We start from the raw sequence: 144,179 nt of genomic DNA, 5'->3' as shown, positions 1-144,179 counted from the left end.
AAGAGACATCAGAGCTTCTTTTCTCTGCCATGTGAAGATACAGCAAGAAGGCAGCCATCTGCAAGCCAGGAAGGGAGCCCTTACCAAGAACCAAATTGGCTGGCACCTTCACCTTGGATTCCCAGCTTCCAGAATTGTGAGAAATAAATGTCGTTTAAGCCAAATAAATGTTGGTTAAGTCTATGGTATTTCGTTATAGCAGCCCAAGCAGACTGAGACACTTAAACCTTAAATAGATACTGCATTCTACATGGACGTGAACTTGGTGGACTCCTCGTAAGCTCATAACGTTTCAGCATCATTCAAGCTCCCTTTGGGAGCAACTTGCATATCCAACACCAGTGGTACTAGATATTCCTGCATTTAAGCCATAAATTAAAAATAAACGATGCTTGTGAAGATCATGAAACAGAGCATGAGTTACTCCAGTTCTGTCATTCTTTGTGATCACTTGTAGTTTTCATTTGTATTTAACAGTTTAAAACAGCAAAACAGAGTGGCTGGAGTGATCATTTGAAAATCATGCTCAGTGAATCTGAAATCCAGATGCCTCTGTAATTTACTCTTAAAACTAAAGTGTGTAACTGAGCCCTTGTGTGTTAGGGGCCAATTGTAGTTTATATATATATATAATCTCAACAGTAATGCAGTAATTATTTATTACTTAGATAATATTTTTTAGAAGGAGTATTTTATTTCTATTGCTGTCACGTGATGATAATAAAAAACAGACCAACTTTCAGTTAGCTTTATTATTTAAAAAAATTCTCTACAGAAAATATGCCCACTTTATTACCTACACGCAGGGTGGACCATTCCCACTGCCCTATCCTTGGAATGTCAGATAGGGCTGGATTCTGAAAAACAACAGCATAGTGATGTGACACTAAATTGCCTTAGTTTCCCCAGTGTAAACAGCCACAGAGCGGAATTAAGAGACACAGATTGGAGCAAGCCCCCTTCTGCATAGATTGCACAACCCACACAGGACTAGTTGACTGTCAGAGAGGTCATATAACTTGCCCAAGCACCTAGTTATGAGTTGTTACACCAGATGAACTACCGGTACTCATCAGTATCTGTCTTCTCTCTTTCTTTGGCACACTGCTGGATCACGTTCCCAGCCCCCTTGCATCTAGGTGGGGCCATGTGACTAGTTCTAGACAGTGGAATGAGGGAAGAAGTGATTTATGCACTTCCAGCCCTGGTCCCTAAAACAAGTCTCGCCAAATTCTCCACACTTTTTCTCTTTTCTTGTCTCCTGGCTAGATGCAGACGGATCCAGTGGAGGACTCAGAAGAGACACTAGATGGGAGGAGCCTGGGTCCCTGAATCCCTACATGGATATATACAAGTGTGATCAAGCACAAGCAAGCCTTCAGGAGGACGAGATACCACATGGAGCAGAGACAAGCCATCCCAGCTGGGCCATCTTAGACTAGCCAGTCCCTAGCCAGCTCTGCAGATTATCACAGATGTATGAGACACTGAATATATAAATACATAAATGGGCTGTGACGTGGGAGAGAAATCACGGAGATTTTGATGTTATTACAGTTGTTACTCCACACTGACACAGTGCCATGGTTTGAATTGCGGTCATTTGACTTCAAAGCCTGTGCTCCCAAAGGGTAGAGCATGATGGGTAATAGAGCCCACCTCTTAGCCCAGATGGCCCGAATTCCACCTGGCTAGATAGAAAACTGCCCCTAAAATCCCAAAACACAAGATCTTACCAGTGGTACAAGATTTTAGAAGAACCCTTGGGGAAATATCTGTGTCAGTTAGCTTTTGCTACATAAAAAACCACTTCAAAACTAAGTGGCTTACAATAACGGCAAAAAGAAAAGAAAAGAAAAGAAAAACATTATTTTAGTTCACAGTTCTGAGAATCTGCAATTTGGGCCTGCCACAGCTGAGCGATTCGTCCAGCCTGAGCTAGACTCTGCTAATATCAGCTGGGCTCTCAAACATCTTTGATCAGCTGTAGAGTTGACTGGCAGCTGGCTAGTCTATGATGGCTCAGGTGGGATGGCTTATCTCTGCTCCATGTGCTTTCTCTTCCTCCAGCAGGCTAGCTTGAGCTTGATCACTTGGTGGCAGTGGCAGAAGTTTCCAAGAGCAGCAAGAGGACAAGCCCCAGTGCACAAGCAGTTTTCAAGCTGCTCCCTTTGGCCAAAGCAAGACGCATGGCTAAGCCAAAAGTCAGTGTGGGAGGGCATTATCAAATGCTTGGGTGCAGGGAGCTGGGAACAAATGGGTCCGTTACTATAATCAATCTACCCCAATATCCAAGGATCAGTGTGTGGAGAGCAGAGCACAAAACAAGCATGTCATAGACTTTAAAGTTCCCAAAGTCATTTCTGCCAGCCTCTGACTTCCAAACCTCTAGCAATCCAATGGTAATACAGTCTGTGGGACAACAGCATCAGTTGGCTTTTTTTTGGAGCTTATTGGAAACCATGCTTGGGAGGAAATGACCGATTCATTGCTCCTGTGGCTGGTTTGGCAGAACTGTGGAGGCAGCGTCATCTCCATCTGACAGAAGGATGCTTCTGCTGGGCGTGAGAAATCTTCTTCCTGCAAAAAGTGAGTCATGATAAGAACGGAGTGCCAGGCCTCCCTAGTACTCCTCGGTGTGACAAGGAGAATACGACCAAATCCCTGAAGAGTACACTCCCTTTTCTAAGAGGGAAGGGATAAAGGATGCTGGCAGGAAAAAGAAAATGCTCCTGGAGCTGCTGCCCAGCCTACTCTCTGCTCCAGTTTCCCTTTTGTCTTGATTCCTATGTCCAAGATTTTCTTTTTGTGGCTTGCTGTTGTTTCCATAAAAATGCCTTTCACTTGGCAACATCTTAGCCAAGAAAAGCAAAATATCTAACAAGAAAAAACAGCTTGTCTATCATTTCAGTGACTTAAGGCCAGAGCAATAATGAGTTGTTATGGGTTGAACTCTGTTCCCTCAAAATTCCTGTGTTAAAGGTCTAACCCCGAATACCTGAGAATGAGACCTTATTTTGAAATAGGGTCCTTGTAGATGTTGTTAGTTTAGATGAGGTCGTATTGAACATGCAAACAGAAAGAACGCTGTATGATGATAAAGGCAGAGATTGGGGTGATGCAGCAGAAGCCAGGGAACACTAAAGAAGCCAGCAAACCACCAGAAGCTAGGAGAGAGATGGAACAGCCTTCAGAAGGAACCGACCCCACCAACACCTTGGTCTTGGACTTCTAGCCGTCAGAACTGTGACACAATAAATTTCTGTTACGTAAGCCACTCAGTTTGTGGTACTTTGTTATGGCAGCCCAGGCAAATTAATACATGAGTGAATGACCACTTAATGTCATGGGCAATTTCACACTCGTTTTTCATTCCTTGTCCCCAAGACTGTTTGCCCTGGTTCCAAATGAGAGCACTGAGGCTGAGGCTGGCCTATACCAAAAACCATATTCAAGCGAGGGTCTCCTGACACTGCCCATGCATTTTCCTTTACACAAGGTTGCTGCATAGTGGTTGCTGACAAATGTTGATGGCCAGGCAAAGGTTGGAGCAGCAATTCTAAAGGCAGCTACATCCCCATTGTGCAATAGATTGGTTTCTGAAAGAATTATTTCTTAATCGATTCTTTATAAACTCAATGAAATTTTAAGTGCTCCTGAGGAGTTTCCCATTTAAAGAAGCCCTGTGGTAGACCCTTTTGTGTAGCAAAGGGTCTTTTTGGAGTGTGAATGATCACCTGCCCCCCTCGACATTCATTTGCTTTGCAAACGTAACTTGTTTTCATAGGAGAGATTTTTGTGAAAGAGGGCCTGCCTTCAATTCTGCACCTCTGCCTCGGCTGGCAGGAGCTCAGTAAATGCTTGCTATTACCTTTGTGGTTAATGACAGCAATGAAGGATGCCCACAAGTAGCACTGCCTTTTAAGTACATGTGGTGTCTGGAATGAATTCCTCCCATTTCAAGCCATTTTGAGCATCCTCAACTCAAAACCATTGCTTGGGTAGAAGAAGGGGAAAACATCATTTTGTTAAACGCCAATGTTTACCTATTAATTACTCCCTAACTATTAGTGAGCTTTGTGTTAATTACTATTCCAAATACCTAAGTGTTTGAAAATTAGAAGGTGCTTCCTTTCCTTTTCTGGGTCTCCTTCAGGGTGCCTGCACAGGAAGATTCCCTTGGGGGTGCATATGGCCCACTGGACAGGGGATGGCTTTGGCCTTGGCCGGAGTGACCAGCATCTTACTACTTCAATATCATCCTCTATTTGGAAATGCAGGTTGCCAATGTTTTAGATTAGTTTCAAGGTTCTTTCCTGCAATTTCTTTTATTAGTAATTAATTAGTTAACTTCACAAGCATCAACTGAATATCTACTAAGTGCCAGGCACTGTCCTTGGCCCTGAAGATGCAGAGATGAGTACTCTAGCCCTATCCCTCATTCCTCACCATCTAAAGATACACGTCAGTCAATAACCACAACAATGTGTAAGTGCTGTATTAGAAGGATGGAGAATTGCACCTTGGGAGCCCGGGGAAAAAAGCGCTACACTTTGCTAGAAATGGCAGGAACCATTTCCCAGAGTTGGTAGCATTCTCACTAAATCTTGAAGGATGAGTAGGAGTATGCCAAATGCATAACGTGACAAAGGACATTTCAAGAAGACAGAGTAATGCCCGCTAAGTTGCAGCTATGAGAACCTGGTGTTTGGAGACTGGTGGGTGGCTAGACAGAGGAGGTGATGAGGGAGTAGCAAGAAGTGAGTTTAAAATGGTTTTCTGGGGGCCGGCCCGGTGGCGCAGCGGTTAAGTTCGCACGTTCCGCTTCTCGGCAGCCCGGGGTTCGCTGGTTCGGATCCCGGGTGCGGACATGGCGCTGCTTGGCAGCCATGCTGTGGTAGGCGTCCCACGTATAAACTAGAGGAAGATGGGCACGGATGTTAGCTCAGAGCCAGGCTTCCTCAGCAAAAAGAGGAGGACTGGCAGTAGTTAGCTGAGGGCTAATCTTCCTCCAAAAAAAAAACCAAAAACAAATAAAATAAAATAAAATGGTTTTCTGGGGCAAGATCACAAGGAAGCTTGGACATTAGTCTACAAGAAATATGGAGCCACTGAAACATTTTATCTTGGAAGGAAGGGTGACAATTAAACTTGGTGGCATGGAAACTGGCCTGACATGTAAAAGGGCTGGATGCAGGGAGCTGAACTGGAAGACAAATACAATGGATAAAGGTCTAAGCGAGAGAAACAGCATTGGAGATGGAGAGAAGGACGAAACTTTAAGCAATAATAACAAGGTCAACTTCCAAAAGTTTGTCACTGGGAGGTGAGAGACAGGAAAAGTCTGGGATGACGACACAGCTCAGGCTTGTGCATCCAGGTATACTAACCAAAAATGAGGAATGCAGGCAGACGAATATTCATTTTCAGTTGATTTAGAGTGCAGAAATTACCAGGAAGCTTCAAGAAGTGATAATTGTGCTCACTCCTTCCAGGGTAGGTTGGGACCTGTTCATTCATTCTGACCCAGCAGCAATTAGTAAGCTGTATCTTGAGTAACAGAATAAATGAGTTCGATTTGCCTTCACAGACACAGGAAGTGCTGGCCCTTATCAACCAACAATGGAGAGGTTTTTCAGCCAGGTTCTCAGTTACACATTACAGAACCCCTTCCAGCAACCTTAAGCAGAAAAAGAATTTATTAAAAAATATTAGGTAGCTCAGAAAATCTCCAGGAGGGCCAGAGAGCCAGGCTTGGAGGCAAAAGTGACCAATGACAACACTTGAACCACACTGTGGATGGCTCCTGCAGAGACACCACTGGAGAGTGTGACACAGCACGCGGTTCACACCCCTGACACTGGGCCTTGGAGGCTTAACACACCGCCTCTGCTGCTCCCTATAGCCCAGTGCCCCGTGGTCTCCCTCATCTGACAGTGGGTTACAGCCCCTGCTTCTTCACTCTGCTCTTCTCCTAATCGAAGGCTCCCATCAGCGAATCCAATTGGCAGAACTTGGACCTGTGAATATACCCAGCTACAAGGAAGACTGGGAAAATGAGTGCCTGGCTTTCCCCTTGGGGAGGAAAGACTTGTACTGCAGAAAATGCCCCAAATATAGGAAGGGTTTTAGGAAATGTGGTTAGGAAACAGACAAATATTAGCTTCAGAGAGCTACTGTTTAAGGAAGGAGCTAGAATTAAGTGATCTCTTCCTCCTGGGTTTTGTGAATCACTGCTTTTGTAGACATTACAACTTTTTACTTTGTCCTGTAGTTCTTTGCCCCAGACTGGAAAACTCCCTATGGCAGGTGAGGTGTCATTTGCAATTTTGTGTGCTATATTTTTGGTGCCATGCACCCAGGAGGAGCTCAATAAACATGTCTGTCTCCAAGCCCACGACAACTATAGAATTCTCTCTGCTTGTTCCTTCAGTGAGCATTTCCTGTGCACCTACTGTGTATCCTGACCTACACTAGGTATTGCAGCTGATTCAGCAGACATGTTGGATACACATATGTTCACACACTACAGTCAACAGGGCCTTCTACGAAAGGTGCACACAGATGATGCCTGGCATTTGTCATCACTATGATAATCTATCATCATTACAGAAACGATCACAGTTTGCCCTGAAAGAGGCCTTCATGGTAATTGAGGGAGATGAGAGGTTCCCTTGGCAGGGCCACCTTGGCTTCACCTCCTTGGCATTGGTTTCTATGTACTCTGCCTCAGTAAAAAGAAACCAGAAGAGAAATGTTACTGAGTTCCAACGAGATATAAAGAGAGGATCTTCTCGGCCATTTAGCCAGACCCTGAAATAAGGATTCTAGGCCCGGAGGAGAGGCTTAACCTACAGAGAACTCTGTTCCAATCTACCTTTTCCAAGAGGGTGGTCATCAGGGATCCTCAACCATCCACACTACCAGTTCCCCAGCAGCACAGGGAGCTGCCCAAGTCTTACTCCTCATCCTAGCAGAGCCACTCCACCCAGGAGATCTGAATTACTGTAAGGAAAGAAAGTCATTTTTCATAACTCTGCTGCCACAGAGTTAATCATGATCCCAAGGGGCAGAAGTGAGACCTTGGGAGACGGCTTCACTTCTCAGGCTTCACTTCTCAGTCTTGAGTTTCAGCGTTGAGCTGTTAGGAGGCCCCATGGGGCTCAAGCCTGTTTCCCTGGAAACACAGGCAGAGATAGTCTTCAAGGAAGCCAGGCAAATCCACTGTGACCAGGGGCCCAGGCCCAACCCTGCCTGTTGACTTCAGCAACTTCAGCAGATTGGAGCAAGCTGGTTGACTAGAACTAAGGGTAGGGTCAAAGCCCCAGCACTCAGTGACAATGGGGGCTTCTGTGTCCACTCTAGGAAAGCTCTCAGGAGAGTCTAGAGTGGACTTCGGATCTGAGGCAGGTATAACTGATTATACAGGTTTTAGCATATTGGGATCAGTCTCTTGCTCCCTACCACACTCTAGGCTTCTATGCTCTAGGTTTTCATGACTATGGCATCATTATTTTGGATCTGAGCCTTCTGAAACAGTCAAATCTGTAAGCAATCTCACCTTAAGCTGTTTTATGTCTATATCCACTTCCAACCAAGATGGAGTAAAAATGACTAGAGTTACCCTCCTTCCTTAAACAACTAAAAAACTGAACAAAGTATATGGAACAACAGGTTTTAGACATTGGAAAACAGGCAGTAAAGGACAGGGTTCCCTGAGATAGAATAAACAAAAGGAGAGCCCTATGATTGTCCTAGATTAATGCTTGGAAAGAATTTCTTGGACATAGAACAGAGAGGAGTTCCATGCAAAGAGGTCTCCTTAAGTTGAAAAGATAGAGTTGGGAGGTTGGGGAGCCAAAGCAGGTAGAGTTCATCAACTGAAGTATCAGAGAAGAGAGACGTGCATACAGAGAGAGCTCTAGAGATCTGCAGGGGTTCCCCTGGAGTCTTTGGCTAAATACAGATTAGTGCTATGTGTGAAGGAACTAACTAAGGCAGGAGAAAGACCCACCAGAAAAGAGCAGGAGAAACAATTCTCAAAACTCACACAGGGCTGGGAATAGTTCACATTCCCAACAATCAGGGTGGAGAAGTCTGTAATACATGGGGCATTAGAAAGAGTATTTAAAAGAGTACTGCCAAACTAGCTCCACATAAAAGATTACCTGGTCTCACATAACCAAGTTTAAAAACAAGCCTCAAAGGGATCACACTGTATGATCCTTAACTGCTTCCCATAACAAAGCATAAAGTCATTTAAAGGAGCACAAAAAATTTTAGCACCCAAAAATGCAAAATGTTTGGCATCTAATGAAAAATTATCAGGCATACAAACAAACAAGAAAATATAATCCATGTGATGAAAAATCAATCAATAGAAACAGACCTAGAAATGGTACTGATGATAGAATTATTAGACAAAGACATTAAAACAACTATTATAAATATATTCCATATGCTCAAGAAGATAGTGGAAATCATGAGCATGATAAAGAGAGACATGAAATATATTCTTTAAAGACCCAAATTGAACTTTTACAGATTAAAAATATATCTAAGATGAAAAATACAATGGAAGGTATTAAGATCAGATACTGTAGAAGAAAAGATTAGTGAATAACAATAGAAGTAACCATAGAAATATTCAAAATGAAATAGAGAAAAAAAATATTTTAAAAATATGAATGAACTGCGGAAGTATTTCAAGAAGCCTAATATATGTGTAATTGGTGGCCCTATAAGAGAGGAACAGGAAAGGGAAGGAGGATATAGAAAAAAATATTTGAAGAAATATTGAAGATATTTTTTTCCAAGTTTGATGAAAACTACAGACATAGACCCAAGAAGTTCAAAAGAAGAAACAAGACAAGTATACAAGGCACATCATAATCAGACTTTTTAAAACCTTAAAATCTTAAAAAGAGCCAGATAAAAAAAAAAAGATATATCACGTACAGAGGAAGAAAAAAACCATTCGCATAGAGCTCCCTAAATATTTACAAATTTAACAACACACCTATGCATAAACCATGGGTCAAAGAAGAAATTAAGAGGGACAATATAAAGTATTTTGAACTGAAATAAGATGAAACCCAACACACCAAAGTTTATGAAATACAGTGAAAACAGTTCTCAGAGAGAAATTTACAGCATTAAACACATACTAGAAAAGAAGAAAGGTCTCAAATCAATAACCTAAGATTCCACCAAAGAAACTGGCAAAAAGTGGATTAAACCTAGTCGAAGAGAAAGAAATAATAACATTCTAAATCAATAAAATTAAAAAGACAATAACGATAGAGAGAGTCTATGAAACCAAAGCTGGATCTTTGAGAATATCAATAAAATCTATAAACCTCTATACAGATTGATCATGAATTAAAAAAAGAGAGAAGACACAAATGACCAATATCAGAATGAAGGAATGGATATCACAGCAGAGCCTACAGAATTAAAAGGATAACAAGGGAATGTTATAAACAACTTTATGCCAATAGATTCAGCAACTTGGATGATATGGTACAAATTTCTTAAAAGGTATAATTTACCGAAGCTTTCTCAAAAAGAAGTAGATTACCTGAATACTCTTATAGCTATTAAAGAAATTGTATTTGTAACTAAAAATCTTTCCCTGAAGAAAACTCCAGGCACAGATAACTTCACTGGCAAATTCTACCAAACAAGTAAGGAAGAAAAAATACCAATTCTATACAAACTCTTCCAAAAAATTGAAGAAGAGTATGGTAGGGAGAATAATGATCCCCAGAGATGCTCATGTCCTAATCCCCAGAATCTATGACTGGCATGGCAAAAGAGACTTTGTAGATGTGATTAAGCCAAGAATCTTGAGATGGAGAGATTACCCTGCGTTATCCTGGTGGGCCCAATGTAACCACAAAGGTCCTTATAAGTGAAAGAGAGGGGCAGGAGAGTTAGAAGAAGAGAGAAACTGGAAAATGCTACACTGCTGTTTTGAAGATAGAAGAAGGGGCTGTGAGCCAAGGAATGCAGGCAGCCTCCAGAAGCCAGAAAAAGCAAGAAAGCTGATTCTCCCCTGGTGCCTCCGGAAGGAAGTCAGCCTTGCCAACAACTCAATTTTAGCCTAGTAAGATTCATTTTGGACTTTTGGTCTCCAGAACTGCAAGATAATATATTCTTGTTTTAAGCCACTAAACTTGTGTTACCTTGTTACAGCAGCAATAGAAAATTAATACAAGGAGGGAGCATTTCGAACTCATTCTATGAAGCCTGCATTATCTTGATACCAAAACCAGACAATGACATTACAATAAAGACCTAAATAATATAAACACTAAATGTCTTTACTAAATTTTAACAAATCCAATCTGATAATATATAAAGAAGACAATTCATCGTGCCCAAATGAGGTTTATCCCAGGAAAACTATTATGGTAATACTCCATTGCTTTTCCAACCTGCCCCAAATTCCTTTGACAGACCTGGCCTCCAGCAACCCACCCTGTATTATCTTCCATCTTTCCCCCATTCTACCCTTAGCTCAGGCTTTCTCTGCATCAGCCTTCTCTCCATTTCCTAAATAGATAAAATACCTTCATATGATCATGATACCCTCCACCCCCCTGCCCCGACAAACACTCTCTTCTCATCGGGGAACTCTTACTCATCCTTCACAGTCCAGAACAGATATCATCTCCTGCTCTGAGAAACCTTTCCCTCTGCCTCAGGCTCTTCCTCCCCATCTCCCCTACCTCTCCCACAGCACTCTATGAGGACTTCTATTATAGGACTTCACCTTCTCTAATAATTACTTTCTTCCTTAAACCAAGGGTTCCTCCAGGGCAAGAACAGAGTTCAATTCATCTTTGAATCCTCAATGCCTAGCACAGTGCCTGGCACGTGGGAGACCCTTCATAAATTATTGATCAATAGTCACCTTAGTAGAAAATAGTTGACAGTCGCTTGGGATACCGTCTAGTGTTCTGGGGGACAGAGACAACTGATCCAAAAGGAAGAAATGATCCTCAGAGGGGATAGGAAGCATTCCACAAACAAAACATCATCTTTCCACTCAAAATTACGATATCTAATTTATAAGCATTCAGAGCCCCACTATGTCAAAGCATTAACACATATAATATTCTATTTGAGAGCAGATAAGGAAGACTTGATTATACTCCTTATATTATATATAAGGAAGATGGGATTAATCCTACTCTTCTCATGAAGGAACTGAAGCTCAGGAAGGATAAATTATTCACTCAAGATTATGGAGTGAGATAGTGGCAAGGAAGTAAGATCCACTCCCAGCCTGGCTCGCAGTGCCCTACTCCACTCTTTTGAGTATATGCCACAGTTGTCCAGCCCTACCTGAGGGGGGTGAAATTAATAGGGCCTTTGTGCTGATTCTATGCATCCCATCTGCATTTCTGAATTCCTGCCCTCTGGATGACTTCCACCACGGGTACAGATGATGGAAGTCTCCCCAGCCCTTTGACATGCCTCTCTGACCTCTAGACCTTCTAGGCATTGCTTTCACCTCCAGCAAAGCACTTGACCTCCTTTACTTCTCTCCCCAAAACGCTAATAAAAATAGCAAAGAGAATATGTTTAAATTGAAGTTTAATAGGTGCAGCCAGACAGAACAACAGCCCAGTAAGGCTTTCTCACTTTACATTTTAGAAGTCAGCAATCTCCCAGACACAGCCCACCAGTCCATAGTGATGGCGTCTTCCACTTTGGGAGTGTTGGGGGTCATTGCTCCAGTCTAATGTGCCTGAGAGTCATCACTTTATTCTTGCTTGATGCGTAACTTATCACACTAATTTCGCCAGTCTGTCTTTTGGTTTTCACCATTTCTGCTCGTCTATCTTCAGCTTTACACATTCTGCTCAATTGTCTGCACATCCCTGTGAAACTTGAGTAAAGTAGATAAAATCTCTTGCTTTTGCCTCTACTCCTTACCTTGAGAATTTCTTTTAGATTCCCCCCTTTTCACATCCCATCATTCTCTGTTATCTGAAAAAGGAGCTGAATTTCCTCCCATCGATCACTCATTGTTTTCATTTGTTTAATGCTGTATTTTAATTTCTTCCTCTTTGAAGAGGAAATTGCTCGATCTCTTTATACATTGCAAAATTTCTCAGTTTTGCATTTATTTTAGTTCTTACCGTAGCATGCTTAGGAAGATGCTCTCCCTATGGAGTGGCCCTTGATCTCCAACAGCCAAGAACAAACAATAAATCTTGTGTAACACTTTCCAGATTGGAAATTCAGTCACAAAGTCTAAGGATACAAGTAGAGAGGGCTTTAAGTCCCCTAAAATGGTAATAGTTATTACGATATCTGACATCAGTAAAGCTTTTCACATACATTATCCAACTGGTGGCCCTTCTCAACCCCCAACAACTATATAAGGTAAGCAGGGCATGGCAGTTTCCAGCAATAATAAAAATAATTACTTATTCCAACAGTAAGTGCTCACAAAGATTTCTGCCTGTGTTGGGTTTATTTTCACCATTTTGCATGTGACCTGGTGTACTTGGGTCTTTCTTCTCCTTGAGAAACAAGGATTAAGTTGACTCTAATTCTCAGCCTATGCCTGCAGATAATTTATTCACTTTTCCAAGATTTCTGTCCATTCCAGGGAGTTTATGTCCTCCCACTCTCCTTTGACACAGAGTTCATGTCATTTCTCAACTCTTGGTCTCCACTCTAACTCATACAGTTGATCCTATATCTTTGCCTTAGAATTGACCCAGACAGAGACCTCAGCTCTATTCTTTAACTTATTTACACATACACACACACACCACCTTTGTAAATAAGGAAGACTGTATTAAAGGTTTGGGGACACAGAAGAGTGGGTCTTCTACATGAAGAAATAATACAAACCTTTTAAAATAGGACATTAGATCTCCTTGTTCTAAAGGGTTGAGCTCCCTATCCATTTTGGTAGGCCATCTGCTCTCTCTTCCTTCCCCTGTTTCTCTTTGCTCCCTTCTCTTCCCATCTCCCAAATACATAGTCATTTCTAGGAGAGAACCAGCTAACAACTTTTTGCCACATCTCAAGTTCCTTGTCAAATCCTCATCTTCTGCCCCAAGTAGTTTATCAAAGCATTCCCAGAACAAAAACAAGAGGAAATCTGGAGACAACCATGAAGATAATCTTTTGAATTACACATACAAACAAAAAAACTGAAGCTGAAAGGCTTTATGTGATCTGCCCAAGACCAGCAGGTGGATATCACTGCCAATCCTTCATTAACTGAAAGACAGCCTCAGAGACATAGCTTTCCAATAAAGCACCAGGCTATGGGGCTGTTTTAAGATACGCTCAACAGTGCTTCAAACATTTTAGAGAAACGGCATGGTCTTCTCCACTCAGCTCCATGAGGGGGTTTGTGAAATGAAATTGTGATGTGTGACCTGCTTGACGCTTGTCTCGTGTTGGTACAGGATTGTGGGTGTTGCCTCCAATTGCTTTGGAAAGTGTAAACATTAAAGTTATTTTGCTTCCACTGTGTGTGACACTTACGGAGCGATACAGATAAAATTGGTTTCTATTCTAGTAAACACCATACCCAATTAAAGACATTCTCGGTTTTTCTCCTTTCCTTTTGTATTGTTTTCTTCCTATACTGCTTATTTCCTTTACTATAATGGGATTGGGACTTGCTTTCTATTCATAAATCAACAGTTTCCAGCAGTAATAAAAATCAGTGCTTATTCCAATGGTAAATGTTCACAAAGATTTCTGCCCTCCTGTTGTGTTTATTTAGCCTGGACAGTGGCCCAGGCTGAATTTTCTGAGTAAACACAGCACACGTTAGTAGTCCCCACACAATCAGTCCCTGGGGATCCCCGCACCAGCTCCTTACAACCTCCTGTTGTATCTCCAGACACGTGTCCCCAACACAATTTGGACGGGGCAGTCCAGGAGTGGTGGGCCCTGCAACTAAAGTGGAGCTCCCATAGCAGGAGAGAAATATGGCTAGTCCCACATGTACAGCATGGTGTCAAGAAGGCCTGGCCTCAGTGCCAGAGCCTACAGTGGAGTGAGAGATGTGTCCTGGCAGAGTGCAGAGCAGGGCACATCCAGGCACAGTGATAAGGTAGGTAGCCTGAGGGAAGTCTGTCAGTCACCACAGTCAAGTTCAGGAATCTCTCTTTCTCTCACCCAGTGGGAAGGGAATGTCCAAGGTGAGATAAGGTGACAACTCTAGAAAGACTGGGGCACTGGGAAGGTATCAAGACAAGGTCCCCAACTCATTCAACAAGTATTTTGTGAAAAATCACTATGAATCAGGCATTGTTTTGAGGGCTAGGCAAACAGCAATGAAAAACATAAACATAGTTCCTAACCTCATGGATCTTATGACCTAGCAAGGAAGAGAGATCACTGTGAAATAACCACAGAAATGATTAATTACTAACATATGCTGTCAGGAAGAGGTACAGGGGGTTTTAAGAGTACCCAGTATACTCCTAGCTGGGTCTAGGAGGTGAAAAGCATTGCTGAAGGAGTGGCATTTAGGTTGAGCTCTGAAGGATGATTTGGCTATGTGCAAGAGCAGAAGCTAGAGGTCAGAGGTTGGAGGTCGGGGCACAGGTAAAGGAAGAAGAGTGATCCCATTGGAGGAGAGATCTTACGCAAATGAATGGAGGTGGGAAGTAGTTTGACTTACTCAATGAAACAAGGAAGGAAAGTGAGTGGATGGAAGAGATGAGACAGAACATGTGGGAAGGTGAGGCAGGAGAGGTGGCCAGGCCAGACTGTGAAGCCTCTTGTCCTAGTCATGGCCGTGGTAAGACTGAGAATGGGGTCCCAAAGCAGCAGAAAGCCACTGAAGTGTTTTTAGAGAATAAGTGGTGTGATCTTACTTGAATTTTTAAAAGCTCATGTTGACTGTTATGAAACAAAACAGGTTAGGGGCAGGGTAGAAGGGCAAACATGGAGAAACTAATTAGGAGGCTCAAGGGAAACAGACAGAAGCCAGTTCTTAGAAATGGAGCATAGGGTAAGGAGTGGGTGCTGGGGAAGAGATAGAGACTCTGTGGCCAGGACCAGAGACTCAAGTGGGTACTGGGCCTCGTGAACGAGGCTCTAAGTCAGATTCAGCCCACAACCAGGGTTCCCCTCACTGCAAAGCTCAGAGGCTGAGGCTGGGCCTCTTCAGCTGCCTTTGGTAAGGCAAAACTTGACCCTTAGGCAAGGGGCGATGCCCAGCCCACAGGGAGTGGGCAGGGCCTCAGCTAAGGTAGAGGAGGTGTATCAGTTTCGAGGGCTACCGTAACAAAGCACCACAAACTAGGTAGCTTAAAACAATAGAATTTATTCCCTCACAATTCTGGAGGCTGGAAGTCCAAAATCAAGGCATTGGCAGGACTACGCTCCCTTCAAGACTCCATGTAGAATCCTTCCCTTGCCTCTTCCTGGCTTCTGGGGGTGGCCATCAATCCTTGGCATTCCTTAGGTGCATCACTCCAGTTTCTGCCTCTATCATCACGTGGTATTCTCTTGGTGTGTCTGTGTCTTCACACACCTGTCTTCCTAAGAGGACACAAGTCATATTGGATTAAGGGTGCACCCTACTTCAGTGTGACCTTGTCCATCTTAACTCATTACATCTGCAATGACCCTATGTTCCAATAAGCTCACATTCTGAGGTACTGAGGGTTAGGATTTCAACATATCTTTTCTTTTTTTTTAAAGATTGACACCTGAGCTAACATCTGTTGCCGATCTTTCTCCTTCTTTTTCTCCTTCTCCTCTCCTTCTCCTTCTTCTCCCCAAAGCACTCCCAGTACATAGTTGTATATTCCAGTTATAGGTCCTTCTGGTTGTGCTATGTGGGATGCTGCCTCAGCATGGCCTGATGAGTGATGGCATGTCTGCACCCCGGATCCGAACCAGCAAAACCCTGGGCCGCTGAAGCAGAGTGTGTGAACTTAACCACTTGGCCATGGCGCCAGCCCCTCAACATATCTGTTGAAGGGAACACAATTTGACACATAACAGGAGGGTTATTGAGGTGGGAGCCACCAGAACCTGATCCCTCCCTTTAAACATCACAGTCTCTCTGCCCAGCAAGATCTGTAAGGATGCCTGTCTTAAGGAGACCTTAGCTTCTGCCATCCCCCTCTTTGCTTTCTGAAACAATTATTAAACAATTTAGTATGGGATAGGCACCGAGATACACAAATGGAAAAGATATGGTGACTCCCCTGAAGGAGCACACACGCTAATGGGAGACACTGACATATAAAAAGTAATTACAGGACACCCTGACCATTTCTATTATGGAGAAATATACAGAGCAGTGAGGAAAAGGAAAAAGAAGTCCCTGCGCAAGGTAGGGTGTGTATGCGGGGGACAAGGAGCAGGGAGGCTTTGAGGCTTCACAGTGGAGTGGTTCATAAAGGGTGGGCAGACATTCAGAGAGAAAAGACCTCGAAGAAGAGGAATCAGTGTATGCTGAGCATTCACACTTTCAGTAAATCTTTGTTAAGTGCCTACTATATTCTGGGTACTGCACTAAGCATTTGGGATACATTAGCAAACAAAAAGGCAAAAATGCCTGCCCTCGTGGAACTTACTTGTTTGTGGGATGTGAAAGTGAAAAAGCACATGGGGTAAAACCAGTGGGCAATGCTAAGCACCTCAGTGTGGCTAACGTGAGCGAGAGAGCTGGGAGATTATACTGCAGGGCAGGAAGGGGCCAGATTACAGTCTTTGTCATCACACAGAGGAGCATGAGATCACAAGGAGCCCACTTTCCTGGATTCTGTAAAGGCCAGGGCAGCATCTTACTCATCTTCATATCTCCAGCACCTAATACAATGCCTGACAGGTGGCAGCTGGTCAGCATGTGAATGCATGAATGAATGAATGAATGAATGAATAGCTTTACACACACCTGTGAACAATGAGAAGTGTGTTTTAGAAAGATAACTCTCTGTGTAATGTAAAAGAAGGGATCGAGACAAGGAGACCAGCCAGAAGGAATTGCAATTGTCTAGATCAGTGTTTGACATAGAGGTTTGTTGGTTTATTTATTTATAAATTATATGTCAGTACCACAATACTGATATATGCATTAATAAATCATACAGAAAAATCAAAATTTTAACAGGAAAAGTTGAAAATAGAAATTCTATTGCTTTCTTCTTCTGTTCTGGTGGAGACCAGTGCTCTAGATGATGAGGACTGAATAGTGGCAGTGGCAAAGGAGGTGGAGGGCAGTGGCAAAGGAGGTGGAGGGCAGCAGCACACTTGAGGACAAGTGGTAGCTCTGCCTTCCACACACAAGAGCTGGACAGCAGCCAGCCCTGCTGAGGAGGGACATCTGTGGGTACACAGTGGCACTGAACTGCTGCTCCAACATCCTAAATCTAAATTCTGCTGTGTGACCCACATGCAGGAATCCTGGTAAAATGTACCACATCCAAGATTAGTCAGTGTTTAGCAGGATAACCCAAGGATAAGGTAAGAAGGGAGAAGAAGGGAAGATGTCTAGAAGAGGTGTGATTGAGGCCAAAGCAAATTCAGAGAAGGTGACTGCCTACTGCTGAGGCTGTTTACTGACCTGGGCCTACTGCAAGTGGTCATCCCACCTGAGGCCCTCAAGCTGTACAACCAGTTTACAGCTTATCCCCTCCAGTCATGAAACCAAAACAGAAAATGGAGGGACTATAGTCAGGAGGCGCATCCACACTGACTATTCATTCACCCTGGAAATTCCTGCAGGCGGATTGTGTTCAATCCATCTGCCCACATTCACATTACCCATCCTCTAAAATGGTAATGGTGATAACGCTCACTACCACTTATTGAGGACCTACTATGTGCCAGGCATTGGACTAGATTTACGTTTAGTTGATGCTCACGGAAGCCCTGTGAAGTAGTCACTGTGCCTCCCTAGTCTCATTTTATAGATGAGAAAAATGAGGCTTAGGAACATAAAAATTAATACAGCTAGTTCTTGTCCAAACTGAGATTAGAACCCAGGTATGTCTGACTCCAACTGCGTTAGCTTTTCACTATACCTCCCTCTGCCTCATGTAGACATTAGGAGCCACAGGTTCTTGTCCAAACCTCACTTTTTGGCTTCCTTGATTCCCACGCCTGCTCTCCCATGTGCTATGCTCAGCCGTATTAAATTTCCTGCTGTTCCCTAACATGCCATCCTCTCTGTCATGCTTCTCAAACTTGAATGCCAATGCTGCTGGTCCTCTGACCACATTTTGAGCAACAAGGATCTAGAAGCTCACTACAAATGCAGAGTCTCAGGCCCCATCTCAGACCTACTGAACCAGAATCTGCATTTTAACAGGATCCTCAGGGGATTTGTACGTGCATTATAATTTGTGAAGCACTGGTCTCACCCTAAACTACTTCTGCCTTACTTCTCACCAGGCTACCTTTTACTCAGCATCATTTGAGCATTTACAATGTGCCAGGCACTATGCTTAGAACTGAGGACACAAAGTCAAATTAAATATAAGGCACAAACTCAAGATGATGATAATGTATTCATGAGAGAGATATGTAAATAAACCATATTCTTAAAAGTATGAGTGCTATGAACAAGATAATAACACGATGGAGTATCTTATATACCTCACTATCTCCAAGCAGCATCATAATATCAGGCAACAAGAAAACGCTCAATGATATTTCTGGAAGAAAGTCAAGGAGGGAAGGTAAGAGAGAGAAAGCGAAGGAGCGAGAAATGAGACAAGGAAGGAATTGCACTAAGCTATAATTTCTAAAATGACAATCAAACAAGATGTGTCCCCCAGTGACTTCCCCACAGGGTGTCTTCACTTGAACACTTGGAAACCCTGATATTGAGATTACTGTAGCCCCTAACCCCACAAAATTCCCCTCTTCTCTTGTGATTCACTGGATAACAGTATTATCATTCTTTAAGTGATTAGCCTAAAAACCTTGGATTTATCCTAGACTCTTCCTTCTCCTTTGATCTTTCTATAAAGCTATTATAAACTCCTGCTGTTCTATTCATTCATGTACTAGTCACTCAGCCTCCACTGTATGTTCTGAGCAGGAGTTCGGGGGTGGAAAAGATCATTTCTAGTTGAAGTTCTTATCAAAGTCAGAGGGTTAGAGTGTGTGATCAGACAGAGATCTGAATCTTGGCCCAGCCACTTACTAGTTGTGACCTTGGGGCAGCCCCTTACTCTCTTTGCACCACCATCTGTAAAATAGGATAACAATATCACCCTACAGAATTACATAAGGGATAAATGAGACACACACTCTTGCTATTATCATTATTGTCATGGAGCAGGTGGGATTTGAACACGCAGTTGAGGACTAAGCTTAAACAAAGACAAAGAGGTGGAAAGGATGGAGGCCTGTGGAGGGAATGGTGAGTGATCTGCTTGGACTGAGGTCCAGGTATGTTGGAAGTAGAAGGAAAGAAGGGTAGATAGGCTGTTTGGGGTCCTGGGGTCCTATCATGGTGCAGTTCAATGCTCAGCCAAATGGTTTACAGTGAGTTTGATAGTAAGAAGAGAACAATGAAAGTTTCTACAATAGGGAGAATCACGATCAAAATTCACTCTGCCTTGATGTGTTGGATGAGAGTGGCAAAGATGGAGAGGGAGGAGCCTTCAGCCAGAAAAGGGAGTCAGGAGGAGAAACTGGCTTGCAGAAGAGAGGCGTCAACTCACTGAGATGGAGAAGATGGTAGTATATCCAAACAGAAACATCTAGTAGGCAGATGGACATGCTGGCCTTTAATTCAAGAAACATTTGGGCTGGAGGGACGAACTTGAAAGATATCCGTGGAAAATAGTAGTTAAAACCAATACCGTGGGCAAATGCCCTGGGGGAGTTCAGGTAGGGGAGCAGACCCTTAGGAATACTACCCTGGGAGATGTGGGGAAGCAAGAGGAGTCAGAGAAGCTAGGAAGAGAAATCGGTTTTGCAGAATCATGGAATTAAAAGAAAAGATCATCAAACTCTACAGATAAGGACTGAGAAAAGGACTTTGAATGTGTCAGAGACAGGTACGAGTGACCTTCAACAGGACAGCTGAGGAACTAGGGCATCTTTCTTTATAGTCTTTGCAGCCTAATGTAATGTGAGACTGGTGGGTAAAGCGTGATAAATATTGGCTCCTTGAAGCAGCTGCCGCATCTTAGGCTCAATGCCTTTGGCAAAGCTGCCCAAGTCCATTGCCATGGTCCACTTCAGGTTGAGTTTCTTAGTCTGGCCTGGAAGAGAAATTGGTTACTATGACTTGAAGTGGTGGTAGGGGTAATTCACAACCAAAAAAGAATTGTTTCTTTAATCCTGTACTCTTGGACCTTGGGGACTCATTTAACCTCTTGCCTGTCTTCTGACCATCTAAGCTAGACAGAAATCCATCTCCATTTTCAACAGCTCCAGAGGCAATTCCTCAATGACTTTTGGTAGTCTGTTCCACAGCATCTGAAAACCCTTGCCAAGGTCAACTAGAAATTAGGCCATTGTGACCCAGAGTTTCTAAAAAGCTCACTTGACAAATTGAGTAATGAGTCAACCAATAGGAAAAATAAAGTCAGAGATCGCCCTGCTACTGGAAAGATGGAGCACGGGGTCATCAGAGGCTGAGGGAACAGATTGTAAAGGAGGTGCAGAGGTCAGCATCATGGAGAGTGTGCTCCAGGGCTCCAAATCGGGGAACTGAGGGCCTCTGTCATGCACAAGAACATCAAAAGCGGGAAGTACAAAGAAGCATCTGTGCTGTGCCCTGAGAATAAACTCGAATGAAGTTATTCACAAAGAAACATTGTCATCAAGGTCTTGTCATTGAAATTTTTCCATTTCTTGGTGCCTAGAACAGATAGCCCTTGAGATGGTTTATAGTGCTCAAAGACAATAGGCATGACCTAACAAGGAGGCACATTGGGGGAAAACAGTGGGAGCGCAAAGAGGTACCATGCATAAAGAATTAGGATAAAAATGTACGCTTGCTGTAGGTAAGGAGACAGAACTCAGGTAAGTTATGGGAAAGAATATTTTATCAGATTTAAAAATAATAATTTTATTCATTCAAACATTTATTGAGCAGCTCATGGTGCCAAGCACTAGGTTGGGTAATAGGAGATGATGCCACATTCCCTTGAGGAGTGAACAACCTGTTGAAGGAGACAAGTGTGAGCAAACAAATAGTTGTGAAACAGCTTGAAAGGTGCTAACAGGCAGGTATATGATGCTAACAGAAGAGAAGGAGATTTACTGCCAAGAGAGAAAGAGAAACTTCAAAGAGCAGAACAGAAACATTGTTGCACTTCTGAGGACTTTCATTTAAGCCAATGGAGTGGTCCATGGCATTTGCAGACTGAATATTCATGGATGAAAACAGTCTCGACCGAGTGATCTGAAAGGTCCCTGCTGTGAGGTAATTCACTGAGACACAAATTTGAATGGCTTGGTAGGAGGCCACAGTGTACTTGCCAGCCAGTTAGCTAGTGAATGGACCACGCCCAACACCTGGCATCTGTGTCCCAGCACGGCTTAGCTCTTCTCTTCTCGTTGACATCTATGTAGTAATTCTCATACTGTGATTAACATTTTTTTCTTTGCAGAGTCAGGGAAATATGGAATTAATAAGGTACAGATGTAATGAGGTCAGAAGTTTATTTTAATGGAAAATTTATTTAAGTAGCTTTAGAAATTACCTTGGTCCCATATTTATAGAACCATTAAGAGTCTAAACGGATCCCTTACATTTTTCAGTCACACTTTACTGCTTTTTATAGTGGAAATTATATGTCATGGTGACATTCATGATTTTGGAGACTCACGAAGGTCATGGATGAACCCTTTGAGAATGTCAAGGGTCCAAGTCTGTGAATAATGAGTTATATTTGATTGGCATTCCGCTGGATATAACAAGGTCTCATCTTAAGTTTGAAAAAAGATATATTCTCCTTTATATGATTTCCCTATAATTGGGGGAAGGCTACCATTGCTCTAGCCTGTTTATGAAGGCTTAGCATGTGGTGCCAGAAGACAAAGGATGACATTTATCCACAAAATTGCACCCTTACAAGTAACTCAAGTCAACAAAGATAACTAAATTCTTCCAATTGAATGTTTTTCTCTTGGTCTATTTCCTGGAACCTAATAACCACTAAAACTCAAACTCTGACCCTCTTCTCAAAATACCCTCCAAGTACCTCAAATTTAACACGACAACACTCAACCTCAATCTGCTTCTACTTCTGTCTCCTTGTTTTGACTATTAGGATCACATGTATTTAATTGCTGAAGCCGGAAAATTCAGAGCCAGCCAGACTCTTCCTCCAACATCTAATCAATTACCAAGTAAATCGGTTTTACATCTTAAATGATTCTCAAATGCAGTCAGGCCTCTCCAGTCCCATGGCACTGCCCTCGCTCAGGGCCAAATCATCTGTCGTCACAACATCCTGACACCTTGCCTCTAAACTGTCCTTGCTCTATCTTCCAAATTGAGAGAGTAATTTTTCTCAAAATGCAAATCTTGCATCCGTTGGTTTCCACTGAAGATCAAGATACGGTCCTATCAATAACTGGTTCCCGGCCAGCAATTCTGATGCCCATGGTCTACACGTAACACTTTGAGAAATATGCCTTGACTGTGAGCATTTTCTCTCTGTGAATAGGCTATGTTCCTTCATACCTCTATGCAGTTTGCATTTGCCCACTTCTTGTTCTACACTGCCCTTTCACTTTTCTTGGCAAGCCTCTATCAGTATCTTCAAGATCCAATTCAAATGTCACTCCTTCAAGAGAGCCACGTGTAAATCCCTCAGGGTCTCTTCTATCTGGGCTCCCATAAGACTGGATACACAGTACCATGAAAGCACGTGTCACAGTTAACAGTAACAACTTGTTAACAGGTTTATCTTCAGCGATCCATGAGCTCTTGTTCATCTTTGAATCCTAGTACTTAACACAATACTTGGCTCCTGCCAGGCAGTCAGGGTTTGCTGAATGAAAGGACCAGTGATTAAGATCTGTGGCTACGTGATAAAATGAGAGAACTATGTTAGCAAAGGACAAAAACTGCTTTTTTGATAACTATAAAGTGAATCAAGGTGCCAGAAAAGTTAAAACAAGGATAAAGAGTGCTTTTAGATCTTGATCGATCTTTAAATTACTCATCACATCTGTCCTAACTAAAGATTAATTCTAGCCAGTCTCCTGCATCCTGTTAGAGTATTTCACACCAAGTTCAGCAAATGTTCAATGATCAGACAAGAAATATTTAAAGAGAAACCATCGATCGACTTTGAAAATATAAATGTAAAAAGATGCCCAGTAAGAGCATTTGCTAAATATTTTTTTTCTGTTTGGCACATTAGACCACAATACCAGACACACAACATGGGTCATACTGTACACAACGTCCAATATCTGTGGCGGCAGTTTCCACACGACAATTACAATCGGGCTGTTCATTGCTTACTCATTCACTCATTAATAGACAGCTGTTGGCCAGCCACTATGTGCCAGTCACTGTGCAGTGCTCTGGAGAAGGACAGATAAGAACGGGTCCCTGAGATTCCAGGCTTTCTACAGATTCCAGGGGTAGATGGAGTGCTACAAACGGGTATCCTGAACTTGTATCATTAAGCAGTTACTATTTAAACCCAGCCTTGTTCCAAAATGTTTTCAAGGTCCCCTTGTACTTAGCAGGTCACAGGTTACCTTGAGTAACCTCAAGAAAGCTGCTAAGCATTCTAATCCAGCTAGATGGTCCTGCTAGGCACAATCTGTCTCTAGGATACAGCTACATTCAAAATGTGATGTTTAGGGTAAGTCCACCACGGCTCCAACTCCCCAGTGTGTGGGGTTTTACTGAAAGAGCGTTTTCTAAGAAGGAAAAGATTTGGAGGAAGGCAGGCGATGAGTAAAAGCTGAGATCATGCTTCCACCAAAACTATTGCCATTTTGGTGACTCGGTGTTAGGACACGGAAGGATTCTTTGGGTACCCTCCCTACAAACAGTGGCGGAAAATAAAAGCTTCCAGAGCAAATCGTCAGGGAAAGACGCAAATGCACTGCATTTAGCACCATTACTGGAGCCCAGACTTCAGCCTTCTTCAAGGTAGGCTACCCGGGGAGCTCAAGCCTAACTCTAATCTAACAAACCACATTATAAATAACGGACCAATCTCAGATACAGCTGCTCTCCCAACCCTTTGGCTGCCCCAAACATTCACGGCTGGTTTCCACCCTGACCCTGGACAGGGCCGCGCCCTGCTCCGCCCCACCCTCCTCGTCGGCGCCCGGGCCTCGTCCCCACTCCCAGGCGCCACCTACCGCAGCCCCGCCTCGCCCGGGCTCCACGTGTCCGGCCCCACCCCAGCGCTAGCGGCCCTTTAAACACCCCCATCCCCCCTTCCTCCCCCCCCCCCCGCCCCCACCCGGACGGCAGCCGGAGAGGGACAAAACTCATGGCGTACAGCCAGTTTCCTCCGCGGGTCACGTCTCGGGCTGCCTAGCCCGTGGGGCTCTCCGCCCGGCCGCACCCCCCTGGCGCCCCCCAGCCCCCGGCGGCCGGGGAGAGGAGTGTCGGCGCGGCCCGGCTGTGGGGCGGGGCCGTGGGGAGCGCGGGTCTCCGCCGCCGCCGCCGCCGCCGCCGCTGCCTCCGCCTGCCGCTCCGGCCGCCCGCTCGCCCGCCGCTGGGTGCGCTGCACGCGGGGGGCAGCCGCGGTGCAGAGGTTCATGCAGCGGCGGCGGCGGCGGCGGCTGCGGCTGCTGCTGCTGCTGCCGCGGAGGCAGGCAGACCGGGCGCTGCCGCCGCCGCCGCCCTCCCCCGGCTCCATGCCGCCGCCGCTGCCGCCTCCTCCTCTCCGGCGAGGGGCGGGGGGCTCCGGCCTGGGGTGGGCACCACTCCTCACAGCGCTGCTCCCCTCCCTGCCCTCCGCGCGGGCGCTGGAGCCGGCGGGGGCGCCCGCCGCCTCCTAGGAGCGCACGCTCCGCGCGCCCTGCCGGGGAGAGGGGGCGGGCGTGGGCGTGGGCGGGGGCGGGCGGGCGTCGGGGCAGCGGGGACCCCGAGCGGCGGCGAGAGGAGGGGGCTTCCCCGGAGGGTGCCCGGCGGCAGCGCCCGGCTCCTAGGCGTGAGCTGAGCCGGACCGGGAGCCGGCGGCGTGTCGCCATGCCGGCGTGACGGGCGCCCCCGGCTGCCCGCGCGGGCCCCCGCGCTGCCCCACGCCGCGCCGCGCCGGCGCCGGGCGGCAGGATGGGCTGTATCCAAAGCATCACCTGCAAGGCGCGGATCCGGCGCGAGAACATCGTGGTGTACGATGTGTGCGCCACCATCGACCAGTGCCCCACGCGCATCGAGGAGACCTCGCCCATCGTCCTGCGCTACAAGACCCCCTACTTCAAAGCCTCGGCCCGCGTGGTCATGCCCCCCATCCCCCGCCACGAGACCTGGGTGGTGGGCTGGATCCAGGCGTGCAACCAGATGGAGTTCTTCAACACCTACAGCGACCTGGGCATGTAAGCGACCGGCCGCGCAGAGCCGGAGCGGGGTCCCTGGCCTCCGTCTATTCTCCCCACCCGGACCCTCCTCCCCAGCTCCTTCTTACAGCTCTCCCCATCCTCTTCTAAACCTTTCTCCCGCCTCCTCTTCCACCTCCCTCCTCCCTACCCTTTTGTTTCAGTGACAGGGCGGGTGTAGGGAGGCTCCTTACGAAGGCATTTTCTTGTGGTTTGCTTCTGACTCCCCTGAACGCGAGGAGAACGATGCGGGGCGGGAAGAACGCGACAAGGAGGGTTCGAGAGACAGAGGTGGGGATGGCTGGCGAGTGTCCTGGGAGTTTCGGGGCGCCGTCAGTGCTTTGTGAGGTTTCCCAGGAAGAGTTTGGGGGGACCTGTGGAAAGAGGTGTGGAGTGGAGTTGCCGGGGGCGCATGGGCTGTGCCTCGCGTCCTTTGGAGAAACCAGAGCGGGCTTGGAGGAGAAGGTCCTGGGTGTCCTGGCGGGACTTGGTAGTTCTGCTCTTGCTCCTCCGACTGTTGAGTTCGAACCCTTGTCTCCCAGGCCAAGAAACCTAGAGGCGTTTCCACCCGGAACCGCAAACCCGGCCCAGGCGCCTCTGGCTCAACGCCCTCTGGACGAGTTCTGGGGCGATGGGGAGCCGGAAGGCACCGGACGTGTCCCACCCGAGCAGGGCTGATGGCCTTGTGCGAGCGGTCTCCGGCTGGCGCGGCGCGGTGTCCCCCTTATGCTTAAGAAAAGTACGGGTCTCCTGTCTGTCTAGGGTCTTTACTTCAAAACTTTACTATTTGCGGCGCTCGAAGGGATTCCCCGGCGCCCACCGCCGAATCCTGTCGGCGAGCTGGGAGCTCTCCAACTTCTTTCAGCAGCGCCGCTCGGCGCGCGCCGGGCTCGGCGGCTGCGGTGGAGACCAAGGATCGCGGCGACTCCTCGGCCGCCAGGGGCCGACAGCCTGCCCTGGAACCGCAGGCTGCGGGCGGTCGCGTCCAGGGCTGTTGTATTTACTAAATGTTCGTTAACTCCCTCTCAGCCTCCTTTCAGAACTAGACTCTGAGCGGTTAGCAACTACAATGGCTAAAAGGTTTGGGGTCGCGTTCTGCCTGCCGTTACAGTGTCGGTGTGGAGCACCCTAATTAGCCTACAGCCTATAGGGAAACCCTTTTCTGGAAGTTCAGCCTCATTTCATTTATTAATCCAGAACTCTAGAACTCCCAAGGTTCATCTACTGAATATGGATATGGGGTGGGGGAGTTTCCATTTTAAAAGGTCAAACCATTTTTTTAGCAGCAGTGTGCAGGTTTTTTATGGCACTCTGAAAGCATGTAAGTTAACACTAGTCTTAGGTACTGAAAGGAATTTTGACAGTTCGCTTTGTCTCAGCACCCCCTCCCCCAAGAGTTTGAACTTTTCTCTTTAAGCATGAAAGCTCAATGCTGGAGAAAGTTCATTCCTAGTGAGGATGTGTGAGAGCCCAGTTTCCTCTATGCCTCTGCACATCGTGTTCTTGTCTTTCTGGAAGGCAGCTGGATGTGAGAAATGGGGGACATATTATTTTAGGTGAATCATGCCATTTAAAAGCAGACACACCCTCAAAAGAATGATTATATCTGAACACGTGTCTCTTATAGCTGTTTTTCTTAGAAACCCATTATTTCCAGCCAAATCAGAGAAAGCCCCAGACAGGGCAAGGGTGCCCTCCCTTTTTCCTCCCTGGCCTGGCCCTGATGGCAGTGTGCAACCTTGCAGAGGAGGGAGGGGGCAGTCATGGCAGCCTGGAGCCCCTGTAGAGGAAGCCAGGAGGAACTGAGAAGAAATAGCCTCCCTTTTCTGCACAACCAGGGCTCTCCGTTGCCTCATGTCTCTTGTAAAACAATAAATCAAAAGCAAATAAATAAATAATTCTGTCCATAAAAGAAAATATATTCTACCTCAGGAGAAGCCGAATTGAGATATAAACAGACGTGGTAGTTGAATTTCCTTGAATCTGTGGAAGAGTGTGTCCACATTGGAACCAACTTTCATGGGCATGAATCAGTGCCAGCTCTGAGGGACACAAATTCCCTGCCCTTTCCTTGCTGAATTCTTGCCTTTGGGGTCTAGAAAAAAGTTTTGCTTTTAAACTGCCACTTTTAGTATTTTAAGATTCTTGGTTTTCATGTTGTTGATGCAGGGGGGCAAAAATAGTCCCTAGGAAATCATAAAGCATATTATTATAGATCCATGTCCACCGTCTACCTGTCTTTTCATGGTTGCAATAATTGCCACGTGTTAAAGGCCTCTTTGGAGCCCAGATTTGATTGAAGCAATTTCCGCAAAATGTTTATGCCCTGAGAACTTCACCAGTGTAAACTTTTTAATGGGAGCTCATATTGCATGAAAGTCGCTGCAGACTATTTGTTATTATGTCTAATTTAGCCAGTACCTTGAGTGGAAAAAACACCGCAGGCTGAATTTTCACCCCTGTGCAGTGCTCTTGTTACATGAAGCATGATATGATAAGAGGGTGTAGCTTAAAAATCTCCTTTTCAAATTTTAAAGGGGTCTATGCCAGGGGAAATCCACAACTTAAAATGGCAAGAAACCTCTGTCTACAGGGTCAAAAGAGAGCATGAGCATTTGTGGTTTAAATTTTCAACACTTGCAAGAAGGGGTAGGCTTCTAAAGGAGCATTTGAAGTAGTTGATGATCGTGATGGCCAGAGCTTAATTTGAACTTGAACTCAAGTGGCTTGCAACTTCCTCAAATGATTCTATGGAAACCAGGCTGGCGAATACTTGTGGCACCCATTTATTTCTCATTTGGCCCTGGTGAACCCTGCTAATGCAGTCCTGATGAGACTGCGGCAAGGCTTCATCCTTCAGGGAGGATGGGCTACTGACTTTCTCAATCAACCCGTCAATAAACAAATATTTACCAAGTGCCACCTATGTACAGGCACCAGCAAAGAAAACAAAGGAATAAGCAGGCAGTTTCACTGTTCCTCAACATAGGAGGTATGGACACATGCAGAGAAAGCCAGGGCAGTGTAGGAAAAATGCCGGAGAGAGGAGTAGGGGACCAGGCAGGGTTTTCTAGAGGTCTAAGGACTTGAGCTGGACTAGAGGTATGGATAGGAGTCAACTAGGCAAGGAGGAGGGACTAATTCTAAAGGGGAAAAACAGCGAATTTATGGAGGTAAGAAAATATAAGATGTTTTAAGGGGCGTAAGTAGGCTGGGGTGGAGTTTCAGCTAGGAGAACAGTGGGAGATGAGGTCTCTAAGGTAGGCCTAGGATGATATGATCTAGAAAAGGCAAGGTTGAGGTCAGGTCTTCTTAGCCAGAGTGTCAGGTGCCTCTATACACCTTCTTCATACCTCCTGGGCATGCAGGAGCTTTTCAATTGGGGCACAAGACCTTTATGATGGAATGGTTTTGAATGCTGGGGTACAACACCCAAGAGGTTTCCTGAGTGAGGTTTGAACAAGGAATGGGGCTCATGTGCCAAGGATGGAGGAGGTGAAGCTGAGGTCAAGGGAGAGCCAACAATGGCTACAGGCCCTTCCTGTTCTCTCTGAACCCATGTTCGTTGTCTTCTAGAGCTATAAGGGAACTGTTTGTAGTCAGCCCAGGCCTGATGGCATGGAAGCCATCTCAACTGCCAACTGAGAACCTTGGCCTGGGTAGAACTTGAGGAGGTCATAGCTCACTCTTCTCCTTCAGAGCCAGTGTTATTGAGGGTTAGACTGTACCCACCCACCTCTGTTGCCTGTTTGGGTTCAATCAAAGCTGGTTCCTATCCATTCCGAAACTATTCTTGCTCAGTTCATCTGCGATTTCCCTACTGCCAAATCCAGCAGGCACTTTTGAGAGACACTCACCTTTTCAGCAATATTCCACATGGTTGGCAGCTTCCTCCATCTTGAATCACTCCCATCTTTTAGCTTTCATGCTATTTTTCCAGCTGTTTCTCTACCTTCTCTCAAAATACAGTTCATCAGGACATTTTTCTTCTCATTCTCTAGTCTCCCTGGGTAATTTCATTCATCTCAGCGGCAGCAGATGCTTTGTGATATGCAGTCACCTGCAGTTTAGGTGTGTGTATCTACCCACAATTTCCACTTGGCTGTCTGAAAGACATCTCAAGCTCAATGTGTCCAAACCTGAACTCTTGATCTCCATAACAGCTCCCGCCAAAAACCTGTACCTTTACCATTCTTCCCCATCTCAGTAAATAAAACCTCTAGTTCTTGAGTTGCTCGAGCAGAAACACCTGTGTGTCATCCTAGATATTTCTCCACACATCAACCCATCGTCACATCCTACCCATCCCAATCTCCAAGACACATCTGTAATCCAGCTACACTCTCTGCGTCTGCCCATACCGTCTTAGGACATGTCGCTATCAACTACCACCTGCTGCAACTGAGGCTTTCTCATCAAACCTGCCACCTCCATTCTTGTCCCCCTTCCAGTCTGTTCCCCACACGGCAGGCAGAGTGATATTTTAAAAATGTAAATGCTATCATTTCCCTGCGTAAACCCTTTAATGACTTTCCATTACAATTGGTATAAAATCTGAAGATCTCTTCCCGCTCTCTGAATTTCTGTTCCTAAGTCGTGTCAGCCTTTTTCCGTTTCCTGAAAGGAACGAACTTTGTCCCACTTCAGAGCTTTTCCATATGCTGCTCTCTGTCTGAAATGCTCTTCTTGCCTGCCCGTTTCTAGCAAATTCCTACTCCTCATTCAAGTCGCAGCTGTTACCCCCTCAGAGAGGCCACCCCTGATTTCAGCGTTTAAATTAGGGTTCTCCATAATGATGCACAATTCTTTTACATGTTACAGTTAGTAAGAAGGTAATTGGATGTTTGTTTAACATCTGACCCATCTACTAGAATTTAAGCTCCATGAAAGCAGATATTATATCCATTTTATTCTCTATGAACAGTTCTTGGCTCATAGAGATATTCAATAAACATTTGATAAAAATAAATAAGTGAACCACTTTTCTGACCTCAAATATTCTGTGTCCTCTTCAACAAATTACGTGTTAGCTTTTCATGTTAAACTTGAGGCTAACCCTACAAAGCTCTTGAACTCTAGACACTCCAGCAGTCACTTAGCGCATAAACAGATGAATTCTGCTGTGCTTTTGTGCCATTTTGTGTCATGTGCACTGCCCCATCAGATCCACTGCTCCTCAGCACACAGCTTCTGTCTGTCACTTCCTCCCTCTGCCCGCAGTGTTCTGTATACCAGGAGCGGTGTTCAGCAAACACTGAAGCCTCACTCTCATGTCACCTGCCTTTAAAGTGGCACACAGTGTCTGCTGAAGGAGATGTAACATAGAAACCTTGTCGTAGCTCTGTTCCCCCTGCATCCCTAACTCATGGCCTGAGTCCCAGGACTTGTCAAGGTCATGGCCTAGCCATTGCTTAAATACCTTGCCTGGTAGGTCATTTTTACCAGAGCTAACACCCCTCTTCCTGTTCATGGCTGCATGCTGCCTGCGTGTGCAGTGTGGCTTTGAGAGTGGCCCTCACTGGTCGTAGAAATGCCTCCTTTGGGCTTTTAGCTCTTGAAGGCCAGCTCAGCCCATCTGTCCAGGGAGCCTGATGAGTCCCCAGGCCATTTCTGCCAACACCCATCCCCCATTCCTGTCACATCCCCAGTCAGGGGTTCATAATCTGGCAGTAGCTAGAGCTGCTCATCACCAGAAATGTTGGGGACCCCCAGTCTAGAGCATCGAGACTCAGGATCAGAAAGCAGGACCCAATTCCCATCTTAAAGTCCTGAGTGCCCTTGAAGGGGAGATGGCCTAACCCTTTGCCTCTAATCTTCTCCATCTCAGCAAAAGAGGAGCAGCAGAGGATTAGCTGGTCTTATCAGGAAGTATTAAGCTCACTGGAGATAAAGCACAACTCCAGAGTTGGAGGGGGTCGGGGAAACAGGGGAGGAGACAAATGATTAGGACAAGAGTTAGAAGGGGAGAAAGCAACGGGGAGTTAAAAACGCAATGTGGCTTGTGTAGCCTGGGATGCTAAAGTATGGCTGTGCGGGCACTGGGTGGGCAGAGAAAGCAGGGACAGATGAGCTGGGAGGGTGCTGGACTGCAAGGTCAGTGACTTTCCACGGGGCAGCAGAGACAAAGGCTGTCTTTGGGGCTAGGTCTGCAGATGCTTCGTGTTCCAGGTTAAGAAAGAAGGCTGCTGATTGAGTAAGGAAATGTAGAGTCTGATGCAAGATCCCCAAATGCCCTTTCCCTCTGATTTGCATCACACTCCGATCTTGTCTGACCTCCCTGTGACCTGTGAGCTCGATGCTCGTGTTATGCCTGTCTTACTGATGAGGAAACTGAGGCTCAGGGAGGTCGGATGACTAGTCTAATAAGTGGCTGAGCTGAGACATCTTCTGACCCCATGTCCTGCCTGTCTGTACACTGTCACAGCTTGGCCTAGCTGTGATGGGGACAGGTCAGCACTCTGTTCACATCAGCTCTAGAAAACATAGTGTTGATGGCTGCTGCAGTCTTGGGCCTGGCTCTCTTCCTCAATGCTTCTTGAGAAGCTCAGGGTTGCCCACAGGCCCCAAGTTGGTCATTCTTCAGCTTCCTTTCAATCAGTCACTTCTGTCCACTGATAAGGAAAGTTGTCGCAGATACCAGAGGGGCCACTATTTCTGTTGTGTTAACACCATACAGGCCCCAGGAGGTGGCCATCATTTATAAATTGGCCCTTATGAGAAGAGAAATCACATGAAGTTAGCAGCAACAGAGCCTTCTGGTGAGCACTCACGGAGGGTCCCCAGGAGGGCTGGAGCCCGCACACCACCAGCACAGAAGCCCACAGTGAGGGATGTTCCCCCCAAAGACAGAGTCAGGGGTGAGTTGCCTCTCATTCTCAGCAGTCTGAATCAGTGAGGTATTTTGGAGTCATTGTTGTGATGGGTTTTAGTAAAGAGAATACGGGTGTGCAAGTGTTGGGAGAATTGTTCGTATCAAGGAACACCTTGTGAGTCTAGGAGATTGTGCTATGGGAAGGAAAATGCAGGGAAGGGGCATAAAATGACGTGAAAGGTGTATGAGCTGGGTGCTTTCCACATGGCCTCATGGAGAACTCACCAAGGTGGGAGTGAGACCAAGGTGATGCTCAGAGACGTTCATAGCTAGTCCAAGGCCACACAGCTAGCAGGCAGCTGAGCCAGGAGTCAGCCCCTGTGCCGTGACTTCTCTGCTTCTAATCGATGGCCTTACCTCCTAGGAAGGAGGCTTTCCACACTCACTCTGCAAAATATCGTTGTGCCTCGATAGTTTTCTCTTCTGTTCCAAAATGGACCCAGCTGTATTGTTTTTTTCTGATTTGTGTGTGTCCTCACCCCTTTGGAAGTTGTTCTGAGGTCTGTAGGCGAACCTCTTCGAACTGCCCCTGAGAGTGGCTCTAGCGATTAGCAGTGAGAGCCGAATCCTTGTGAGAGCATGGGAGCAAGGATGGCAGGGAGCCAGTTCTGTCTGTGGCTGAGAAGCTCGTTCCCTGGGGGCAGGGGGACACTGCCTCAGCTGTCAGGAACCCCAGGCTGGCCAGTCTGGGCTGCAGGTTTTAGCCCTGGGCCACTGCCTTCAGGAGCTTCCCTGTGGGTCATGTGTCAGCCCTGATGGGCAGGCCTGGGCCCTGGCAGACAGTCACCCGGACCACTCAGTTACTGGACTTGGGAGTCTGTTTGTCCCTCAAACTCTCCAGACAATTGTTATTTGGACAAATGATTAGGAGGAGAAAGAGGATCCCCTTCTGGGGATGGGAAGGACCCCTGGCTCTACCATCAGCTCATCGGACATGCCTCTGGCTCCCAGGAATTCTTATACTCTTATTCTTTTTTCCAAGGCCCCCTCAGGCCACCATGTTAGCTGTGTGGACCCTGCTCCCTCATTAGGTTCTGATACAAGCCAGTTGGAACTGTTCACCATGCCAATTGAAGATACAGCTGCTGGATCCCCAGCACAAGGGTTCACCTCAGAAGACCTGGGTTTGAGTGCCAGCCGTGTGACCTTTGGCAGGTCCCTTACCAATTCAGTGTCTAGTTTGCATGCATGTAAATAGACGTTAATGAGATCTGTCCCGTCTCCTTCCCTGGGGGTCAGGAATCAAGTGAGATGACAACTGTGAAAGAGTTCTCCAAACTGTAATGTGTTGTGCGCATGTTATTTGTATTATTTTAGAATGTGACTGTTATTATTCTAGAGGATGACTCTGGATCAGCCTCAAGGAACAGGGAGGCTGTGGTTGTGGCCCTGCAGCTTCCCCAGGCAAAGAAGCATTGAGACTCTGGAGAGGGGACTGTCACGCCTCAGCCGCTGCTCTCCACGGCCCCGCTCAGAGCCAGAGGGGAGGAGAAAGGCTCACTCTGTACCTCCAGCTCCAGGGCTGTTTTCCACTCATAGTCAGAGGAGGGTGGTCGCTTCCCCTTGCCCCACCCAGAAGTCACCCTCTCAGATCTGCTCTAAGCTGTGGATTTTGGACAGCATCCCTGGCCGCTTTCAGTCCCTGGGCATGATGTCTGTCCCTCAGCCACGTCCTCATGGGGACTGCCCCAGCCCTGGGCCCTCCAGAGGTGACAGTATCAGTCAAGCTCAGGTGAGGAGCCAAGGACGCAGGAGCAGGGCAATGCTAGAGCATGTAAGCCATGCCATTCGTGCTCAGGACGGCGTGGAGTTTCCAGCCTGGGTCAACCAACACCTGAAATAATTTCCGTCTGAAACTATTTTTAATATTTTCTTTCCAATGTATTTTTAATATATCTTATATACATGTTTTCACAATTTTGTGTCTTTGTGTGGGACCTCACATAATGAACTTCACCTTAGTCATGAAACTTACTTAGGGCAACTGTTTTTCCCATTTTACATAAACAAGCTGAGGCTCAAAGAGATTAAATAATGTTCTCAAGGTCACCCTGGCAGATGCTGGTAGAATCAGGCCTGGTGGCCAGGCCTCCCAACTCCTGGCCTCCTGTGCCAAATGTGAGGTCGCCAACCTGGGACAGGAGCTGGGGATGAGAGAGGTCGTCCTCAGAGCCGTGTACATTGAGCACCTCTGGGTCAGTCAGCACATGGGCATTTTGGCGGGCATCACTTGTGGCCTCTGGAGACAAGAGAGGGTAGATAGGAACATTGAAATGTGTCCAACAAAAGCAAAGAGAAATTTTCAGGCTGTCAGACTAAAACAGAATAAATAAGGCCATGTGCTGTCTCATGGCGTCTCAGTGGGGTTACTGTGACAGGCCTGCCTCTGAAAGCCTCTGGCTGGCTCCCTCTCTTGGGGCCTGACCTTTCCAAGCTGGTTTGCAGGCTCATGTCAGGCCGGGGAGGTGAGAGGCTGTCAGAGGTCTGGCTAATAGGAAGCAATAAATTGGCATTCTCACTCAGGAAGCTCAGCAGCATCCTGAAGGGGCAGGCAGGCCAAGGAGGTCAGGGCTTCTGGGCATGAGTGGCAGCAGGGACAGGCTTTGGCAAGCCTGGGAACCTCCAGAAATAGACAAATAAGATGTTGCTTTGCCCTTGGCATGGGGGTCAGGGGGAAGGGGTCAGGAGCCAGGGTATGTGGGGAGGTGCGGGGCTTGAATGGTTTTGGACATGCTTGCTCTAAGAGAGCAGGGTGTTACCTTCTCATCCTTCCTCCTCCTAAGAGCCACCAGCTAAGCCTCCATTCCAAAATGGCAGCCTCCACACCTGAGCCTGGGGAGCTCGATTCAAGACTGGATTTTTCTTAAGTGACTCAAATATTTGAGAATCTGTTTCAACCTTCCGTGAACAACCTTCACATTTTTTAGGAAGGAAAAGAGATTTGTGCCAAAAAAAAGAAACCCAAACTCCTATTGAAGATTTGGCCTTCAGAGCCAGGAAGCCTGTCTTTTGCTGGGACACGTGTCTACTTTGAGGAATGGGCAGGTATTTGCTCATTGTCTGTGTCCCCCTGAGGCCATAAGCAACTTACTCAACCCAATAATAACCACAACAGCCATTTGTTGAACACTTATTGAGTAGTGCTCAGTACTTCATATACACTGTCTGTGAAGCAGGTGCCATTACTTTCCCCATATTAAAGATGATGAAACTGAGACCTAAAGAGGTTGAGTGGCTTACCCAGCATTGCCCAGCTAGTAAGTGACAAAGCCAGGATTAGAAACCAGAATTCCAGTGACTCCTTAGGATGTTATACTGCCTCATTAAGGGTTGAATGAATGACTGATGGAGTGAATGAATGAACAAATGGAGGAATAGGGAGTCTTCAGGATATTCTTTGAGTGCTTGCTTTTGTCTTTGCTGAGGAGACCTGGGAAACAAAGGGTTTAAACCAAATTGGAAATAGCCAGCCTCCTCGCCTCCCAGCTGGTTTGCTCAGCTGGTCAGGACACGATGTTAATGAGACCAGGGTCTTGGGGTCAGACTCAAGGGACCATCCCAGCACCCACGTCGGCACTCTTTACCCTTCCAGCTACCAGTCATAGCAGAGTCTAGGTTAAAGAGTAGCAGAACAGGTGGGAAAGTGCAAGTGGTGGGTCGACAGAATCATCCTTGACTTGCAGGGTGTTAGGGCAGTATGGGAAATCATCCAGTCCAGCTGTTCATTTCACAGACGGGGACACAAGCCCAGAGAGGGGCAGTGACACAAACTAGTGAGTGGTAGAACCAGGACTCAGACCCAGGTCCGTCCAACTCCATGGCCAATGTTCTTCACCACTGGCCCACACTGGGCCCTGATCGGGAGCAGGTGGCTCACTCCGTGGGTCAAGGCTGGGGCACCCTTAGTCTGCAAAGTAGTAATCAGGGGTCACCACCTCCTATTTTTTTATCCACCCCCCCTCCCAACCCTGTTTGCTGAGGGTCCAAGTCTGTGCGCAGAGACGGACACCTGCTCAAGAGGCTACAGGCTGCAGGAAGAACCTGGCCCTGGGCACCACAGAGAGGAGCTCAGCTCTGCCCAAGGGATGTCTACACAGTTGCTGGGAGCAGAGAGACCAGCCTGTTCCCAGTGTTTGTAGGCAGTGATTAGCAAGCAAGAAAGGAGAGGGTCTCCCCAGAGACCCCCATTACAGATGGCAGGAAATGGAGGGCTTGGCGGCCCGAGGGAGACATGTATGGAGAAACTGAGATTCAGCCTGGATACCCAACAACCCAGAATCCCTTTCCTCCACCCCTCAACACCCCCTGCCCCAGCCCAGGTGCTGATGCCATCCATGGGCTCCCTGGCCCCCTGCCCACAGACAGGCAAGGTAGCTCCAAGGCCCCTGGCAGCTCCAGAGGAAACAAGATCCAAGTGGTGTCAAAGATGACAGATTGTGAGGGGGCCAGGGGCCCTCCTTTGACAGCAGGGCTCAGCTGGGAGGCCCCCATGGAGCATAACAGATGGGGACGTCTGAGAGGGATACCCCAGCCGCCTGGAGACTCTGTTTCTGTTGTGGATTTTAGTTGCATTTCTCTCCATTTTTTTTCTTTTCTTTTTTGTTAACTTGAGGCATTTTAGCCTAGGAGCATGATCCAGTTGTGCCGTGTCTGCTTTCTCTAAAGGAGGTGGGGGTGGAGAGGAGCAGCAGTGAGCAGTTCGAGGCCACCAAACAATTTGCTGGGGCCTTGTCAGGATCTAAGGGAAGAACTGCATGGGGGCCGAGTTTATGCCTCCGAGCAGCCTGTCACCTCTGCCTGTCTGTCTGACTCCAAAGCTATAGTCTTTGCCCCACTCCAGCTGCTTCTCCTGAGGAGGACTCTGGAAATCCAGGGTGATGTCACAGGTCTGCCTCTTGCTTCCACAGTCCTGTTCCAGCCTTGGCCCTTCCTTCCAAAACTTGCGCTAGGGACCTACCTCCAGCCCTCGCTGGAGGCCTCCCTGAAGGAGGAGGCACCTTAAGATCTCCTGGACTACTTGGACCTCTCTCCAGTGCCCCACCAGCCTGGCATGATCTTTTCAAGTCCTGTAACTTTCAGGGCTCCCTGTGCCTGTCTGATCAGCCCCACTGCCTGATTCTTTGGTATTTTTGAAGGCTCCTGCCTGCCTTTGTCCCTATCCACTGCTTGCACTGTCTCTGTGTCCGTCTTGATGTCTACCTGCTTGGTTTCTGACCCTCTGCTTTTCTCAGGCCAGCCACTGTTTCAAGCTGCTGGGCCTTAGTCAGCTGCCTGCCACCAGGCCCTCTGTCCTCCTGGGTCCTCCCTGTCAGGCTCACCCTCTCCTTCTGAGGTGACAGATGCAAATGCAGAGGGGCCCACAGCCCAAGGAGCAACACTGTCTTGCACCTGGGAGCCCATGAGCCACTCTGTTCTCCTCGTGCCCTCAGAGCCTGCACTGGGCCTCCACTTTCATTTCATGAGTGGGATTTCAAGAACCATGGATGATCTTTATAAAGAAAATTACATGTGACTTAAGGGGCAGCTGAACTAGAGGCCTGGAGGTCTGATGAGAAAGCTGAAACACAGACCAGAGTGTTGGGGACTTTCCCAGAGTGGGTGGGGAAGGGGGAAGGGGCTTGACTCAACCAGCATTCGAGGCTGGTCAACTCACAGTAAGTCTGTAGCAGAGAGAGGGGACGAAAGAAGTTTAAGAATGTGGTTCACTGCCATTGTCTCTTTGGTAGCCATTAGAAAAGCCTAGGTGTCAAGAACAGACCCTAAGATAGAGGAAAGAGGACCATTGATGGGATGTAGACAGGGCCAAGGGAAGCCATGGTCAGTGTAGTACCCGCCCAACAAGGCCGGACTGACGTGTGAGCTTTGTCCTAGCCTCCCGGGTGTGAGCCTGGGAGGACCAAGCAGCCGCTCTCACCTCCACCCCTGATGCCAGAGAACAGCCGCCCTCCAGAGTCTTCTCTGCTGAAAAGCCCCCAGAGGTAACAGTCTTCAGTCAGGTGGCTAAGCTGAGTGGCCCCAGCTAAGAGGTTCCTGAGACGGAAGGGAGGGTAGGAGACAGGAACACCAAAGCAGCTCCTGTGCGGCCATGGTGGGCTTCCTCCTGCACCGATCATTGCCTGGGCTTCTCTCGAATGTCTCTGAAAGAGGTTGTCTTTTCAGAACCTGAATCCCACAGGGAATCTAGACCATCTGAGTACCCGTGGGGTTGCTTAATCACTGGCAAAAAGACTCTCAGAGGTGGAACTGTTGCATAATTAGACAGAGAGTTAGACCTGGAGCAAGGCTGACTGAAAGGGTCATGCAGATTTAGATGGTCAGGCTGTCTTTACTAGGACAGGTCAAGAGTTAACATATATATCAGAGTGTAAGAGCACAGACCAGTTGACTGGGGTAGCAGTGAGCTCCTGAGCTGCTACAGGTCTTCCTGCAATCATTTCCAGTCTCAGGTGTTCAGTTTTTTCTGATGCCATCCGTGTGGGTCAACATTCTGGTACGTGCATGACCCAGGACAAAATGAGATGGATCTCCTTGACCTGCAGCTCCTTGGCAAAAATGAGTTTCCATAGGCGCTCAAAATCCCAGTTCTGGATTACTCCATCCAACTTCTGCATATTTCTGATTGGCTACTATGTATCCTTGAAATGAGTGTTTTCATTATTTCTTTTGTCCATAAGATCTAGCTTGTAAGTTGTGTTGTGCGAATGTTCTATATTCTTGCCAAGTTTTATCTGCTCTGTCTATCAATTATTGAGGAGGTCTTTGGAAATTTCTCACTATGCTAGTGTGTTCCTTACTCTTCTTGTAAGGCGCTCGATTGTGACTTTATACATTTTGAGGCTGAGGCTGTTTACCTCTTTGGTTTCAGTTTCTTCTTTATTTTTGACACCTGGGGATTTATTTTGCAAGCTCAACCGTGGATTCAATGAATGTCTTTCAAAGCAAGCTGCCTGTCTAGGCAAGGCCCTTTGGTAAAAGGAGCTGAAGTTTCTTAGCAATCTGACATTAAGGGTAAAGAGGGGAGCCAAGGACCTGTGAGAGTCTTGGGTCTATGGCCAAGAGAGAGTCCAGCAAGACCCCAGCTGTGCACTGGGCACAGCTGACTGTTGTGTACCACTGCCTCAGTGCACACGGTTTCTTTGTAAGCGACTCTGCTGAATGACTACTGCATTTGTCACCCATCTGTACACACTTCAGGGCCCTGCATCTGCCTTGACAAGCCAGAATGTTCTGTTGGAGAGGAAGCTGCATTCCCAAGAAGCCTCGAGGCCCCGCTTGTGCACAGCCATCCTCAGTGTCTCTCTGTAGCATCAGAGACTCAGAAAGAGTCGGCTCTAACTTTCCTTGCTCTTCTGCTCTGGGCCTTACCCCAGGGACTCATCTTGCACTGGCATTTGGCTTCTGGCAGGTGGTGAGCTTGTTCGCCTCCTTTTCTTCCAGATGGCTCTGAGAAGGACCAACAGGAGGAGGGAGGGTGGGAAGGGGGCGGGGAGGCAAAGCTGTCTGCTGTTTGGAAGGCTAACTAGGGACCCCTGAGGAGTCGCACATGCCTGGCATTGCCCTGGCACTCAGCAGGCTGGCTCTCTCCAGAGGTGGTTGAGGACGGGAATTCCCTGCATTGAGCTATTCTGGGGTCTGGCAATCTCAAGGCAGTTGGGGTCACATAAAGCTAGACTCCAGTGACAAAAGGCTAGGCTAGAACTTCAGCATTTATAAAAATGCTTTCGTGTGTGTTACATCTGTGGTGCCTCACTCTCACTCTTAGAGAGGGTGTTATTGTTGTCCAGGTAACAAGGGAGACAACCAAGGCTCAGGAAGCTTAAGTGATGGGGCAGGTTTACGCAGTTGGGAAGTGGCCACACATGCCATCCAATTCCAAGCTGATTGCTCCCTTTGGGTAGCTGATACTGGAAAAAGAAAAAGTGATAGAACTTTAGGAGGTGAAAAGACGTTGGAGTTCCCCAGTCTGACTCCCTTATTTTACAGATAAAAAAAAAAATTGACCAAATTGATGTAAAAAAGAGGTAAAAAGAATTGTCCAAGGTCCTACAGAAAGCTAGGTGGCAAACCAGCAGAGATCCTCAAAAAATTTTTACTTTAAAACTTGTCTGTGTTTTTTATAATAATTGAATTCAGTGAATGTATTTTTTTATGAAAGCCTATGATTTTTCTGAGACACACGCTCCGTGATGGAATGAGTGTCCCCAGGAACGACCAGCCTAATAGAAAAGCATCTCGGGAGGAAGGGTCTGAGCCCCCATTGTCAGCTGGGCCTCCTGGCTCCACGTGGCACAATGAGTTGTCTCCTCCCCCGTCTCCATTTAGTGCCCATCAGAACTTCTCACCCACTTGACTGTCGAGTAAGTCCTGTTCTTCCAGATAGCCATCACTGAGTCATCACCTGATAGGCACCAGGCCAACATGAGATGCTAGGTGTTTTACACAAATTTTATCTCGAAGTTCATTTAAATTCATATTCTCTCTGTTTCACACCTAAAGTAGCTGAGGCTTTTGAAAGATCACGTAACTTACCCAGACTTTCAGTGCTAGAACCAGGTTCAAAGGACTCCACATCTGTGCTTCTGACCACCATTATTCATACACCTTTATTAGTACATTATTGCTTCAGCTGAAAGAGAAAAATTAACCTCAGATTCCAAGCAGGACTTGACAGTGCTGGGCACAGCAAATAATTTGTACATCTGATAACAAAACTATTGCAAACACTGTTACCAAACTGCAAGTATAAGACAGGTATTTCAAGATTTATCTGTAAGCCAAAAATAAAAATACTCTTTAAAAAAAATATTATCAAAGATTTGAGTTCTTTGTGTTACCAGCTCTCTAGACCCCTCAGATCTTACCTCACATCCATCTGAGGTTTCTCCATGGGTGGACCACAGACTTGGAGAGTCATTGTTGTAATTGTTGTTGGTAAAGATGAAGCATTAGATAAACAGGAACAGTGGAAAAGGGCATGGAGTTCAGAGCCACCAGTCACTGAAGAGTCCTTGCCCTTAACTCTTCCTTGACTGGAGGTGACATGGTGTTAAAAAACATGAACTCCGCTGCCTCTGTACATAGGTTCAAATCCTGCCTCCACCACTTACTAGCTGTGTGACTTCAGGCAGCTTATCTAATCTCTCTGTGCCACTGCTCCCTCATCCATAAAAGGGGATAATAATAGTTTCTACTTCCTAAAGTTGTTAGGAAGATTAAATGATTATCATTTATAAAGTGCTTAGAACAGTGCCATGCATTGCAGGCACAATATGTTTTCGTTAAATTTTTTAAAAATGGATGAACAACTAAATGGACAGAGATTTATAGACTACTTGGTATGTGTCAAGGACGGTACTGACTGGGGAATTTTTCATACTGTGCGGAAAAGCCCTTTATACGGTGGGATCACCCGGCTGGTGTTAGTAAGCAGCTGGGTGCCTGGCTTTGTGCTGGCTCTACCGTGGGCTTCATGGTTAGGGAGGCCCACCTGAGGAGGGGTAGCCTGACAGACCCTGAAGACCCCTGTAAATTGCCTTTCGTTCAGCCTTCTCCGGGCAGAATTGAGCCAGTTCCCTAACACGTCCTTATGGGTTCTGACTTCTTCATCCTGAGGACTGTTTGGGGAGAAGTTCTGGCCCAAGCAGTCAGCAGCCACGAGAGGACTTCCCCATGCCTCTTGCTCACTGACTCTTATCTGGGCATTATTATCCCAGCATTGTGCCTGCTTTTTACTGAAACCACAGCATTCCAGTAAGAGGAGTCACCTGTCACTTTCATAACCCCTAGGACTTTTCTGGCCGTCCTTACCTCACGCACAGCCAGCCTTTCCTGTCCTGGTTGTGAGGCCATCTCCCCTCCCTGTGTCCATCCTGCACGTACTAAGCTGCACTTTGCTCTTCCCTGACCACCTCTCCGAGGGCAAGGTTCTCTCTGATCATCTCCTTCTGGATCTGGTCTCTCCTGAACCCCAGCCAGGTGAGAGCCAGACCCAGAACTCAAAGCCTTGGAAAGAGGTTATGAGCTCAGACTTTCTAGGAACCCTGATGGCTTTGTGCGTGTGCTTGGTGGCTGGGTATGAGACGTGCAAAGAGAGACTGGGGGTCATTAGCACAAAGTCGTTGACCTTGCCTGAGCACTGAATGCTGAGAAGGCCAAGGACCTAAAGCTTCCAAAAGAGGACACTCCGGATAACTCCAGGTCCTGTGAGCCAAAAAGAAATGCATGCTAATGCTCGGGAGGCTTCTCTGCCTTTGCTGAGAGGTTGATGGAGATGTCCCCTAAGACTCATTTCCCACTGTTTTTCCACCTCACCATCCTATTGGCCTTCTGGGTTCTGAATTTGAGCATCAGCTTAATGTGCCACCCTGACCCAATAATCAGTAAGTTTAATTCAGAGGTAGAAAAAGTGACTCAGACAGGATCCTAAATAAACATAATGCTTTGTGGTCCCAGATGCCATAAAACCCTGAATGGAGAAGGTAGAAATTGGCCCTTGAGGTCAAAATCCTTTTCAGCACAATGGCAGTGGCAGTAACTCTGAGACATCAGTCCATTGAACTAAAGGCCTGAAGCATTCCCCTGAATTGTCCTCAGGGAAGCTTTTGGACCTTCCAAGCCATGTTAATAATAACCATCCTTCATCTTGGTAATAGAAGCTTATAAAGTGCTTTTGCTCACAACATTTCCTTTGCTCTTCACAGTAGCTGTAAGAGGAAGGTAGAGAAGGTGTCTCTTTTTCGCAAATGAAGAAACCAAGACTCAGAGATGTTATGTGACTTGTCCAAGGCCAGAAGGCTCAGACATAGGACTGAAAAAGTATCTTCTGACTTCTTGCCCACTATTTGTCCATTTTACCATCCTACTAACTTTCAGGTTCTGAATCTGAGCATCAGCTTAATGTTCAGCCAACCAAAAAAAAAGAAGAAGAGTCACCTTTCATTTAGAAAACTTACATAGATGGGCTCCATTTGGGGCCAAAAATGAGTCTGACTTGAGCTTGTCTTGGATAATATACAAATTCAAAACTAGATCTTTTGGTGACTTTTGCTAAGATTATGCTTTGTGGCCTCTCTTAAAGTCATAAAGCAGCTGAAAGGGATTGGGGGAAAACATCTGACTCATCCCTCTCCCTCCTCCATAAAACGCGGAAGCAGGTGAATGTCCTGTAGGCTACAGACCCTTCCACACCCCCTTCACCCATTGAAAGGCCTTCTTTCCCTTTGACAACATGGGCAAAATGCTGATGCCATGATGGCTTCTGGTACCAACCTGCAGGATGCCCTGCAAGGCAATGTGCCAGGCAGGCTCTGGGATGAATTTTTGCCATTCAGACAGGTTGGGCAGGGAAGTGAGACAGGTGGAAGCACATCTGTAAAATCTTGCGTTGGTTCCATGTTTAGGAGGCACCTCTGACTTGGAAAGATGAGTGTGATGGAAACGACCTTGATGGGAAAGATGCGAGTCTGTGGCAGGCATGGCGGTTCCTGCAGTCCTTGGCCTCGTGAGTCTGTAGATATCAGCCATCCAGGCGGCACATCCTTCACTTTGAGTAAAATGGATTCACCCCAACTTAAGGGTGCCCTACCACCTGTCTTCTTTGGCGGAGTTTGAGATTCGAGGAACTAGGGTCTGATGTGTGCCTGTAAAATGATAGTCAGTCTAGCAGGTGGTGTCGATTTCCCCCAACGCCTACCCCATCTCTGGCTTTTTCAAACGAACACAGGCAGGGGGTTGGAAGAGAGGGTTACTTTTTTTATGGAAAGATGAATGAATTCATGGAGAAGCCTCTAGGTGAGGTACCACAGTGGAGATGGCTGTCTGCCGTGAAGCAATGGCAGGTCTCTCCTCCCCTTGTGGGCTCTATACCTTTGATACGCCTTTTCTCCCTTGAAGCTGAAGATTTTGCCCTGAGGAAAGTTAGTTTACGCCTTGTTACTGAAGAAATTAGCTGTGGTTTGAGAGATAAACAGCTACCCACTCCCTGTCTGTCAAGAGCCAGTACAGCCTAAGATGAATAGGAGCCCACTCTTTGCTCTCCTCTCCGCCCGCCCCATTACGCTCTGATTGTTCCTGCTCCATCATGAGGACAGCCAGCCTCCTCCTCCCCATCCCTGCCTCCCACCTTTCAGAACTGAGCTAATCCTTTAGGAAATATTTAATGTTCATATGCCTCCCTTGCATAGAAGCAGTTTAAGGGTTTCTGTGATCCTGGATTTAAATCTGTTTCTTTCATTTCCTACAAAATTATTGCCATCTGTTGATTTCATTCCTGTGACACCCACATCAAGATCATTCATAAGGAGGATCACATCCATTCCTAGACCCCTCCCTTACTCACAGCTCTTTCTTCCCATCCAAATGCCTGAGCATGCATGAATCTGTGAAAACATATTCTCTCTCTCTACCTCTCTCTCTCTCCCCCCCCCCCTCTCTCCCTCCCTCCCTCCCTCCCTCTCTCTCTCTCTCTCTCTCTCTCTCCCTCTCTCCCTCTCCCCCTCTCCCTCTCTTGTATATGCGTACACACACACACATGCATTTGAAAGACTGTCAGGCAGTTTTGAGTTTTGGTATTTATTTCCTGAGTAATTAGAAGTAGGCACCCACTGCCCTTTATCCCTTGGGGACCCTGGTTACTGGACCCACTAACTTGGGTTCAGGATTTCTTTGGTGCCTTTTGTCAGCTGTTTTGGCTGCCTCATGGTTACTTAGTCCTTGATAAAATCTCCTTCCTTTTTTATTTTCATCAAAGGTAAGTTAGTAGGTTGTTTCTCAACTGTCCTCAGGCCCTAAGGGCATCCTTTCCCTCGCCATCCTACCCACACCACCCCTGTGAGGTTTGTAGGGTTTGGGTAAGGACTAAATGAGATGATCCATGCCAAGTGTTTAGCAAAGGTCTGACACGTGGTTAAGGGCTCAATATGTATTATTGTTGGTGTTGTTTTAGTATTTGTCATTTAACCTGCCAGTCCTGTCATTTAACCTCCTAATCTTTCTCAGATCTGTCTGCTCTCTTCTCTCCATCCCCACTCCCTTAGTACAAGCCTCACCTCCTCTCACGTGCATTACTGCCACAGCCTCCTAACCGGCCTCCCGGCCTCCCATCTCCACACTCTTCCCCTCTGCCACCTATTCTCTGCATCATCGTCAGAGTGGGCATCTCAGAATATAAATCTGATCATGCCACCCCCTTCTACTTAAAAGCCTCCCAGGGTTCCCCATGCCCTTCAAGATAAAATTCAAGCTCCTTAGCAAGTAATGTCACACATCTGGTGATCTGACTTTCCCTGCTTAGGGAACCAGGAGCATCTCTAACCTGTCACATCTGCCAGTCCCTCCTTGGTAAGCCAGAACCACGCCAAATTGCATGCAGTCCCCAGCCATGAGGCCTCTAGGCCTTTGCACATGCAGGTCCCCAGCCAAGTTCACCTTCCTTTCTCCTAGAAGATACCTGTGCAGCTCCCCAGAGAGCCTTCTCTGGCATCCTCCTCCCATTCTGGATTAGGTGTCCCTCCCTGCCACTGTCCCAGCCTCTACCACACGTTAAAAGCTAGCACTTATGTGTTCCCAAATATTTCACATATCAACTCGTTTAATCCTCACATCACCCCTATGAGCTAGGTACTCTTATCATTATTGCCACTTACAAATGAAGAAATGAACACAGAAAAATTAGGTGATTTTCTCAAGATTGCACAGCTCTTTAGAGCTGAAATTCGAACTGAAGTGATCTGACTCGAGTCTACACTCGTAACCACTGGGCTCTGTGGCCTCTTGTACTGTCGATCAAACCATCACTCTTTCTGAATTGAGCTCCTTGACCTGAGAAGCCCTGTGCTATGTGTGTTTGAATCCTAGAGCCTGTCACACTGCCTGACTCGGGGTAGAAACTGTCCAGTCCACCCACTGTTCTAGGCCTGTGAGACTCAGTAGATTTCAGACTAACCCACTTGATGCAGCCCGTTGCCCACACGTTATTCCACAAGAGAGAGGCCTGAGTGCCTTCTGGGTGCTACAACTATGGGGGTCAGAGATTCAGAAAACAAGGCTCCACCCTTGGGGAACTTATAATTTGGTCGAGGAGATAAACAAGGTTATACACAAACTTAAAGTAATGAAAATGATTCTTCAAATCACAGACCAAACCAGGTGCTTCGTTTTATGGTCAGTCCTCATATAAAAATAGTCTCCCTCTTGTCCCAGCTAGACCCCAAGCCCCTTGAAGAGAAGGACCATGTATCATATCTCATTGCCCAGCGCTTGGTAAGTGCCTTTCCCTGGACTTAAGGCTTCTGCTGCTGCCTCACGTCCTAGCCTCAGTTACGCAGTCTTCCCAGGTCTGGCGGGTAGAGGTCGCTCAAAAGACCTAGGCATCTAGGAGATTCCAGACTGGAAGTGGATTTCTGGGGACAGAGTCCCAAGCTGCAATAGACCCAAGTTGTCCAGGACACTAGAACCTCCTTGTTGTGCAGCCTGACACCCCCCCACCCCCGCCAACAATATTTTTTCATTGCACAATGTCCCTAGTGACCTACCTAGGTATAGACCTCTACAAGGCAGCCGTCCCCTTCCATGCAGACATACCCCAAGGCAGAGAAGGGCTGGTTGCCACTGTGCCGCTCCCCCTCACAGCCAATCAGATCACAGGGGAACTGTGCTCAGGGCAAGGAAACTCAGGACCTCTCACAGTTGGCGTGTGCTGCCAGGAGTGCAGAGGGCACCATGACTTTGCAGGACCAGCCTAGCACCTGCCAGCCTGCCTCCTCCCCATCCAGCTCAGAGCAGTCTCCCACCTCCGGAGTCGGGGCACTTGGAGTCTGTGCCTGGCCTGTACAGCTTTGCATCCGTCAGCGTGCATGCAAAAGACAGTGCCAGCTGTCGTGGACTGTGCATCTGGTAGCTGCCACTTTTCTGTAGGGCACCCTTTGCCAAGCCCCATGTGGATATGACAAAGGACGTATAGAAGAGGACACTTTCCTTTTCTGTGAAATGGGGATAAACAAGCCTTCCTTGCAGAGTTTTTGTGAAGATCTTACATTTGTTTAACAAATTTTTAAGTACCTAATATGGTCCCGGCTCCTAGCACATAGTAAATACTCACTTACAATAGCTTTAAGAAAATCTGTCTTAGACAAAGAAGTTTCAAAACTGTGGAAAATGCACAGGTAGCAATATTCCCTCTCTTCCTTTGATTGTTTAATGCTGTTAGGATGTTCAGGGAGCGGAGTGTCTTGCTCAGTAACTGGAGTAAGACCCACAGAGATTTCCATGTCCCCAAACCTCTGGTGTGCTCAACATGGGGCACTTGCCCCATCAACCATTGGTCTCACTATGATGTAATTGCATGTTGACCTGTTCATCGCACTAGAGACCTGAGGGCAGACTTACGGTCATTGCCGCAGTGGGTGCTTCATGCATGTCCATTGGACAGTGGCAGGTGAGCCCTTTGTGAGTGTTCTACCCCTCACTGGCTGGCCTTAACGTCAGGGGAGCATTGCTGACATATGAAGAGGGTGTCCACCTTATGAACACTTCATGCCCCTCTTATTCAGCTACAGTAGTCCCCCTTATCTTCTGGGGATACGTTCCAAGACCGCCAGTGGATGCCTGAAACCATGGATAGTACCCAACCCTATTTGGACTATTTTTTCCTATACATATCTATGATCAAGTTTGATTTATAATTAGAGACAGCAAGAGATTAACAGCAATTACTAATAATAAATAGAACAATTATAGCAATATGGTAAATAAAAGTTACTATAGATCTTAGCAACCTCAGCATACCATTTTTTTTCTTAAGTCGAGAATTTTCACCTTTTCACTTAAAAGAAGCACATTACGGCTTCTGTTTGGCATATGCAAATTGTCAGCATCACTACTCTTGTGCTCTGGAGCAATTGTTAAGTAAAATAAGGATTACTTAAACAAGAGCACTGCAATACTGCGACAGTCAGGTGGGTAGTATTTACGGCTTGGATATGCTGGGTAAAGGGATTCCATCATGCTACTCAGAACCGTACACGAAACTTATGAATTAAGGACTGGCCCTGTGGCCGAGTTGGTTAAGTTCGTGTTCTCCGCTTCAGCAGCCCAGGGTTTCACTGGTTCAGATCCTTGGCATGGACCTAGCACCGCTCATCAAGCCATGCTGCGGTGGCATCCCACGTACCACAACCAGAAGGACCTGCAACTAGAATATACAACTATGTACTGAGGGGCTTTGGGGAAAAAGAAAAAAGAAGATTGGCAACAGATGTTAGCTCAGGTGCCAGTCTTTAAAAAAAAAAAAAAGACTGAGTGACGGAGGGCAGCTTAGGATGACTAATAAACAAGACACCAAAACTGGGAGTGTACCTATAACCGCAGTGATTACTGCCCAACATTAAGTTAAAAAAGAAGTATGAATTGTTTATTTCTGGAATTTCCCATTTAATATTTTTGGACTGCACTTGGCCATGGGTAACTGAAACCATGGAGAGTGAAACCGTGGATAAAGGGAGACAATTGTACTTTTTCTTACAGAGGCAGCAAGGCAGCTTGGGCTCTGTTGTCCAAAGACCACATTGTAGTCACTGCTCTGCTGTTAGCTGACTGTGAACTCTGAGCAAGCTGCCTTGTATCTCTGAGCTGTGGTCTCCATCTGAGAAACGGAGACCTTAGTAATAATAATACGTGCCTCACAGGGTTGTTTTGAGAGTGAACAGGATGATGGGAAACCATTTTGTAAACTTCAAGCACTTCCTCTCTTCTCTGTGCTACAGACCAGTGTTCAGGACTGATGCAAATCATGCCCCCCAAAAGGTCTCTTTATTGTGTTTTACCATCAAGCAATTTCTTAGGAACCTCAACAAGCCACTTTGTGTTTCCTAGTAATCAGCCACTTAGCCCACTGTTTGCAATAAGGGAAACTGAGGCATGCCATGTTGACTTACTCAGCATGAGCAACCTCGCAGAAGACAGAGACCTCCTGCAGATTAGTTTCACCATTCACCCTCCAGCAGAGACCATGGCGCCTTTCTCCCTCCTCTGGCTAAGTTACAAAGTCAAGTTTCAGATTTATTAGTTGCCCTTTCGTTTCCTGAAGGCCCAAAGCTCTGTAACACTGCTGTCTGGCTTCCCAGATTTATAATCAGGGTTTCTAGCTGCTAACAATGTCTGGAGTCCAATTTGCATATTCACTTGCTCTGTCCAATCCAAATCCTCCCAAGTGGCCGTCCAGCCGGGCCGGTTCACTCATCCGATTGCAGTCTCCACTTGCCCAGCAAGTCAGCCTTGTCTCTCCAGGACCGGGGCAGCTCTTAGGAACCACATGTTGGCAGTGGATTGTGCTGTGGAGAAAAGACTGGACATGGGACCTGCACATTATAAGGCTTGGGGGTGGGGGGCAGTGGGATGGGTAGGTAGCAGTTCTGTTCCTGGAATGCCCTACCCACTTCTAGAAAGGTTATCTTCTACCTTAGAAGGGTCTGGCCCTGCTATAGAGTGTCAGAAACACGTGTGCTCTACAACTCTTTCCTGCTCATTTAAAGCAGTCCTCCCAAGAGGTCTGTGAAAACCTGCCTCCACCCTCCCCTGCATCCTGCATGGCCTTCATCACATCCTACCTCTGAGGGGGGTCTGGCAATGGTGGTAGGGAGGCTGCCACCCGAGCTCCACATCCTGGAAGAGTCCAGCCTCTTATCTCCACCCCGAAAGCAGTATAGCCCAACTTGGAGCTTCCTTAGGAACCAACAGCAACAGAGGAACTCTAATAAAGCTGTTCAGCTCTCTGGTTGAAACATCATACTATGCTATTTCTGCGGCAACACAGACCTGACTGACAGTGTCTGTAGGAAAAGCAGCTGGTGGGATTTGCTAGTCTGGTTAAGACGAGCCTCGCAGTCCCCTCTGCCAGCTGCACATCACCTACGTATCAGGGTCCAATCTGAAGCCAGTGCAAACCCAGCCCAGGCACATGTGGTCTTGGTGCTCAAATGCTGCATCCTCTTCCAGGAAGCCTTCCTCACCTCTCCAAGGCTACTTAGGGGCTCCTTCTCCTTCTCTGCTCCCTCTGAATTCTGCCCCTATGTCACTGTGGCCATTTTGTTTATTTGCTTGGGTTTCTCCACTAGACTATAAGTGTCAAGTGTGTAGACACCTCTTTTTTCCAACTCGGTATCCCCAAAGCCCAGCATAGTCCATAGCTTTTACTGTCTTCTCAGCAATGTTTGTTGAATGAGTAAAGAGTCTAATTACATAGAGAGCCATAGTGGTTGGTGTGTTTTTGGAGGTACCTATTTTGGAATTCTGCTGCTCATGAGGACAGCATCAAGAAGATGGGAAATACCTTGGTCTTGGATGTGTTTTACCTACAAAGTTTCTGCATCCTGGAGCTTATTTCAGCTTTTTCTGATGTTGGCCCATCTCCTACTGAATAAAACCTTGAACCCAGGCCTCTCCTTCTAACAGCCTCTGTACTTTTATGGGCCTCCATATTCTTGTATGTAAAATGAGAACATAGGCTAGCCAGGAAAGTTTCAGATGTACCCCTTCCTACTTTGTGATTCTGGAGCACATTCAGAGAACATCCCAAGATGGTAAAGGGTCTAGATATTCTTCGTATAATGTTCAAAGGATTGTAAATGCTTAGGGAGGGAGAAGACTCAGGGAACATGACAGCTGTCTTTAATTATTTGAGGTGCTGTCATATAGAAGACAAATAGGATTAGACTCTTGAAAGGCCCCAAGGGCTGGAAACAAGACCAATTATTAATTCATTCAAATATTTATTGAGCACCTGCCAAATGCCAGGCACTATTCTAGGCAGCAGGAATGCAGTAATGAATGAAACAGACAAAAATCCTCACCCTCATGGAATCTACCTTCTAGAGAGCAGAGATAATCCAGAAATAAAATAAGTGTTATGAGTAGAAGCTTCTTAGACCCCCAAAATGGGCTGCTTGGGAGCTATTCAGTTCTCTGTGTTCAAGGATACTTTCAGTACTTAGAATCTGGCTGGTTAAATAGCGCTACAATCCTATGAGTCTGAGACTAGTTAAGATGAGTGATCTCTCTCTATTCTAACACCTCTAGGTCAAATTGTGACCTCCACTCTATGGCAACTCTCACTCCAAGAAGAGAGACAAGATAGATGCAGTGGCTGTGTTTATGAAAGGCACTTCAAAAATTTGCAAGGTGGGATGGGAAGATTGTCTTTCCTTGATATCACTGTGATATTGAGGCTGAAGAAAGAGGACCACAGAGGATGAGCAACTTGCTTGAAGGATCAATAAGTGAGTCAGGAGGAAGAGGAGGAGGAGATAGAGAGCAGGGGAGGTAGAGATGGAGCCTTTGATGAGGAGAGTGAGGAGGGAGCAGAAGTGGGAGACAAAGAGGAAAACCCCAGCTGGAGACCCAGGAAACTCAGCCTCACTCCCCACTAGACCCTCCTACCATCATCTATTCTGAGGAGGTGGGAGTCTAGTTGCGATGTCCCATGTTCCAGTTACACAGTTCATGTTCATTGACTAGATCTGGGACGTCCACTCTGGAGAGCAGGAGGGAGAGGATGAGAAGGATATCAGAGCTCCTATTAGGAGTTTCTGCCTTTAGCCACATGCTCTCTTCTGAAACATACCTGGGACCAACTGCCTCCAGGGGGACTGATTCTCTCCTGTTCTAATTCTTCCTGAGCTCCTGCACGTGAGGCTGTAGCGAGAAAGCCTGCAGGTGTGGAGCAGATGTAACTGAAGTGGAATGTAGGGCTCCAGACTCTTCGCTTCCCATAATACTAATCTGCATTTTTAGGGTTGCTTATGCCTTTCAATGTTTTCAGATCTATTGATAGCATCCTGGTGCAGTAGCAAGAACATGGGCCTGGGAGCTGAAAGTTCTGGGATTCTGGCTTTTCATTTTGTCAGTAGTTCTGTGAGATGGATAAAAAAGAAATTATTTCCTCTAATCTGTGAGTGAGGAAATGGAGTCACAGGGGACTCATATTTCCATATTTATGGAGCCATAACCGTAAGTATTAGGACCAGGATGGCATGACATAGTGAAAAAATACTGGACATGTATTCAAGAGTCCCACATTAAAATTTCAGCTCTGTTACTGTCCAGCTGTGTGACTTCGAATACATTAATTTTATGATAAACTTAATTTTATTATCTACAAAATGAATAGGTAGACTAGAAAAAGAAGATATGGCCCTAGGCAACATCTTTGGTCCCATTAGCCCTTTCCATCCCTGTGGCAGATGTGGCTAATCGATCACAGCACGCTGCCCTACTGAGCAGCCCCAGGGTCCTCAGTACCATGCTCCCAGGAGCCAGCAGCCACTGCCAAAAATCTGAGTACACACATGAAATGCAGTTGCTTGCCATCCCTCAGCTATAGCCGCAAGTTCTTTCCTAGTCTAACATTCTGGGCACAGAAACCTGGTGTCCTCTCTTCCAACTCATGCTCTTTGTATGAGGTCAGCCTGGAACATTCCTTTTCCGTAGGTCATTAGAAAAAGTGATGGACTGGGAAGGAGAAGATCTGAGTTCAGGCCCTTCCTCTCTCCCTTATGAGCTTCGTTTCCTCGTGTTTAAGTGGAGTGTAATAGCACCTGCTGCACACCATAGTTATGAGAAGTGAAGGGGATAAGGTGAGCAAGCGTTTTTCTAAACTGTAGAGTGCGGTACAAATACATTCACTGAGCAGACAGTGCCTTGCCTCCTCTGTGCCAGGTACCGTACGTACTAACACACAAGGTAGAGCCTTATTCATGTTTGGTCAGGCCAGGAACTTGAGCAACCCACCAGGCGTCTAGATCCTCTTTCCACTCAGGGACTGAGCGGGAACCTAGACTCTTGATCTGGAGCAGACATACTGCCCCAATTACGGGCAAGGCAGCCTGGGACCTGGCACAGAAGGTGGATGTGTCCCTCACGTAAGGCTACCTTCCACAAGCTCATTGCTTTTTTCTTTTGGCAAATCTTCCCTTTACCCTTTACTCATTTGCTTTTCAGCTCTTTTATTTCTGGGTATTACTTATCAATAGAGTTATGCTTCTGTAAATAGAGAGAAGTAAGGGGTCACAGTTTGCAGTAACACTGGCAGCGAGAGTTGGCAGCAGTGGCAGCAGCAGTCAAAGCAGAAAGATGAGGCGCCTGGATACGGCTGTCCTGTTACCCACGTCACTGATCCGCTCTCAGGGGCCAACACGCAACTAGAAGTCTGCTTCCCTCACCTCACAGCCCATCGCCACAGCCTCAGAGTTTCCATTACCCAGTCTCTGGGAAGATTAACGTGTCATCTTTAAAGCACTTGGCACTTCTCAGAAAAAGCCATGCTGTGAATTCAGACATTGGTATAAGATTGAACTCTTATTAAATCTCTGACACCCTGCATGCATTAGAATTCTTACAGCCTTGTTCTGTTACATCCTCTGTGGCCTTTGCTAGTCCCTAGCTGGTCCTGTAGGCAAGCAAATTACTGGCAGGGTTTGGTTAAGACTGTACTTAGCTCACCTAAAAATACAGTGAGTGACAAGTCTCCCTCAAAGGGGCTGTTGGATAAGATTTAGCATTGAGGCTTGCCATGTTTCCACGTTCCTTCTACTCCATCTTGCAAATGCAGGTGCCCCTGGGAATTTCCTGGGTCTTAAGAGACTAGGTCTCTTCTTAAAATATCAAAAATGAACTTTTAGAAAATGGGTTTGGTCTGTACTGATTCTAAAATACCTCGGATTATTAACCTTTGCACTATCTCTGTGGAATGCATACAGATGTAAATCTGTTTAGAGGAGAGAGAAGCACTTTCAGGCACTGACTTGCCTCCCTTGACAAACACCATGATGTTGAGTTGGAAGCGCTCTGTCTCTGTCTGTGTTGGTTGGGGCTGGTAACTTAGAACCCTGAGACCACGATGGAAACTGTTCCATTTGGAATTCTCTCTGGCCTGGTTGCTTCTCCGTCCCTTTCCTCCGCTGGCTGCAAAAGGAGACTCAGAGAGTGCTATGTATCTGCCCTTTCTTTCAATCTTCAAAGAGAATGTCCTCACCCAACATGTCTCATGCTACTGGACTGAACAGAAAAGCAGTGGAAGCTTATTCCTTATTGCCGGCGAAACAGACAAGGGGTAATGCCTGCTTTCATTATAAATCGTGATCCAGAAGGATTCAGGTAATGCAACCTGAATCCTCATCAGGATGGTGTTTCCTGCTATCCCATCTCCCAGCTTTAGCTATTGGAATTGGTTAGCCATTCCCAACAGACCCTTGTTTAGAGAGGAATTGTTTCCAGAGTTTTGGACTTTGAAAACAAAAGAATGCATTTTCAAGATGTCATTGCTGTCATAATACTCTAGTACAGATCATATATTCCTGCCCCTCAGACTCACTTTTTTCATTTTTCTTCTGGGGCAGTCATAAACCACGTTCACACAGGTGTCTGAACCTGAAGTGGGTTCTACCTGGAAGTCTTCTGGAGAAGGCAAGCCCCTGTACATGGACTGAGCTCTTTTGGGGAACTTGTAGGAACCTCAAAATTCACCTAATTAATGTTTTTGCATAGTAGTATACCTGTTTTCATTGTAGACTTAATTAGCTTTTTTAAAAATAATTCTTCAGAGGAAAGATATTAATGGCTTCTCATCCTGCCCTGCTGAGCAGAGTCAGCGAGCTTGATAGTTTTAGGCCAAATAAAAGGTGGTAGTACTTTACGCTGTAGGTAGTAAATGTGTAAAAATCGTTACTCTGAGAAACAGTATGGGCTGAAATTATAAATAGATTCCAGGAACGAACTTTTGGAGTCAAGGATGACAGATATAAATTGGGTTATTGCAGGGAACTTAGGGACATTTCCTAAATGTTTCAAGTTAACATTATAGATGGGTCTCCCATGACCCTCTGTTATTCTGCCATCAGGGGCTCTGTGTCAGGTGAGGTGAATGCTGGTCTGACCTACTGAGGTGCTTTAAACTCTCATGCTCCAGTCTTGTTAAGCCAGTTTAACCTCTATTCTTTTTTTCTTTCTTTCTTTCTTTTTTTTTTATGTTCTGGTCTCTTTCAATTGACCACTTCTTCAGAACTCTCTGCAGTGACTTGGAATACCTAGAGGGTCCTACAGTCCACCCATAAGATGGGAAACCTGAGCTCTGAGCTGTAGTCCTGCCTCTGCCAACAAGTTGCTTAATCCTGGGGTGTCACTGCAGCTCTCCTGCCTCATTTTTCATACCGCAAAGAAAAGCAGTTCAATCAAATCCCCTCTTAAGTTCCATTGGTAGTAAAATTCTAAGGATCTTTAAATAAATATGATATGTACACATTCAGGGAATGTCTAAAATAGAATAGTGATGGTGGGGTAGGGGGACTGCTTTGTCTTATTTTCCAGAAAGGATAGAGAATTTTCCCCGTCTGACAGGAAATGAGCATCGTAGGAACAGTGTAAGGAAACCCCTATCAGCATCAGAAAACTCCCCATAACTTCCTTAACTTTGAACCTGCTGGAGGAAATGAGAGAGACAGTGGGGAGAGCACAGGCAAATCTGAGTTCAGATGTGGCTCAGTCACCAGCTGAATCCCGGTCTCTCGTTGGTAAAATGCAGATAATAACATGGAACTTGTGGGGTTGTCGTGAGGATGAAATAAGATTAGTGACATAAAGTGTTTTGTCAAGTTCCTGGCATAGAATAAGTGCTCAATAAATAATAATATTTACAGAAAGGAGATGAGATTTCCCAAACAGGATGATTATTGTGGCCAGCTCCTTGTGAGTGGCCATCAGAGAGGGAGAAGCCAGTGCTGCTGAAAGAAATGGTCTGTGTGTTTTCATTTGTTTGTTTAAGGTTGCACAACTTTGCAGGTTAATATTGTGTAAAATTTGTCTATGTTTTAATAAATCATTGGAAATAACAGTTTACACTGTGGAGTTTGGGGGGAAGATCCCCGCATGAAGCAGACATCTTGTAGTTTGGTTCACATTGCTGTCACCTGCTGGCAGAGTATGCAAATTGCAGGCTCTTTTATTTACGAAATTGTGCTCTTAGTGCACATCTTTGGGAAAGTGTAATTCTAAACCTAAAACTATACAATAACCGCAAGCATCCTCTCCTGAGAGTTCCCATAACCTGCTCTTGAGAAAGACCAAAGGGGCCCCTGTTAGGAGTTTCAGGTGCTGCCTGCAGCCTCTGGATCAGCACACTCAGCTCCGCAAGGCTCAGCCCTTGCTCCCCATATATGAAGCCAAGAGAAGAACCCCAGGGTCCAGACTCTAACAGAAATCGTGCTCTCAAAGAGAAGAAGAGGGCCACTTCCCCCTACCCAGAGTCAGCAATGCCCCTTGTCCTGCCCGGATCCTGCCAGATTAATAAACAACCCATAATTTCCCTCATTGTTGTAAGTGCAAGTAGCCCAACAAATTCCCAGCACTGCTGATGACCTTAGACTGGCCCCAGAGATTGTTCCCATATCCCCGGAGGCATAAATAGGACAGTGAACCCCCCTACAAACTGCTCTTACTGCTTTCATCATGGTTCATTTTGGGAAGCCAGCAGATATTATGAAGCATTCTTTCATCGTACCGATGAGATGGTATTGTAACTCAGTCACTGTTTATCTAGTAATGCTTCGGGGCAGTTAGCAACAAAGCTGACCTTACTGGTTCACGTAGTTGGTGTAATTTTTTTTTTCTTTTGTAGGGATTCCTTCATAGAAAACAACTGGAAACAAGTGCCTTTCGAACTTGGTGCCTTCATCCTAACATGAGAATGTTTGTCTAATTAGGCAGAAAAATTTGACAAGAGGGAATAATTGTTAGGTGGAGAATCATGCATTGGCAGGTTCGGGGAAATCTCCTGCTGCTGCACCTTATGGTGGTACAAGGAGAAGGGAGATGACATGTGAGAAAGCCCTTTGTAATGATGGCTAACATTCACAGCCACTTACTGTGTACACACCCTGTTTCATGTACTTCATAAACATCTCATTTAATCGTCAACAGTTACCCAATAAAGGTAGGCGGTAGTATTTTCCCCATATTACAGATGACGGAACTGCAACATGAAAATTCAGTGACTTGCCCAAGGTCACACTGTTGCATTTTGAACTCAGGCGATGTCAGTCACCTCCAGTGTGTCATATTCTTCAACTGTGCGTGTTGGAGAGGAGAGGTCTGGAGCCACCCCTCTAAGTAACAAAGTGCGAACAGAAAGACCAAACACCTTTCAGTTATTTATGAGAACTGCTTCATCTCCTTGTTACACAACAGTAATGATAAGATATCACCGAACATATCATAGTCGTTTTTCTATGTTTTACTTAATAATGACGGCTAATACATGCCCAGTCTTTGTAGCCTGTTGCTCTTACTGTAGAGACATCCGCTAAGAAGTTTTAAAAATTGGCGAAAACTTAGGTGAGCTCTTATGGCCTTCCTGACTTTCAGCCTCAGGTTGAAGTGGACGTCTTTTTCAACTGAAGTCAACAGCTTTGTTCAGAGTGTAAGCAATGCGCGTGCATCGCTGCCACTGCATCTTAAAACCTAGGTCTTCAGCATTCTCTGAACATGTCCTGCTATGGAGGGGCAGGGCTTTTTCAAGTCATGTCTCCTGTCTTAGACAGCCCTGCCGCTGAGGTCACAAGCTCAGGCCTTACAATTAGCGCATAGCTGCATAACCTTGCTTTTTCTTTCATAAAACATGCAGGATTTTGGAGGTATCCAGTTAGGAACTTCTTCAACATTCCTTAGAGATCATCCAGCTTACCCTGAATCCCAATGACATGAAACCTCATGTGATGTTATATAATTGTCCCTATTCTTCCTCATATTGAGCCCAAATTTGTCCAATTTTATTGTCTCCATGAATCCCATTTCTGCCACTAACGGCCCCAAGATAAATCTTCTCGCAGATCCACATGGCTGCCCTACAGATGCTTGAGGAAGCGCTTATACCCGCTAGTCTCCTGCTCTCCTCACCAGTCTTTCGCAGCCCTTTTCCATCCCACCGCTCTCCTATAGATGATGGGTTTTAGGACATGGACCCAATTGCTCAGAAAAAATGGCATCTGTGTCTGTCAAGCCCTCCTTTTTCATGCCAGCATGCCATCCCTCAGCTCTCTTGAGTCAAGGAATTCAGTAACCAAGGCTTGGTGTAGGGTTTCCCAGGATGGCATTCCCATCACTGGATATTGACTCTCCTTGGGCCGCTTCCCAGGCTTCATCACAGTACTTTGAACAAGAAAAACTGACCTTGATGCTGTTTTGTCCTAGCAAAGCCACTGTCTGCTGGAGGGATCAATTATCCATTGATGGGAGAGGGAGGTATTTTCCTCTCCCTGACGCCCTTCCCAAAATGGTCCAGTGGAGTTGCTTCAATCCTAGAGCAGTCTGGTCCTGCCCACTGGGTTAGGGGTTCACGTGCCTCCGGGCTTCTAGCATTGCCTCCCACTGTCTTGTTTAATTTAGAAAAATATAGAAAAGCATCTTGGCTCAGGAGAGGGGGTGGTAGACCAAGTTATCCTACCTGCACCCATACCGTTGTGGTCACTTTGACCTCTACCAGGCTTAATAGCATTCTTGTTGGGTCTCTTGCTTCCGAGTTCCTGCCATGGTGTCTGGCTCTACAGATGGACACATAATCTAGAAGAAAGAACACAGGGCCGGGAATCAGAACTATAGGCCTATTTCTGCCACTTAAATAGCTGTGTTATCTTTCCCAGCTGGGAAAGCCACCTGGCTTGCTTGTGCCTCAGTTTCTTAATCTCAATCAGGGGATTAATAATGCCTATTTTATATTAATTCAGGGTTTCTCAACAGTGGCACTATTGACATTTTGGTCCAAATAACTCTATTGTGGGGCTGCTGTCCTGTGAATTGTAGCATGTTTAGCAGCACAAGATGCCAGTAGCACCTCCCCCTTATGACAATCGAAAGTGTCTCCAGATATTGCCAAGTGTCCCCTTGGGGGCGGAATTGCCCCCATTTGAGAACCACTGTATTAACTCATAGGATTATTAGGATACATTAGATAACAATGTGCACAAATACAGACATCATGGTTGTCACCATCATCATCTTTTAGCATCTTGGTCTTCTCTGATTTGACTATAATTATGTAGAAGCAGAAAGAAGAAACAGTGTATTCTATACCAGACCCCTACACGATCCAGCAAGTCACTCGGTATGTCTGTGCTTTACCTAATGCAATTCAAGCAAGTTTCTTTCTTTCAGTGTGTTTAATATCTACTGTGTGTGAAGTGAAGAGCCAGAAAGATGAGTAGTGTGCCTGTTTTCATGGATGGTAAATTCTAGTTGGAGGAATATTTAAGTGCAGAAATGACTGGAATGCAGAGTGTACATACCGAAGACCAGAAAGAGATGCTCAGATAATGGAGAGAAGCGCTTCAGGGAAGAGGTGATGTTTGGGATAGGGCTTGAGGGTTGAATAGGATTTCAGAGGCAGACACAGGATGACATAGCTTGCAGGTGGTCTAAACAGAGGGAGCAGTGTAATCAAGGGCAGAAAAGCAGGAGTAGAGGACAAGGTGGTAGGAGGTAAGACCTTGTGGCCAGTCTATGAAAGCTCTGAATGCCAAGTTCGCAAGTTGTCCTTAACTTAGTCAGCAGTGGGGAGCCATAGAAGATTTCTAAGCAGTGTAATGGCATGTTCAGAGCTGTGTTTAAGAGGTCATTTGGCAGTAGTGTCTGGAGTGGATTGGAGCGAGGAGAGGCCAAGTACAAGATGACTAGGGGAGCTGAACCAGAGGGAGAGTGCTGGGAGTGGGGAGAATGAAGCAAATGGAGGAGAAAGTGCAGAGGGAGGAAGCAAGGGGTAAAGGAGAAAAGGGAGGAGGCAGAGATGACTAAAATTTTGAATCTGGATCCCTGGGGAAAAGGTTTCCGTTAATAGAACAGGAGATAAGAGGAAGAACCAGGAATCAGGAACTTTGAGCACTGGAGAGGGGCCAGGGAAAAGCATTAAATTTGTGGGTTTCCCAAATCCTTCCACATCCATGCCTGAGATGGTCTCACACACTTCCTGTGGGAAAAGGCACAGGAAAAACATTGTTTGCTGAATGTATTTTTTTTTCAGTGGAGATAGGCTTCTAAAATCCATTTATCATTTTTTAGGGACTACGTGACCCTCAAAAAATAACGTTCAGTGAAAAAAAGAAGCTCAGCCTGGGGCCTTAGATCCTGTGCAAAGCACCTTTTTATAAGCAGAAAGATTCAGAGTTTAGAATTAACTAAGTTAACAGCAGGAGCAGAATTGCATGCAGAGCATATGCCATATGCTGTTTTTTCCTAATATTCTAACAATACACCGGGATGCTCCAAATCTGTATACACAGGAGTGTGCTCACAGCAGGGGGCTATGAGCCTGAATTGGTGCAGCTGAGCTTCCTGCCACTGCTCACACACCCAGGCAGGAAAACAGACCTGGACTCTTTGAAGTGCGAGTGGGTACCCCATGTTTATGTTCCCATAAAAGGCTTCCACCCTTCCCAGAGACACCTCAATCACATTCACAAACTTGACCCTTGGCAGGTGACCTGACTTTGGTTTATTTTTCCTCTTACAAACCTTGCTTTAACCTTCCCCCCCCCCCACCTTTTTTATTATTTCATTCCAGCACTCTGCAATTATGATGTTGAGATCCTTAAATGCATCTAAGAAGGGACAATGAAAGCGATAGCTCCCAGGACACCCATCCATCTTCCACCCTACATATATATTTAGTCATTAATATTTATCTGCTAACCAGCCAAAGGGGTACTCCATGCATCTGTGGATCTGCCACAGGAAAGAAGGCGATCCTGTCTCAGCCACTCTCTGACAGCCACATGCCAGGTTCACTCCCAGGGGGAAGTGGGAGGAGAGGCCCAAGGACCAGGTCCTCCTGGTTCTGGTTTGGGGATGTTGGCAGAGGGATCCAGGTGTGAAACCTTCTCCCATTTATTGTCCAACTGAAATCCAAACAATAGTGGTTTACATGCGTATAGCTTTTCGCAATTGATCAAGCATTTTCATCAACGTTGGTCTACTCAGTTGTCATGATAGAAACTAGCAGGGGTATTAACCCCCTGCTTTTTAGGGGACTGGGGTGCAGAGAGATGCATGACTCATCCGAGGACACACAGCTCCTGTGTGCCAGTGTAAGGATCAGAACATCAATCATCTGACTGCCAGTCCAGGCTCCTGCCACCTGGCCACTTCTGTCAAGGCCTCTGCTTCTCTTCCTTCTGCTGCAGGCTTCCTCTGGTCCATTTCACTGTGCATGGAATGAGGAACCCTTAAGGGAGGAATAAAATAGGTGAATGAGGAATGAATAAAATAACGAGAAATAGTCAATGAACGAGGAATAAATTAAATAAATAAATAGAGGAATAAATTAAGGAGATGAAATGGAAAGAAGAAAAGTTTCGCTCCTGGTGATAGGTCTAATTAGGCTGTCAAAATGATATTTGTTGACTTAGCTCTCCTGTCGCTCAGTTCCCACATTTCCTTCAGCTCCTGGATCCGGGGCTTTTATTTTGTGTAAGATTTCCAATACTCCTCCAATAAAGCTTATACTAGTGAGGCCAGTTTCACAGGTTGTTTTTATGAAATAGCAAAATGCTGTGTCTGATATGACGGCTTGATGTTTTAACAGGTTATTTCTAAGATGATTACAGGGGCATGCTAAGTAATTCTGTGGGGACTAATTTGCCACCTGAACCACCAGGGCTGTTGCAGGTGAGATGTGATCTTAGTAACATCCTCAGCCTGCAGGTGAACACCAGCAGGCGGTCTGTGTGCTCTCTGATCTTGGTGCAGATGTGTGTCACTGGCTTCCCCCCAACACGCAGTGACTGTTAGACAAATTCGTGAGCTAAATTTATCTTTCTCTTTCTATCACCAAGTTTTCCTTTACCAATGTTTGTTCAAACTGGCAATACATTTTTGGTGGCAGCAAATTCCATTTCTACTCTTAGTAATAACAATAATGACCATTTATTGAGCACCTAACATGTGTCTAACACTTTAAACAGAGCTGTGAGCATGCACAGTAGGGCCCCAACTGATGAGAGAGGGACTGCGGAGACTCAAGCTTGGGGACCCCTGGAGCACCAGATCCTGGGCCCACTGGGTGGAAAGTGGACTCGCCATGTGTGAGGACAGATAAAGGAGGTGATGCTCCTCAGTCCCAGGTAAACCCCAAGCTCCCCACTGGATTGGTGCTGGTTGGGGTGGAGGCTACCAGTATATATATTGTCTCTCTCTGGGGCAGGATTGAACTCAGAGAAGAATTGTCAGTGGCTGCAGCTCTAAGAAGCTGGGGAAGAAGGTAGGAAAATAAAGAGGAACTGTTAGCATTTTTCTGAGCCTTTATACATAGATCATTTCATTTGATCTGCACAACCCTATGAGGCAAGGGTGGTGGTTTCCATTTTACTGGAGAAGATACCTGTCATATGTGATATGTCCTGTCATCCAGCAAAGGAGAAGACCCAGGCTTCAGCCTCAAAATCTGTTGTTCCTTCCACAATGCCAGAATTGGCTGAGAAGATCTCTGGGATTCTTTCCAGCTCAAAAATTTCTCAGTCTTTGGCCCTGCCCAGCCTAACTTGGTTGGGAGGATTCAAGAAACTTTGGGTTTCTGTGTGTGGGGAGGGGGTGCACTGCATTAGGATATAGACCACCTGGGTTCATTCCCAGCTCTAATACTTACAGGTCATGTCATCTTGTGCATAACCTTTCTCTGCCTCAGTTTCCTCATCTGTAAAATGGTGATAATAATGGTACTCATATTATGGGCTACATGATATGACCCTTCATTGCCCCTCATCCTCCTCTTCCCTGCCCTCACTCCTTCCCAGCCTCACTTGCCTCCTCACATTCCCTGAGCACCCCAGGCATGCTCCCACCTTCAGGCCTCTGCACTGGAAGTTCCCTTTGCCCAGAATTTTCTTCCCCCAGGTAGCCACATGGCCAACTCCCTCACTTCATCAAATTTTTGCTCAAATATCTCAATAAGGCCCACTCAGACCATCCCCAGCACTCCCAGCCCCTCATACCTGCTGTACTATTTTATCCATAGTATTTTTCCCTAGCCTACTACATGGTTTGTCTTGTGGTTTATTACTTGTTTACTGTGTTTGTATATAATAATAATAATGTTTATTTTTGCTTGCAGTCTGTATACAAGTAAACAATCTTTGGCTGTTTTGTTCACTGCTATGTCCCAGGTGCCCAGTACGGAGCCTGGCATATATGGGTACTAGATCACATTGTCAAAAGGATTAACACAGATTTTCTAGGATTAAATTAGATAAGATTTCTTAATAGCTTAGCTCAAAGCCTGACCCATTGGAAGGAATCAATAAAAGGCTGCTCTCATTGTACCCAACTTTGATATTGATTAATTTGCCGTTGGGTTGTAGTTTGGGTTCAGGTCCCACTGGAGGGCAATATGAGCCATGTTTAATGATGGCTGCAGTCCCTTCTTACCGCCTGTCTCCCTACAGGAAACCAATAGGCTCTTATATTGAGATCCATGGCCCCCCCAGGCAGGTTAGTAGAGTCAGCTTCAATATGCAACTGGGGAAACCAAGTCAGGAAGCATTTGATAGCTTATTTAAGGAAAGGTGGTGAGTCAGAGACCTGCCTGCCTATTGGTCCAGCAACTGTAGGAAAATGAAGCTAAATTGAGCACTGCCACCACTCCAGGTGAAAATCACCCCAGCACTGCACACCCCAGCACTGGCCTTATCAAGTTATGTATGGAAAAGAACTGCAGTGGTGGGAGCACAAAGCAGAAGCCTCTTTTTATGCCAGTAGGCAAGTCCCAGTGCACCACAGGAGAAACCAAATTTGATTAAAGAATATGGAGAAAGTTGGAGAGAAAGAAATTATGGCTGAGTCAGCCAGAGACATTTCACAGAAATAGCCTGGTGGGCAGTGGGGCTCTGGCTGGCCTCTTTGGTCTGTGCTCCCCACCAATCCATGTCTGCCAGGACACGGGCAATTTGGGACTAGATTCTTCTGACCCCATTCCTTCCACAGCTCTGCAAAATCCAGCTCCCGGGGGCCCAAGTAGCCTTTTCTCCTTCCTTCTTCCTCCTCCTGACACCCAACAGAGAAAGTTCTGTTAGGTTCTGTCAGACAGTATTTTGTGAGTGCCAACTCAGTCATCACTAGGAGTATGAGGGTGGCTGCCACCATCTTTGCCCTTGACGGCTCACAACCCAGCAGGGCAGACTGAGGTCTTCAGGTCATTTCTAGAGGCAGTAGTTAGGAGCACAAACACAGAGCCACAAGTCCTGGGTTTCAACTTGGCTCTGCCACTTGTTAGATCTGTAATCTTGGGGAAGTTACATAAGCCATCTATGCCTCAGTTTCTTTGCTTCATAAAATGGGAACTTATATAATAATATTATATTATTAGAATATAATAGTGCCTATTTCATAGGGTTATTGTGAAGAACAAATAAAGCATGTCAAGGGCCTGGAACAGTGCCTGGTATATAGTAAACAGTACATATTTGTTTTTATTATCATTATTGTTGTCTGGTATCATTGTGTAATAAGTGCTATAAAGATGCACTGGTGTTCTAGGAACTCAAAAAGAGACATCGAATCTAGCCTAAGAGCTCCAGGAAGGATTTCTGGAAGAGGTGACAATGAACTGAGTCTAGAAGGATGAGTGGGCATTATCCAAACAAAGGTGCAGATGGTCCAGGATAGGGGTGTGAGCCTCTCTTGACCCATGAGCAAGACATAATGGAGTGTGCTGGAAACTGCAAGGAGACTGGTATTGCTGTCGTGTAAGGTTCCAGGCGAGACACTGAATGATGTGGCTAAACAGGATCAGATCATGGGGAGCTTTAGTCTTTATCAGCTCAGCACCCTTCTCCTGACTTCTTTTATCCCAAATCTCACTCCTCTTCCCAGTTTGTCCAGGCCCGGGCATGGGGCCGAGACACAAGTCACCTCCTCCAATTCCACTGGCCACAGTGATTATTGAGGGATGGTCATGTAACCCAAGCTGGCCAATCATAATGCTCCCTTGAGATTTCTGCTGGAGCTGGTCTACAAGAGTCAGGCTTGCCCCTCATGGCATGTTGCTGGAGGATTATGGTTCTGGGCCACAGAAGGCCTCTTCCCTACCCCTTGGAGGACTCCCCAGTCCTGACCCCTGAGATCCCAGGAGCTGCTCAGGTTCCTGCAGTTCTTCCTTCCGTGCTGTGATCTTTCCCAGGATCCTGCCAACAAACCCTTTTCTTAAAAATCTAAGCTTCTTCAAGTTGGTTTCTGACATTTGTAAATGAAAAAGCCCTGACAAAATCGACCACACTAAGGACCTGGGATTTCATCCTCTGAGCAGTGAGGAGCTACTGGAGGGTGTTAAATTGGGGTTGGTTGTGCATTTTGGAGACATCACCCTGACAGCACTGTGGAGGGTGAATTAGAGAGAAAGGTTGGAGACAAGGATACCAGTTAGGGGCTGTCGTTGATATCTAGGAGAGAAATGGCGAGGGCCTGACCTGAGGTAATTGCAGTAGGAATAGAGAAGACAGACCCATCTGAGAAACCGTGAGGTAGTGGCCTGAGGCAGCCTGAGCAGGCAGAGCTAGAGACTGACTGTCAGCCAGGTCTCTGCCCATCAGGCCCAGGGCCTGAGGTTCTGGACAAGCTGCAAATGGTCCAGTGTGTGGGAGGCCTGGCCTGGCTTTGAAGGTCAAGGCCTGGAAGCAGGGGGCTAGCAGAGGCAATGAGAAACTCTTGTCCCCTTGCAGCAAACCCTTTCTGCCGTGCCACACTGTTACCTCGCCATGTCGGATGTGGCCCCCACTGCTCTGCTCTCTGTCGCTGAGGGATTTCTTTTAAATATGTGTATTTTCCCGCCTTCCTTAGAGTGGTTTCTGACCAAAAGCAGGCCCTGCCCTCTGCTGCTTCTGTACCCTCCTCCCAGGCCTCTCAGCCTCACCATGTTTCTCCCTATGCAAAAGAGGGCCTCCGATGGCTGTGACCAACCCCCTTCATGGAATCCTGCAGTCTGAGCACAGAGGCTCTGGGAAGGAGGAGTGGAAGCAGAAAATGGCCTACGAGGGGGGATCATAGCATTTTAAAAGCACATTCTATATGCCGGAACCTTTACAAACATTATTTCATTTAATTATCACAATAATCCTGTTAGATACTTTCTTTCCCCATTTTATAGGAGAGAAAGCCCAAGTTCAGGAAGATAAAGTGACCTTCACAATACCACACAGCTGCTAAGGGAGAGAATGAGGATTTGAACCCAGATCCGAGATGATTCTCACCTTTAGACAGATTTTTTAACCATTTGAGAGTGGGATGCAGCTCTCTCTATTCTGATGTCTATTAATTCTGAGATGTGAGTTGGCTGATAGAGTGTTGGATGATAGACTTTACAATCGGATGTAACTATTAAGCTGACGGTGTTTTCCTTGGCATTTATTATCTGATTTAGGTAGGAGGGTTGGGCTTTTAAGAGAACCGAGATGAGCACAGTCGCTTTCTTTGGTTTGTACTTTCCCCCAGTTCAAGGCCAGTTACCATCACTTGCTGTAGAAACCTAGCTTATCTGGGGTGTTTTCCATCTCATACTTCAGTCAGATCCCGGCCCTGGGCAGAGCAGCCTTCTCCTGGTTATCAGCTATGGCATCAAACCACAAATGACCTCAGACCATGCTTATCCCTTCGCTTAGGGGTGTTCCTTATCCTGAATGAGGCAGGAAAAAAAATCCATCTCCTAACTCAGTTCCAACCCTTCAAAATGATGCTTCAGCAAATCCACCCCACAGACCTGGGGTGATTCAGCAAATCAGTCAGCGATGCGGCAGTGTGACAGAGAGCTGTTTCAAACATTCAGGAGTATGGGCCACAAGTATACAGTAGGCACTTCATGATGACTGATTGGGAGTTGTCTTGAGGGCTGTGCATGCCTCTGGGAGGCTGCCATGTGAGCCTTATGTGCCCGAAAGGTGAGCTCTGCCATGTGAGGAGGGGACATGAGGTAGTCGAGAGGAGTCAGCGCCGGCAGTCAGGTGACCTAGCTCCGTCCCTTTTACCTTGGCCTAGTGGCTTACCCATCTGTGTCTCAGATTCCTCATTTGTGAAATGGCAATAACAATAGTACCTACCTCCTAGAGCTGTGAGAATTAAATAAGTTAACCCATGTAAAATGCTTAGGATAGCTATTAGTACTTGATGCTCAATGGGTTCAGTGAAGATCATTGCCACTCTTGGACTCCTGTTCTGGGATCCATGCTTTAGAGGGCTCTGTACTCCACAAAGTATGGAGTTCTGAAGGGCCAAGAAGTCATGTCCATACTCTTCCTTCTAGACTGTGCTTCAGGTTCCCACAACTCCAGAATTCTCTATTTGAACAGCCCTATTTAAGGAACCCATTTCTGGGACCCACGTGGACCATTTCCCCAGGTCTGCCTCATGAGGGTGGACTCTACTGCCTTGTCAACCTGCAGAGGCGCCAGCCTGAGTGAAGATGAGGGTGTGGATGGAGCCTGGACCTGTGGACTTTGGTGTCCCACCATGAGTGCGTGCGTCCTCTTGGACCGTGGTGTCCACATCCATGTGGGTGCCATCCCTCACCACTATGGTCCAACACAGAGCTCTGTGGAGTCTGAGAATTCCAAATTTGCATCTGGCCTTTCGGATATGCTGATGTATAATTGTCAAGGTAGGACATATATTTTCTTGAGCAGTTTGTAGGCTTGATTTATAACTTTTCAATATTTAGTCATATGGTATGTGGGCTTTTTTTATTCTTGCCTCAGACCCTGAAAGTTTTCGGAGTGGACCTGGTGGTGATAATCTTGGTGTTAAAGAGTAAGATCAAGAATGGTTGCTCTGAGCTGATGCTCTGGGGACCAGCACCTGGAAGTGACTGCATTCTATATTGATTTTCATTCTCACTTCCTCCCTTTGCTAACTATGGCCAAGTAGATGGAAGGTGGAGGTGTTGGAAACATAGGTGTAAAGAACAAGACTAATGGTGTTCGTGGACATGACCAGGGATTCTGGAGTCAGGCTGACCCCTCCTGCCTGGAGCGTTCATGCATTTGCCCTGGTTAACTGTGAGTTCGCAGTGGTGGTCCCCTGCTCCCCACCCACCCTTTCTCTTGGAAACGGCTCTTAGCTCCTCCTGTTTTTATCCACTCACCTCCTTCTGGATTCAGCTGGAATCATGTTTCTGCTATCTTTAGCATCCCTTGCAATGGCCCTCAGGGACCCCTTTTCAGGAGCCCCTGGGGTCTGAGTGAGTACAGTTGTCTGTACATCTGGTACTCTCACCAGCCAAGATCAATTCAAATAATTCACACCAACATAAACAATTGTATTTCCATACAAATCAGATTTGTTCTTCCCTCATTTCACTCCTCTGCCTCCCCTCTCCCAATGACCTTCAGTGTTTCAACTTGCTCTCATTTCAACATTATGTGCAGCACATCCAATGCATCTGTGCCTCGGCCCATGTTCCTGCAGCTGCTGGGCACCCTGCTAAGTGGGTGATGCACAGTTGGCCAGCCACTGCAGTGAAGGAAAGTACCCAGGGAATTGGAGGTGGTGTTGTGTGATGGAAAGCACACAGACAAACAAAGCCTAGCTCCACCACTTATTTGCTGTGTGTCATTGGACTGGTTACTTAACGTTCCCAAGCCATGGGTGCTACACGTGTAAAATGAGGATGATAATGCTGACCTTATGGCTGTGTGAAGATTTAAGGAGATGGCATGTGTCAAGCCCCTAGCACAGGCCCTCGCACAGATAGATTCTCCTTAAATGTAAAGACAAGGACCTTATTTATCTTTGATTCCCAGCACCCCACCCAGTGCCTGACACAGTACATGTTGGTTCTCATCTTCAGGCTATGAGGAGCTGAGCCCCCTAGGAAGGGCGAGTTGAGTTCAGAAACACAAGTAACAGCTGAGCCCCAAGCAGAGCTGCCTATGTTGACTATCTTCTCTCTCATCCTTAGCTTTCCTCTCTTGGCTGGAAAATGTCACCCTTGAAATTCAGGCTTGTGTCTGAGCTGGGCAGGAGCTCTGTGGGCCCAGGGAACCACGCACTTGTTAAATGTATGGCCTTGGCGAGGCTTTGGGGAGTCTCATGTGGCTGCTTATGACACGCGTCCTTTATTCTCCTGACCACTTGTGTTAGGGCTGCTGAGGCACTTTAATCTCTTCCATGAATATTCATTCCTATCTGTCCAAGAGAGATGTGTAATAGAAGTGAAAATGCAGAAAATTTAAAAGCTTATAAATGGCAAAGAGAAGGAAAACAGCCCTCTTAGGGAGGCAGCTGGGAGAAGGGTGAAAGTGGGGGTCGGCTTTCAATTTATATTCTCCTGGACAAATGTAGATCATTCTAATGGTCTGATTGATTCTCGGTGCTCTGGGAAATCTCCCACGCAGAAAGCAGAGGCCCACCCCGGGCCTCAGATTGGCTGTTTGTTTCTTTAAATATGATTGTGGGCGGGTGGGGCTTGTTGTTTTCCCTTTGCATCTCTCCTTTGGAACCGCTTATTTCAAAAGAAGGTAAATATCAGGTACTCATATGTTTTGCTGTGTGTAGCAGATGCCACTGAAGGAATTGAAGGCAGCTGGGTGTGTTAAAATCATTTTAACCCATCAGGGCTGGTTGGAGTGATTTCCCTGGAAACCTGTGAAAAAGGTTTTCAAGTTGAGCTCAAGACAGTTGTAAATGTGTCCTTTTGTTGGATAACAGAAGGTGAATGCTAATGCTGAGAGGGAGTGGGGAGCCAGATGAGTTCTTCTCTTAGAAGCTCTCACTGCTCTCCAAGGCCTCAGCCTTCTTGGGGTAGCAGTTTGGAGCCACCTCTGTAGGGTCAGAACACGGGAGTGTGAGGCTCGTCCTGTGGCTGGCAGCTCCGTGGAGTGAGGCTGGGCCGGTGGGTTCCCCTCTGCCGCTTGGGCCCTGTGTCTGTGAAATGAGACCATGCCATGATGTGAAGAGCTGCTCGTAAACAGAGCATCCAGGGATGCGACGATGCTGTGAGCTGAAGGAGATAACTCAGACCTGGGTGTCAGATGTCATGGTTCTTGTCTCAGCTCAGTCACCAACTAGCTCAATCTGAAGGAAGTCACTTAACTCTGTCAACCTCAGTTTTCTTACCTGTAAAATGAGGGATTGGATTAGATCAAAGTGTTGGCAAACTTTTCTCTAAAGGGCCAGATAATAAATATTTTAGGCTACATGGGCCATATGATCACTGTTGCAACTACTCAATTCGGCCATCCTAGCATGAAAAGAGCCAAAGACAATATGTGAATGAATGGGCATTGCTGTTCCAATAAAACTTTATTTGTAAAAACAGGCAGCAGGCTGTAGTTTGCCAGTCTCAGATTAGATGACCAATAAGCTTCTTATCTTTTAATTTACAATTTCTTATTAATAGCTTTATTGAGATATAGTTGATATACAAAAAATTGCATACATTTAATATTTAATTCAATGAGTTTGGACATATGCACACACCCATGAAACCATCACCACAATCAAGATAATAAAGATATCCAATAAGGTTCTTTCTAACAATAAAGTTACACGTTTTATCTTGTGAAAGCATAAAATCCATTAGAATGTGAAATTGTTGGTGCTTTTATTTACTATGTGATTAACTGAAATTATGCATCAGATGGCCATCTTGGTATATACATAAAAGTATATATATATATATAAAGATTGGTATATATATAAAGATTCCATAGAATATCAGACTCTTAGAGGTCAAAGTGATGTTGGGTATGGTAGAGTGCCACCACCCGCTTCCTGCTGGAAGCCCCTCTACGAGTTCCTGCCTCCTGGTTATCCGTAGTCTACACAGAGCTGGTCATCTCAGGAGATAACCCAACCCACTCCAGCCAAGCCCCTCTAGCCGTCAGCCAGTTCTCAGAGAAAGCAGAATCTGCTTCCTGTAACTGCCCCCACTCCCCGTTGGTCCTACCTGTGCATGCTCCTTTGTTCCACCTTCTCTTTCTACCCTCATCCCCCACAGCTGAGCTGCAGTTCCCATGCAGAGTCCAGGTTTGTCTCAGTGGACCACTTCAACCCTGCCTCCTTGCCTCTCATCCAAACGTGACCTGGTGTCTCTGGGCCCCACATGCCCCTCCCCAGCTGCCTCGTGTCACCTTTGCTTACCTTGGCCCAGCCTTTTGGTGTGAGCCCTCCCATAGGTCTTCCTGCTTGACTTCCCATCCCAGCTGCCCTCCTGACTCTCTCTCTCAGACCCCACTTGGCTCAACCCCCACGCCCTTCCCAGACATCCAGAAGCTCTGCCCATGTCCAGCCCCTGGGCCCCACTTCATCCAGGAAGAAGGTTTAGAACACGTGATAACCCTTTCAGTATTTAAAGTCCACTCCTTTCCAGACCAATCAGACCCCCAGTGCCTTCTACTTACCTACAGTACCCACAGTTCAGCCATTCCTGCCATGAATAAAACAGCTAACAGCCTTCTCGACATAAATCTATGCTAATGAAAACATATATCCATAGAAAAATAAGTACCATTCAGACTGGAATGAAACAGAGACCCTGGGAACTGCACTTCTCAGATGGGAATAACTGGATACTTATGTTATTAGCACATTGGAGAAGCAGCAGCTTGTGCTGATGAGGAAACGTGGCATCGGGGGTGCCAAGACTGTAACAGCTGATCATCTAAATGAACAAAGGAAAACTTGCTATTTGGGGGTTCCATTATTCTGCTGTTGTGTTTATTGAGCACCAGTAGCAAATTACGTGCTCCACAAAATGCAAAATTAGTCAAGAATCCTATCCAGGGACTTGTGTCTCTCCCTCTACCGGGGAAGAAAGCAGAAAGAAACTATGGAAAAGGCAGAAGTCAAGGTAAAAGTCAAGGGACCTGGTGACTCTCAGCCAGGACAGAAGGCAGGGAGCTGTCATTAGATGAAGGGTCATGGGACCTTGGGGTCATCTATTCTCATCCCCTCATTTTACAGATAGCCTTTGAGGCCCAGGGGGTGCTCAGGGTCATGGAGCAGAAGCAGTTCTTGAACCCAACCAATGTTCCCCTAGGTGTCAAGCGTAGGCATTTCAGCTGAGGAGGGTGAGCTTATGGTAGGACAGCTCTGGAGAAAATACACTAGAAGATGAAATACATAAAGCCTTGGGGTTAGTGAAAGGAGACTCTGTTCTTCCTAAAGGGACCTAGAGATAAAGAGCTTTTTAGCTCCAGAATAGCATATGTGGAAAGCACTTCATTCTAACGTCATTGGGGGTTGTTTGGTGTTAAACCATGACTTTATCAATCTGCTGATGGAAATTTACTCCCCAAATGTACCTTCTTTATAGAGAGAACAGGCTCTTCTCTTTCCCTGGCTGAGTGCCCCTTGCTACAGAGAAACACAGCTCTGGACAGAGCCCATCCTGGCTTGTGTGAGAACAGCGTCCTCCTCCCTGGTGCAGACAAATGGCAGTGCAGGGTGACCCCCTCTCCTCTGGGGCCTGGGGAGCAGGGGCAGGATCCCATCTCTGGTTCTGGTTGGAGAGCACTAAGAGCCTGGAAGCAAACAGGAGTCTGCACACATTTGGGCAATGCCAGTTACCACTGGAGCAGATGCCGCTGATGGCCACAGTACGCGTGGAGGCCACAGGATGCAACTAGGCTTCCGGCCAAGAAGCCTGGCTCTAGATCTTCTCCGACTGAGCTACCAGCTCCCGTGGGCTCCAGGAGGATGGAGAGAGGCTAGGAGCCTGTGCACTCACACAGTCACAACAGGCATAGGAAGAGAAAACAGTGTGGTGAGATAGTAGCAGTATTTTACGTCTGTCTAGAGCTTTCAAAGCACTTTTATACCTATGACCTTATTTTCTCTTTAGAGAAGAGGTATTGTTATTCCCATTTTATGCATGAGGAAGTAGAGGGTCAGAGAGATCAAGGACCTTGACTGAATTGGCAAGTGGGCAAAACTGGGTCCAGAACACAGCTGGCTTCTGGCTTATTTCACCACTCTTCCTGTCATCTTTGGTGTCATCTCCTCTGAGAGGCCTTGTCTGAGCCCTTCTTCCCTCCAAGTGCCCCCTGAGCACTGACCACGGGGTCCTGGACTCGTCTGTGCCTGCCATCCCTCGCTAGATCATAATCTGCGTGAAGGCAGGGTCATGACTTGTTCATTTCAGCATCCCCAGGTCCTAGGATGTGCCTGGCACATTGAAGATGCACACTAAATACCCAGAGTCCGTTCAGCCTGGCTTCCAGGGCCCATAGGATCTGCGCCACCACTGTGCCCACTACCTCTTTGAGCCCCTCCACCCGCCTTCCCCAAGCTGCCCTCAAATGCACGAAGCAGTTTCCCACCCCCAGGGCTTTTGCCCTTGCTGACCCCCCTGCGTGGAAGCCTCTATTCCACATATGCATGCGGTTCTCTCTCCCACTTCATTTGAGTGTTTGCTTAAAATGGCAATGCAACAGCATTCTCAAAGAGGCCTTCCCCGCCTCAAGGCAGCCCCGTCCCTCATTACCTTTTTCCTATTTGTTGTCTGGTCTCCCACCATGTAAACTCCCTGAGGGCAGGAGCTTTGGTTTTGTTCAATGCTGTGACACCCCCCTCCCCCACCCCCCAGCTGACCCTAGAACAGTCTCAGACACTCACTTGATATTTGTTGAGTGAATAAACAAACCACGGAGTTTCATGGTAAGGCACCAAAAGCTGCTTTCTGTTACGTCTTGAGAGGACAGTGATACCACATGCCTTTCCTGAATCTCTCACTCCTCATCCTCCCCCCAAAATTTGGGAATCGCCATCTCTGCTGTCAAAGGGAGAAGGGAGAACCTTTTCTACAGACCAGACTTTCTCCCTGGGAGTCAGGAGCCCCTGGGGTCGACATGGGTCAGACACACTCTAACTCTGCTAAGATGTTGGCCGACACAGCCATGGTTTCTCTTTGGGGAGGAAGAAACAACCTAAGCTATACTTAGGAAATAAGGAATCCACACAGTTTTACTCTCCTGGGCAGGCTCCATGTCTTCCTCTTCTGTGTCCTCTGGGATGAGTAGCACAGGGCTGGGAAGAGGAGGAGTAAAGGCCCCCTTTCCACCCCAACTCTGTTATAACGCAAGATGGACTCAGTTCTTTCAAGTCCTGGAAATCTCCTGTCTGGAAACCTTCCCAGATACCCAATTTTCTTGCTTGAAGTGCATTTCTTCTTGAAAATTAGGACAGAAGAATTTGTCTCTGTTATAAACCCCATCCTGGTGGGAGGCGTAGAGTGTCCAACATTCACACAGAACTTTCTAAATGCTTGGTGTGTGCAGAGCACTGTGTGGGGTTGGGGGCTGCTACGGATGAGATTTGAAGGACTGGGGGAAGGGGCAGGTCATGCAAAGACATTTGCACGGGCTCTGCTCAGAAGATGTAGAAACTGACCTGGGACTCCTCTGTGTCAAGACTTAGGAAGAACTCTCTATAGGGCTGGGCTCGGGAAATACGGGTACTCGAGCGGCATCCCAGGGAGTCGTGTGCTCCTTTCCTTATCAAAACCTTTCTTCCCTTATTAACCAAAATTACAGGGGTCTTGGACCCTTCTTACCATGATACCCTTTCTAAGGGAAAGAATTGGGCTTCTCTTCTGGGACAGTGACTCAGAGCTCAGGAATGTATTCATTCTTTTAATATTCGTCAAGCACCTATATATCAGCCCTGTTCTGGGCCCTGGATACGGAGAACTAAATTACAGAGACCCTACCTTCAAGATGCTTCCATTCTGGGGTACACAGACATGTTCTAATGTCTAGTGGTTAAGATTCAATCCTCAGCCTGGGTTCATTTCCCAGTCAGGGAACCACACCACCCATCTGTCATACTGTGGTGGCTGTGTATTGCTGTGATGCTGGAAGCTGTGCCACCAGTTTTTCAAATTCCAGCAGGCTCACCCATGGTGGAAGGGTTCAGCAGAGCCTACAGACTAGGAAGAAGGACGTGGCCACCCACTTCCGAAAAAATTGGCCATAAAAACTTTATGAATAGCCGCAGAGCATTGTCTGATATAGCACCAGAAGGTGAGAGGATGGTGCTAAAAAGACCAAGCAGGGTTCCGCTCTGCTGTACACAGGTTCGGTAGGAGTCAGAATGGACTTGACAGCACTAACAACAACAAAGTGGGAGATATGGTCAGAACATGGAAAACTTTGGGCATCACAAAGAAGCCTGTCCTTCATCCTGTCGGTGATGGGGAGCCCCTGAAGAGTTTTGAGAAGAGGAATAGTTTTGGTTGGGATTTTCATTTTCAAAAGGGCGTTGTTAGGAAGTTGGTTGACTTAGCCTCGTTGTGGAGGTCCCATGCCTCCCTTGACCCATGAGCTCTACCTCCTCCAGCTGGACCGAGTGCATCAGCCATGCACTCACGCTGCACCCAGACTTCTCCCTGCTACAGCGCTCATCCTGCATATTAGGATTGCCTGTTCTCTGTCGTGTTCCTCACTAGAAAAGTGGGTACTCTGCCATGCTCATCATTATATCTCTAGCGTCCAGCACAGAGCCTGGGACACTGCTGGTACTCACTAAATATATACATTTTCTTTTTTTTAACAAATGTCAGATGGAACTATTGCAATAGTACAGGGAGAGAAAATCAGGGTCTGGATGAACTAGAGCTTTGACAGCAGGAGAATGGAAGAGAGGGAAAAACAGGGGGATGGGCAGACCCTGCCGTGGGTCAGCGCTCCTGTGACCTGCAGAGCACGGGTGAGGATGCAGCCAGCCTCGGCTCCCTAGTCCTCTCCTGCTTTTCTCATTTGTAAAGTGGGGGTTTTAACACCTCCTCACAGGGATGCTGTGGAGATGAAATGAGAGTGTAAAGTGGCAACTCACTGCCACTGGGATTGATAGCCGCTGGGCTACCTCAGTTTCCCTGGTGTGATCAGTCTCTGGACCAGTAGGAGCTGAGAAAAACAGAGAGGCACAGTTTGAAGGAGGTAAAAGCTCTCTTTTCTACCTTCTACACCTCCCTCTGTGTCCAAGAGAACAGCCACTTTCCAGGGGAGACCGCATCAACGAAACAGGCGTTCTTTCCTCTCACAGACCCCTGGATCCTCTGGCTTCAACAGCCAGTCTTTTCTAAAAGATGACAGATCTATACCAAAATCCTATACCAAAATCAGGTCTGAGAAATTCCAACCACTCCGTCACTGACTGACTGAGTGAATGAATAAACAAATGGCCTCTATCCTGTGCTCTGCCATTCATTGTGACCTAGGACAGTCTCCCTCCCCGAGCCTCAGTTTCCCAACCTCTAAATGGGCATCAGAGTACATTTTGCACAGGTATGTTTCAAGAATTCAGTTATATAATGCATATGTGCACACCTCAAAAATTCCAACACAATAGAAATGTACTTTTGTCATCATACGTCATATCCCCCAAAGGTTTCTAGCATAGTGTGCGCACAGAGGCCTTTGGCAGAATGTTGAGAGGATAAATGGCATCTGTCTGATTTATTTATTGTCTTCCATTTTGTCATGTAAAGAATTTGCATGCCTCCAGATACCTGCAGGGTAGCAGATCCCAGTGTGGTAGGCGATGCAGTGTTACGAGTTCTGATGGGCTGCCTCCCTTTGGCCTGTGTTTGACCTTTGGTTTACCCCAGTTTGGATCCTGACACTGCTCCTGCTGGAGGTGGCATCTTCCCCTGACTTACCCACTCCGTGTGGCAGAGCTGAGATTTCACAGCTGTGCCCATCTGCGTGCAGGCCCTATGTCCTTATCCCGGAGGCAGCAGCTCCTCTGTACCAGGAAACACCAACTCACTTCTGTTGGGGGCTGTTCAAGGGAACACACTGAGTGAGAGCACAAAGGCCAGCTAAACAACACAGGCAGGGCTGTAGCTTCTCAGAGCGGGAGCAAGCACTGCTCCAATCCTCCCGGACCACTGGAGGAAGCAGTGGGCCTCCTGAATTTCTGATGCCGCATTCACAACCCTCCACATGATTTAAGCATCATTTGTTTTTATCAAATTCCTGTTAAAATGCTGGTATCTTTGATGGGTAAATCCTAATGGTCATTCACATACTGATGAAAATAAACATATACTTAATTGCTAATGTTTATAAATAAGTTTTTATGTGTGTTCTCTCATCACACATATAATTTGATCTTCATATGTCTGTGAAGTAGCTATTAGCCATGCTTAACAGATGAGGAAATTGAAGCTGGAGCCATGAAGTAATCTGAACATGCAGCTGCAAGGAAAGGAGATGGGATTTCAAACCCAGCTTTTTAACCCTGCAGAGTGTTTCTCTTTTCCCTAAATCTCATTGCTTCCCAGGAAGTCTATAGGGGGCAGGACCATCCTGGGGGAGAGCTGTGAATCCAGGGCCCGCAGAAGGGGAATCCTGGCTGAGGTCAGCAGAACTGGTCCAGAGAGTCAGTGTGAGAGTCAGCCTGCTCATCAGAGACCCATCTACCTACACTCACCTCCCTAATCTCTCATCTCTCTCATTTAGCCAATTTAACAATGCACTTGAAGTGGATTTCTCAAGAATACAGACTTTAGAGTCTAATGACTTGGGTTCCTATCCCAGCCCTGGACTTGTTAGTGATATGACTTTGGGTAGATTACATAACGTCTCTGGGCCTCAGTTTCCACATCTGTAAAATGGGGGTAACCCTACTATGTACTTAATAGGACTGTTGTGAAGATGAAATGAAATGACTGTATACAGTGCTTAGCATGGTACCTGGCATATAGGAAGTATTCATGGAATTGTAGGTGGTCCAGGGCCTCACTGCTGGATCTCCATCCTTCTTGGTTTGAGGGCAGGAGCTTGGACAATGCTGCCTCTCAGAGTGACAGAGCACGCGGCGTCTTCTAGCCACTGCTTGAATAGTGAGGCATCTGCAGAGAGGAGTGGCTGGAGTGGGAAGTTAGTGTGTAGTCTGTTCTTCATCAGTGAAATCCAAGAATTAACATCTCCCTCAAGGCGCTGCCTCAGATGTCTTGTCTGAAGTAACGCCCTGAAGGCTTGGAGCTTGGTCTTGCAGCATTTGGAGGGGGATTCTAAGGGAAAGTGCCCTTTCAGGCTCCAGAGGATTCTTTCCTAGACTAATTCAGATTGTTGACCTAAAAAACCTGTTGGTGATTTTTTTTTTTTTTTTAATTTAAAGCTCAGTGCTGAATACCTTATTTGTGCAGTGCTTTTTTTTTTTTTTTAAAGATTTTATTTTTTCTTTTTTCTCCCCAAAGCCCCCCGGTACATAGTTGTGTATTCTTCGTTGTGGGTTCTTCTAGTTGTGGCATGTGGGACGCTGCCTCAGCGTGGTCTGATGAGCAGTGCCATGTCCGCGCCCAGGACTCGAACCAACGAAACACTGGGCCGCCTGCAGCGGAGCGCGCGAACTTAACCACTCGACCACAGGGCCAGCCCCCTGTTGGTGATTTTTTATAAATGGGGTGAAGTGAGGTCAAGATCAGAAGAAATGCAATAGGATGGGCTTCATAGAACCGTGCTTTGGGCCCGTACCTATATTTTCCCTCGACCTTTCTCTGTCTTGTGTCTGTCTATCCAGGGACCAGGGTTGTGAGTCCAATTATAATAGAAATGTGATAAATGAATTAGAAAGCTAATCCCTAGTAAATCCGTTCTGAAGATGGGAATGACTAAGCTGAAAGAGAATTGCAGAGCCAGAAGAGAGAGACACCCCCAAGAATTTAGACAGAAGCAGCAATGCCAGAGAGGCTCGGCTGCTTCTGGAGACAAAATTGCAGAATTATAGCCAGGGAAGGCCACGGTGCTGAGTAATGTCTCCTGAGGTTAATCAAATCTTTGAGAACCTGGATCATGCAACTCCCTGAACTCAATTTATATTCTCTTAGGCAAAATCACTATGACCTGGATAGAAATTTAGCCAGAGAGCAGTAAAGAATGGGAAGCCACAGGTAACCAACCAGCCTCTGGGAAGCCAGGAGCCCTGCTCTCTGGCTGGTTATATTTTAAATATTATAGGAAATTAAATAATATTGAACATTTACTGAGTGCTTATTGTGTACCAGGATCTGTGCTGCAAACTTTGATGAACTGCATCTGTTAGATCCCCTCAAAAGTCCAGTCCAGAAACCACTTGTTAATTTTCTGTTATAAAGATATATTCTTGGACTTTATAGGTTTGACTTCTCTCCCACTTCAAGTGGCCCAAAAGAAGTGATATTCCCAGGTATTTGTAACTAAAGCAAGAGACGTAATACATTTCCAGAAGAGACTATAGATACAACAGGGGCACTGTACATGAGCCACTGTCAATGGTTCCTTGCTGGATGACAGCTGTTCTGGTCTCTGTAACTGGTAGTCCTGGGCATGTCTGAGCATCCTAGATTTCTCTCTACATTGGTGAGTTTATGTATATCAAGCATCTTGACAACTGAGCTCTGAAAGCAGAGGCCCATTTACTGGGGTGCAGAGAACAATTGTGAAACCCAGTATAATCCTACCCTTACTATCCCTGCCCATCAGTCCTGGAGAGAGTCCTTATTTCTAATAAACTCCATCAATTTGGGGTCTCCTTGATGCAGAAATAGCAGATGCACTGGAAAGCGTATTCCTTGGACAGATCATAGCCACTTGGACCCCATGGTTGCTTGACCCATGGGCATATGAAAGAGAAGGATCTGGTCTAGGCCAGCATTTGTGGGATGGTCAGAAGACCCCTATATACAGTGGCCCTATCAGTTGTTTCACACAGAGGCCTTCTACCTTCCACCCTCCAAATTTGGTCATCACAATGATAGCTCATACCGGTCACTTAGTTTCTCACAACTGCTGTGTCCTTCTTCATAGGTGCCCAGCAGGGACTTTTCAGGTTTCTCTGTCATTCCTATACACACTTATAGAGCATAGGACCTTCCAAAGCTTGATTGTATAGTGCTAGTATATTCTCATACTTATAACTTCTTAATTCCCAGTATTATGTGCAGAGAAGCACTTGAAGCTTGAGCCTATCCTGAAACACTTCATCCCATTCTATCTTCTGCCTCGCTCCTCACAGGTCCACGTATGCCCAGCTTCCCTGAGCTCTGCCAGATGAGGTATCGGAAGCTGAGTCTCGCATAGTTGGGGAGCCACAAGCTCTACCCTCCACAACTGGGAACTCCTCAGGTTTCTCTGTGTGGCTCAGTTCCAAGCTTCATGGCATCCAAAGTGACGGATGCCCATCCAGTCACCAGCCAGTGAGATATGCTCACTGCATCAGTGATCGCAAGCAAGAAAGGAGCAGGGATGTTAACTGTTAGCTGGGCTTTGGGCAGCAGCACACGAGCGGAAAAGCCCGTGTTGCTCACCACTTGCACTGGCCTCAGCCACGGGAAGAAAAGATAATGAATAATGTCCAAAACGGCAGAAGAGAGCAGCTGCAGTCTCTTACTGCCTGACTCTTCAAAGATGCCCAGCTGTGCAGAGGGAAGATGTGAAGTTGGGATTTCATGATACCCAGGGTCAAGGCCAGGGATAAATCCCTGTTCTTTTTCTTTTCAACACAGCACTTCTCCTGATCCTGGGACTCCAACCAGGTTGCCCTGGTAACTAGGCTGACTTCCTGAGGCAAAGGTCAGGGTTCGGGGTGGGGGGGACACCATGCGGGGAGGGGCGCAGGCAGACCTGCTGTAATGGGTGTTCAGGGGATGAAGGCCCACTGAGTAAAGAGAGAAAGGAAGAACATTGAAGCAAGCCTCTCTGACTACTTCAGGACAGTCAGAGATATTCTTATCCTTAGTTCCCATCCTAGATGAGGGAACTGAGTCATACAGCAGCTACGTAACTCGCCCTAGGTCACGTAGCTAGTACATTGTAGAACCAGGAATTAGATCTATCATGGAACGAGTTTTCTTTCCTTCCAAAGAAAATACTACCACTGACCAACCATTGGGAAGTTGTGCACTTCAAGTTGTTTCTCTTGGAGAAGAGACAGGTATACAGTGATCTCTCACATGTGGGGTTGTTTGGACTGGCCAGCTGGGACAAGCTTCCTGTCCGCAGATGGGAGCAGACTGAACTCACTGCCCCTCCCCCCTCCCAGCCCCCCGCCCCCGCCCCCACGACCGGAGCTGCCCGCCCACGTGCTGACCAGTGACTGCCTGTCCACAGCAGTGGCTCCTGAGTAATGACAGAGACTCACAGACCCAAAGGGGAGCTGGGAATTCAAACTTGTGTTCTTCCCACCAGTCTGAGCAACTCAGGATGAAAACTTGCTGAGAGCAGCAGAGGCTCCTGGGATGACTGGCAATTTGAGTTTCTCAGAGACAGACAATATGTTGGTACCAGATGTCATTTTAAGCTAGAAACCTATGGTTATGTTGCTTAGATGATCTTCTTTATTTACTCTAACCCATAATCCAGAAGCCATTCTAGATTGAATGTGGGCCGTGGAGCATTCCTGTGAGAACCACAGCTCAGTATTTTTAGGTGTTGCTGTTTCCAGCTGGGGAAATACATTTCGAACTGCAGCTTGCTGCATTTAGTATCTGATTGTCTCTGTGTTTAGTCCTACCATCACTGATCCTGAGGAGCCGGCACCTTCCTTCTCTCTGCCAGCAGAGTGTCACCCCCCAAAATAGTTCCTGATTCGCTCCCTACTCCAGCCAGAGACCTTCTCCCAGGGAGGGTCTGTGTGTCATTCACTGTATCTATCACTTGGGCAGTTCCCCACCCCTTTCCCCCTGCCCTCTTCTTGGCAAGGATGAGGAGAGGGATGACTGAGGAGGCGTGGAGGGTCCCTGTGGGCTTAGGTGTTCTGGGGCAGAGACGGGGAGAGAGCATTCCATGCCAGGGCAGCGCCTGACAGTCTGTGGGTGGAGGTGCCGGCTATCCTGTTCCTACTGAACATGTTGGTGGGGGCCTTCCTACTCATGCAGTCCATAACCACCCCTCCCCTGGTGGCTTAGGATGGCCCAGGCCACAGTACCTGTGTCCCCAGATACACATGAACCTTGGGCCAGCACCAGGCCTGTGTGTTCTGATTGCTCTGCCTCCATGAGCTCTCCTGCCTGTCTGTCCTATTCCTGGTCCACTGGCCACCCTGACTGCTGCCTCTACCCCCCACCTTCTTTTTACTGCCCAGATTCCTCACCACCCCTGGTCTCACCTGTGCTCTCCTCCACTGCGCAAGTCCTCGTGGGCCTGCACAAGGCCGGCTGCTCTGGCCTGCTACCACTTGCGGGTCTAGGACAGCAGGAGGGGCCTGTGCGTTGAGTTGGCCACCCCACCCACAGGGCCTGGGCAAGCCCTCTGGGAGCAGGGGTAAATGCAGCCACCTGAGGCCCATCAGGGTGTACCAACAGACTTGCGCCTGCAGGGCCCTGCGAGGGCGGGTACAGATGGATGGAGTTCGCCATGCCTGATGAGGAGGGGCAGGAGTGTCCTGAGTGTCAGAGCTGCCTGCCATGCCAGCACGACCTCCTCTGACTCGTCACCTTGGACAAGTCACCTTAGCTCCCTGAACTTGTGTTTTTCTATGTAAAATGGGTCTGGTAATACTCATTGTGCAGAAGGGTGGTTTTGAGGATTAAATGAAGAAGCGTATATGAAATGCTCTACACGCCCTGGCTGTAATAGGTGTATAAAGCGCAGTAGCTAGTACTCCTGTTGTTGTTACTGCAGTCACTACAGCAGAAGCCCCGTCTTGTCCCTCCCCTGCACACCTCGACCTCAGCTGGCCTTGTCCATCCTCTGCTCCTCTCAGGACTCCCTCCAAAATGACCACTTTGATTCATGGCAGCATTCACACGGGGTCAAAATATTCACTGCAGAAAAATTAAGGCACGTCTGTCCCCACAGCTGTAGGACACTCCTGCACTGTCAGCCTTCTGAGTACAGACTGAAGCCGAGGGCAGTCTGCTGTCACAGAACGTGACAGCGTGCATCCACAGATTCATGTCAGCCCCAGTCCCGCGTGGCCAACGGCAGTGCCGGGCCCACCTTGGTTGGAAAATGCCCAGTGAGGCACTCTGTCAGTGTGCAGACGGCAGTGTGGCACGCACTCCTCCAGGTGGAGGAGCCCCTCTGGGGCGTGGAGATGGTTCCTACAAGAGCACGGGACGCTTCTTCCCTCCACCATAGCAGGGTGCTGGCCTTCTGCTTCTGCCCCCACCTCATGGCTGCAGCCTCCTGCTCCATCAGGGCCCACTTTCATTCCCATCACCCTGTTCCTGCTCTTCATTTGCCACCGTTTTTCTCCCGTTTGTGGGCACGGGCACTTTCCTAGATACAGTCCACTTCAGATGGCTTCTGTTCCCGGGCTGCATTCAGCTCTGCATCTCAGCCTCCTGCTTCCCCTCCCACTGTCGGACCTCTGGCTTTGTAAGGCGTGGACTCAAAGAACACACACACACACATACACATATGCATACACACGCACTCATTCACACTCCCTGTGTGCCCCGCACCCCTCCCCTCTCCCCTGTGCACAGTCATTGATCCCAGAATATGCAGTTTCCCTTCTCAGCAGCCTTGGCCTTGTACCATTCCGGCCAATCAGGACGCATTAAATCTTTCCTAAAAATCAATGCCTGCCTTACCTCCAGTGTCTAATCTACATCTACTAATTTTGTTTCTTTCTTTAAAAAAATAATAGCACATTCCATGTGACCTGCTTGCCTGCCATTTATAGGCCCTTGAGAAGCCTGTGTTGATCAGGGTTCTTTTATTCTGCAAAGAATTGCTCTGACACACTTTTCGCTCATAGTTAGTCCTCTGTTAATTTGGCCCAGGTTCGATCTCTTGGAGCCTTTACGTGTGGGAAGAGCCAGAAAGATATTTTATGGAAAAGAAGGCAAACCCCTTGCTTTAAAATGGGGGTCTGTGGGCTCTGGGTCATGTAGGGCCTGGAACCTTAGGGCTGTGATGTTTTGGTCTCTGTCCTTTTTGGCCCAGGAGAAAAAGAAATAAAAGGCGACAAATGCCCTGTCAAGCCCCTTTTGTCTTCGTGAGAGTGATGGGAAGGGCAGTGACTTGGAATAGCTGCTTGAAAACTAGAATTTATGATCATCTGCATATTTTTCCTACTGTTCACGACCACCACACACAACTACACTTGGGACATGACTTGGCCATGTCTTCCTGTCACCATTCTGCCCAATTCCTGTTCTGGGTCATGGTTCACAAACTGACATGCCCCACTTTAAGAAATATATATATTTTTAAAGAAACTTATAAAACTGGAAAAACTAGTGAGTGCTTATTGATATGTTACATAAAGATTTTTGTGTTCCAAAATGCTTCTCTGGGAGGCTCCTTGAAGGAGTAGCTGCCCCAGTATATTTAATTGTTTCTTTACATATCCCTAACTACTGCTGGAGTTTACAAGTGAATTTGAAAGAATGTAGACTTGGGGCTCAGATAAGCCCAGGTTTAATTCCAGCCTGGCCGTGAGGGGCAAGTTAGAAGATCTCTGACATCCAGTGTGCTCATCTGTAAAATGGGCATTGTTGGAGGATTAAACTTATTCCTTCCTTCATCAGAAATGTGCATTAGAATCATGCTTTTGGGGTCCTCTTTTATTCTTACGATATCACACAATTAATAACTGGACAGATGTCACCAAACTTAAGGGAGTATGTCTAGACCTATGATAAAAGATGTGCTCCACACACAAAATTTACTTTGGGGAGCCCATGCCCTGGGGTCCCAAGGTCAGGACTGGAGATCTGGGTGGGCCTGGCTCGCTCATAGCTGAGGAGCATGGAGTAAAGGAGAACCAAGGTCTATATCCTGGATGACAAGAACATTCAAGCTTAAGAAGCTTGAAACTTGAAGCCCAATAGGCAGAGACTCAGCAGAGAACCAGAATTGAATTCAGAGTGAAAGGTTTGCAGGAGAGAAGAGGCAGAGCAAGACTAACTGGAGCAGGAGGAGGTGGAGGGGGGTTGAGACCACTGACACCTGGAGGGATCCCTTTAGACAAGCCCCTGGTGAGCAAGCTTAAGAACACCCGGCAGGTTTGGGAGTACAGGCTACCTGGGTTCCCCTATTGGGGTGAGCAAGACTGTGGCCCCACCATCCAAGGGACTCTTCTCCATGGCTTTTTATCCTCCACATCGATGCTCGCCTCCACTAGCACAGATAATTAGTGTTGATGGCAGCTCATTAGCTAATTATTTCTGGCTCATGTTTACCAAGTGTATTACAGACAGTTTGGACAGATCTTTTCCCTGAGAGCCAAGTTCTGGAAAATTCTTCAGAAAAATAGACTCTTGATACACAAGGCTCCCACCCTTTTTGTTTTTCAGAAAAATGTTAGCTCAACCGTGTTAACCACAGAGTTTCCGGGTCCTCCAGCTATCCTGCCTCAATGAGAGCAGAGAGATTGTGGTAGGAAAACATACAGGATGTGGATGTAGGTTCCAGACCTGTCTCCACTTACTAGCTGTTGGACCTTGAGAAAAATCTTCCAGCCTTTCTGAGCTTTGGTTTCTTTGTCTATAAAAGGAAGGATTATTGTGAGGATCAAATGAGATCATTTATAAGAAGAATATTTTGTGAAATGTAAAGTGCTAACCAATATTTGGCTATGGTTATTTTCCCATTGGTTCAGCCACCAAACATTTGTGGAGCATCTTCATGGCAGTGGGAGTGACAGGACCCACAAAGAATTATGCTTGAGACTCCACCTCCATGCACCAACCCAACCAGACAGCCACTGGGGAGTTGTCAAGGCCACCACCACCCCTTCAGCCTCATCTTCCCTGACTCTTGGCCCAACTTTATGTTCAAGTAATACAGAAACTACTTCTTCTACCCTTTGTGTCCACACCACGCCTTAGGGCTGTTGCTCACGCATCTTTCTCTCCTGCTACTCATTCTTCATCCAGGATTCCACTCAGGAACCAGTCAACCTGTGTTCAAATCCTGCGTTACCCTAGGCTAGTTTATTCACCTCCCAAACCCCAGTTCTTCCCATATAAAATGGGGACAATGCTATTTCCAACCTCCTTGGCTGGTTGGAGGCTAATCAGTTCATGCATGTAAAGTGCCATGAACGATGCCTACACCAAGTAGGCTCTCCATCAGTGTTGGCTGTCGTTGCTATCACCACCATCCTCTCCCCACGTGGCCTGCGTGCCTTAACGCTGCTTCCATGATGATATGTCTCTGCCCCAAATAGCCCATATTGTATTGAAGTCATCTGCCTCTAAGTCTGTCCTCCCCAAATAATGTTGACATTCCCTGAGGGCAGGGTCCCTGCTTTGTCTTGGTGTCCCTTACACCCAGGAGAGTGCCAGGCACATGGTAAGTGTTCAAGAAATCATGGAACGGATTTAAAATGAGCCATACCTCTGAGGTGGCTTTTTTTTATTATGGACTTTGATCAGGACTATACATTCCCTTCAGTGGGGCTGGTCGTAGCCATAGAAGGATGGACTTAACCTGTGATCTTGGATGGCTTGTACTCCGTTGTCCTTGGAGAAGTGGCTTCCACCTTTGGCTCATGGCGTCTACTTCCCCTGCTGACTGTTGCTTTTTCGGCGCAGTCTTCCTGTTGCATAACAGGTCAGTTTCAGGGCCTGGGCAGGTTTATATATTGGTGAATAGGCAGATGCTTATGGTGGTCCTGGCTTGGAAAATGGAGAGTTATCACCTTAATTGTGTGCTCAGGAGCTGTCAAAAGTGGTATATGCTGGATGGGGCTTTCTGTTTCCTAGTTTCATGTTGACATCTTTCAACCCACACAAGAGCACAGGGTCAGCGAATGGGCACTGGGAAGAAGAATTGTAGGGCCTGGGAGGGACAGGAGGAGCATTGTGTAACTGACCTTGGTACGAACCTTTGTATTTTAAGCGAGCTACATCTGCAAGAGGCTATTACCAGCTTCCTGTTTGGCCTTCGATTCTTCCCTGCCTCTGCTGTTCAACTTTATCATTGCTGCCAGGAGGAGCAAGAGCCGAGTCTCGCAGAGTCCATGCAGCGTTTTCAGCCACAGGGCTCCAGATCATAAGGAAAAGCTGCTGTTTAACCCCCACCACAACTATGTTACAGAACCTCCTGCCCTCCCTTCTCCTGAGTCCAAGGGATACTTGGGAAATTCCAACTCCCTCAGACACCTGGAGGGCAGAGCCACCACATTCCACAGGGACATGGGCAACAGGGGCCCCTCCACGGAGCCCTCTCCTACTTCCTGGTCCGTTTCCCAGCTGCCAGTGCACTCTGGATGCCCTCACTGTGCAAGGCCCATCAGAAGGCAACCCTTCTGGGAACGTCGAAATAGACCATTCTTCGTGGCTGCTCCTCTGAAATCTGATGTTCAGTCACTCTCAGGTCTTCCTGCTGGACTTGTTCTTTCATCTCAGAGAGCCCTCTCCCTGCCCGCCGCACCGTGTTCCTCCTCCTTACCTCTCAGGCACATCACCACCACCACTCCTTTTCCAATATCCTCCAGCCTCTTGCCTCTTCTGCAGGCATTCACTGCTTCCACACATGTGTTTATGACGTACCACTATGTGCCAGGCTGTGGCAGTTACTCAGTCAATAGTAGTTATCAGAGTCAACATGTTCCAGCCCACATCAAGAGACAGACATCAAACCATAAACACACTCATGCATATGTAAATGCAAAGGATGACAAGTTCTATGAATCAGGAAAAGAACAAGGTTCTGTAAGAGAGACCTAGTTTAGTTCAACATGGGGGGAGGGTATGTGCAGAGCAGGGAACGTCCTAGAGGAAGTGACACTTACACTTAGACCTAGGATTATTCAGTTACCCAGGTAAACAGTGGGGAAAAGTACTTTCCAGACAGCATATGCCAAGGCCCTGAGGCAGGGAAGAGCCTGGCATGTATAAGGACTATAAGGGAAGCTGGTGGGCATGGAGTGCTGAGATACAGCGGGGTGTAGTGTGAGATGAAGCTGAGGAGAGTCAGAGGCCAGATTAGGCAGGGCGGGAGGAGCAAGTTAGGGGTTTGGGTTTTATTCTACCTGTGATGGGAAGCCTTTAACGAATCATGAGCTGGGGAGGCCACCAACCCAGAAAACCCAAACCTCAGATTAATCCAGTATCTGCCTCCTGTGCCCCTAGACCTGGGCAGCTGAGTGCTGTGGGAAAAGGTCACACAGCCCTCCAGGAGTCAGGCAGGCTGGAATAGTCAAGAAGCCCTTCACAGAGGATCATGGGGTAGAAATGGCTTGGCCATACCTGGATGTCACTCGATGAAGCCTGGAAATTGTAATAGGCGTAAAACCTAACATTCCACATACTTCTCATGTAACCCACACATGGCAGCTCCATGAGGGGACATCACTGTCTCCATTTGACAACTCAGGCAACTGAATCCTAGGAGAGTATCAGTGATGAAGTCATGCAGATGAGTGACAGACTGGAACAAGGACCTGGATCTTCTTGACTTCAAGTCCAGTCCTTTTTCTGCCCCACCCAGCAGGGTCTGCAGTGGAGAGAAAATTCCTTGGGAAGAGAGCAAGTGATGGAGAGTGGGAAGATGGAACCTGGTGGAGCTACAGGACCACGCAGGTGTGATGCTGGTGTTCCTTCTGAATCCACGTCAGCTCCCACACAGCTTTAATGGGCTCCCGAATAAAGGAAGAGATGTAAAGCTCCTGATTTCAATTTAACATCTAAAAAGTGTGAAGTTTCAGAGGCCTCTGTTGCAAGCCAGCTCCCCTGCTGGCTCTCAGGCAGACGCCAGAATCATCAGAGCAGAAATGATCCATTCAGGGACAAAAGCCAGTCCCCCAGTGTTTGATGGAGATGACCAACAGCTGGAACAGAATTGGCTCAAAGCATCCACAGCCTGGACGTCGTGTTGGGGGAGACTGACTTCCAAGCCAGCTTCCCCAGGATGCAGCAGACACAAGAGCTCTCTTATGTCTTGAAATCAGTTGCATTTCTCTATACTAATAAGGAACTATCTGTAAAAGAAATTAGGAAAACATTCCCATTTACAATAGCATCAAAAAAGAGTAAAATCCTTAGGAACAAGTGTCCTCTGCCATCCCCAGCACCCCCAGAGCGTTCTCTGGCCTGAGTGGCATTCCTCACCTTCTTCCTTGCATTGAAGTCATTATGTACAGCTTACACCCACCAGGAACCAGGTCACAGCCAGCTTAGTGTCCCCTCCCCCCAGATTGCCTTGGATGCAGAAGGACTTCAAAAATTACGTGTTAAAGGAATTAACAAAGTCGGGGAAGGGGCAGATAAGTAACGTAACTTTTTAAAATTGAAAACAACACAGTCACGTGGGAGATACCCAGTTTAGGAGAAAGAGCACAGGGTCTCTTCTGGGCTTAAATCTCAGCTCTGCCACCTACTAGCTGAATATAGGAGCTGGGAGAAGAAAGGTACATACTTACCTGCCCTCAGTTCGAGTTGCAGCATTTGTAAGTCAGGGCTTATGCTGCCTCCTCACAAGGACAGTTCTGAAGACCAGTTGCGCTGCCCCATATCAGAGACCTAGCACAATGCCTGAAGCATGGTAGGAGCTAGAGAAATGGCAGTTTCCTTCCCTCTCTGGAGAGCTGAGGGCTTAAATGTGGGCCATGGAGGCTACTGCTTGTGTGTGAATCCTGGCTCCATGGTTTACCAGCCACGTGATCCCAGGTGTCACTTAATCTCTCTGTCTCAGTTTCCTCCTTTGCAAAATGGGATGGTGATAATGGAAGACATCTGGTACTGTGGTTACAGATGAAATGAGAGCAGGTGTGTGAAGCATTTACCTCATTGATAGCCAAGAGGGGTAGCCCACCTGGACTGTGCCACATGTGGCCACGCTGAGGGAACGCTTAGATGTCCCTAGATATTTTGGACTCTTTCTGCCCTTCTGGTTTAGTAATACCCATGTGAATTCCTCTGTGCTCATATGTGTATCTACTTCCACTCTCTGCAGACAGGCACCCCTTCTGAGTGCTAAGCAGGGACCTGTCTAATAAATCATTTTCACGACCCTGTCACCAGGACACACACTGAGCTGCCCGCACCCTCCTATTGTCTGTCCCCAGCTTAGCTGCTGCTGGTAACTCCGCATGGCTGCTGCTCTGCTCAGCGTGCAGTGAAATGTGGCGTGTGAAGAACACACAGTGGAAAGTTAATGAAAACAATAAACTCTGATTTTAAAAGCCTGCTGCTAGACCACTCCACCTCCATCCTCAGCCTTGTCCCTTCTGTGTCCCTGGGTCTGCCTCCCTCCTCTGCTTAGCTCCATGAACCTGACCCTTCCCCCCCCCCCTCCCTCCTTGGGCCTTATTTGGTGGGAACTGGGAGCTCCTTGAGGAAGAAGGAGAGGGGAATGGGCATGTCCATATTCTGCCCACGCTGTTTCCATCTTCCTGCCCAGTCCTGGTGAGAGGTGTCCAGCACTGCTGGCCCACCAACTGGCCAGCAGCACCTGGCAGAGTCTTATCCCTCTGTCCCCAGGCCTCCTCTGGGGACACGCCTCAGCTCTAGTGTCACCTGTACAGAGTACCAGTGCTTTGGGGGATGATGGCTGAAAGGGAATCAGGTTAGGGGACCACAGTCAGTACTGGCTGCCATCAACCTTCCATTCTGAGCAATGAGGGGGCACAGGTGTTGGAGAGTCAGGTTCATCCCAGCTTGGTCACCTACTTGCTTTATGACGTTGGTGAGTGATTTGGCCTGAGCCACAGTTCCCTTATGCAAAAAAATATAAAAGGAAAGAGACGGTAATTCAGCGCCTACCTTGAGGCTGCAGTATTAAGCATTTCATAGAATGCATGGCACAAGGTAAGCCCCAGTAAATATTAGCTCTTACCGGTAGAGGCAGTATTAATAACACCCTACTTTTGAGATTCCTCCTATCTGCCACCTTGATCATCTCAGCCTTGTCACTACAGTTGCTTTCTTCAATCTGGCTCCCCTGGTCTTGTTCTTGCTCCAATAAACAGATCTGTTTGACTTTATTTCCTGGTTTCCAGGCTTTGGGCCCATCTAGACAATGGGACCAAGGAACCCCAACCCCAGACCCTGCATTGAACCCCTAATACCTAGACCCCTGGGTCATTCTTGAGCCTACGCTAGGCTTAGTGGTCCGGACTACGGTCTGTCAGCCTCTCCTCTGGTGCTGCAGCCTTTTGACCTACCTTCCCAGTTCTAGTCCCCAAAGCAGCCTGAGTCCTGTGGGCCCTTCTGTAGGGCTAGCTGATGGGGTGGGCAGGAATGGAAGGGGGCAGTCTCCTCTCTTCCCAGGCTGGAATCAGTGAGCCTAGGACAGCCCTGGTCAGAGGAGCTAGGTTTAAACAAGATGACAGTGGACATGTTCTGGTCATGGTCACTTCTCATTGGGTCGCTGAGGCCCCTGTGACCAGAGGCAGGAGAAGTGTGAGAATGCTATCCTATATCAGTGGGCTGGTGGTGTCCCTGCACTCCTGCTCGGACACTTGTGCCCTGGAGTCCTGCTCTGGTTCATTCATTCATTGATTCATTCAGCTGGTATCTAGTGACTTCCTATTCATCTTGAGCAAGACTAGGCAATTCTGTCATTGCCAATACCTCATTGCCTTGAAGAATCACTCCTCTGAAGGATTCCCAAATGAGATGGGAAGAAATCACAACAACTGCTCTCTAGGACAATCGATAGGGAGAGTTCTGACTTCTGGCCCCAGCCTCCAAAACTGAAATGTCAGCATTAGGTCCAGATGTCAAAGGATGGCAGGGTGGCTGTCTCTACCTCAGGGCTGCCTGGGGCTCCCAGCCAACTGTCCTCACTGTTCATCATCTCCATCAGATACGTGTGCCACCATTAGATTCAGCCCCAGAAAATTAGTTGTATCTTTATAAATAACACTTAAAACTGCAGATATTCTATGCTAAAAGAGTCAATGAGAACACAGATTGTGCAGTGCTAGACTATGTCAGTTCACCAAGACAGGGTGAATGGAAGGACCCCAAAATGGCCTCCTCCAGGGATCCAGCAGAAGATTCTGTACTAGGAATCCCACTTGAATAACACAAAAAGAAACAAGCAAACCACACCTCCTCCTAGTCAGTGACAAGGAACAAGAGGAAAAAAAGGCAAAGAAAGAAAGGGGTTGGATGTTCACATGGTCACAAGAGCTGCTGAATTTTAGACTCTACTGGGAGCCCTTGGGAGGCCTGGCTTGGGGCTGGGATCCAGGTGGTATGAAGGCAGGAGCGATGTCTCCTTCCACCACCCAATGCACAGGTTAGAAGCCTGACAACCAGCAAATCAGAGACGTCCATCGGGGCTCAAGACCTGCAGTGGCTCCCCAGCTGCAGGTAGTGCAGGAGACTCAATCAAGAGGATGCCAGAACCCTGGAAAAGAGAGCAAATGGGGACCCAGACCCAGCATAGATCCAAGGAAGCTACCCTCAGTCCCCAGTGGCCTTTGAGCCCAGGGAGAACCAGTTGTGTGGGGTCCCGTATTCTGGGAGGATCAGCTCATACCTGGGGAATGACTTTTGCATTCTTCTGAAACCATAGCTTCTTCCCTTGTGGCCCTGAAAATCCATCCCACTGGCCATCAGCATAAAGACTGAGGTCTTTGGTCATAGAATACAGAAGCTAGCCATAGCTTTATCCATGAGGTTGTTTATTCCACCCTCTCAGTTTTACCCAAAGAAATTGAGGGCGAAAGGGCTTGCCGTTGCACTCCTGCTCGGACACTTGTGCCCAGGAGTCCCACTCTGTTTCATTCATTCATTCAGCTGGTAAATATCTACTGACTTTCTACTCATTTGGGGAAGATTTGGCAATCCTGTCATTACCAATATCTCCTTGATCTTGACCTTGGAGGAGGAAGCCCAAGTGATATTCCAGAAGAGCATGAGAGAGTGGTTTCTGACCAGGCTGGTAGCTTCTAGAGCAGTTATTTATATTCAGGCTGGGAACTCTTCTCCCACAAAATTGTATGCAAAAATTGCTGAGGGAGGTGGATATCCTACATACTCTGTGTTATCCGCAAAGTCTAACACAATGTTGGGAGCAAAGTACATGCTCAGAATACTTTGTGCAATGAATATGGGAATGTGCATCTTTCTTGGTGTGTGTCATGAATGGATTGTCTCTCTCTACTTCAGTGTCCCCATTATGTAAGTGAAGTGTGACCATCTACCCTCCTGTTACTTTGTCAGGATGAAAGGGAAGTACTCAGTTCCCTGGCCCACCTGTCACCTGCATAAAGTGAAGAAATGGGTCTTACTGTTTGAAGAGGCTTGGGTCCAAGCCAGTCAGCATTGTCTTTAAAAAAGCACTATCCATGACATTTCCTATTCATGAAGCACCTACTACTTGCCAGGCACTTTATAGATTGCTTTTTGTAGGTTTTCTCATTTATTTCTAAAAACAACCTATAAGATAGGTTTTATTATTCCCGTTCTTACTGGAAATTGAAGCCCAGAGAGGCCTAGTCATTTGCCCAAGGCCACGTGGTCAGCAGGTGGTAAAGTCCAGAGTTGCACACAGGTCAGTGCGAGTCCCCACCCCCCACTGCTTCTCCAAGTGAACTCTAGCCATTTCTCAGCCTGCCCAGCTCCACTCAAGCTAGGTTATGTTTCTATTCGTATTCCCTTTTTTCCCCTCTGAATGCTTCGCACACATGATATGCAATCCTGTGAAATAACTCATCACTTTTTATTATAGAATAAATACAACTTATTTTTTTAGTTAGAACATATACAAAATAAAGGGAAAACACCCATAATCTCATAATCAGAGATAACCTCTCTTAACATTTTGGCGTGTCCATCCAATAGTGTCTTGTCTCAATTTTAACTAAGCTTCTACCTAAAGTAGCAGAATTTCCAAATAAGGAAAACACATGTCCACTCTCCTTCTCCTCTTATCCATCATTTGTCTAGCTTTTAGGGTGGAAGTAGAGGACTCAGTTGACTTCCATGGCCAGATCGAATGTGTGTTGTGCCCGCTATACCCCTGAGCAGCACCACCTGGCTGCTCTGCCTCTCCCAGCACCTGTGGGGCTGGGCTCATGGGCGATGCTCACTGTCAGATGGAGGGCACTCAGCACCAAGCTGGGAGCTTCTGGGATGCTTGTCCCAGCATGTCTGCATTCAATCCCTTTGGATCACTTTGGCTGCCACATTGGGCCTCTCCCCTGGACTCTAGAAGAGTCTTCCCTGTTTTATCCACTCTGCTGCCCTCTTGAACTGACCTTACTAGCTGACCCTGCCTGCCCTGCTGGAAACACTCACCCCATTCTTTGCAGGAGCTTGAAGGAAGCTCTTGCTTCAGGCTGTTCACTGGAGATGCAGTAGACCTGTCCTCGAGATGCCCACAGTCTAGTGGGGAGACAGGCGTAGGGACCCGCAGATGCAGCACGCTGAGAGTGGCCTCTCTCTTGGGGGTTGGGGGGGTGACTTTGACATGCAAGTTGAGGATGAAAAGGAGCCAAGCATTTAAAGAACTGAGGGAATAGGGTTCTGGGCAAAGGGAACAGCAAGTCCAAAGGCCCAGCGGTAGGAAGGAGCTTGTCTTCTTCTAGGATGAGAAAGGTCAGTGTTGCTGGAGTATAAGGAGGTGGTGGTGGAGATGAGACTGGAGAACTGGCGGGGGCCAGATAACGTGATGTGGATGTCATGAGTGCAGTAGAAGGTCGTCACAGGAGTTTTCAGAGAGATGAGGCATGATCTAATTTACATTTTTTTTAAAACCACATTTGTGGCTTGTGGGGGCAGGGCAAGCTTGGACCTGGGGGCCCAGCAAGAAGGTCATTTGCAGCGTCCTGGAGAGGGGAGAAATGGCTGGGAGCAGGGTGGTGGCCATGCAGATAGAAGGGACAAATTCTGGCATCCAGCCCATCCGAAGATCTCCAGGCCTTCGTCATCGACATGGCCTCAGGTAGGCTGTGAGCTCCTTGAGTCCAGAGCACAGATCCCCACCTTGCCTAGCACTGTGCCCGTACCTGGCCAGCTCCATAAGGGACACCGCCTGAGTCTGCATACCCACCCCGCAGGTGTGTGAGAGGATGCTCCTGTGTTTAAGGCTCCAGCCCGCAGCTCTCTGCATGGGGAAAGGCGCTTTGCTCCAAGAATCTCAGAATTGGAGTTAGAGGTAAACTATCTCGGACATGACCCAGAAAAGTGGCCACCAACCCGAGACCCCAGGGCTGTCATATAGGAACAAGCCAGCAGAGGCCTCTGGGATCCCAACCGGGACAGGGAGTTCAAGAGAGGAACTGCCCTTCCAAGCAGTGAAGGATAAATACACGATGAGAGGATGTCTCCAATGCTAGAGAAACCCAGTCTAAACAGAACATGAGGGGGGCTGACTGGAGAAGCCTCTTGCTTAAACGCGGAGCCTCTCCCAGCACGGATGGCTCTTTAAAAACACTGGAAGTTGTCTTTTCTGCTATGGGAAAAAAATGCCTCCCTGTGTGCCAAGAAGAGAAGGATGTGGTCAGAAAGGAAGGGAGCAGAGGGGGAGGTGGGAGGGTGGTATTTACAGGCTTCTCAGAGTCTGACATAAACAGTGCAGAATGAGGAAAAGTCTAATTTTAACTCTTACTCTGTAATCATGGCACAGACCATCCGAGAACCCGGGCATGTGCCAGCGCCAAGCCTGGGATTGGTGTTTGAGTGGGCTGAGAGGCTGCCCACAGGCTGTAGGCTTTGCGACTCCCCAGATGACATGGGGCATTGGCTTTGCACCCCTTCTGCTTCCCCCTCCCACACAGCCCTCTCCCCAGCCCTGAGCCCTGCTCCCATCTGCTCCTTGAAAAGGGGCTCATCTCCGTCCTCTCCCCTCTCTTAACCTCCCCGCCATGGACTGTTATTTAAAGCTCCACTGGCCGAGGGGTTTGAGGGGAGGAAAGGTGCTGGGCGCTGAGTAGGAGGCTCCCTGGAACGGGGGCACATGGCTCTTCTCAGCGCTAGATGGAGAAAAGCCTGAATCCTCTGAAAACATGGTGTTCTCTTTAAACTTTCCGTGTTCCTGAGTGCTAACTCTGTAGGTTCATGCCGTGAAATGAAGAGAGAAGGTAGGAGCCCCTTTTCCCACCGTCTAAGTGCAGTAAAGTTAACACAGCAGCCAGTATTCCTTTAAGAGTAGGCCCAACGAGGTGGTTAGAGCAGACTCTCAGAGCGGTGCTCAGATGTGATCAGCACTGGAGGATCAGGAGGATCAGGATCAGCCGGAGAACTGGAGTGGGGTCATGGAGGTCCCCTGCCCTGCCTGCATTAACCCTTTAATTGGTGGATGTGGGAGAGATTCAGGGATCTGGAGGGGAACCTGGCTAGCCAGGGAGGAGGCACTTGGGCAGAGGGGGGTCATTTTAGCAATTGTTCCAAAACTGCTTCAATATTTTAACAACTGGTATCCTGAAAGCAGGGTGTACCAGCTAATATCATCCATGACTGTTATCATGATTTTTTAGAGCCTTTGGACCACTAATTTAATACCAGGGAGTTATTGTGAGGAGAGCAAATGATTCAGAATCAGGTCTTGGGTTCACAACTCAATTCTGCCATCACTAGCTATATGACCTTGAGCAAGTTCCTTATTGTGTAATGGAAAGTAGAATGACACCCACCTCATGCGATTGATTTAAGAAGTGGAGGCAATGCTGTTTCTGAGAGAGCTTTGTAAGTGTTAAGACTAAACAGGTATAAGTAAAAACAGACATACCAAAGAAAATTCTAGATTGGAATTGTCCAGAGTTTCGAAGCTGTGGGAGTTCTACAGGCTTGAAACCAGCATTCCTGTATGTGTGGTTCTCCAGCTCCCATCCCACATTCCATCAGGGGGCATTAGTATCAGCAATGGCCGTGCACGCCTGCCCACTCCTTGACTTCAAGAATGCTTCTGCCAGCTCCCCATCCCCTCAGTGACCACAGGGGGAGCGAAGTGGGGCTCCTTTGACGAGGCTGCTCTTTCCCTCATGGGTACTGGGTGAGCTGGCCAGGTCTGGGTGGAGCCTGGACCTCAATCCAGGGACCACCTATTGGAATGAAATACTTCACATGAGGGTGTTTGATTGAAATTTGCCTCTTTCTTCTAAAAACGGGATGCAGAAAGCATGAAGGTTGCAATAATCGATGTTTTCATTATTAGCTCCATTGACGAGTCCATTAACTGTGAGCTTTGGGTCAATGGCTGATTGTCTCAGATGAAAACCCTGTGTTTATCACAGTGAGAAGGGTTGTTGGAGAAGGAGGGCAATGAGATAATAACTGATATTGACCTGGTGCGGTATAGCTTACAGAGCATTTGCTCACACATCATCACCTTATTCGATCCTTGTAATAGCTCTGAGATGTAAGGAGGCCTGGAGTTATTTTTCTTCCCATTTTACACAGGAGGAGCCTGAGGCTGACAAGAAGGGCTTTCATGAGGGCAGCTGTTACCTGGAGACTGACACCCACACCTCCTGAGGACAGTTTTAGTGCTTCCTTCATTCACCACACTAAAGACTTCAAGGAAGGAGAGATGAGATTAAGAACCTGAAAGAGCTCTTCCCACAAGTGTGGAGCAGCAGAAAAGGCTGGGTTTGGGGTCACAGAGACCTGGTTTCAGTTTCCAGCGCTGCCCCTTCCCATGTATCTGACTTTGCACAGTTTACTCTGAGCTTCTTTTCCTTGTGAATGCACAGCACCTAATAATCCCTGCCTCGTGTGGTTATGGCCAAGGGCTTGCACATGGAAGGGTTCAGTGGCTGTTAGTTTCCTTCTTTCCCTGCCCCTGTCTCTGTCCCCTAGTAACACCTAAACTGAAATGTCATTGACTTTGTGCCACACACGGTGCTAAGTACTTCCCACTTATTATCTCATTTAATTCTCACACCAAGTACACCAAGTAAGTACTGTTATTATGCCTGTTTTATAGATGGGGGAGCTGGTATAAAAAGGGTAAGAAACTTGTCTCATTCACACAGCTAGTAAGTGGGAGCACTAGGTTTACAAGCCGAGGCAGTCTGGCCCCAGCAGTCCTGCTTTCGGGCGCTATGCTTGAGTGGCTCTCTACTTCATCCTTCTTCTCCCCTTCATTGCTTGACTTCTTGAAGGAATTGCCTAAACTCTCAGTTTTTTCTTGTGCTTGTTGATTCCCTCCATAATCCCTTACAGAATGGCCTCCACCAACATATCTTTACTGCTGTCTAAAAATTAATAAAGCTAACTGGCTGCTTCTTCACCCCACTCTCTTCAATTTATGTGGCTTTGACACTGATGACTTCCTGAAACTCTCTTGACTTTAGAAACTAGTTCTCTCCCTTCACTGGCTATTTTGCTTTCCAGATTCTTCTTTGTCTTCTGGACACCTAAACAAGCCTCCTAAGATCTCTCTTTCATCCCCAAGGATCTCACCCATCACCATCACATCAACTAATCCTGTCCATGCAGACAGTCACCAGATTTATATCTCTAGCCCTCCTAAGCTCTAGACCCAACTTTGCAACTCCGCAAAAGCAGTAGCATCCCAGTTGAAATTCATAGTCTCCTCCCATCTTTCACTTCAGCTCAATTCAATACTTATTTATTCAACAAATAATTTCAAACTCTTTCTAAGTGCCAGGCACTGCTCTAGCTACCAGAGATATAGTAGGGAATAAAACATAGGAAATCCCTGCCATTTGGGGAGTGGGATGAGGGGAGACAGACTATAAGCAAAGTAAATGTTATGTAGTGTATTACAAGGTTCTATGGAGAAAAATAAAGCAGAGACAGGGGATGGGGAGTGTGCTGGAGCAGGAGGTTGCAATTTTAAATATGGTTGTCAGGAAAGGTTGCAATGAGAAGATGATATTTGAGTCAGGAATGATGGAGGCAAGGTAGCAAGCCTTTCAGATTCTGAGGGAAGAATACTTCAGATAACATGAACAGTAAGTGCAAAGGCCCTGAGGTGGGAGTTTGCCTAGCTTGCTCAATGGACAGCACAGAGGCCAGAATGGACAAGACAAGAGAAAAGGAGATGAAGTCAGAGAGGAAATGGGGAGCCAGATTATGTAGGGTCACGTAGGCTCTTTTAAGGACTTAGACTTTTCCTGAGTGGTTTGGGAGCCATGGTAATAGTTTGAGAAGAGGAGTGACACAGTTTCACATAAGTTTAACAAGCTCTCTCTGGCTGCCATGCTGAAAATAGGCTGGGCAGCAGAGCAGAAGTATTACCAAGGAGGCTAGTTAGGAGGCTATTGCAGTGCTCCAGGAGAGACAGCTTTAGCCTGGATAGGGTAGTGGTGATGGAGGTGAGGAGAAGGAGTTGAACTCTAGATATATTTTGATAGCTTCAACAGGATTTGCTGATAGTTAGTACGTGGAATGTGAGAGAGTGGTCAAGAGCAACTCCAAAGTTGTTGGCAAGTGGGCAGTTGGGAATATGGATCTGGAGCTCAGGGGAGCAATCCAGGCAGGAGATAGAAATTTGGAAGCCATCTGAGTAGGTGGTACTTACAGCCATGAGACAGGGTTCACCAAGGGAATGTGAGTAGATAAAAAGGAGAGGACCAAAGACTGAGACCTGGGCCCTCCAAAGTTAAAAGGTTGAGAAATGAAGCAGAACCAGCAAAGGATACTGAGAAAGAGATAGCGAGATACAAGGAGAAACAAGAGTAGTAAGCTTGCACCATGTGCCAGACCCTGGTCGAAACGTAACTCCATCCTCTAACGGAGGAGTCAGGACATTGCGCCCTGAAATACCACTGTGGGTAGGTCCAGGGATGGGTGTGGAATGTCAGTAATGGTGAGACCACATCTCTTACTTCTGAGTATGATTTTACACACACACACAGACACACCAGTCAACTGTGCTTGCCTCTCCTCAATGATTGCTTTACTTTAACTCCCCTTTAGCCTCTGATAAGCAATCGGTTACCAAACCTTGGAGAATCTGCCTTTGCAGTATCTCTTGTATGTGGCCCCTCCTCTCCATTCCTTCAGCCACCGGCCTCAATGAAAGCCTTATTAAAATCACCTAGAATGTTGCAAAAGCTCCTAAAAGGCCTTATTCCGTCCCTGTAGCCCTCTAATTCTCCTTTTTACATTACCCTTCTTCCTGACACATAACTCTCCTGTTCAAAAGACCCACCACCCCTAGGATGAAGCCCAATGCCTAAGCCCATTATTAAAGGCGCTTCACAGACTGACACTCCCCTGCCCACCAGCGTTGTCTCCACTCTTCCCAACGCTAGCCCTCCCAGGTGGTCCCTCCGGTTCCTGGACACTCCATGTTCATGCTTGATGTTACACGTTTGCCCTTGATGGAACCTCCTCCCACCTGGGAGTGCCTTTCTTTATTCCCAACAGTTCATATCCCATTTCCTCCACAAAGCTTTCCCCTACTATAGCCTGCATGGATGCCCATGTCTCTGACTTCCTGTGTCACTTGGAGTCTGTGTCACTCATTTTTGTATGTAGATATATGATGGCATGAATAGTCAGTATGTACGTTTATATTCACCAATTCATTCAGTTTTATTTATGTGTGGTTTGTCCACCTCTCCCTCAGGGATAAATAACTTCCAGTGTTAGGCATGGTGCTATTCTAATAATAGATCCTAAATGAATAGTAGATGTTTTCTTAAAAACGTGAGTGAATATATAAAGTGTAAAACTGATAAAGTACTTTGTTGTATATAAGTTCTACCAAGTTCCAGATATATAGGCATGAAAATGATTCAAATAAAATACTTATTTGTTCCTTCAACAAAGATTTGTTAAGATCTGCTATGTGCCAAAATGTACTAGACACTCATGGTTCAAAAGTAAGTCATGTGGGGCCTGCCCAGTGGCACAGCAGTTAAGTGCGCACTTTCCACTTCTCGGCGGCCCAGGGCTCACCAGTTCAGATCCCGGGTGCAGACATGGCACTGCTTGGCACTCCATGCTGTGGTAGGTGTCCCACATATAAAGTAGAGGAAGATGGGCACGGATGTTAGCTCAGGGCCAGGCTTCCTCAGCAGAAAAAGAGGAGGACTGGCAGTAGTTAGCTCAGGGCTAATCTTCCTCAAAAAATAAAAAAAAAGTAAGTCACAGTCCCAAGCCTCGTGGAAATCATAGTCTAATGGGGAAGACAGACACATAAATGAATAATTATAATTTGGGACCTGTAAAGATCTTGATACATCCATGGGAGCCCAGAAGAGAAGGCTTGCTGGAGGAGGTGATGCATGCGATGATTCTCAAAGGATGAGAAGTTAGATACAGTGAGACTTTAGGAGGGGAAAGAGCAGTGCAGACAGAGGGCACAGCATGAACAAAGGGACAGAAGTGAGAAATAGCATGGTGTGTGGGGCTGGGGAGGCCAGACTACGGAGGACCATGTATGTCCTATTAAGGAACTTGAATTTTATCCTGTGAGTGATGCCAGTGACATCCATGTGGCAGAGGTTTTGGAGGGTTTTAGGTATAGAAAGGACATAATCAGATCTGTGTGCTTGAACATCAACACAGGCTAAAAATGAATTTGAGAAGGATCAGGGTTGGAGGCAGAGAGACCAGTTATAGACCATTACAGCAGACCAGGGGAGAGATGCTGAGGGCTTGGATTAAATGAGGGTAATGAGAGTTGGATGGAGAAAAGAAGATAAATTCAAGCATCAGTTATGGGGCAAAATTTACAGGATGCAGTGATACAGTAGCTGTGGCAGTCTAGGAGAGGGCGTGGGAAGAGCCAAAGATGACCATCACTTCTGGCCTGGAAGACTGAGTGAGCAGTGGGCCACCCCCTGCCCCAGAGATAGGGGTAAAGGCCTAGTTTATGGCGGAGGTGATCAGTTTGGTTTGGTCCATGTGGAATTTGAAGTGCCTCCAGTATCCCACTCAAAGTAGGTGGCCCTAGAGTGGCTCCAGTGGTGCTGTCATTCTTAGAACTTTTCAGGGACTTCTTTGAAAACCATTATCAACGCCAATTTATGAGCTGTATAAGCCAGTCATGCATTTTATAGGCATAACTCTTTTTGCAAAAAAAAAAAAAAAAAAAAAAAAAAGCCACTGTCTTGGAATACACAGTAGTACCTATTTTTCATAAAGGAAATAAAAATATGACACTTTTCAAAAAAGTAACCTGCTCCCCAGTCACTAGGCTTAAGTCATAATGAGTTTTGGCTACTTCCAAAATTAAACCGTCCCTTAGTGATGTCCCTGGGGTCTCCGGGGCTCCGGCAGAGGACTTGCCTCAGACCCCAGGGATTTTCAATAGAGCAGTGGTAGCAGTGATAGCAGTGTGGATGGAATGAGTGCATAGACTCCCAAGGTCACCATGCCCATTGGCTACGCTCGGCCCGATGCCCTTGTTCCGATGTGATGATTAAGAAGCCTGTGTTATTTCTCTATTCCAGAGAACCCTCCAAGACAAGGGTATCTTCCTTCTCTCCCAGGGCAGGTACAAGAGTGTAACTATTATGTCTGTTTTTAGAAAATCTGAGACCAAACTAAGCTTGGTGATTTTCCCACAAGACTGACCTCTAGGCCCTAGACTCAAGTCTCTGGTCACATAGCTCTGGACAGGAAGATGGGGGCAAAAATACGAACTGTAAAGACTCTAGACTGAGTAACTGAACTGACCTACAAGATAGCCAGTCCTGAAAAGGACGGTGTTACAATAGAATCAAAAACCAGATTCCCCAGGGAATACACCACAGTTTGCATAATGTTTAGGTTGGGAGAGCAAGTACAATTTTACGCTGTTGGGAATACTTGTCCTCTGGTCCCACAGAGGAACCCAAAGACCAGCAGGGTCTGGTCACTGTAACCAAAATGAAGAACAGGGTTGAGGCAACACAGAAGATAAATACCTGGTGGCTGAATAATTGTCTCAAGCCTTTGGCTGGGGGCATGAAGCTGACTCCAGTATGACCATTTCATAAAACCAGCAAGCAGACTGTGTCTGACCTCTGACCCATGAGTGATTATATCCCAATCAAACTACACTTACTGCCTTTTGTACAGAAAGAAATGGCTATAGAATGATCTGGGAGCTACTCCCTGGCACAGCTTCAGCTAGCATGTATAGCAAAATGGACTCTCTCTCACTTTCTGCCTCAGGTCAGTTCCTGTTCCCTGCTGTCTGCCAACCATGATATACTGCAGTTATTCCCAGCAGTTATCAAGGGCATGGAGACAAGAAAAAAAAGGTTCTTGCAGCTGTGGGCTCACCTTCTCCCGGCAGTGCTGCTCTCCTTTCCCTTCAGGTTGGGACTGACCGGCATAGGGAGTGCTGTAGGGGGGCCCGGAGGAGGTAGTGGTTAGTGTCTCCATGTCCCCATATGACAGTAAAGGATGCTGAGACGTTTCAGCATGAACCTGACAGTGCAACTCCCTTTAAGGCCATTTATCTAAAGCCCTGCAGGATCTTCTGTCACTTCATAAGAGGAAGAACTTCATATCGGACAAGGCTACCACCTCGTAGCTGATGAATAGAACAGTCTCATTTCTTTCTTCACTTATTAAATTCTTATGCAATATTGCCAAGAATCATTCCTGATCCCAGCAGTGGATATATGGAGAGTGTATAGCCAGGCTCTGCTGACTAATCTTCTGCCGCTTAAGTTCGGGTCCAGTCTAGCTCCCCACGGCTGCTCTGGTAACTGCTAACTCATTGGACAGCACGAGTCCCCTCCGCTCTGACTTCCTCCAACATCATGGAAGGGCACTTCAGGAGACAGTATGGTATAGTTAGTGGTCCAAAACATAGACTTTGGAATCAGACAACTCCCAGCTCCACCTCTTAAAATCTATAGAACCCTCAACATGTACCTTAACATCCCTAAGTCTCCATCCTCTCGTGTGTAAAATGGAATAATAATTCATTTATCTTTTGGAATATTTTAAGCATTAACTGAGGTAACATGGTTAAAGTACTTGGCACAGTGGTTGGAATAGAGTAAGCACTCAATAAGTATCAGCTATGATGATGATAATAATGATACTGATGAACAGTCCATGGCAAGAGGGGAGGCATGGGCTAAGAGTGGGGCACATGTCCTCCTTTCTCCTTTTGTACAAGGTTGAAGACAGTCAGGAGGAGTAGGAAGATGCTCAGAATGGCAAGTTTGCCAACTAAGCAATTAGACTTCCAGGCTGGACTTGAAGCCAATGGGAAACCATCATATTAGAGATTGTGTGTCCCAGCCTTCAGCACAACTTTCATATTGAGGTGGTTTCCAGAAAGTGACCGTTATCTCCTTGTGTTATCAGTTTCTATGCCTGTTCGCTAAGTGCTAGATTGGCCGATGACTGGAATTTAAACAACCTTTTTCATTGAGTAGAAATTACACTACTGTGTTTTCTAGGAAATTAGTATAACCTTTAACTTTGCCTCCTTTTGCCCTCCTTTCTACCTGATACTTCCTTCCAAATACATAGAATTTCAACCACCACCTCTTCCCAATAAACAAACGTTATGCACACTCATACTTCCCAAGAAAGTAGTTCTTGCAGTGGAATGCCTCTAAACAGTTTATTACAATTGTACCATCCCAACAAGTTGATGCCTCTTCGTGGCTTTCGTAAATGCCTCTTTGAGCTTTCTACTTCCAGTTGGATCACCTATGGTTTTGTTTAACTTGTTTCAGTATTGCTTTTTTATTTTTGTTTTGTTTTGATTTGTTCCCATTTAATCCTGAAACAGCACAGCATAGAACTTTTTGACATGAATTCCCCTCTGAAATTCTCATTTTGACCAAGTTCACTGTGTTAGTAAGTGGTGGGCACCTCTCTGGCTTTTGAAAAATTTATTCAGCCTCTTCTTTTCTTGTGCATCTCTTCTGCTTTGCCAGGTCAAGCTGGGAGCTGCCTGACTTGAGGGAAGGGAGAGTAAAAGCCATCAGTGACTCAGATGGGGTGAGCTACCCTTGGTACGGGAACACCACAGAGACTGTGACCCTGGTTGGCCCCACCAACAAGATCTCCAGGTTCTCCGTCAGCATGAATGACAACTTCTACCCAAGTGTGACGTGGGCAGTGCCAGTGAGTGACAGCAATGTGCCATTGCTCACAAGGATCAAGAGGGACCAAAGTTTCACTACCTGGCTGGTGGCCATGAACACCACCACAAAAGAGAAGATCATTCTGCAGACCATCAAGTGGAGGATGAGGGTGGACATTGAGGTAGACCCTCTTCAGCTCTTGGGGCAACGGGCCCGGCTGGTGGGCAGGACTCAGCAGGAGCAGCCCCGGATCCTGAGCCGGATGGAACCCATCCCCCCCAATGCACTAGTGAAACCCAATGCCAATGATGCCCAGGTCCTCATGTGGAGGCCCAAGCGGGGGCCACCTCTGGTTGTTATCCCTCCTAAGTAGAAACAGACTGGCCTGACTGTGTGTGGAGCACATACCAGTGAGACACTTAGTGAGGTTGCCAGGGGTGGCAGGAGCCAAACTGAGTTTCTGAGCCAAAGCAGACCTCTTGGTTTGCCAGCCTATGCAGCCACTTGTGAAGAGTAGGCCTGCTCCTTGGGCGGTAGAACCATATCCTTAGGAAAAGTTCTTCCTTTTAGGAATAAAGAAATCACTGATTTGACAGACTTGCTGTGATTACCATGCAAGTAGCCATATTTTGGAGCTGACCAGGATGATTCTTTTATCTGAACTATTGACCATTTCTTTCCTGTGAGATGCAGGGGATGGAAACGAAGTTAAACAGTGCCTGTGGCAAATGCTGCTTCCCAACCAATTAGAAGTTGGAGTGAAAACATCCATACCAGGTGTTTGTAAGACAGACAGTTCCACTGTCTAACTGGAGGGTACTGGGGAATGGGGTGGAATGGCGGTCAGGTTGTGAAGAGAACGGGTGATAGGACGAGGAAGAAATAAGTTGTTATTACAAATTAATACCTGTGCATTTATTAGCTGATCATCAGATTGTCAACACACTCACTGGAGTGAAAGAAAAACTTAGAAAACTGGAGAAAGGTTGGTATTGGCTCCCGTCTGAGGGGGAGCCTCTTGGGAACTGTCCAAGGTGCTGATGTGAACTAACCGATGGTGAATCTCAATGGTTCCTTCCACCCACCTCTTTCTGAAAAATTGATTATTCAAAGTATGCTCAGCCACAGTATTTGGATAGATAATTCCTGTATTCTGCAGTAGCTATGATGTTTGGGGCCTTCACCATGTTTTTAGTGAAAACCGAATTCTAATTTTGTTTACAGCTGCTTATTCTGCTCCCATTACCAGCCCTAAATTTAAAAAAAGATAAATAAGCCATGAATCCATGTAGGGTTTCAAAAACACTTCAACAAATAAGAATAGTATTTTCATTCTTTGGGGTTTTTTTTAGTTTCTGAATTATTGGAGTGTACATTTGTATGCATGGACACACACACACATGCACACATGCAGGCAGGCATGCCAGGATGCGTATAGCATAATTACTAGGAGATTTTCCAGCAGTACCTGCATATGTACTTGTAGCCTTTATGCATACACAGTACATACATTGCGTATCTGTATGTGTTTATTTTAGCTCAATTTCACAGAAGCTCAACTTTAACTGCTTGAACATTTGTGAGAAAGTGCTTCATAAGACTTCACTTCAGAGCTCTTTAAGGAAAATCTGAGCTACTCACATTAAGCAAGACTTTATTGCCAAGATCCAACCAGTAAGGATAAGAGACCATATTTTCTTTAGTCAGGCCAGTATAAAACTTTTAAAGTTTTCAGTCTTTACAATTAGGATTTTCCCAGCTCTTCTAGCTTAAATCACCCAAAAAAGAGCTTTTCCTTTTATTCTCAATGATGTAAATTGTGAGATACATACATACATATATGTGTGTATATATATATGAGAGAGAGAAAGAGATCCTTGTTCAAGATTCCCCATGCAAAATAATTATAAAACTCTCACTGTGAATTTTATGAATGGGTACTGCCAGTCTAATTTCAGAGGTGAAAAATTTGAGGTTCAGAACTGTTATTATAGTCCCATAGTTGGCTCCAATGATCTGTCTTCTGCCAGAGTTTGAGGATGGAGAAAGAAAAGCAGGAGGACTTATTTATAACTTTTATTAAAAATACAATTTAGTCTCATTTCTTTCAGGTTCTAGTCCCAAAGGATGGTGCTTTTTTTACATGAGGAGGTTAACAAATTCACTCCAAATGATGTAGTGTTAACCTCACACCCCAAACACCAGCTACTCTATTATAGATTAGTATTGATGGCAAGCTGAGCTATTTATAAAAGCACATTAATGACACATCCGTGACTCAGAAGACCTGGAGACATTCCATTTAGAAATAATTCAGCTGTTATATTTGGATTCCTCTGTCCTTTTCCGTGCTTCCTTGTTTTTTATGGAAGAGGTAGCCCCAGAGAGCTCCATGCCTTGAATATAAAGCTGCTCGCTTTCCACACTGACATAAGGAACAGCAGTCTCTCCATCTGATTGAACTAGACGCCACCCTTAGGAGATTCTGGAGAGTGGATACTGATCCTGGAATCTACATGTGGCTCCACTTTAAGAAAACCTGATATCTGAAATTCCAAAATTGTAACAACAGATTAATGAAAAAGGATTATTTACATTACAAAATCCTATACAAGATTTCTGTTTTCAAATTCCCCCAGCCCATTAAAATAAGATATGACTTACACAATTATACTTACATATAGCATAACATTTTCAAAGGCGTATCTGTGTTTGTAAAACAAGGTGCAACAGATTTAGCTGGATTTGTTCTCACTGAAAACTCACACTTTTCAAAGTTTTAAAAGAAATGACCTCAGGCCAGTCTTCTGGAAAATTATGTAATGAGAAAAGTAGATGGGAAAGTGCTTGTAAAAGTTAAAAGTACAGTGCAGATATACATTATGATGATTGTCAGTGATACTCTTGTGAACTCTATAGTTGGATCAGTCAGTTCTGAAATCAGCCTGGCAGAATGCTCTGTTGTCTGATTATTTTTAAGTTATAGTTGTTTTACAAGGAAAGGATCGCTTTTCTTTATGTGATCCTTAGATCATTACCTTTCAACTTGGTCAAGATATTGCCAAATGAAGGCTCTCCAACAAGAGAGAATTCACCCTAGAACTTCTGTTGGGGTCAACACCATCCTCCCATGAGGCCTTTCTTCCCCTAATAGTCTCTGGGTCTGATGCCAGATGCCATCAGTTTAAAGGGGCTCACTCGGTGCCTTGATTAGGTTTTAGTTGGGTAGTTTTAGGACTATATTTGGATTCTAAACACACATACACCCAATGGTTTCTTGGTGGCACAAGAGTTTTTAATTCCTGTGTGGAAAAGGGCATTTCATAAGGTCATAGATTCCTTAGTCACCTTTGAGATCTTTTCTTCCACAATCTCCAGGAAATTGACGTCTATTTCAATTATTTCATCTATTGAGGGTCACATACCTAATAAGAAGCAGAGCCAAGAGTAGACCCTGGGTTTCCGAAATCTCATGTCACAGCACGGTCACACTTACCTGAGACCCACAGTCATCTCTTTGTCTCCAGCCAAAGCATTGTCACCATCCTTGAGCCATTCACTCTCTTAGCACTAGAGACAATTGAATCCATCCTTTAAAGAGTAGGGGTAAATCCTTATTACAATTATGTCAAAAAGTAAATGTTCCCGATTCCCTTTTATTTAGCTGTTTTGAGATGGAACTCTTAATCCAAGCCTTTTGCAGTATCGTACATTCCCAAGGCATGGCTTCGGTCCACAGTACGTGGGAAGGTCGAAGCTAGTCCTCTCTCCACCTCCCATTCCATGGGCCTTTTTACAACTCCCTCTCTCTGAGTACTAGAAATGATATCTCATAGGTCAAAATCATGTTCTAACAGCAATTCTGAGCAGTAAAATAAAATAACTATGATTTATAGAGTATTTTACAAAAGGCTTCCACATGCACTTTCTCATCCCCAGACAGTCTTATGAGGAGTGTAATGTTGTTGTTGATATTATTATTATTATTCCCATTTTACAGACAATAAATTGAGATCCAGTGGGGTTAATTTAGTTACCCATAGGCACACAGACAGAAAATTCCAAGAGCCAGGATCCAAACTGGGGATTTGGGCTCCAAATCTCATGCAGTTATACTATACTGTGCTGCCTCCCCAGTTATTCCCTGCATAGAGGGCACAAAAGAGAAGGAAGAAAAGGAGAAAGCAAGCCACTTTCACCTACATGGGCACGTAGTCCCTACCAGTCTACTAAGTGAACAGATTACAAATAAGAGAACAAACACTGTTTCCTTATGCAGAGAATCTTGTAATCCCCAGGGAGATTGGCCCAGAAAAATGCCTGTCAGGGGCTGCAGTGTGGGTGAGCTGGCTGTCACTTGGCAGCTCTTAGCACAGTGCTGGTAATTAGTGGAGTAGGAAATCTGCTCTCCTGGTCTCAGAATCCCTTAAACACCATAAGCACAAAAGGAGGAGGAAAGCGTGCATCCCGCAGCTGAGGTCCCAGCTGAGCAAGGCCCTGCCACCCGCCATCCCTCAATGAGGCAGGAACAGCCCGTAGGGCAGAGGCAGTGGGAACAATGGCTTTCCGAGCTCCGGTTGGCACATTGAATGTTCTTGTTAGAACTGAGGGCACAATTAAACATTGCCAGAGCCAGCTCCCCACTGAGTTGCAAAGAAAGATGTAAACACACACACACACAGACCCACTACACTCACACACTCTTCAAGCTGAAAAGAAAATTAATCAAAAACCCAATGAACGCCTGAACTCTATAATTAAGCCTAAATGATCCTTAGATAGAAAGGGAGCTGAGTGAGCAAGCTCAGCGCACACAGATATTTTTACCCCAGAGTCTATTGCCATTAATTTCTTTTGAGATCTTGAGTACATCTGGTTCCCATTTCCCTCGTAGGACATGTGACTAGGGAAGGCCTTCAGGAGAGTTGCCAGCCCAGTGGCCAGAGGACAACCAAGGTTATTTGGCCAGTCTCAAACACTTTTATAGGAATGCATCTGGCTGATGAAGTGCCATTGCTCACCTTGGCCAGCTGTGCTCCCTCCCCTGATGGATCCCATCACTAACCTCAGTCCTCCTGACAATTCCTTTGAGGTGCACAGTGCTTTACAGCTTACAAAGGGCTTTTCCTTTCCTTTGCACAGAGTAAAAAGATCTGTGTTCAAGATAGGAAATCTTAGTATTGGCCTAACCTTTCTGTCCTTATTATTATTAATAACAATAACTCCCGTTTGAATAGTATGCTACAGTTTACATAGCACAGACACAAATACATTGTTATTTTATTCTCAACAGTACTATAAGATCCACTTTATGTCCCCATTTTACTGATGAGGGATTTGAGGAGAAAGGTCAAGTGACCCGTCCAAGGTCACACTAACACTAGTAGTGCTCTGGAGACTGGAGCTTCAGTCTTCTGGCTCCACACCTTTACTCCATTCTCACAGAACATCCTCTCCCTAGTTAAATGCAAGCATCCTTCTCTGCTTGTCCAGCCGCTGCTATTCCTTGAACAGGGCTGACTGACTAGGACAGGGAGTCTTTGCAGGGCTGCCCTAATCAATTCCTGGATGCACTTTGACAAGATAGAGTAAGCTCTCCTGAGGAGTCTGGGTTCAGCTTCCCAGGCTCTGTGCCTGCAGGTGATTTCTCTCCTATCCCACATTGGAAGGGAAGCTCATTTGGGTGCTCTGAGGTCAGAGGCCAGAGCTCAGGACCTCAGCATGACTTGAATCTTTTGGACCCGGCTGGTAAATGAGACCTTGAGCAAATCACTTAATTCATCTGGGCCTCAGTTTCCTCCTCTGTTAACTGAGCCACTAATATAGCCCAGTCAACATCACAGTCAGGAAGACATAGTGCAATGATGTCTGGAAATAGTCCAAAATGTCTAAAGCACTGTCCAATGTAAGGTACTGTCACCTCAGTAGAATCACAGGGCCCAGGGCTAGTTGCAGACCCTCAAGCCCCACCTACTTGGAAGTCCAAAACCATCTCAGGGAAACCCGCTCTCCCTGCCAAGTGATGCCTGGCCTCAGTGGAGGGTGGTAGGCTTTAAGCTCTCCCTTCCCCTAGACACCTTGCTGGATAGGCCTGGACCCTGGCAGACAAGAAGAGAAAGGGAACTACTACATAGCCCAGTAGAAAGCAGCTCTAGGAAGAATTTGCAGCTAGAACTTCAAGAGCCCTTCTGAAAAGGAAAGGAGGCAGAACATCAGATCTGGGCCAGACTTGAAATCCCAGCATGATTTGCCAGTTTAAGCAGACTAGAGAAACCAGCCAGGGACAGCTACGTTTTTCCTGTCGTGGGTCAGGCAAGAAATAGGGGAAAATAATAATAATAAATAAATATTTTTATATATATTTTTGTATATTATATGTACATACACACACCTCTGTATGGGTCTCCACCAGCCTGTCTGTCCCTACGGTTTCTGATACCCCAGGTCTTGGCTGAGGTTCCACAGTTAGGCGGTAGCCTTATAGATTTGGTCACGTAGGTGCACATAAAGGAGGTAATACTTCTTCCTAAGTTGCCCCTCCCAAGCTGTCTCACCACACTGGAGGCATACTTGGTTATGGCCCCTCTCTGCCCACCCTGCCTGCTGTGGCCCCATTCCACAAGGCCCCACCTGGACCAGCCACACAGCCACATGGCTTGCCTCAGGGTTGCTTCCCAAGGCCCCCTGTGCCCACACCCCAAACTGTGCCTCTCCCCCAAGATGGGCCCCCTGCCACCCGTTCTCCGAGGAGAGAGGTAATTTTGTACGACTGGGGAGTGGTCCTGAAGAGAACCTGCCAGTCTTCTCATCAGGACAAATGTGAAGCCAGGCCTCTGGACAGCAGGCCATGTAGCCACGCACAGGAGTCTCTCCTCTGCCTCCAGGCTCTTGTTTGTCCTTGGCTAACCCAGAAAACATGGCTTGATCCTTAAAACAGCTGAGTGCTCGGTCAGAAATGCCTGAGAGAAGGGAAAATAGACATTGGAATTAGAACCATAAGGGGAGAAGGCTAAGACATAGAGCAGCAGCCCAGCTGCACTCAGACCTCCCTGGGGATCGTGAGGGGCTCCGACAGTGCACGAGAAGCATTTGAAGGATGAGATAGCTGAGTGTGGGGCTGGTCTCAGGCTGTCTGAGGCCCAGCATCCCTGGGAGGAGGGAGCAGACAGGAAGGAGCAGAGAATGCTTTGCTTCAGGCAGGGCCTGGGACTAGGGTGAACCAACCAAGGCATCGAGGGTGCAGAATTTAAGAAGGCATTCACTCAGGTTTGTGCAAACACTGACGTTGTGCTTGCTGAGAGTGAGCCCCTTTGGTGTCTGCCCTAGATGCCTGGCTTGTCTCACCCCAGTGCCCATCCTGCTTCAAGCCATCTTTTATGCATTGTTTTCTTCACAAGAGGAAGAGCTGCTGAGGGAGTGCCATGAGATCCCTCTGGATACTCATTCTCTCAACAAGTAGTTATATGGAGTGTCTGCTCTGCACCAGGCTAAACAGAGTCCCTGCCTGCAGGGAGACGATGCTCACAGGAAGCTTTGGGAGCCACTCATTTTCCCCCTTGGGGTCACACATTGCAGGGAACCCAGTGCTCCATTAGTCTGCCTGTGAGAGGACATTGCCTTTCTGTCCCAGGGGCTCAGCAAGGATGGGTGAGGTGACAAGGCAACGCTCTGTCCATCTCTTTGAGCTCTTCTAAGGAAAGGCACTGGGGAAAACCTACAACCACATCAAGACATACGCAGGCACTGGTGATGAAGGAAACAGCTGGTTATCTCTCCATCTGTTCCTGTCCCATCACCCCCACCCTTCAAGCCAATTAGAATATTCCACACAGACGTGATCCAATGAAATGTTAATTGGAAAAATAACAGGAAAGATAATACATGCACTTCAGACTGAGAACTATTTCATTAAACTGGGCTTTGAAAGCAAGACAGCCAATTAAATTATTTCCCACTTCACTCCCTCATGTACCAGAAACTATGGAAAGCTATTACTTCTAATTAATTAGGGAAGAAACAGGGACTCTGCATATGCACATCAGATGAAGAGGGACTGAGGCGCTATCTCACCTACCTCTTCGTGTGCAGTGCAAGCACACACACACACACATATCAGGGACTAAGGGCTCGTCTACCATGTCACCTGAAGAATTTGTGGGTCTTCTGAAACAGCAAGAAAGCGCCTGCTCCCAAAAACCCCTCACAAAGTCAAACAAAGGAAAATGCCTTCTTTGGGCACGTCCATCAGAAATAAATAGGGCATTTGTTGTGAGAGAATAAGCAGCCCTAAACTCAGTTGGATTCCAAACGTGCAGCCAAAAATGATCTTGTCTTTGCCTCTTCAGTAAAGAAGTAGCCACTCCCAAGCCAGATCCCTATCTCAAATGCTCAGGATGATCTCATGGACCAGGAGACCTGAGACCACTGAAGCCTGATTTTGAATTGCCTTTATTATGCAGCTCACCTTTACTTGTCCATCTGTGAAATGTGAAGAAGGCCTGTTCTCAGTGCCGTAGTCACCCCTTAAAGTTTTTAGGCTTGTGAGAGAGCTCTGAGCTTCTTGTGCCTTGCCTTGGGGAAAACTGATAGACAAAACTCAACCCTGTGGCTAAAATATTATCTGTACAAAAATTATGCTAACCCAAGGTCATTTATACTGTATAATAAATATAATTAATATAATATGAATAATATAATGAATATAATGGTCATATAAAGCAGTCGTCCTGATGATATGACTTTTGCACACAAGCATCTCTCCAGTATGACCCATGAGTACACGTGTGCCCACATTGTATCCCACTTTCCCCCATCACCCACCATGTCTGTCCTTCTGTGCCATACAAAATAGCAAGGGCTGGCAGAGCCTAGCACAAACAGTGCCTCTGGCCAATCGCTTATTGCAGGAAGAGGAACTGGCATTTATTGACACTAGAGTATGGCAGCTAGGGTGAATGGAGGAACAGTTTCTGAAATGACTTCTAGGCTATCAAGTTTCCATTTGTATCTATAATGGGGTTGTCTGAAAACCTCAAACGATTGGAACCAGTTTATTTGGCTATCGATATAAGAATTTGGGTTTTGTTTTCTTCCTAAAACTGAAACCATGCATAAAGTCTGAAAAGGCAACAGCATTCATCTGTAATCATAAAGCCTTGTATCATTATAGCAGTACATCCCTGTAAGCAAACCCAGTATATCAAAATCCAAAGATACAAAACAGAAAAAAAAATAATCAGGGAACAAAGAGGAGGATGTCTAATGCTTGGATTTACCTCAGAGTAACTCCTTTCATGTATTCAAAAATATTCTTTTTATTTTAAAAACTGAGTTCACCCACTTCTTCTTTAGGACCACAGCTGTTATATAAAGCAATATATACAAGTACTCACCAAAAAAAATACTGTCAACAGTTTTCTTTTCAAAGAAAAATTGACAACTTCAAGTTGAATAATGTAGACTCGGATTTAAGAAGTTTTAGTGCAGTTGGAGTATGCACCATGCCCAGGATTACTGGGGAAGCTGTGGGGTTCTGGTGAATCAGTGATTCTTGCAAATCCTGTGCCTTCGGATGCTGAGAAACAAAACCCTGGGGGCTCTGGAATTCCCACTCATTTCTGTAGATCCTTTTATGCCTTGCTGATGTATTATACCTATAGACGATCTGGAATCTCTTAATATTATTTTAATTATTTATTAAGAACCACATAAAAGCTATAGACCATCTTTACAGAGAAATATGTAAATGAGTACCCATAATTTTGCATAAAATTTCAGGGTCATTGTCCCCTTGAAATCTATTTATGAAGCCCAGATTATGAACATCTGCTTTTAAGGAATGACATTCTTTGGTCGCTGTCTTAATGCCCTTTTTATTGACATGTTCCCATGTCCACATACAGGTCATCTAGTAGGACAAGGCACGCCCAGCAAGCAGAACCACATGGCAGAGACTAAGAGGAGGAAATGAGCAATGGCTGTGGCTCCAGAAGCTGAAGCCCTGGACAGCTGATTTCCCATTAAAATGAGTGCCATCCTGCCTGTCTCCTCACCACCCTCCCATCTCATGACCCATACCCCCTCCCATCCCACCACGTGCCATGCAGCACTCCCCAAGGGCTGGCTGGGCTGGCTGGTTGGCTCCTGAGGAGCTGTGTTGAAGTGGGAGTTGTGTCTGCTGTATCTTTCTGTGTGAAAGATTGGGTCCATCCAGATATCAAGTTCATCCCCAACCCTCTAACTGAAGCTGCCCAGGGATGAAGAGCTGGTCAGCCTGGACTCCAGATACCTAAAATGACCCGGCCTTGGTTCCCAAACCCTGCCTTCCCTCCCTACACTTTTGGTTGGGAAACAGAAGGATTATGTATCTTTCCTCTTTCTCCCTTCTCCACATGGGTGGCTGATGTTAACACTCTCTTAAGATTTATCTGATCCTTAGAGAGTCAGGACCAAAGCAATCCTGTCTCCCCTACACGTCCAGGCTGGGTGACTTCAGGTAACCAAAGGCAAAGTGTATGTCCCCAGGATCAGTGGGGTGAGGGGAGAACCACCCTAAGGGGGCAAAAATGGTGTGCATTGGTTTATTTATTGGCTTATTTATTGGCTTGCTCACTGACTTATTTATTTATGAAATATGTATTTATTATATAGCAGAAAATCCACTCCCATCCCTGAGGCATCCAGCCCCGGAATTTGTCTTCTTGGCCCCATAGAGCACAGTGAGTTATTCCTCTTTGAAGCCACAGAAAACAAGGGGGAAAATTCTCTCCTTCCAGATTTTCAATCAGATATAGGGTTAGAAACCACCAGCAAGTGATGCAGTAAAACCACCCAAGTCAGCAGAGGCTCGACAGTCCAGATAAAAGCTCTCAGAATCCTCTCCACACCCACCCCTGTAGAGCCAGTCCTCCCCTTCTCTTCTTTCATGTCTGCAGGTGGGGATCAGCCAGACAGCTCTAGCCTGACCATCTCGGAACTAGACTTCTCTTTCTGCTCTGGTGCCATTTTCTTAACACCACATACATATTAGAGACACCTGAAGAGCTTAAAAAATCCATGCCTGGTCCCCTTCCCTACTCATTACAGCAGAATCTCTCGGAGTAGAGCCTGGGCACTGGTGTTTTTAAAAAGTTACCCAAATGATTCTGATGTGAGACTAGGGTTGAGAAGCACTTCTAGGGTATTCTCGCCTTTGCCTCTTCCCACCACTCACATCCTTCATCTTTATCTCCCCAGCTTTCTCCAGTGCAGAGAATGGGAAAGGCCACTGAGCATGACAGAGTTCTCTTCCCATTCCTCCAGCCCCTCCCTGTCACTGAACCTCCCCCATCAGGTCAACCAACCTGAGCAGAGCCCTGGAGAGTTGGCAGGTCCCACCTGTCTCACCTGGCTCCTCACCATCCTCCCTGGTTGTACCCTGGTTATACCCTGAGACTGGCTCCTGAACCTAGCGTGGGAGCTGCTCTCAAGTGACTTCTGGCTATTCTAGGAGCAGAAACCTACACCTTGCCAGATTCCCTCTCCATCTGCACCTCCCCCAGGCTCCCCAATTCCAAAAGTTTAAAGGGCACTTTTGTGACATTCATGTCTCCAAATCCCAATCCTGATGGGAAGGCCCTTGCCCAATCTTTATAACCCAAGCCTTGGCCATTTCTGCAGAGCCACCTGAATTGAATGAGGGTCAAGTTGAATAACAGAGGAAGGAGTCACATTGCCCCAAGCCAGTCCTTTCCCCAGCAGTCAGGCAGCATCCAATTCCCGAATGGCTGAGAAGAGACATCTCATCCTTCATACTTATGAAATTTCCACTGCTGAGTACAAGTGAATGTGTGTATGTGTGTACATGTGTGTTTGCTATACACAAACCATCCAGATCCATAGAGATGTACGGTGTTCCTAATGGGCCCAAGTGAACTTCATATTAGATATATACACAGAATGTTGTAATATATACAATCTGTTAGACACACTGCACACACTAGGGAAACCTATGGTGTGTATTTTTGATAACTGATTTCCCCCTTAGTAACCTCCTAGGGCAAGTACTATTTCACACGTGCCCTCAGCTGCCCAGCCTGTCCCGCTCCTGCATTCCATACCACCAAGCCTTCTTTCCCCATTAGCCAGAATGTCCCTGCCCTATGTCCCATCTCTCAGGGTCCTACTCTCTGATAGGTGACAGACAGTTCAGTCAGTGGGTGCTAAAGAGTTGAGTGTTACCCCTCCCAGGTGACATTTCCGTTTTAATAGGGGCTACAGATAATGCCTTAATTCGAAGGAGTGGCTCTAATGGTGGGAATTTCAGGCACAGTTGTGGGCCAGTAAGGGAGATTATTTTTTATCGGAGGGGCTTTGGAGAGCCCCCCAAATCATACCTATCTCTAAGATCAGCCCTTCCTAAGTGCATGAAGCACAAGCAAGCACACTTACCTACATACACTCTGCATCATTTTGAGATACCTCCCTTATATTGGCCCTGTCTTTAAAAAAGGGGGGGGGGGGGGTGAAGGAACCAGCTAAATTAATTTAAATCTCACTGGGAAATGTAGCCTACTTTTCACTGGCCACCAGCCATCTGGCCCATCCCACCCCGTTCCACTTCCCTTCTGCTCCTTCTCTTTTCTGCCACCACCCCATCATTTAATTTACTTACATGTGTCCTCTCTGCGCTCTCCTTACCCCCCACCCCCCGCAATGTATTTCCTTCCTCCTTGGCCCTTCACAAATGTATTTCCTTCCTTTACTGTTTCCCAATTGGAATTGTGCTGTTTTTTGGTGTCGTCAGGACAAAGAGCAGGTTAAAAGCATGAGCATGTGTGTATCACTTTGAAGAAAGAGAAACCAGGTATTCTGCTCCAGTGTGGAGAAAAACCCAGTGAAGGAAGAGAAGAGAGCTGGCTCTGCAGAGTGCCTTAAAAATGACTTTAATAGGAAATACTGAGTCGTCAGTCTTTGGATGTTACATAAACTCAAACAGATGTTGCATTTCACTTCTCTGGGATTAAAAGATGTTAAATACAGTACGTATTCAACAACAAAAACAAAGTATGTTTTCTCTTTAATTTTGTCCTTAAAGATGCAGTGCCTGGTTTTCTAAAAAGCCTGGGGAAAGCCTCAGGAACAAGCAACTCTGGGACGTCCAGAGGGCAGATGGAAAACCAGCAGGCTGAAGCAGAATGCTGCAATCAGAGCTGGCCCAAAAAGCAATTCTAAGATGAGAAAGAAGCCTGGATGACATTGGGCAAAGAACAGGAAGGGGTCCTCACCCCTCTCCTTGATGACATACTATCCTAGTCTATGACTTCGTGCTGTGAAATTGAGGGAAGGAGAACATTCTAGAAACACAGAGCGTAAAAGCCCTTCCATCCCCTCCCCACCACCACGCCTCCCTGGAGCACCCTTTGACCAGTTTCTGCTTTGCTTTTGCTAAATGATGTTCCTTTAGTTTAACACTTGCCACTTAGGATCTGACTGAAATAAGATAATTTGAAGTCTGAGCTCCCGAAGGTAGTTAAGTCCTCTGAGGTCCTGCCCTCTCTCCCTCAGAGTTGCATTTTTAAATGGTCAGACCTCATCTAGGCCAGAGTGGAAAGTGTAGTTAGGATCGAGATCTTGATGTGTACTTGGGTTCTGAAAACTCTGTGGAGGTGGGAAGGAACTGAAGACCATGGTTCTTTCGGCGCCAGCCCAACGGAACCCTCCTTTTCACCCCACCACCTCACCTGACCACGCCTTTCTACTTTGGAAGTCAGCGCCTGGCTGGTAAGTGCTTGGTGTCATTTAGTTAACGGCTGTTCTCTCTACTGGACCTTTCATTCAAATCTGCGATGGCTATTTTCCACATGTAACCCTTCTGTAGGGTCAGCAGGGGGTTTTTTTGTTTTTGTTTTTTTTTAAGATTTTATTTTTTTCCTTTTTCTTCCCAAAGTCCCCCAGAACATAGTTGTATATTCTTAGTTGTGGGTCCTTCTAGTTGTGGCATGTGGGACGCCGCCTCAGTGTGGCTTGATGAGCAGTGCCATGTCCACACCCAGGATTCACACCAACAAAACACTGGGCTGCCTGCAGTGGAGCCCGTGAACTTAACCACTCGGCCACGGGGCCAGCCCCAGGGTCAGCAGTTTTAAGAGGGCTGAGAGTCACTAATTTATATTCATTGTGTGTGTGTGTGTGTCTGTCTATCTGTCTCTCTCAATACACAGACATAAACACACAGACACACACACCACTCAAAAGAGGGAGAACAGGAAGGAGACCCAGATACTGAAATGACGAGTGGTAAATAGTGGCTTCCACTCCTGGAAAAAAAATATTTCTCTGTCATGCGTGTCATGGGGTGAGGGGAGTACATTTTTAAACATATGTATTTAAAACCTCAGACACCCCCCACCCTCACCAAGTCAGTCAAGCAGCACATGCTCAATTCTATGGGAAGCAGCTTCATGGACACATTTTAGAAAAAGGATTCGTGCCTCTTCTCTATTGGAAAGCATGATCTGAGAGACACTCTCGGTGAAAGGGCAACTGCACTTTTTTTCTAGTGTATTCATCTTAGGAAATAAACAATGTACTGGTGATGGCTAAACACACCAAATATGTATGTGTGTGTATATACAGCTCAAGGGTATGAGTGAGGATTGGGGAATACAGCGACAGTTGAGGCAAACTGAAAATATAAGTAGTATTTCTTTCTCACTTAAAAAAAAACTGTGAAGTCCTATGTTAAACTCTGTGCTGGTTTGGAAAAGGAAACAAGGATGTTTGCTTTAAAAAAAACAACTGTCATATAGATAGATGAAATAGATGATTATAGATGATAGATGATTGATAGATAGATGATAGATAGATGATGATAGATAGATGATACATGATCGATAGATAGCTGATAGAGAGATAGATAAAGAGAGAATATTCAAATAAAAACTATATATTTATTGTTACCTATGTGAAAAAATGGCATAACCACCCTAATCAACTTAGGGTATAAATATGGTCACGTTTCTTTTATTTTTCAAATTAATTACTTGAACTTTCTTAGTTAGGTTCTCATAGCAGAGAATTCAGCGATCCCTTCTTGAGGCTCCCTAGCCCACCCTCCCCAATTTCTTAGGAACCCTGGGTCCCGAACTCAGCCCAGAGAGAGTCAAAACACCAAGCAGAAAGAAAGGGTCACATTAATCCATTTCTGCCTTCCCTTCCCACTACCTGAGGGAAGATGGCAGTTCACTGTTGCCAGGATGCCCAGGACATAAGTTGTCACCTTGGTACATCTTTGGCCACCATACTTTGCTCAGTCACTGTTCTCAAAGAAAAATGATGCCAAGGGGTCTAGGACTGGAGGTCTTTCCAGAATCAGGCCTATGTTGTGCTGAAGCCATCCTCCTCACAAACTTCTGAGCCTCTGCATTACAACCATGTCAGCAACCTAAAGGCCTGTCCTCCTCGAGTCAGTGACCTTATCACTCTCTCTGCTCTGAGTCTGGGTCTGGGTCCCTTGGAGATCCCAGCAGGTGTCCCAAATTCCAACTTGTAGAAGAGGAGTCAGCTCTCTTTCCCTGTTTTACAGAAAGGCCCAGGTTCCCTTTGCAAGTTGATCTCCTTCTTCCACGGCCCTTCCCTGAACACCTGCGTTTGCATGAGTAAAGGAGATCACTGGAGTGATCTGCGGAGCAAAAAAAAATTTATTTCTTAACAACAAGTACTTATTAGTGACCAACATGTGCCAGACACTCTTCTAGATGCTAGGCATTCTTCAGTGGACCAAACAGACAAAAATGCATCCCTCCTGAAACTTTCATTCTAGTGGGAGGAGAGAGAGACAATAGATATAATAAATAAGGAAATTACATAAGCAGTTGGGTGGTAAGAAGTGCTAAGGGAGGGGGAGAAAGAACAAATAAGAAGGATGAAGAGTTGCAGAAGATCCACTTCCAGGTGGTTCTCTGTCTGGGCTATATGTCAAGAAGCAGCTGTCAATTGTATTTACTAATAACAACAATAATAATAATTATGGCCGCTGCAGGCACCCCACTTAACCTCCACATTAACAGGCATCCTGTTCCTTGTAAGGCTTGAGATCTACAGTTTATACATTCCAAAACAGTCTCGAGTTTATTGTCTCCTATCTTAACCCATGGAGACTTCATTTATTGTGGCTGAGAAAGGTTAAGTAACTTTCTCAAGGTCACATGGCTTTCTCAAGGTCAGAATGAGGATTCAAATAAGGCTGTCTTGACTCCATTGTATGATTTTCTCAATGCGCTTGTAAAGAACACAAGACAGGAAGCCAGAAGATCCAAAATTGAGACCCAGCATTGCCTCTTACTAGGTGTATAAAACCCTGAAAAGTTCCCTGCAAACTTAAGATAAGGCCGGATGTGAAATTACATTATAAATCATCAGCCTTGGTACAAATGTGACGCTTTGGGGCAACCCTGCAGGCTGCCTCAGCACTCCACTTACCTACTATCTGTGTGATACATTGAGTAAATAAATATAATTAAAAGGAGTTATTTTTATAGTATGCTGCACACAATTCCCAAAGCAATCCTTACTCAAGTTGGAAAAATTAAAACAGTATATATTTTCTGTCTATAAACTAATTATCTGATTCAAATGGATTCAAAGCCAGCCCACTTGTAAGGTGTTCTATAAAAGTGTGTGCCTAATTACACTAAATGTATCGAAGAAGCACTGGTGCACGGCCCTTATTAGGAGCTCATGAGCACTCTACGTGGAGAAAAGGACGTTCCTGTGACACATCTCAGGCGTGTAGGTGTGGCTGTGGACAACTGGTTGCATTTACTGTCCTATTCCAGGCCTCTGCTTCCTTTTTGTTTTCTCGGTCATTGGAAAATGCCCACCAGTGAAGAGAAAGAAAGCATCACATTGGCCTGAAAGGCAGCTGATCTGAGCCCCTCCATCAGTCTAAGCTGGTAAATAAGACTGAATTCAGCTTCTGGGAAAGCTTAGAAGATGCAAACTACAGTAGGAAAGGGATTATGGAGTGAATGTTTGCGTCTCCCTAAAATTCATATGTTGGAGCCGTAATCCCCAAAGGGGTGGTAGATGGAGAAGGGGTCTTTGGGAGGTAATTAGGTTTGGATGAGGTCCAAACCTAACGAGGGAGGAGCCTCTCTGATGGGCTTGGTGCCCTTATGAGGGCATGAAAAGACCCCAGCTCTCTCTCTCTCTGCCACGTGAGGAAACCAGGAAGAGTGCCTGCACTAGAACCTGACCATGCTGACACATTGGTCTTGGACTTCCAGCCTTCAGAACCGTGAGAAATAAATATTTATTGCTTAAGCCACCCAGTCTATGGTCTACTTGTGATAGCAGTATGAACTGAGCTCGGCAAGAGGCATACTCTATTTTCTGAAATGGTTCTGAAATCTACCTGCCCAATCTCTGTGCTTCTACAAAGGAAATATATTTGCCTTTAGGGGAGAAAAAAGTTCCACGAAAATAAAGCACACCTTCATGGAGCTGACAAATGTTACCTGCTCTCTTCTCCCCATGGTCAGGGTGTGAGACTTTAGAACAACAAGGAAAGGCAGTAACCTCTTCACCCATCCTCGCAGCTTGGAGAATGTGCAGGGTGTTCTTTCCCTGCTTCTGAGGCTCCCCATCATCAAGATTCCAAGGGTAGTAGGATAAAACCACCCAGAAAATAAAGCTATCTTGATGAGCCCAGGTTCAAATGAAGGAAGTGAGCGTCTCATTTTCATGGGGAAGGATAGAGAAGGAACCAAGACAGAAGGTGAAAGAACTCCAAGAATAAATAAAATGGATAGGGGAGAGGCTAAAATCATGAGGATCATAGTTTCCAAACCAAAAATTCATGTCCAAAGCCTGACAGAGGCACAAGATAGTTTAAATCAAATCTATCTGCAAAATTCTGGAGCTCCTCTTTGTCTCAGCCCAACAGCCCAATCTGTGGGGTCGCAATTGTTCTCTCTAGTGAGATGATCTCCATCAAAGATCATGGGAACCAATTGTTTTCCTAACACTGAGGAAAGACAGAGAGAAATGGGGTCCCACTGAAGCTGTAGGGCTCTTTTGTCAAGATTCTGAGAGAGTAAAAAATGGTATCTGGTGCAGAATTTTTCTTCTCTTCCTTACATCCCTCTGCCACCCCAAATAGAGGGGTCCATAAGCAGCGGCAAACCCAGCAGGCTGGAGAGTTTGTCCCTGGATAATTCTGAATTGACTCTGGCTCGCTCTTCTGACATCCAAACTATTAAACTGATGGCCAAAGAGCCCCCCAGATCCCACCTCTGTAAGAAAGCCCACCTTCCGGAGGAGCAGTGCCCCTCAGTGGAAAGGAGAACCCGGGATGCCCATGGCCAGGCTACAGTTCGAGGCTGCCAACGGGTGGCCAGGGATCTGATTCTCTGGAGTGTTTAACGATGCATGAATATCTCCTCAATGTCAAGTAAAGAGCTACCTCAAGGCTGCCGTCCATTTGTAGTAATAAACAATTTAGTCTGAGAGAAAAGTGAGCCAGACCAGCTCCCCAAGAGTTAAGGTCCTCTCTGCCCTCTGGTTTCCATGCTCCTCTCATTCTCTGATTCAGACATTCCTAAGCACTTTCAATTGTATAAAACCTGGGAGTTCATAAAGTTTTGTCACTCATAATACCTCACTTCATTCTACCAACAACCCCGTGGGGTGTTACTAGCTCTGATTTACATATCAAGAAACAGAGACTGAGAGAGGTTGAAAGACAGCTAATAAATCTCAGAGCTGGGTCTTTAGTCTCTCTGATGCATTAGGTATGGCTCCAGCTGGGAAGTTTAGAGCAAAGAAAGAAGCCTACATATCACACACTCATGCCATTTTAGAGATGAGAACACTGAGATCCCAAAGGTAATTCATTATTCACTTAGACACATGATTTACCCTAAGTGCAGCAGGGACAGATGCCCTCCTCCCCAACACTCAGCTGGTCCAGGTCTAGCTCAGCGATGGAGAGGTGGTCAACCCACAGAAAAGGACCTTGAAAGCTGACTCAGCACGGAGTCAGTCTCAGCCCAGGTTTCTCCCTCCCCTGTCAGGAGACAGGCAAGGAAAGTGCCAACAACTTTTCAGTGGGGTTCGTGCTTCCATCTGCTCTACTAAAAAGCTGCAGCTTCCAGCAGAGATGAACCCTCCAGGCGCTATCAGCTTCCATCACAAGAACCTGCCTGGAGCTAGAATCCTCCCTCTGAACCGGGGTACATGGGAGGGCTGAGGGGACTCTTGGGATGACAGCAAGCCACTTATTTCATGTGTAGCATCAGTTCCATGCCTAAAGCTACTGCAGAAATGGGAGTGCCCTGGAAACTACCTGCCTTTGGATGTGAGCCCTCAAACACCACTCAAGCCCGTGGAGCCCCAGCTGTATCAGAGCCCGCCGATCCACCAGCTCATCCAGAGTTGGTGTTCCACGTGCCCGCTCCATCCAAGATTGGGGCCACCACCCCCACTCAAGCTCCTTTCTAGCTGAAGGCGCCCGGAGAACCACTGTTCCCTCTGCCAAGGGAAGTGGATGCTGACTCAGCTGTGTCAAGGACCCCTGGGAGTGCCTGGGAGCCCTGCTAAGGCCCAGCAAAGGGTGAGGGCCTCCTCCCACCCCCAGCCCTGAAGAAATTCCCTTTCACCTTGGCCAGTTCTGGGAAGGTTGATTTTAAGGGAATTCTAGGCTGACTTACGCGCTCTCTGTGAGGGAGTGGTTTACTTTGGAAAAGGGCCCCATCCCAAACCTAATAGCAACTAAGTTGGACCCTATGGGATTTTCCTCCACCAATTTTTCCCCTCAAGATTTGTTCCTGTGTCACCCTCCTATGGCACAACTCTCATCTCCCCTAAAGACAGGGAGGGGTTCTGGGACGCCTCAGGGAGCACAGAGAGAAGACCAGCATCTTTACAATGACTGTGCATGCACGGCGAGTTTGGGGCACTGAGTTCCCCATTACCAGGCAATCCAGGATCCCAAGGGCAGGGAGGCCACTGCAAAACCAGCAGGAGAAACGGCAGCAAAGCTGACCAGGGACTGCAGCTCTTTATTGCCTCCCTCCACTCCAGTGAAAGATCTCTCTGCTGGTGAGTTCAGGTCGGCAGAAACCAGAGGCTGTAAATGAGGACATTCTCACACCTCTGTTGCCAAGTGACACTAGGAAAATACTGCCTGTGGGAAGGCAGCCCCTTAGAGAGCAGGGAGGGGGTGGCCCATTCAGTTGAACAAACATCCTAGGAGGACCTACTATGACTTTTGGGAGGATGCGGGGTGAGATTGGCTCTGAGCTAACTTCTGTTGCCAAACCTCCTCTTTTGCTTGAGGAAGATTGGCCATGAGCTAAGATCTGTGCCAATCTTCCTCTATTTTATGTGGGACACTGCCACAGCTTGGCTTGACGAGCAGTACTAAGTCCACGACAGGATCCAAACCTGTGAAGCCCAGACGGTGGATCACACGAACTTAACCACTATGCCACTGGGCAGGCCCCAAGGACCTACTATTTTAGGGGATGGGAAGAGGAGCAGGACAGTCCCAAGGGTCCCAAATGAGCCCCTGAGGATGCCTGTGACCGGGGTTTGGTAGAGGGAGGTGAGGCCTCCATGAAAGAGGATGATGGGTCCTGAGTCAAGGGAGCAGGTGCTTGGAAACCAGGCAGAGGAGTTTCCCAGTGATTCTCTTACAACTCATAACCACCATCCAGTGCCTCTCAGGAGAGGTACAAGATGGACCCAGTTACCTCCCTTCAGTCCCATTATTCAGCCCTCAGAAATGTCCATTTCTTGATTATTTATTCAACAAACATGTAGGGCGCACCTGCTCTGTGCCAGGCACTGTTCTAGTTCAGGTGTGGGGCCCCAGAGGTGAACAAGACAGGCAAAACTCTGCCTTCAGGAGCTTACATTCTAGATGGGGCCTGGGAGTGACAGACAATCAAGAAAATTAGTAAGCAAAACATATGCTATGTTAATGAGAAGTTCTCTGGACGAAGATAAAGTGGGCAATGGGAAGGTGTGATTAATGAAGGGTTTAAAATAGGATGGTCAGGGAAGATTCACTGTGAAGGTAGCATTTTAACATGGACTTAAAAGAGGTGGGTGAGTCATGCAGATACCTAGAGGAGCTTACTTGAAGAGAAAACAAGCAGTGCAAAGGCCCTGAGGCAGGAGCAAGCCAGATGTGGATGTGATTGAGGAACTGCAGAGGTCTAGTGGGGTGAGAGTGGAATGACCCAGCTGTCAGGAGTTCATCTGAGCACCCTGCTGAGTCTGAATTGGCACTGCCCACTGGTCTTCATCAGAGGTGAGGATGCCCTGGCTGGGTAGCCAATTGCCCCATGAGAATTCTTTGGTAGTTCTTAGGTCTTTGGTGGAGGTGAGTTCAGAACTCTTATTGGAGAAAGGAAGGAAGGAAAAAAATAAGAAGAAGCAAGTATAGGACACTGGGATACTGGGCAGACGGTGGACATCTAGACAGAACTTTGCACTGTGAACATGTCAGCTGTTCTCTTGGTGCCTCTGCACAAGCTGTTCCCTCTACGAATGCCTCTTCCTCCCTTGCCCAACTCATACTGTAGGTCTCAGTCAGTCCACCCACTCACACATACCTCCATGCTCACATCAGTTGTTCTGCAGTTTGTGCATTGTGAGTTTCTTGAGCTCAAGAGCAATATCATACTCCCAGGACCTCAGAATAGATGTTCGTTGAGTGAAGAGCTATGAGATTCTAGAATCACTGAGCTTTCCTTTCAACCTAGTGCTGAGGGCAGTTATTGCAACCATGTGGAGGGAGCATCTACATTGGAGCAGAGCAGTTCCTTTTTGGAGTTCCTTTCCTTTCCCGCTGCATCAGTGGGCTAACAGACAAGCCCACATAAGGCCCCTGAAACCATCAGTCTGTCTCATTCCCCATTGACCTGAGACTTGAGCTCCTTGGGGTGAGGCAGGGCCTCCCTGGATCTGGAATCAACTGAACACAGCCCAGCTCCTCGTCTTTGTGAGGAGCCAGCAGGAGTCATGTGGCTGGGCCTCTTCCTGATGGGGATGGAGGCGGGGGATCCCATCACTGGTACCAAGTGCCTGTAGGATAAACCCGAGCAGGAATCTACATCAGTGCCATTTTTAGGGGCCCAGCGAGAAAGAGGAAACTTTCATTGACTTTGGTTACTTATCTTTTTCCAAAGTGAGATTTCAGCCATGGTGTTTGCTACTTCAGGAGTCCAATGCCCCTATCGCAAAAGGCTATTTCACAGGAGCCAATTACCAGTGGGGGTCGCACCTTCGCAGGAAGAGGCATCGGTTCAGGTGCAGCTGCAGCCTCCCCCAAATGCCTATGGAAACCCACCCACACACGGCATTTGTCTTTCACACCTTATGCACTCAGAGCACTGGCACCTGCCTCTTGGCTGTCACACAGAAGCTCACCAGTGGCCATTCAAGGTGCCAGCAAGGCAGATGTATTTGTCTGGGGCACCAGGGTGTGAGAAAATAAACCCTTTGTAGAACAAATGTGGAGAATGCTTATTTATTTGTTAGACATTTCAAATCATGTTTCCTGTAAAACTGGCTCCTGGGCAAAAGAAGCTGCACCAAAAATCTCAGAGGTTGAGAAGATTAAAGCACAAGAGGGAAACAGAGGTAAGTCTGCAAGACAGGCCAGCAAACAGGCGGGGAAAACCTTATCGTCTCTTGGGAGAAGGGGCTGGGAAACTCAGAGTGCAGTAAGGAAGAGAACTGGTTTTTACAGAATACCCTTTTGCCCTATTTCAGTTGTTTCTGTGTATGTGTAATATCTTTTCAAATAGCTTCTAACTCATCCTGTTTAATATATATAGCCTTTCCCCCATTTTACATTAATATCCATACCATTCCTATGTAGTTCCTCTTCCAGAAGCACTGAAAACTACATGTATTGAGTTTACTAAGTGCCAGCTGCTTAAACACCCCTCGGTTCCTCTTTATGCCAACCTGCAAGGTGATGGAGTGACCACAGGTGAGGAAGGTGAGGCTCAGCGACCCTCAGTACTCACCCCAGAGCACACAGACGGTAAATGGCAGTGTTACACGAAAATCCGGGCCATCTGATGGCAGAGGCACCTTCTTGCCTCATGTATAAATTCGAACAAAGGGGATGTGGATGAGATCAGGAAAACGGTTCCAGAGAAAGGAAAGTCTGTTTAACACTGACTGAGAGGCATGGCAGGGAAATGGAATCATCTCCTCCCTCCTCTGGCCTGGACACAATTCCTGTATTCCTACCTGCCTTTTCACCCTCTGGGGTGTTTGCTTCCCCCGAGTCTCAGCAATACCTAACTGTGCGTTGTCTCCCAGACTGTGTGGACAAGACAACAATTAGCCATGCTCACCTCCCGTGAGCTCCTTAGTGTTCAAGTGACTCCTAATTCAAACCTCCATCCATAACTCCTACCTTTCTCTCTCTCTCTTTCTCACATACACACACACTTCTGCACCCACTCTCAAATCTATCAAACAAACACTCTTGCACCAGAATATTGGCTCTACACTAAGACCCACAGACTAGAATGAACCCTTAGTCCAAGTATGAGTAGGAGCAGAATGAATGAACTGCATCAACGGTGAAGAGCTCTATGGCCAAGGCTGTGTTCTTGTGTGGGTAGACCTAACGACACAAGCATTTAGGAATTTCAGGAAACCCCACTGCCAGCACTCTCCCTGCTGTAGACTAAATGTCTCCTCTCAAAATTCATATGTGGAAACACTCCCAATGTGATGGTATTAAGAGGTGGAGACTTTGAGAGTTGATTAGGTCATGAGGGTGGTGCCTCATGGATGGGATTAGAGTCCTTATGAAAGAGACCTCAGAGAGCTCCCTTGTTCCTTCTGCCATGTGAGAACGCAGCAAGAAAACAATCTTCTAAGAGTCAGGAATCGGACTCTCACCAGATACCAAATCTGCCAGTGCTTTGATCTTGGACTTTCCATCCTCCAGAACTGTGAGAAGTAAATTTCTGTTGTTTATAAGCCACCTAGTCTATGGTTATAGCAGCCCAAACAGACCATGACACCTTTCCAAAAGTACCCATTCCCTACCCACAGTGGTCAATGCTGTGATGCTTTTGCACGAAGCTTTGATCCTATTAAAATGCACTTGCCCCTGGAAGACAGCCTGGGTAGTGGCAAAGAGCCCTTCCTCACCTTCCCCAGGGCTGCTGTGTGCAGTCCTGCAAACAGATACTACACAGCTCTAGAGGCACCACTTACGTCATCACTGTCAGGGATTTGTATTTCTTCTGAGAATTTTCTGGCAGATGACAGTCAAAGGTCTGGTACTGGTGTTGCCCACCCCAACAGGACAGAACCCATTTTATCCTGACAACCTTGCTGTCTTGACTCACCCAGGGCAGGGACGGGGGAGGGGGGGCGGGGTACAAGCATCACGAATCTTGTCTGCCCCCGTCGCTTTTTTCAACCAGGGCTTGTGCTCCCTAAATGCTTCAATTGGCCTCCACCCCATAACCCTTTCTGCATCTTGACTGGGAGCAGTGTCCCACTCCCTCCAGGATACCTTGCCTGTGGACTCTAACCCAGGACTTCACGGTCAATCACAGAGTGGGGAACAGAGGGTTAGAGAGGGCAGGCAGGGCCCAAGGGAGCTCGCACAGTCTCCTTGTCAACCACTACAGTCTGTAGCTGTTGAGAACTCCCACCCCCATCTGAAAGCCCTCAGCTGCTTCTGCCGTGTCCCTAGTATGTCCCTTGACTCTCCTCATCACCACCGGACCTGGGGTAGTTCCCTTTGGAACCGCAGCAGTGCCCAGGCTTATCAGCATTGACATGGCTAAGGCTCTGAAGGGCTCTGTCCCCACCTGTTACAACTCCCGTTGTAGGTTCCCAAAGTGCTAGCTTTGCGCTCTCTTGGTTCCTACAGCTATTTTTTCCAACACTCTTTGGCTTGACCCAAGACCTAAGTGAAACGACATTTGTAGGGTCCCCACATTCCCACCTCAAAGCTACGCCCCCCTCCAGTAATCACTCCTGGGACTGACCCAAACACCTCAGCTCTCTGTGGTCTCAGGGTGAATTCCCAGCCCACCCAGGGCATCCTTTGGGAAATGGGGTCACCTCTTAGTCAAGACTCGGACATTCAATACCTTGAAGCCTTTCAACTCTCAAAGTCATTTTTTTATCCGTGGAGTTTTTTCTTCATGTAAGGTTTATTTGCGTATTTATTTTTAATTGAAAAAGCCATGAAATTTCCTTCCCCCAGATGCCTATCTGGACAGCAATACACCCCAGGCAGCCCTTTGGGTTCTGCGTAAAAATAGGGTCTCCAGCAGGTACCTGGGCCTACAGACCCCTTAGGTAGATGCAAAGCCATGTGCGGCTGCACAGCTCCTTTGTAGGGGCTCCTGCCTTTGTTTCACACACACCGCCCCTGGGCAGGCAGAGCCCCCAGGGCATTGCTTAGCACAGGCTTTGGGAGATTATTATTTACAGCTCCTTAATGTCTGCTTTCCATTCCCAGCTTCTTGGGAAGCAATAAAATGGGAGACACACTTGCACCTGCTCTAAATACTCACCTCACTGCAGACAACGGCTTCTGGTGATTTAGGGCCCACCCTCTCACTGGGCCCGGGCTGGAGCGCCCACAGCCCTGTAATTACACTTCTTGTTCCAAAGGGATCTGAGGCAGCCCTTTCACACTGTCCAAAAAAGGGTGGTGTATTTATGTGTAAGCCAGCCAGCCAGCAAGCAAGGGCAAGCCCACGAACCCAGGAGGGTCAAGGGCCGGAGTGTGTGGATTAATCCAGGAGCCTGACAGCACTCAGGGCAGGCAAGCCATCAATAAAACATCAAAGGCCAGTGCCATTAGAGGAGGCAAAGCAGGATATTTTATTCATGACTGTATTTTGAAGGGGCTTGCTCATGACTCACAAATTATTCATGAGCTTCTTTCTATTTTTAAATGCAAATCACAGGGGTGCGTAAAGGGGCGGAAGTGCTACGCCCTCCCCCTGATACCACTCTGGGCTATTTTGGGGAAAGTCTGTCCCATTTCTGGTGCAGAGCCCCTTTTCTTTCAGAGTCCTGTCCCGCAGCACAGCCATCATGGTTTCCTCCCAAGGGCCTCTCCCAGCCGATTAGAAGGCAAGGGGAGCACTCGCCTCCCAGGCCCACCTTTCTGCAACTCGTACCAAGAGCTCCTGTCCAATCAGAATCAGAGGCTGGCGGCTGTGACAGGGACCTCAGCGATCAGCCCTGTGGTGTTAATGAATAGATGGTCCGTAGATCAATTCTGAATCTCCCAGGGTGCTCATTAACGGTGCCAATTTCTGGGCCTCTCTGACTTTCTGAATCAGAACTTCTGAGATGGGGTCCAGGGATCTTCATTCTAAATAAGTTCCCCCAAGTGATTCTTATACGAGGAGCAGTTTAAGAAGCACTGAACTAGTCTGGAGGTTTTCAGACTTCGGCATGTATCAGAGTCGCCTAGATGACTTGTTAAACTACAAATGGCTGCATGACCCAGCAATCCTACTTCTGGGTATATATCCAAAGGAAATGAAAACAGGTTATGAAATAGATAGCTGCACCCCCATGTTTATTGCAGTGTTATTCACAGTGGCCAAGATAGGGAAACAACTTAAGTGCCCATCAAAGGATGAATGGATCAATAGATGTGAGATATGTGTGTGTGTGTGTGTGTGTGTATGTGTAATGGAATACTATTCAGCCATGAGAAAGAAGGAAATTCTGCCATTTGCAACAACTTGGATGGACCTTGAGAACGTTATGCTAAGTGAGATAAGTCAGACAGAGAAAGACAAATATTGTATGATATCTCTTATATGGAATCTAAAAAAACCAAAATCATGAAAGCAGAGAGCAAAATGGTGGTTCCCAGGGGCTGGGGCCAGGGGAATGGGAGAGATGTTGTTTAAGGGTGTACTTGCAACTAGCAGATAACTAAGTCCTGGAGACCTAATGCACAGTACTGTGATTATACACAACAAAACCGTATTATAAACATTAAACTTGCCCAGATACCAGATCTTAATTGTTCCCAACACTAGAAGAAACGATCATTATGGGACACAATTGAGGTGTTAGCTAACACTACAGTGATAATCATATTGCAATATAAATGTATCAAATCAATATGTTGTACACCTTAAACTTATGCAATGTTGTATGTCAAATATATCTCAATTTAAAAAACAGAAAGGAAAAATACAGATGGCTGAGCCCCACCTCCAGAGTTTCTGATCCAGGTGATCTGAGGTAGGGCCTGAGAATTTGCAGTTCAACAAGTTCCCAGGTGAGGCTGGTGCTGCTGGTCTGGGGACCACACTTTGAGAACTACTGATGTAGGCCCTCAGCCTCCTGAAGACTATTGAGGCCTGGGTTTCACTCATCTGGGTAAGGCAAGAGTCTGACGGTGGTTCAGGTCACCAAGTCCCCAGGTCTATAGGCCACTATAGACCACCGCCTCCCATTTCATCTCGTAAGCCTTTCCCACTTTTGAGCCCATTCCCACAGCCCTCTGGATTTGCCAGAATATGGCCAGAGCAGTGACAGAATTTAAATATCACGACAGCTTTAAGAAAAATTTGGAAAGTCCTTCTCTTCAACCGTCATCCTAGAATTCTCCACATACATCGCAGAGGCATCTGCTTTATAGAGTACGCCGCCCGCATGTCTTGATCTAATAACCAATTAAGCACTTACCATGTATGCACTGGTGATGGAAAAATACAGAATTCCCGGCCTTGGAGAGCTAACAGTTTACAGGTTCAAATAGAAATGGGTAATTTTAATATATTGCGGTTCTGGAAAACAATAGTCTTTATGGGGACACTCAGAGAGGCGTATAACCTAGCCTGCATTGTGGAGAGCGGTCCCTAGGGAGAGGCAACACTGGAGCTGAGTCTGGAAGGCTGTAAGGAGTCAGCCTGTCAAGAGGAGTGAGGAGGAGGGAAGACACGCCTAAGCAAAGGAACAAAGATGGGGAATAGCATTGGCCAGTGATAGGTTCAGGAGCAGGGGAGGTGAGCGTCTGCAGGTCTTCAGTCTGTGGTGGCAGCATCTTTGAAATTTTAAAGTGACTTATCCAGTCCTTGGAGAGAGTGTGGTAGGAAGCGAGAAGGTGGGAGAAGCTGGAAGTGGGAACTTCCTCAGCTTTTCTGAGATGGGCCTGAAAGGAGAAGAAAGTAGAGCCGTGAGCCTGTGACACTTCATGAACGTGACCATGAGCATCAGCCTCCAGAGGAACATTGCTCTGGTTGGGAGGGAGTGAGGACTAGGGATGGAAGACAGGAGATTGGCAAGGTTTTTTGGAGAGACCCTGAAGCCGACCTTGGGGAAGCTGAGATCCACTGGTTGGCCTTCAGGAGCGTCTTGTAGGCTCACTCCCACAATGGGCTTCTTCCAACCCTGCCTCCCGATCTTCAAATTAAACCCATCCTTTGGGTCTAGCTTAACCATATCCTTTCCCAAGAAGACTTCCCTGCTCCCTCGTTTAAAAGTAAATTTCCCTGAGTCAGACAGAGAAAGACAGATACTGCATGATCTCACTTATATGCAGAATCCCCCCAAAAAACCAACAAAACTCATAAATGCACAGAACAGATTGGTGCTTACCAGAGGCAGGGAGGTAGCAGGGTGGGCAAAATGGAAGAAGGGGGTCAAAAGGTACAAACTTCATGGGGCCAGCCTAATGGCGTAGTGGTTGGGTTCGTGGGCTCTGCTTCTGCTGCTAGGGGTTTACAGGTTTGGATCACCCACGTGGACATAGCACTGCTCGTTAAGCCGCACTGTGGCAACATCCCACATAAAATAGAGGAGGATTGGCACAGATGTTAGCTCAGTGACAATCTTCCTCAAGCAAAAGGAGGAAGATTGGCCACAGATGTTAGCTCAGGGCCAATCTTCCTCACACACACAAAAAAAGGTACAAACTTCCAGTTATAAAATAAATAAGTCCTGGGGATGTAATTTCCAGCCTGGTGACTATAGTCAATAATACTATATGGTATATTTGAAAGTTCCTAAGAGAGTAGATCTTAAAAGTTCTCATCATAAAAAAAAAAATTTGTAAAAAAAAAAGTAAAAGTAAATTTCCACTCCTGTCCTATGAACTCCTGTAGCATTTGATCTGTGCCTCCCTTAGAGCATGTAAGACTTTCTTGTACACTTGTCATTTCCCCAGTGAGACTGAGGTTCTTGAGAGTACAGGCCATGTCTTATTCATTTTTGTATCAGACACATAGCACCTGGCATAATGTCTAGCACATAGTAGGATCTTAAAAGATATTGAAAGATGAAGGAAGGAATTGAATAAATAATTGACTGAAATTTATTTCCCATGGTGGCTTCATTCCCAGGAAGCAGACTGGCAGCCATGTGGTTAGAATGAATATCCAGGAAGAGCTTACTCTTGATTACTGGGTGTTAGGCATAGACAGCCAGGCTTGGTAAGGGGTGGGGCCCCTACTGAACTTCCCACATGCCAAAACCCTGAATGAGAGCTTCAAAGCTGTCCCACCAGATCCCCCAGTACCCAGCCACAGACTAGGGTTGCAGAGCCCCATATCCACCAGAAGCTGACGGGTCACTCTGGACATGCTCTGCAGATAATTACCTTGTGTGCACTGGGGACTGCGGGCAATTTGGGAAAACAATTATAACAGGTCAAGGGCTCAGCCAAAGCAAAATCAAAATGAAATCATAAGGACTGCTGAGGTCAGGAAAGGGATACTCTGGTCTCTGAAATCCCATCAAAGTAATTAGGAAAGGAAGGTGGGGGTGAGAAGGGAGAAGGATGAGAGAAGAGGAGCAAAAGTCAGATTCCTGCCCCTGATTAAATCAGGGAATTCTGGGTAGGTACAGATCCAGCCTGCCAGAGAGCATTCTAACTCTGCCTTCTCACACAACTGGGGGGAGGCAGGAATACAGGGTCTTCCACATGTGCATCGCTCTTCTTTCTTCATTACACACAAATGACAATGCACTGCTGTGGAGTTGCTGGGAAGAGGAAACCACTCCAACTATTCACTCAAGAAATCAGGCAGGAGGTGTTAATCAGCAACTGTGTGCCCGGGTCTGTGCCAGGCACAAAAGGAGTGGATAAAAACAGTAAGACTCATCCCAGCCATCAACGGCTTATCCCTGGGTTGGGGGGGAAAACTAAGCCTTGTGAAACAATTAGAGAACCACAAAGCAAGCTGAGAGTCACTGTTAACGCAGTGACACACGAAGGTGGGTGCGCTGGAGCTTCCATCTCAGTGCAAGCGATGAGGAGGTGCCTTGTGCATGGAGGATTTAGAAACAATGGACCCACTAATGGTAGGTCTGCTTTTTATTATCACCATTGCCACAACTCTACACAATATCTGTGCTAAAATATTCCTCCCCAAAAGTAAAGATGGCTCCTAGCCATATGCCTGCTATTAAGATTCAGATTTCCAAAAAGGTGGGTAACATGGGGTAGAGTAGTTTAGGAAGACTTCTCAGATGAGGAGAGTCCAAGGTTGAGCCTTGATGTGTGGGAAGAATTTGAATAATGAGGGATAAGTGTAGGGATTCCAGTCAAGATTCCATTGTTGTGTTTACAGCGTTGAGAAGCATTCTCCACCAACACCAAAGACTTCCTATTGCTTATCTATCAAGGAGTTGGTGCAGGAGGAGCCTCCTGATTGAGACTTGATGCCCTGGAGCTTCTTGTGCGACTCTAACGGAGAAGGGCAGAATTGTCTCTCGCAAGCAGATCCTGTGGTGTGCCTGGGGCACATGAGAAGGGGCAGGCGAGAAAGCTTCGATTGGGGTCCCAGATCACTGAAATGAAAAGAGAAAGAATTTTTTAGAAATAGAAAATGGAATAGACAGCAGAGTTTATTTCCTGGAATCCACGGAGATATTAACAAAAATTGAGCTATCAAGAGAATCTGCTCCTCCAAGCTCCAGGGTGAGTCCTCTATTCTGGGGGCAGCTCTGCCTCTCCAGGCTCAGAAGCAGTGTCACCTCTCAGCAGGGGGACCTGAGAGGTGGCTCCAAGTAACTGAAGGGCTGTCAGGAAGGAGAGGGATGAGTCTAACTGTAGAGCTCCAGAGGCAGAATTAGGCTCAGTGGGAAGAAATTACAGGGAGGCAGATTTCAAGCCAACATTAGCCTGATGTTTTCTTGCCATTACAGATGTCCCACAGTAGGGTACACTGCCTGAGAGATGACGAAGTTTCAGTCACTGCGCGTGATCAAAAAGTAGCTGGACAACTAGCTATTGGAGGATTGTAGGATGCCACGGGGGACATTCTATCAATGAGCAAGGGTCTTGGGGGCCACCTGGAGGTGCCCTTTTAAGTCTGAGATTCCATGATTCCAAGTCCCCTCACTGGCCAAGCTCTTGGATTTAAATCATGCTACCCAATATCCAGGCTCGCCCAAGCCAATGTCGAAATATCAGTGACAATCCCCAGGGACACATCCTCCCAGTTAGCCCACCAGAGCCCAGCCAACCATCACTAAAGGGAGACCACAGAACCACATGTTCTCTTGTTTATGAAGAGTCAAGGTTAGTAAAAAAACACTGGCCTTGGAACGAGGAGACCTAGATGCTACTCTTAAATCTGTCAACTAGCTATGGAACCTTGGGCAAATCTCTTCTCTGAGTCTCGCTCCCTTATCTATCAAAAGAAGAGATTGTTCAGAGTAGTCCTCACACTCTCCCCAGCTCAAAGTAATTCTCTTATCCTCTTCACACTTTATGAAGAAAGTAGAAGCAACCAGATAACAATCACCTCACCTGCCCACCTGCCCACCTCTAAACCACACACCCTGCCTCTTCCTTTGTTCACATGGAAAAGTGTCTCCACGCCTCTCTAAAGTCAACTTCTCTTCTTGTGCCCTGGACCCTGCATCCACTGGAGCACTTTGGTCCTGAAATTATCCTCTCTCTTTCCTGCATCAACGACTTTCCCCTCCCTACAAGATTATTCTCATCAGCATACACACATGCCTAAATATCTACAAAATACATCATGTGGTCCTTCTTCAGACCCTGATTTGAAGAAATCTACTCCATAAAAACATTTGTGGGACAATCAGGGAAAAGTGAATTCCACTAAATGTTTGATAATATTAAGGAATAATTTTTTTTTTTAATTTTTAGGTGTGATGGTGGTATTGTGATGGTATTTTTTTAAATGCTTTCCTTTGAAATAATCTAGGGGGGCAGGAAGAGTAGGTGGGGTTATGAATGAAACAAGATTGGATATGCATTGATAACTGTTGACATTGAGGGATGAGTACATGAGAGTTCATGAAACTATTTTCTCCACTTTTGTACATGTTGGAACTTTTCCAGAATAAAAGTTATAAATAATAAACAAATAAATAAATGGCAAAGCTATCAGCAGATTTCATGGCACATCTTGGTAGGGCCTTCCCAGGGTTCCAGATGCCTGGCAGGCAGATGTAGGTGAGCTCTACAGGTAAGAGGACTCACCCCCCAAAAGGCTGGTTCAGCAGGCAGAGAAATAGAGATGGTGAGTCCCAGGCTCCCGCTCTACAACCCTGAGATTGCAGGATCCCCCAAACCATCAACAGGAGGAGCAGTCAGTCACGTGATGAGGTGTCCAAACTAGGAGGCTACAACTAGCTTGCCCAACTCTCAACCCACCTGGCGGCCCAGGATAACTCCCATTTATCCAGTGCTTTACTGATTACTTACAAAACCTCTTCATATACCTCACCTCATTTCATCCCCACCAACACTTTAAGGTTGTTCTCATTGTCCCCCATTTTGTTGATGAAGAAACACAGGCTCAGAGTGGACAAGTGACTTGCCCATGTTTATTCTGCTGGTAAGAGGCAGAGCTAGGACCTGAATCCAAGTCTTCTGTCTACAAAAGTCATATTCTTTCCCTGTCTCCTCACTAGCTGTGAATTCCTTGAAGATAGAGACTACATTTTTAATCTTTGAATGCTAAGTACAAGAATCATTAAGGGAACATGATAAGAGCTCAGTAGATGTTGGCTGGATGAAAGAATGGGTATGAGCTGTGCCCATGTTCACTGTAGATACTTCACTCAGATGAGTGTTTATCACAGCCTTGTGTTACAGGTATAAATGAGCACATCTGCTCTCTCTCCTAGTGGACTGTAAATTCCCCAGTGGCCAGGAGGGGGCTTCCGTGTATCTGTGGCCCCTACCAGACATAGGCCAAGAGGCATTCTGGGTAAAATGGTTGGGAAAAGAGGAACAAAGTTTCCTTGGGCATGGTAGTGGCAGTAATCTCCATAGGAAGACACCTAGTATGTTTGTTATTTTCTCTCTCAGTGAAAGATTATGGCTTTGTTGTCATAAAATAAATAGAACTGTAATTTATTATTCACATGCTGATTTCTGAAACTGTTGACATCTATCACTTTCCCGACTTTTATAAATTATTTCCTCTCCATCAATGAAAAGTCAAATTGGATGTTGGCAACCATCCCCCACTCCATCTCTCCACAAGCTACCCTCACCTCTGGTCAGACACTGGGCAGGCGAGGACACTTCTCCAAGGAATAACATTAGAATCCTCAGGGCCCGTCAATGGGCTGGCAGGGGCTAAATGGATATCTGAATTCACTGAGAACTCTAAGTGCCATGGTCCTGGCAAACGGCAAGAATTGGCTCTCTCGGGGGCACTCTGAACAGAATCGATTGGTTAGCAGGAAGTGGGGAGGGAGGGCTGGGGAAATGCAAAGTTTAATTTCCTTCCCTGGCACCCTGCCTGCTGGATATAACGGCAGCTGCTAATATATTTCAAACAGTCAGTTTCATGCAACGCTGGTAGTGTAAATGCTGGATTTTTGTCAAACCCTGGGATGCTAAAACGGTGAATTGTGAGGCAAAAGCTTAGGGCTGGCATGGTCCAGGTGGGCATGTTCATAGGCCTTGACCCTGGCAGCTCCAGCTGGTAGCAGCTCTTCTCCGCCCCTGGCCCAAGGTCCTCCCGCCTGGAGTGAAGTGTCAGAGTGTCTGCCAGGAGCAGCATGTCACCGAAGCTACCACGCATTTTCAGTCAGCCCTGAAAACTCCTAGGGATTTTAAAAACAGAAAGACATCAGGAGGGCTCAGAACCTAATAGGCACAGAGCAATCAGGGTTTTTAACAAATAATGGCACATCTGTGCACATCTGACCCATTCCTAACACATCTGTGGTGTCTGGCCAGGTTGAGGGATGGGCCAGCCAGGGCTTGGTTGATTTGATTGAAACAATGACCACATGGGCTGGGCTGACATCTGACCACTCATTAATCATTCTAAGGCCCTCCTTCTCCACCAAGGACCTGAGGGAAATGCGTCCCTAAACAACCTTAATACCACCAAGAAGGAACCCATGGTGAGAGGGAGTGAGGGTGAATGGAAGATCCCTCAAATTAGCTTCCAGCTCAGCCCTTTGAGGAAGTTGTGTCAGGTTGCAAGGAGAGATCGGCTGTGATTCAAAGTGACACACGTGAAGATTTCTAGCACTTGAGGCCCTGAGATCTCTGTTGACACCGGCAGAAAGGCGTTGTTCTCCTACTTCTCACCTCCCCTTGAAGGAGGAGCAGAGCAGCAGCACAAGAGGCCATCCAAAGGACAGAAGCTGAAGCCATAGCTGTCGGCCTTCCCCCAATCCAACCCCAGCCTAGGTGCTGCTCAAGGCCAGCCCTAACTGAACTGTATTGGTGACGTTCTAAAGCAGACAGCCAGGATCCACTTCAATCCACATTAAAAGGAATTCTCAGCTTTTAGTTCTGGGTCTCTTTGTTCCATCCAACTGCAATGTAGTAAACGAACCAGAAAAGTTTCCTTTACTAATGTATAGGTCCAGCACTGCTGCCTTGTACCAGGAGGATACCCCTCAATTGCTCCAGGAACTGACCAGATAGATGCCCATATACACCCTGGGCACTCGATCCTACCACGAAGTCACTCATTTGCACACAAGTTCTATCTCCAAAGTAATGAGAGCAACCTTTGGGGGCCCACTTGGAATCAGACACATGGCCCCACTCCAGGGTCCTCAACCCCGACTCTGGGCTCCCAGGAAACGATCCTTAGACCTGAATGCAAAAAGGATTGGGCCTGCATCTTCTTGGGAAGAGGGTTCACCGCTTTCAGCAGATTCTCCAAAGGGAATGTGTCCCATAAAAGGTTGAAAGAAACTAGTTTACAAATAGACCCGGGGTCTGGCAGCCCTGTCCAGGTACAGATTGATGCTGTGGCCTCAGATATGGAGGATAAACAAATGAGAAGCAGTTCCCAGATTTTCACTGCCTTTGTAATTCCTCAAAACTACTCAACCCTGATCTTCTCACAAGAAGCTTCCAGGGTTTGTGTCTTGGGTCAGTTTATTACAAAGGCTGATGACTTCACATTTGCATTACAAATAGCTCTTTTGTGTTGACATTTAATTTGGTTTTGAAAGGCCCATAATATTTTTCTACACTTTGGGTGGGTTTGGCTCCCATCCAGAAACCAGTAGATATTCTTGAACTCAAAATATAACGGATGCTCAATAACTATAGATTGAATGAATAAATTTGAAGATAGGTTTCCTACTGCACAGAAGCAACACACATTCAGTTGTCTCTAAACAATTAAAAAGTTTTGAAGCTTTGCTTTTTTTTGGGTTAAATGCTCATATCTATCATTTATTTATTCATTCAACAAACATTTGTTCAATACCTCATTTAATACTTGACTGAAAACTCTGTGACCACAGGAAGCCTGGGACTACGTTATATTCAACTTTGCACCTCTAATATCTCCAGGTACACATGAAATGCTCAATAAATATTTGTTGGGTGTAAATAGGAATTCTGGATGTCTCTTATTTCTTTCAAGGAAGTGCCAAACACATTCAAGCTAAGCATCTGATTTATGCACCTACTTCTGAAATAAGAGTAAATGGGCCGGCCCGGTGGCACAGCGGTTAAGTTTGCACATTCTGCTTCTCAGCGGCCCAGGGTTCGCCGGTTCAGATCCCAGGTGCAGACATGGCACCACTTGGCAAACTCCATGCTGTGGTAGGCGTCCCATGTATAAAAGTAGAGGAAGATGGGCATGGATGTTAGCTCAGGGCCAGTCTTCCTCAGCAAAAAAAGGAGGATTGGCAGTAGTTAGCTCAGGGCTAATCTTCCTCAAAACAAAAAAAATGAAATGAGTAAAATATTAGTAACGAGGAAGCTTTGATGGCCTTTTGGATATTCATAGCATACAGAGACTTGAAAAATTATAGCAACCCATTCATACATTAATTCAACACATATTTGTTATGCACCCTTCACTATGTAGGCACTGAGGATACAGAAGTGAGTCTGATCTCTGCCAGGTGATGCACAATGTCAACAAATCTTTGTTGATTGAGGGAGAAGGTAAAGGGAGATTAACCCCCATGACTAAGGAGGACGTGAGGGGCGCCTGGCCAAGTCCAGGTCTGGAAACAGTTTTCCAAAGGAGTGACGTGTAACTGAGATTAAAGGATGAAAGGGACTGAGGGCTAGGCAAAGGGGCAGAACCAGAGGTGTCACAGGACACACCTGGGGAAAACCCAAACTCCCACCTGGAAATCCTCCATCCACAGCTCTTCAGACAATGAAGACAAGTGGGAGTCAAATATCACCTCCATCCTTGGGTCTGTTGAAAGCTTAAGAGTAGTTTGAAAGGAAGAGATACAACACTTTGATCTGATTTTACCTCTGCCTGCCTGTCCCTTTCTTTCTCAACAATAAGATCCTTAGTGAATACTGAGAAGGGGCTTGACGGAGGAATTTTTTCTTTGAAGAGGGAAAAGCACGTGTGAGGCCTGAAAGTAAGAGATAGTGTGGTCCATCAGAGGAAGTGACAGAAGCTCAGTGAGAGCGCAGGGGAGAGGAGGCTGGAGAGGCAGGCAGGGGCAAAGACTGCACAGCTTTTGGTCCACATAAGGAATTTGCCCCAAATCCCTAAGAATTTGAACTCTTAATTAAGAATTTGAATTCGGAAATAAGAACAAAGGGGTTGGGCTTAAACAGGGATATGATAACACTCATATTTATAATTTTGAAATATGTCTCTGGCTGCAGAGATTCTCATCAGAAAGATTTGTCCGGCTAGGTAATGATGGTGACCCAGGCTAGGAGGTGGCAAAGGTAGAGAAGTAAATGAATTCAGGAAAGGAGATAGAATAAAAAGAGCCTAATGATTCTCAGAGCGTTTATTGAGCTCTTGCTATATGTCAGGCATGAACTATCTTATGTAATTCTCCTAATAACCCACTTGGATTGTTTCTATTGTCATCTCCTGTTTTAAAGAAGAAACTGAGACATCAAGCCGAACAAATCACCAAAAACCACCCAGCTTGTAAACAGCAGAGCTGAGATTCAGGCCAGGCACTCAAGCTCCCATCCTTTTATCCTTCCCCCTTACTCATCATGCCATACCACATGGGTGTGTGGCATAGGCAACGGGAAGAATGGTGGTGCCATTTACGGAGGTACAAAACGATTCGTGAGTTTGGGTGGGAAGAAAGTTATGAGTCCAGTATTCAACAGGTTTGTGGAACATCCAAGTGAAAACGAGCAGTGGGTAGTCTGGAGCTCAGGAGATGGGTTTGGTAGGAGGCAGGTAAACATATAGGTAGAATGTTATCAACAAATAAGAAACAATCACACTTCACAGCCTTCCTCCTTGAGAATGCTGCTCAGTTTGGGAGCAGACTCAATAGTTTCAAAGTGCAGAAAAAGTGGGAAGATGTCAGTAGTAATAAGCCCAATTAGGTCAGGGCATGGGGACATCCAGCAATGTCTCCTATTAGCCTCATCCCTCTCTGCACCTGGATCATTATCAATTGCCACTCAAAGGGCATGAAGTCAGGCCCCAGGCATTCTGGAACCACAGCCTTCCCAGGCAGCCTTTTGGCACCTGTTTCATGCCTATGCCACAGGAGCTGCATTAATACTGATTAACTCCTCCTTTAAAAAGTCACGTTTCCACACTGCCTGCCAAACCGGTAACAGACAGATAATGTACTGTGTCATTAACACATCCCTGTCTATTTAAAAACCTCCAGAGAAGGAAGCAGATGAGTCTTGGAGTTGGCTCAGCAGTAGGGATTATTGCTTGGCTAATTATAAACAGCATTCTCAGAACTCCAGAAGACAATGGGGGTCCACAGCCCCTGTCTGCCCTGAGAAGCCAGGAATAACTGTCGAAATACACCAACTCAACACACAGGAAGTTAGGAGGGGACAGGACGGCCTGGCACAGTTGTAGACCCAGAAATAGAAGCTCATCCATGAGACAATGTATCAGGCAGCCCCCAGCGATCCCTACCTCCTGGTATTGGTGCCCTGTGTGGTCCCCTCCCACAGTGAATCCGGGCTGGCCCTGTGTGGCCAATGGAATATGGCAGAAGTGTATGATTCTCAAGGCTAGATGATAAATGACATTGCAGATTTCACTTTGGTCTCTTGGATTGCTCACTCAGACATGTTGTGAGGACATTCACACAGCCCTGTGGAGAGGCCCATGTGGCGCGGAATTAAGACCCCTCAGTCAACAGCTTGCCAGCACCAACTTGCCAGCCATGTAAGTGAGACACCTTGAAGTTGAATGTTCCAGCCTTGGGCAAGCCTTTAGATGATACAGCCACAGCTGATGTCTGACAGGAACCTTATAAGACCGTTGAACCAGAATCACCCAACCAAGCTGCTCCCAAATTCCTGAGCAACAGTAACTGTTAGAAATAATAAGTGATTATTGTTGTTTCAAGCCACTGAGTTTTGGTGTGATTTGTTATATTACCTAAACTGTTGATAAAAAGACTGGGTCGAGGGTAGGGAAAGAAATAATATTAACCAAGTCCCCACTACATCTCAGGGACTCACATGCATGACCTCATTTAATCCATACAACACCTCTATAAGGTAGGTATCAGCTCCATTTTACAGATGAGAAAATCAAGGCACCAGATATACAAGATTGCAAAGCCTGCCCAGCCCCAGAGCTGGGAAATG

At 46.6% G+C, this 144,179-nt stretch overlaps 1 protein-coding gene across 2 annotated transcripts; it reads left to right on the top strand.

Annotated features, from left to right (window-relative positions):
- Nucleotides 1-24,881: 24,881 nt before the first annotated feature.
- FAM78B (family with sequence similarity 78 member B) lies at nucleotides 24,882-115,616 on the top strand. Of its 2 annotated transcripts, XR_006891648.1 has the most exons (3): nucleotides 24,882-25,494; nucleotides 105,026-105,952; nucleotides 115,078-115,616. XR_006891648.1 is itself a non-coding variant. In XM_046683266.1 (2 exons), exons 1-2 carry the CDS (start codon nucleotides 25,232-25,234, stop codon nucleotides 105,546-105,548), a joined length of 786 nt encoding a protein of 261 aa, XP_046539222.1. In that variant the 5' UTR covers nucleotides 24,882-25,231; the 3' UTR covers nucleotides 105,549-106,030. The 2 variants fall into 2 exon arrangements, 1 of the variants encoding a protein (XP_046539222.1); XM_046683266.1 differs by lacking the exon at nucleotides 115,078-115,616 and having other exon boundaries at nucleotides 105,026-106,030.
- Nucleotides 115,617-144,179: the final 28,563 nt, after the last annotated feature.

This window comes from Equus quagga, chromosome 13, assembly GCF_021613505.1.
Source record: "Equus quagga isolate Etosha38 chromosome 13, UCLA_HA_Equagga_1.0, whole genome shotgun sequence".
Lineage (NCBI taxonomy): Eukaryota > Metazoa > Chordata > Mammalia > Perissodactyla > Equidae > Equus > Equus quagga.
The sequence above is the reverse complement of the archived record's forward strand: the minus strand, read 5'-3'. Positions and strand labels throughout refer to the sequence as shown.

Excerpts from the sequence above, each read along its gene's own strand:
- FAM78B (XM_046683266.1), top strand. The coding sequence starts at position 25,232 with ATGGGCTGTATCCAAAGCATCACCTGCAAGGCGCGGATCCGGCGCGAG. Across the intron at positions 25,495-105,025 it reads ACCTACAGCGACCTGGGCAT|GTCAAGCTGGGAGCTGCCTG; the intron begins GTAAGCGACCGG and ends CTGCTTTGCCAG.